Genomic DNA, 144,179 nt, shown 5'->3' with positions numbered 1-144,179 from the left:
GCATTATAAGACCGCCGTAATATCAAAATAACAGCGTTTTATGTGTCGTTAAACATTTGTGCCAAGAGAACGTTGGTCTAATCGTTCGTCACCACGAATCGACAAAATGCAGAATACCAGCGAATTGCTATCCTGTAAATAAACAGACGCATTTTGAAATCGTACGTCGCGGATGTTGGCGTATTTGTCGAACATTGGCAAAGAATGGTGGACGGTGACGTAGCAACGGCAACGTTTTCGTGGCGCGTAACCGCCAGTTTCAGTGGCAAGAGCGCGTGCGCCGGGTGGACCTCCCTCCGAATTTCCCGCCCAAGCGACCGCGAGTGACACTTTGAATTTCAAATGCACGCATTCGATTTGCATTCTAATTTTGAATTTTTTTCGCTCTATGGTGTTTTATTGTAGACTGCCAGTGTTTTGAAGTGAAGTTCTAATGGAAACGGATTATTCTGTTTGATCGTGTGACTGCATTATCGTTTTGTTTTTTTCTAGCGTCTGGCTTCTATGGCCGTGGAAGATTTCGATGTATAGGAATGGTAATTCATGTTTACTTTATTCTATTAACTCATACTCAACATATTTATTTTAACCTCCCTATTTATTTGCTTTTCCTGCCTAATTATTGTTATTTGGCGTGAAGTCAAGGACAAGATTACTACGGGGAAATGACATTTTTAAAAATAACCGAATGATACGTTCGCGTTGACATAAAATCATTTGGTGTGCACGCTGTTGGGAACGCGTCGATATGTTCACAGTTCGTTTGAACCTTTGTAGTCGTGTACACTACTTTACAAAGTAAACATAATATTAGATCAAAGGCAGAGTTATAAAATCGTTTGGTAGCTTCTCGATTTATCACTAACAGTGGAGAGGTTGCGAAAGATTTAGGTACGCCGTCGAACTGGTATAGCTTTATGTAATTTCGACCTTAGCCCTTCGCGACTAGTTGTATTCGACGATGAAATGGTTTCTTTTCAAAAACCGCGAGCCGTAATCCTAAAATAAACAATAATAAATCAAACAAGCGTTGTATCAAACACATGTAATACGCTAGACTTTTTCTGTGGAAACAATTCGATCGTTTACCGAGTCGGTAGTCGACCGCAACTCATATTTTATCTATTCCATGGAAAATTCCGGAATTGACATTTCAGCAGTTTCGTAGCTATAATTTAGCAACAAATTGTAAGCTCGCCCGGTCTCGCCCGGCTGCTCATAACGTATAAACACAAAAGTATTGTAACCATTAAAAATATATTTTACTTATACAAATTACTCATATACATATAGTATATATCTAAGGCTACATTGGTAATGAGTAAAATAGGTTAGGGTAGGTTAATATAAAATATAATATATATATATAGTGCACACGTACAGTAATGGATAAACACAAAAAATCTATTTAAAAAGTTATCCATTGAAAAATTACATTATCACCAAACTCAAAATTTGTTCATGGTCATATTGCTATCAACATCCCTACCGGTTATTCAGCTATATCAATTAAGAAGAACTGACAAAGAAAATCTGGGACATTTTTTTATTAGAAATCTTTTTGTTTAGTTTCAAATATTACATAGCATTTATGAAGTGATGATGATGAGTTTCTTGTCAGTTCTTCTCATCTCGAAATCATTCCGAACTGACGGTAGCTTTGACATATCATAACCGTCTGTAATACACCTACATGTATAAAGATATTTTGGATTTTGATGTATATGTATAATATCGTTAAAATAAAAAAAACCTTGACTAAACAAGAAACTCTATAAAAGGTCGTGTCCCGAATGTCCCGTACAGGTATTTCTTAATTCGTATTAACTTCGTATCTGTCTAATCTATTAATCTATCTATCTATGAAAATATATTGTAAATTTGAATGAATAGAATAGAATAGAATAGAAAATCATTTATTCAAATAAACTTAATTTAAGCACTTTTGAATAGTCATAACAATTTGTTTTTTATCTACCACTCGTTCGGAAAGCTGTCTCATCACAAGAAGAACGAGCAAGAAACTTGTGTGTTGCTCTTTTCTGTTCATTCCTAGTAACATAAGAGTATTACAAACGGCTAGCATTGCTGTACTGAATACAATATAATTTTATAGTGCATTTCAGATCCCCTTATAAGAGAGGGGATAGTGGATTGTTATTAATGTGGACTGATGATCTTATTGCTAGCAATGTATCATGTTAGGTTGACATCCGCGCGGTTCCCCCTGGTTTCCAGGGGGAACCAGGAGGATCGTGATAAATTCTTGGTGAATTTGTCACGATGGGCTAACTGACCTGACCTCATGCTTATCATCCTCCACTGGTGCCCCGTCAGCGTAAACCGTTGTTGCAGGCGGGTGCGGCATTCCATTATCATACAAAAAAAATCCCCTTATAAGATGTCAAATAAGACTGCTAATAGTTCAAAACATGTGTAAAAAATGATTCAATAATATTTTCTTTGTAAAAAAGTTTATTATTAAATTGAAGAATTTATAAATGATAATAATGTGTCGGTAGAAAATATCTAACTTAAAATTCATAGGGCTGACAATGTCATCTGATTAAACAGAGATTGAGTGCGTAGCGGTTTCTATGTTGATTGTCGCATGCCTAATCCTTGTTAAAGTAAATCTAATTAAAACAACATTTATTTAAAAGAGCAACACACAAGTTTCATGCTCATTCTTATTGTGATGAGTCTGCGTTCCGAATGAGCGGTAGAATAAAAAAATGTGACTATTCAAGTGTTTATATTAAGTTTATTTGAATAAAGATTATTTCTATTTCTATTCTATTTTACAATTATTAGGTACAATTGAAACCAATTCGTGAATGAATTGTAAACATGATTATACGATAAGTCGTTGACATGTCTGGTTTCAAAACGGAGGTATCGGGTTTTGTAGTGATATCCGATGTTAACAATACGCGACTTTCCGTTACGTTTGTATATATATACCTATAATATATTGACCGACAAATCGAGCAGTATGCCGAATGAAATATCTATATAACTTTTATCAGGATCCTTGATCATTGACGGCCTCGGTGTTCTAGCACATCAGTTTACTTCCGATGGTCGCGGATTCGATTCCTTGCACAATTCAAACATTTGTGTTCATGAGTATGATTGTTTGTGTCTGGGTGTTTTCTATGTCTAATATGTATGCATTTACGAAAGAAAAAATCTATGTATGTATTTGTATCAGTTATCTAGTACCAACAATACAAGCTTTAGCTAGCATAACTTGGGTCTAGATGGCACTGTGTGAATTGTCCTGAGATCATTATTATCATTATATTTCGCTCAATTTACATAATATCTTTTTAAACTATAGCCCATGTGTTATACTGAAGTATAAGCTATATTAATGTAAAGTTTCATCAAAATCCATTTAGTAATTTTTGCGTGAAAGAGTAACAAACATCCATCCATACTCACAAGCTTTCGCGTTTATAATATTAGTAAGATATAAATAAATTAGTTCTATGTCGTAGATTATGCTAGTGGACACGATATATTTCCTCATTAAATTAAAAAATGAATATGTATTTTTGAAATCGTGTTTGAATAATAGCAAAATTTTCATGTCAGTTTTTCTTATCTCGAAAGCAATTCGAACTGACGGTAGATTTACATAAGACATATCATAAGAGTCTATAATAGACCTACATGAATTTTATTTTGATTTGTATTCATACAAAATTTTTAATACGTAGAGTTACAACTCTACACCAAACGTGTAATGTGGAAAGTTAGTTAATTTAGAGTTGTCGTCTTAAATATCATCATTGTTACTTTTCTCTTACGTGTGTTTGTCATGCAATTCCTCATTTGTTTGGTAGGATACATATAGATGCAGTTTTTGTTTGGTAGGGCATATACATATAGGTTATAAGTTATTATGTCTTCACGGAGATGATTGTAAATATAATACCTATTGCCGTCCGCCTAAACAAAGGCTAAACGTATCTAGTAACATGTATGTAGCTTTGTTTAGGCACGTACAATTTATTCACTTACTTATTACACTTTACTACGACTAACAATATCAGGATATTTCTTAAAGAGTTCTTAGTTGTATATTGAAAAACATATATAACGGTCTTATTACTACGACTAACAATATCAGGATATATCTTAAAGAGTTCTAAGTGCTCTATTGAAAAACATATAATATAACGACGGAACGAAACACATATAGAACCTCCTTTTTTAAGTCGAATAATGAATCATGTTAGATTTCGACCACTGGGCGACCACTAGTTTATTTAAATACATGTCAATACTCTCGGCTGGTAGATTGTTCGAATATACATTGACCAATCGCTGATTTGTTTATACTCGCTACTTTTAATGGATCCTTGTTTACTACTCGATATAACTGCACAGATTGACATGCCCCTGTACATATGTACTCTAAGAGTACACAGGTCCTAAAATTCAACGTCTAGCTGAAACGGATGACAGGATTGATTGTAACCATCATGAGAAAAATATCTAAAGAAAAAATCTAAATATGTAATCAGAAATAAATCTATCCCATGCAGTTTGAAAATTATGGGCATTTAAAAAAAAACCTAGAAATTTGGTCATAGTTTGACCAAATTTCTAGGTTTTTTTTTAAATGCTCGTAGAACAAATGGCCGTTGGGGCCTCGAGTGGCGACCACGGATTAGAAGCCGTAGCGTGGGAAGGCCTCCAGCAAGGTGGACTGACGATCTGGTCAAGATCGCTGGAAGGCATTGGATGCGAGCAGCGCAGGACCGATCGTCGTGGAGATCTTTGGGGGAGGCCTTTGTTCAGCAGTGGACGTCTTCCGGGCTGCGATGATGATGATGATGATGAAACAGAGCTTTCTCTTTTGTTTTAAAATGGTTTATTGCTAATAATATGCTATTAAATGCAGATAAAACAATAAAAAAAATTGATTATTCAAAAGTGCTTATATTAAGTTTATTTGAATAAAGATTATTTCTATTTCTATTTCAATGTCAAGCCGACACGGCCATCATGGGAAAAATCAGAAAAAAAATTATCCCATGCGGTTTGAAAATTATGGGCATTTAATAAAAACCTAGAAATTTGGTCAAACTGTAACCATACACTGTAATCACTTACCAGGCTCTATATGACCAGTTGTCATGGTTGGTAGGCGTATCCTATATACCACCGTATACCTGGTATCTCTTATCATTATATTTATATACTAGCTGTACCCACGACTTCGACCGCTTGGAATTTAACTTTATTTTTCTAAAATAAAAGTAGCCTAAGTTACTCCTTATTACATTAGCTGTCAAAAAAAGTCCCGTCAAAATCGGTCCAGACACTTCAGAGATTAGTCGGAACAAACAGACAGACAGACAGTCAAAAATTTTAGAAAATTTTATTTTGGTGTATGTACCGTATTTATATTCATATGCATGTAGTAAAAACGGTCATTTCAATATTACAAACAGGCACTCCAATTTTATTTATATGTATAGATATGTTTATGATAAACAGATTTATACATATATAGGTCTAAGCTAGCCCATTTGTTTGTGTGTCGCATCGGGAAGCCATTCATATATACCACGTGTGCTGTAGCATGGTGCAGGTGACAGTATTGTTTCACTCTTGAAAGTTGCCGTGATTTACAAATTACGACTTAGTATTTCAGCTCTACCATATTCGTAATATATTAAATCATTAATAAGTGTATTGACTTAAATTTATGAAGCATCCACACCATTCTACAGCGCACATAGTATAAAATAGTAATAACACAGATAACATAATATTACATAGTAATAATAATCTCAGGACAATTCACACAGCGCCATGTAGACCCAAGTTAAGCTAGCTAAAGCTAAACACCCAGACCGATACAAACAATGATACTCATGAATACAAATGTTTGTGCCGTGCGAGGAATCGGACCCGCGACCATCAGTCGTAAAGCGGTGTGCTAGACCGCTAGACCACCGAGGTTTAACATTTTATATTATCATGCCTAAATTGTCTGTCAAATTTTATGTTGTCCATATTATTACGGAGTATTCGCTAATCATATCATATTACAGTAGAAATCAATACAATAACATGAAGTCATCATTACGTACTAATGACTGTTTGATTCAATAATATTGTTGTACAAGAGAAATATAGGTAGAGTTAGTTACTTGATTCTTACTTATTCTTTATTTAATTATATATTCTTTATTGCACTTTTAAATACAGTTGTAAACTTAAATATATACAGGGTGAGCAAAGGTGGACTTATCTCTAAAAGAGATTTCTACCAGTCAACCCAACAGTGAGGCATAACTATCAGTGAGTGGGTAACACTGTGGAATTAATAATATTATGTTGAAATGTACTAAAGTTGAATAAAAAATCATTTAAAATTCAACAAATTAAATAATGTTCTAATTATAATAAAATATACAATAATAAAAAAATAAAGATAAATAAAAGATATATACATACACATACATATATAATTATTATAGATATCTACATATATTACACAAAATATAAATTATTTACTCTATATTACTATTATTAAAATAATTTCATATAAATACAATAAATATATTGTGTGTATATGAACTCACTTTACAACACTAGCTGTTTCGTGCCTACTTCTTTGGGTGGTAAACATTTTTATTTGTGAAATTATGAGTGTGATACGGTTACTACTGTTTGTTTTTCAGAAATGATTATTTATTTCAGGCAATTAGGCTCATTTTAAATACCCTATAGACTAACATACATAAGTATTAATATCATAAAACTAATATATAAATATTGTCTGTGTAGTCACGACACTATCTGGCAATCTACCACGGTAGCGCCGATACACCACCCCCTTCGGCCAGTAGTTCTCCTTCATGAAGGTGGGCAGCATGTTGCTGGAGACCCGTGCCACTATTGTCTTGTGTTGTGACTTGACTCCAGCTACGTCACCCTCAATGTGAAGTTACCCTTGGTTCGTACATAATCGACAATGTCAATTATAATGGAATTGTGCATCCGCCTGCACTAACGGTATACTCTGGCAGGGCACCAGTGGAGGATGTTAGATTGGTAGGAGCTAACAACCCCCTATCCTATGATGTATTTTCTGACTGCCAAAACAAGGGTTATATTTTTACCACATATGCATTAGTCTATATTATCGTATAGACTAATACAAACATACATATGTAGTAAAAATATAACTCTTGTATAATGTAATGGCTCTTACCTCATAATTTCTCTGCGCTCCCAACAACAGAAATACTTGAGAGTAAATTAGTTGTTATGATAACAGCAGACCAGTCCCTACAAGCAGCATTCATTTACGAGTATGATTGATAAGACTACCATCACTGCACTGTCATTTGAATTGCATGAAAAAAGTAATTATACATTATTTTTTAAATATCAATCAGATGTCGCCGCTGCGGGCGTTGATAAGCAAGATCAAATGGAATATTTGACTGAGATGAATAGTTTGGCAACAATACGTACCGCGATGTGTCGGGAGCCCCCCTGGGTATATAAATACCACGACTACAGTGATACGAAAGTGTTTGTTGCAGAAATAGAGGTGCATCACCGATGTGCACTAGTTTGTCACGAGTGACGTCGGCGCGCTGTGGCCGCGGTCTCGCAGTCACCACTTATATAAACATCTACGTGATACACATCACATCACATCCCTCTCCGATCGATCCCCCGTACAATTCAAACGGAGATCGATATTACGACGGCCTGAGCCGAGGTTCGAACCCCTAGCGGTGCCCTCAGACTAAAGTCGTATCCGTCAGGCGGGAGTTGGCCTTCAGTCGCTTCGTAAGTCCTTCCTCGGGTTTGGATTATCTGACCCGCTCCCTATCGTCTGGTGAAGCTGTAAAGGCCAGCTGCGGCCAACAGCATTAGAGTAGTCCGAAAAAAATCATCACATCTTTTTTGTGTTGTTGGTTAAATTTTGTTTCCCTTTACCTAATGTACAGTTATAAAATGAAAATAATATCCTTACTTAAATAAACTCAATACAAACTAATACGACTAAAAAAAATTATAAATAACGTACCAATCTTAGAACAATATAGTACTAGCTACTCGCCACGGCTTCGCTCGGCTGTACATGCATTATACATATAAACCATCCTCTTGAATCACGTTATCTATTAAAAAAAAACTGCTTCAAAATCCGATAAAATTAAGCATGCATAGGGACGGACAGACAGCGACAGCGACTTTATTTTATACTATGTAATGATACACATTTGACGCACCAATAGAAAAGCAATATAGACAAATATATATGTCAAACATTGTAAATAAACAATATGGTTTAAAATAAGAAATGAAGAAGGGTCTATCGTCAACACAAGCACTTTTGAATATATTTTTTAATCCACCACTCATTCGGAACGCAGACTCATCATAAGAAGAAGGAGCCAGAAATTGCTCTTTTGAATAAATGTTTTGTTTTAAATAAATACATTAATTATAAGTGAGAGGCATGCGATAATCTATGTTGATTATCGCATGCCTCTCACTGCTGCTGAAACTGCTACGCACTCATTCTTAGTGAAATCAGATAATATTGTCAGCGCTATGAATTTTAAGTTTTTTCTACAACATCATTATTATCGTTTATAAATTCTTCAATTTTATATGAAGCTTTTTTACAAAGAGTGTTTTATACGACATTTACATCCACTATCTTCTCTTCTCGTCTTTTCTCCTCTACCCAAAGGTTGTCTGGAAGAGATCGCATCAGCGATAAGACCGCCTTTTGTACCCATATTCTAAATATTTTTTCTTTTGTATATATATATTTTTGTATATATATATTATATATATATATATATATATAAAGAAATTCTTTATAATAATATAATTAAATATTTCAACAATTCAAATTTTGGCGCGTTCCGCGCTGTTGATTGCAAGGAGTGTCAAAGGGAGCTGTCAATAGAAATAACATAAAAATGGATCGTGCAAAAACAAGTGTGCGTGAATAAGGTTATATAAAATATATTATAAAAAGACAGTAATAGTTAAATAATAATTGTAATAAACTTTAAATGTCGTTTCTTTGTTTACAGGTGAGTTATATGTGTGATTCATTATTACAGTGTTAAATAATTGTAGTGGTTTAAAATTAAATAAAACATTTCTTTGTTTACAGAGAAACAAATTTTAGTTTATTTTATAAAGAAACCCTGAAAATATCATTATAAAACGACATTTGTTGTTACAAAAAACAAAATGAACCGGCTACAATTTGAATTTACAGTGATAGCATCAAGTGATGGCAAATCTAATGTACTAGCCATAACCTCTCTAACTACAGAAGACGGAAAATGTTTTGCGATACCAGACGAGTTGAAACCAATAAATAACCATAAAGAAATTACAAAGACGAGTACTTATATAAAGATTAAAAATAGCCTAAAGAAAAGACATCAGACTAGGAAAATATGGATAACATTAAATGAAGAACAAAAACAAACCTATGTTGACGAAGACGGAAATATCCAATTTTTAGATCAATATTTAGAAGAAATTTCTATAGAACAACCAACAGGAAAATATAACAATCTGCAACAAATTCTGGATAGATTAGTGGAATCCACAGAAAAAAAAGAACATCACAATTTAAAAAATATATCCGAGAAATTTATTATAGAAAAATTCACAAGCAGGAACTCAAATGCAACTCAATGGATGGAGACTTTTGAGAAGGAATGTGTGAGGTTTAATATAATAAAAGATGAAACAAAAATAGAAATATTAAGATTATTTTTAGAAAAAACTTGTTTAGACTGGTATAGTTCTATGGTCACAAAACTGACAGTAAATTCATATTGGACAGAGTGGAAAGAAAAATTTTTGGAAACATTTAAGAATAGAGGATGGGATACGGTAACATATGCATTTGCATTCAGATATAAAGAAGGATTATTAATTGATTATGCGATGAAAAAGGAACGCCTTATATTAGACATTAACAAATCTATAGACTCCAGAACATTGATAGATCTTATTGCAACAGGTCTCCCAGGTTTTATCCTAAACAAAATAAACAGAGAAGAAATCAAAGACAGCACTGATTTATTCAATGAAATTAGAAAATATGAAAGTATGATATACAGAAAAAATACTACGGTAATAAAAAATAGTAAATTAAATTTTAAAATGAAAACCATGGAAAGAAAGTCATGTAAAACATGTGAAGAATTAAATAAAGGAATTAGATATCATCCAGAGGAAGCGTGTTGGTTCAATATAAAAAAAAATGAACAAGAGAAAATACTTAGAACAAAAAATGTAAATAGTAACTCTATTATAGAAGTAGACTTAAATACTGAGCAAAAAAACTAGTAAGTACACCATTAATCAAGATCAATATTGTATTAGAAGATAGATTAGAAGTATGTGGCATTTATGATTCAGGCTCACAAATCTCTTTAATAAATTCAAGACTAATCAAAGTAAAAGAAAATAAACACAACATGAATACAGCATACATGAGAACGGTTAATGGTGTAAAGAAAACAGAGGGTTTGATAACAATTAAGATAAAGATTTTTGAAATAGAAGAAGAGGTGGATGTATACATAGTTGAAAATGAAGAATTTGATGATTTCATAATCGGGTTAGATATGATACAGAAATTTAGATTGACCCAAAATGAAAACCTAAAAATAGAACAAATGAAAAGAAAAGATATAAATGAAAAACAGAATAAAATTGATAAAATCTCTAAAGATAAAGGAAGTCAAGACAAGATGAAAGAAACATATTCAATAAATTTTAACGAACACATAGAAGTAGAAGACTTTAAAATTAAAATAAATCATTTAGACAACAAAAAGAAAATAGAAATAGAGAAAATAATTAAAGAATACAAAACAGTCTTTGCAAAAGATAAATATGATGTTGGTATGGTTAAAGATTATGAAGCTCACATAGATTTACTAGTAGATAGATACTGTAGTAAAAGGCCATATCGATGCACAATTGATGATAAAATAGAAATAGAAAAACAGATATCAATGTTACTAAAGAATAAGTTAATAGAAGAATCATACAGTCCCTTTGCAGCTCCGGTGACACTAGCATTTAAAAAAGATGAAAATAAAAGATCAAGATTATGTATAGATTTTAGAGAACTAAACAAAATTATTATGCCACAAGCCCAACCATTTCCATTGATAGATGATTTGATAATAAAGACTAGAAATTGCAAATACTTTACTACATTAGACATAAATTCAGCATTCTGGTCAATACCATTACGGATTGAAGATAGAAGTAAGACAGGATTTGTAACACAAGATGGACACTTCCAGTGGACCTGTCTACCATTTGGATTAAAAACATCACCAGCTATTTTCCAAAGAATTCTTAGCAATATACTACGAAAACACAATCTGACAAGCTATGCTGTTAATTACATTGATGATATTTTAATATACTCATCAACTTTTCAAGAACATATAAGGCATATAAGATATGTATTAGATGCAATAATAGAAGAAGGTTTTAGATTGAAATTTAAGAAATGTACATTTGCTTCAAATTCAGTGAAATATCTGGGCCACATAATTCAAAATAATTCTGTAAGACCGCTAAAGGATAATTTAACGTCAATAAGAGATTTTCCAACACCTAAAACCCAGAAAAATATTAGACAATTCCTAGGGAAAATAAATTTTTATCATGAATATATACCGAGAAGCGCAATAATTTTAGATCCATTACATAAATTATTAAGAAAAAACGAGAAGTTTGTTTGGTCAGAAACATGTGAAAATTCATTTAAACAGATAAAAGAGTATTTATGCTGTCAACCAGTATTAGAAATATATGACAAGAGTTTACCAATAAAAATATATACAGATGCATCTTTAGAAGGTATTGGGGCAATACTGAAACAAACACAACCAGATGGTAAAGATAAGCCAGTGGCATATTTCTCAAAAAAGCTAAATGAAGTTCAAAAAAGAAAACAGGCAATATACCTAGAGTGTTTAGCGATAAAAGAAGCTGTGAAATACTGGCAACACTGGCTTATTGGAAAAAAGTTTATTATTTACTCAGACCACAAACCTCTTGAAAATATGAATATAAAGGCTAGAACAGATGAAGAATTAGGGGACCTAACATACTATTTATCTCAATATGATTTTGTAATAAAATATATACCTGGTAAAGAAAATTTAGAAGCAGACGCCTTAAGCAGAAACCCTGTATTAGAATCAGAATCTAACAAAGAAGAGATTTTAAAAATAGTGAATTTAATCAAAATAGAAGAAATAATGACAGATCAAGATAAAAATGAAATAATAAAAATAAATAAACAGAATTTTATACAGAAAAATCAAATATATTACAAAAAAATTAAAAACCAGTATAAAATTATTCTCTCTGAAGAATTTAGCAAGAAACTTATAAAACAAATACATGAAGATTTATGCCATCTTGGAATCAGGCAGTTACAAAGGAAAGTAAGCCCAATATATACAGCGAAACATTTAACAAGAAACATAATAAATATTTGTAAAAACTGTGAAACCTGTATAAAAAACAAATCAAGAGGACAAGGAAAATTTGGATATATGTCACATCTGGGACCAGCAACGAAACCATTTGAAATCATGTCTATAGATACAATTGGTGGTTTTGGGGGATCCAGATCTACAAAAAAATATCTACATCTTTTGGTAGATCATTTTACAAGATTTGCATTTATTGTAACATCAAAAACACAGAGTGCATGTGACTTTATAAAATTAGTGAAGTATGTACTGGAAACAGATGAAATTGGAATGATTCTAACAGATCAATATCCTGGAATTAACTCTAGAGAATTTAAACAGTACCTTGAGGAAAATAATATTAAATTAGTATTTACTGCGGTAAATACACCATTTTCGAATGGACTGAATGAAAGATTAAATCAAACCATAGTGAATAAAATAAGGTGTAGAATAAATGAAAAAAAGAATAAAAAAACTTGGACTACAGTAGCTAGAGAATGTATAGATAAATATAATGAGACAGAACATTCAGTTACAGGATTTGCTCCGAAATATTTACTAGATGGCACAAATGTTACCATCCTACCAAATGAACTGAAGGTTCTAAAAAAAGAAGATCAGTGGATTGAAGACAAAAAACTAGCATTAGAGAACACCAAAAGATCACATGATTACAATAAGAAAATATTTGATAAAAACCGAAAGCCATGTGAATTTAATATAGGAGACAGAGTATATGTAGAAAACGGAAACAAATTAAACAGAAAGAAATTAGATGAATTGAAAATTGGTCCTTTTGAAATAGTGGAAAAAATTTCAAACTCAATTTACAGAATTAACACTGGAAACAAGAAAGCTGAATCTACTTTATTTCATATAACAAAATTACAACCTATTCAAACAGATAGTGAAGCACATGATGAAGACAATACATTATAAAAAATTCTATGAGAAATTTTCACCCCTGGTGGGGAGATATAAAGAAATTCTTTATAATAATATAATTAAATATTTCAACAATTCAAATTTTGGCGCGTTCCGCGCTGTTGATTGCAAGGAGTGTCAAAGGGAGCTGTCAATAGAAATAACATAAAAATGGATCGTGCAAAAACAAGTGTGCGTGAATAAGGTTATATAAAATATATTATAAAAAGACAGTAATAGTTAAATAATAATTGTAATAAACTTTAAATGTCGTTTCTTTGTTTACAGGTGAGTTATATGTGTGATTCATTATTACAGTGTTAAATAATTGTAGTGGTTTAAAATTAAATAAAACATTTCTTTGTTTACAGAGAAACAAATTTTAGTTTATTTTATAAAGAAACCCTGAAAATATCATTATATATATATATATATATATATATATATATATTGTTATTATGGTGCAATAAAGAATAATAAATAAATAAATTTAAATCTCTTGCAGTAAAAACATCTATAATCCATATATCCCATAACACAAGATCTGCCTGTGTGAATAGTCCACATATGTTATCCAGATATTATATTATAAAACTTCATGTACATTGTTGAAGGCATAAAGTATAAGAGAGCGTAACAAACAAACAAACTCGCTCGCATTTTTTTTAATTTGCTATTATTACGCGGCTATTCCGAGACATGAAACTGAGGCAAATATGACGCGTTTGACACTTCGCTCTGATCGACCCGTGTAGCTGCGCCGGCGCCGACAGAAACCGTGGGCGTCCATCATTGCAACACGCGACACTGCCTTTGTGTTTGATTTTAAAATCCATTGTATACTGAGCGCTGCCACTTCGCAGGATCGCTAGGAGTGGAATTACGTCTAAGCAAGACGCCTTAGACTCCATAGAGTCTAAGTTCATCTTAGACAAGACAAAAATCAACCCGTAAAAATCGGGGATTCTACATTCGAAATTGTCGATAACTATGCATACGAAATGAATGAGAAATGCATAAGAAAGAGGTCAATCGTCGAATCTAACTGGGATGGGCAGCATTCGGGAAGCTCCGATATATCTTTTCGTCCAAATGACCGCAGTGTCGAAGACGAAGGTTTACGATCTATGTGTGTTGCCAGTGATGACTTACGGCACAGAGACGTTGTCGCTATGGGCCTCATAAATAAGCTCAGAATCACTCAGAGGCAATGGGCAGGGCACATAGCTCGTAGGACGCATGGTCGTTGACTAGTCAAAAGTGCTTATTTGAATAAAGAATATTTCTATTTCTAAGGTCTACCTCTATTAATGGTTACAGAGATGAGGTAAAGGTAAAGCACGAAGGGGAATCATGGTCGTCATTTGAAGACTTTAAGTGCGTGATTCACGTAGGTATGCATATTTTTTAAATTGAAAATGGAATGGTGCACCCGCCTGTGTTTACGCTAACGTAGCACCAATGGATGATAAAAACACGACGTCAGGTCCGTCCGACGTAGCCCATCGTGACAAATTCACGAGGACCTTATTACTATGGTTTCCAGTGGTGGTCAATATAACAAAGTGTTAGCAATGGGTTTATTAGTTCACATTGCTAACAATCCCCCCCAGTTATGTAAGTTAAGGCTGTAGGTTCTTTGTCTTTACATTTTCTAGTTTTATAAAAGAATCCATATACGGCTAATTCTTTTATGTTTTTACCAAAGTAAATGAGATAGCGGGCAAAGAGCCAGCATGCAGAATGCTAATTGCAGAATGTGTACGCGTTAGAGACACTACAGAGATATTTTAGGCCACTTCAAAAAGCATCGGTCGCTCATGTTCCGACTTTATCCCGCAATTCAATGAAACTTTTGTCCGATTGAATGGAATCGCTCCCCGATTCTGAAGATTTTGTTTATGGCTGCTTTTGACCTAGTTATTGTCAGGAATTATGAAGCGGGCGCGGTGCGTATTTTAATTTATTACGATGGGATTTCTTAGAAGATTACTAGATCGTAAAATTGTTAAGTTTATGTAACACGTAACTGTGATCTAGGATAAATTTGGATTTACATATTATGAAACATTATTTTTAATCAAATCATATAGTGTGGCGAATATATGGACAGCTCGCGGTAACACCGTAGCCCATTTACTATGCGAACAAGAAATTAATAGAGTTGTCATTTGGGATTGAATCCTTTACTTGTAATATATTTTTCATGTACATAAATATTATCTCCAATATGTATATATAAATAGATCTTCTTATTATCCTTCCACCTATCAACTGCTACCAGAGTGGCCGACATAGACCGAAGAATTGTGAAACTGAAGTGGCAATAGGCAGGGCATATAGCTCGTAGGACAGATGTGGTAGTAAAGTCCTCGAGTCCTCGACCGCAGACCGGAATACGGAATGCGTTGGAAGTCCTCCAACAAGGTGGATAGACGATCTGGTTAAGATCGCTGGAAAGCGTTGGATGTGAGCAGCGCGGCGCAGATCATCGTGGAGATTTTTGGCGGAGGCTTTTGTTCAGCAGTGGACGTTATACCGGCTGAAATATAGTAATTAGGAATGAGGAAACTCAGTGGTGGACTAAGTCGTCCTCAAGTGAGTAAGAGTATATAGATCTACATGAATAAAGTTATTTGATTTGATATCGTCCTTTATAATATTTTACAATTCTTGCAGTCCATGGAAATTCTCGTGTAGGCTTAATGGCCGGGCATACTTATTGCCACATTGGCTTGTCGCCCGCTCTCTCTGATTTAGTAATAATAAATAATATTATTATTTGCCGTGTAATATCTATTAGTGAATAACACATTATTCATGAAGAATGTTATGTACTTTTTATAACAAACTGTATAGTCGTGACTTTGCTTTCAAGCTAAATATCCTTAGTTATTTAGAATTAGATGAAATAAAATAGGATTATGTTTATAATTTCAGTATCTTTTTTTTATACAAAATAGTCGAAAAAATTATACCCCTCCTAATGATAAGCAGACGAAGGAATCAATGACACCGATAGTCTTCGGGGCTTCTTCGTGCCAGGGCGAGCCCCATCGTCTCGGCTTCTACTTTGGGGACAACAATGGGGAACCTCTTTTGTTGGCGGGTATTGTTTAAAATAAATAATGTATATGTAGAATATAAATAAACATTATACGTAGGATATAACACAATAAATTTAACCTGAGACTTAGGGCCATATTAGGGATTTCTCCTTTCTTATTTTATTATTTTTTGGTTGCTTTTATTTTGATGTTTTAATTCTCCAAATGTGACATTTACATATGTATTTAAAGTACTTTGTTACCCTCCCAATTACACATCAATATCAAATAAAAAATTATTACCAGCGATGGCGGTATTCTCGCCCCAGTCTACGTTAGCTTCAAACATATCCTTCGAAATATGGACATGTTAAGTTGCAGTCAATACCACATTAGCAGCTGACTGGCTGACTCCATCTGAGATTACAGTCGTAATGGTACATTACATTTGTTTTTTTTAAACCGTAAGTTTTCATTCTTTCTTTATTCCACTCTTGTTTGTTTATCTCTTCTCACTCTGTTTCCTTTTAATCTCCAGAATAATTTTCTATTCTTATTTTATTATTTACACAAATAGCGATATCTGTTTACCATAACGTAGCATTCTTTCAGGACACCCAAAAAGCGAGACTGTCCCATCCAAAGCGGAATATATGGTCACGATCCTCATGCATCGAAATAATTCGCACTGGTAAATTCAGGGGATCGCATAGAGTTTCTAGAAAGCTCTCTGACAAATAACTGTGTAGTGTCTAATGCGATGCATGAATACATGTACGAGAAATATTCTACATTTAGCTACTCGCTAGTCGCAGGCTTGTCGCCTGCACACTGATTTATTGCACCAACAAACATAACGGAATTAGCCGTGTTTGGGATTTATTAATCTTGCATTACTAGCAATTACTAGTAGCCTATGTTTTGCTAAACTCGTCAACAGCGGCTTTACGATACTAGTTTTTTTTAGAAATAGAAATAGAAATAATCTTTATTTCAACAGCGGCTTTACGATACTAGTTTTTTTTAGAAATAGAAATAATCTTTACTTCAACAGCGGCTTTACGATACTAGTTTTTTTTAGAAATAGAAATAGAAATAATCTTTATTTCAACAGCGGCTTTACGATACTCGTTTTTTTTAGAAATAGAAATAATCTTTACTTCAACAGCGGCTTTACGATACTAGTTTTTTTTAGAAATAGAAATAATCTTTACTTCAACAGCGGCTTTACGATACTAGTTTTTTTTAGAAATAGAAATAATCTTTACTTCAACAGCGGCTTTACGATACTAGTTTTTTTTAGAAATAGAAATAGAAATAATCTTTATTTCAACAGCGGCTTTACGATACTAGTTTTTTTTTAGAAATAGGAATAGAAATAATCTTTATTTCAACAGCGGCTTTACGATACTAGTTTTTTTTAGAAATAGAAATAATCTTTACTTCAACAGCGGCTTTACGATACTAGTTTTTTTTAGAAATAGAAATAGAAATAATCTTTATTTCAACAGCGGCTTTACGATACTCGTTTTTTTTAGAAATAGAAATAGAAATAATCTTTATTAAAATAAACTCATTACAAGCAATTTTGAATAGTCATATTTTGATTCTACCACTCATTCGGAATGCAGATTCATCACAAGAAGAATGAACAAGAAACTTGTGTGTTACTCTTTTGAATAGATGTTTTTTTTTATATAAATAATTACAGTATAACAAGTTTTATCAGTATAATATTTTTTATCAAAATATCTTTATACATGTAGGTCTATTACAGACTCTTATAATATCAAATGAACCGTCAGTTGGGAGTGCTTTCGAGCCATGAAGAACTGATAGGGAACTCAGCTCTCTTATTCCTTTTAAATGAGGTTGTACATGTTTATAAAAGTAAATATTCATTTTTAAGTTAAAATTAGGGAGCATATTGACCACCAGCATGTACCATTGCTATTCTGTCAAAAGAAAATAGTCTAATCAGTAGTCGTAACTCTAACAGACCAGTCCCCACAAGCAGCATCCGTTCACGAGTGTGATGGATGAGCTTGCAAGTTATACATTTTATAATTGGCTATTATAAATTTATATTTCTGGGGGAAGGGACGATTAGTAATGTGGATTAATAACCTCATTATAATGTACCATGTCAGGTTGACCTACACGCGATTCCCCCTGGAAACCACCACGTTCAATTCCTGATCGAATTGCCATGATGGGCTATTTGCCTTGATCTTCATCATCATCTGCTTCTTCCTTATCCCATTTATTTGGGGTCGGCGTAATATGTCTTATTGCCCTGATCTTATTCTCATCTTATTATTCCTCCACTGGTACCTCGCCAGTGTATAAGCGCAGACCATTATCATCCATTAAAAAAACTGGCTATCTTTTATAACTATACATATATATACATTTTTATTTGTGAATGATAATGAAATGGTGCACCCGCCTGCGCTAACGGTTTACGCTGGCGGGGCACCAGTGGAGGATGATAAGATGAACACGAGGACAGGTCAGTTAGCCCATCTTGACAAATTTACCTAGAATTTATCACGATGGTTTCCAGAGAGAACCGCGTGGAGGTCGACCTAACATGGTACATTGCTAGCAATAGGAGTTTGTAGTTCTCATTACTAACAATCCCTATATTATACATTAGACGCTGTAAAAAATTATACATGTGCATAAAAAGTCTTTTATGGAAATGGGTATAAAATATTTCAATAAGATACCAAAGGATATACTGGAATTTCCCTTAAATAATTTCAAAACATCTGTTAAATAATATTTACTGAGCAAAGCTTTTACTCACTAAACGATTCCTTGAATGCCGAGCGTGCATGGCAATAGTTGTTCATGCAATGGATTTTCATTTAATGTTAGACATAGATACCTATATAAATATACATTGTAAATAAAATATACATCTATACATATAAATAAAATTGGAGTGTCCGTTTGTAATATTGAAATAACAGTTTTTTACTACATGCATATGAATATAAATGCGGTACATACACCAAAATAACATTTTTTACAATTTTTGTCTATCTGTATATCTGTTAGTTTGTTCCGACTAATCTCTGAAATGGCTGGACAGATTTTGACGGGACTTTCTTGTCAGGTAGCTGATGTAATAAGGAGTAACTTAGGCTATCTTTATTTTAGAAAAAATCTTTGTTTTAGAAATATAAAGTTAAATTCCACGCGAACGATATAAGGGAATAGCTGGTTGTAAATAAACTGGCTTTAAAAAAAAAGTAATAATTCAACTTTGTTTCTTGCTATAAACGATTTTTGAGTTTGAATTTGAATGAAATACATATTTATTAAAATATTCGGTAGAATCGCGGTTTGCGGACACTTCCTATATGTTGGTTGCGTAATCCCTAAACGTAGGCGGTATACTGAGAGATTCTCATCGACTCATCTCTATAAGCTGTAGTGTTAATTTAGTGTGTTGCTGACTAAAACCAGAGCCGGATTCATTCAGAGATCAATCAAAGATCAATCTAATGAATCATTAGATAATTAGTACGGTAGGACCGAATGATTAAATTAATACGATATCAAATTAGTAATTAATGGTATTATATTTTTTAAAGTTTTTAGTTTTAGGTTACTAATGTTAATTAGTTATCTGCCAATAAACATCATAATAACAAATACTAATAAAAACAAATGTGAAATTGTAGGTTAGGATTACAGATCAAAGACACTGTTAACAAAATATATTTAACACTAGCTACACCCGCGAATTCGTCCGCGTGGAATTTCACTTTATTTTTCTAAAATAAAAGTAGCCTAAGTAACTCCTTATTACATCAGCTACCAGCCAAAAAAGTCCCGTCAAAATAGGTCGAGCCTTATCAGAGATTAGCCGGAACAAATAGACAGACAGACAAAAATTGGAAAAAATGTTATTTTAGTGTATGTACCATATTTATATTCCTATGCATGTAGTAAGAAATGTTATTTCAATATTACAAACAGACACTCTAATTTTATTTATATGTATAGATTATAGATGATGCTAGTACCATTGACTTTCTTCAGTTTATTGAGTACTGGATTTATATGTTGTCTAAAAGATTTCATTGTTGAGTATTTTGTGAATTATTTACGTGAATTTCAGCAGTTACTTCTATATGTTGTTGTAAATAAACGCCATGGGAACGATTAAACATGCACTGTACAATGTAAATATACAGAAATAAAGTCAAACCAATATAACAATGAGCCATAAAACATTTAATTGACAATATATGCCCACTTCCTGTGCGATCGAGTCACAAAATCAACAATAACTGTCAGGAATAGAGCTGTAAAAGTAACGACAATCAGAGTACCTATACGTATTAGTTATTAAAGCACTCGTTACTGCACTAACATCACGGTACCGGTTACTTTGATGTTGACAGTGCACCATTTGAAAATATTTCTAGAATAGCCAATTTCTTGTTATATTCTTTGTGAATACTTTTGTTAGGTTCTTCTTTATTGTATTTTTTTTTATAATTGTATTTGGGTACTTTCTCTTTACTGTAATTTTGTAATTGCAATATCTACATAACTGCAATAAATATAGTAACTAATGTTTACTTGTAGGTAAAAACAGTACCTAAACAACTACAGTCACTAAGTATAGAGTAACTCTAATGTATTGGTGGACATACTTTTAAGTCGTACAGTGTCCACGCGTGGTAGTGAAGTACAAATGGGCGTCGCTCTAACCGGGAAATACCACCAGTTCAGAATAACCACGTTATCCTTTTCCTAATTCTTTTCCATTATTAAAAGACTGGCAACTCATGTGTAATTCCCCTAATATAGCCGGTGGTCATGGACGGCGGTAATCATTTACCATTAGTTCTGCTGAAAGCTCGTTTGGCCCTTTGCTGTCAAAAACGGTACTTCGTTACAGATGTCGTAGTAGTTACTTTATACTCGGTACGCATTGTTTACAACAGCCCTAGTAAGCGTATGAGCACTGCATTACACGCTGCAACGTGTCTGCGGCGAGTAATCGGGCCAAACGTATGACGTCAAAGGATGTTTCGCTCACGAGTGCTTGCCTTCAATGGTATGTGGTAACAGTGCGAGCGGAGAGCGGATCTAAATCGCTGCATATTTTTTCCCGAACCCCTTCGACCCCTAGTGGTTTAAATCTTGAATTGTAAACGCTTAACATAATAAGAGCACGGACTCTATGTTTGTGGAGAAAAAAAAGAATCCCTAGCTGTGCCGTGTGTATCCGTCAGGCGAGACTAGGCCTTCAGCTACCCCATAAGACTATTCGCGGGTTTGAAGTGCCATATATACTCGCCTCCTATCGTCCGGTGAAGCTGTAAAGGCCAGCTGCAGCCAACAGCATTAGAGTAGTCCGAAAAAAAATCGGGCCAAACGTATAACGTTAAAGGATGTTTCGCTGAAATGCTTGCCTTCAGTGGTCTGCGATAACAGTGTGAATGGGGAGCGTGTATAAATCTCAACATATTTTTTAATGGTTTTTGATTGACTACTCCGTGGAGGATAATATCTGTATCTAACATATGCCTATCGTAACGAAATCACCAGAAATTATAACGACCTCATGTTATTGGGGCTTTAGTCCCTATTACTGTCAGTCCCATTTCCCATTAATAAAACAACAGCTGGTTATTTCTACTTTATTTTCTTCTCTTACCCTTACATATTAGTATTACGGGATAGTCAGGTAGATCTGTGTGTCATTTGCTTTCTAGCCTTAAAATCATTACTTCATTGCTTATTAAGATGTATGTATTTCTAAATAATAATAATATTGAATTGGACGCTGATAGTGCGACCCCAACCAATATGTTGCATAGGCGGTTTATTGACTACCGTAAACCCATTTCTCGATTATACGAGATTGTGAAAGACCTTCAGAATTGGTTTTAGGCTTGTGTTTTGTTTTGTATTCTATGTCAAAATATATTCGTACTACGGAAATGAAAGAATAAATATGTATTCCCAAGTTTCCGGTGTTGACCAATTTCGATTCGAAATTTAAATTTAGTTCCGTTTAGTTTCATAGCAAACAACATGGCTGAGTAATTTTTTTTGCTTTGTAAGGGGATGCCCCCCCCCCCAACCCCTTACAAAGCAAAAAAAAATACTATAGATAGGGTGATGTCATATTACATTGGGTGCATGTCTACTAATTCTATATATAATTTTTTTTTTTAAAAGTACCTATGCACTTGAAAATTTGGTAGCAATGTGTTTACAGTTTATCATTCCTAGACATAACTTCTTAAACAGATGTTAGCTTTCCTCTAGTACTGATCACTGAAGCTCCCAAAATATCACATGATTCAATTATAATAAACACAAAATCTATTATTAAATGTTTCTACGATTTTTGCATGTGAGAACCCTACGCCAAATGTAACGAAAAGCAGATCGCCCGAATCAAGGGTAATAAGAAGCCATTCAAACCTACGGCTTTGAAGTTTAGATACAAACAAACAGACATTTATATTATATTATGTCGATTTATATCTAATACACTAAATGAATTGTTCTACGTAAATAAACTATCCGATGATGTTGTTATATGTATGTGTATTTAGGAGTAAATAATAGTTATGACTTATGTCTACAATCTTCTATTAATTTCTCCTTCTCTATTCTTTTGTTTTCCGTTCTAATTCGATCTTTTATTTTTCTCCCTAACTGTTGTTCTCTTACACACATCTATCGATCCTCTGTCACTCAAATAGGGATCGAAATTAAGACAGCCTAAGCCGAGGACCGAACCTCTAGTAGTTTGAAGTGCCATCCGCACTCGCGCCCTATCGTCCGTTGAAGTTGTAAAGGCAAGCTGCGGCCAACAGCATTAGAGTAGTCCGAAAAATAAAGACATCTATTCCCTTTCATGCATCAACATGTCTAATTCTACATATATACAGACAGTAAGAAATTAACTTAGGTCCGTGTTTATAGAAAAGCTTATAAAAATACTTTCTAACTGTTTCATTAATTATGTTCGGGGTTTACAATCGTCTGATGGTGGTATCTTTAAATCAATAATGTAGAGTGTATGTACGTTGAAGGAGGAGATAACTCGGTTGGAACCCCACTATGTAGAGAGTCTATAGTCGGCAGTCGCGAGTGCTCAATCCGACGCCCCCTAGCGGTTGAAAAATAGATAGATAACTTTGAAGATGTAAATAAAGATTGCTAAAAACTTGTAATAAAAATTACTTCGTACTAATCGTAGTCAGTGTAAATATCTTGAAGTCGATTCGCAACTAAATCGGTTGCGGTGTAGTTGTTCGTTTCAATCGGCAAGTGCCGTAGATACGTCGGGCGGTAGGTAATGTGAAACAACAACTTTCAATTGATGTGGCGAATTAGTTTTGGTTTAGTCTGTTAATTCTTCTTCTGGGAATAAGTATTTTTGTGAGAATAATCTGCATGCAATCGATCGTAGAATTTTTTTTTATAATTTTTTTTACACAACGCCAAGTTTAAGCCAATTTTAAGCAGAGCTTGGGTTATGGGTATTAGACAAATAATATAATAAATATACGATAAATAATAAAATGCTATATAAATACTTAGACATTACATACATTTTTTTTTTAAATTGCAGTGTCTGTTTGTAATATTGAAATATCCATCTTTTACTACACGCATATGAATATAAATACTGTAAATACACCGAAATAATTTTTTTTTTTTAATTTGAGACTGTCTGTTTGTTCCGGCTAATCTCTGAAATGGCTGGTCCAATTTTATTGGCAGGTAGCTGAGGTACTAAGGAATAACTTAGGCTACTTTTATTTTAGATTTTTTTTTATTTTAGTAAAATAAAGAAATGTTGCAAAATTTCATGTGGACGAAGTCGCGGGTATAGCTAGTATAATATATATTCTGTGAGGAGAATAATAAAGAATTTTCATTTAATTTTCATTTAATATCCTTCATGTAGTTACGTTATGTTAGTTATGGAGCTCCAGAACAAAAAAATTAAGTCATTAAAAAAGTGTGTCTGTCTAACTGTCTATATTTATGTCAAATTACGTTGGTCCTTTCAGAAGATTAGTCGTGAAAAGGTAACAAATATCTTGATGGCCTCGGTGGTCTAGCGTTTAACAAACTGCCTTAATTCCTAGGGTTGTGAGTTCAACTCTTCGCTCGAGGTAAACATTTGTATTCATGAGTATGTTTGGTGTTTTCTATGCATATTATGTATGTATTTGGAAAAAAACTTATTGAAATATTCTATCAGATGTATCAGACACAAGCTATACCTAGCGATGGCGCTGTGTCCACGGTTTTTTTTATTATTATGTACCAGTAAACCATAGGTGATGCAGACAATAATTGTAATCATACACGATGATTTGAATTGTGTGGAGGTTGAACTGACAATGTACCATATGTTTGTAGCAGTGGGGTCTAAAATCCTCTTTACTAACAATACCCTCCCCTCCAGTATATAATATATTAATAACAGCATCCAGCATTGTGATTTGTCCATCAGTTAACCAACTGCTATAAAACGGGTCTCGCTCGTAAACCGCTCGTTTTAGACGGATATTAGTCGCTCTGACGTCACCAACCGACCGTTCTGACGTCATATTGTTATAGTAAACCAAACGAGTTCTTTTTCTTATTTTATAGCTAATCAGTTATTGTTGAGAAATAGTTTGGTCTACATTCAGATGTCAAAATGACACATCTACTCTGGTGTTGGATTAGCTGATACAATTTTTTCCTATTACTAGCTGGCCCACAAACGTTGTATTGTCATATATATAAAATTAAAATCGCTATTAAAGAATAGGGGTTGGAGGAGGGTGAAAATTTAGGGTTATATGTATTGTTTAATTCTACATTATCTTAATCTTAATATAATATTATAAACGCGAAAGTTTGTGAGTAAGTATATTTGTAAGTACGTTTGTTACTCTTTCACGCAAAAACTACTGAACGGATTATGATGAAACTTTACAGTAAAATAGCTTATATATCGGAATAACACAGACTATATTTTATATTAAAATTTATATATAGAAATTTAACCATAAATGTATATAAATTTAACCGCGCTACCGCGCACCGCTAGTATTTGAAATAAAGAAGTAAAAAATTTTGTCGAAATAATAAAAAAAAATTAGGAATGGATACTTCCCTACCTTTTTCACTTAGGGGACTTACCTTTTTCACCTTATGAAAAAAAATAGTAGCCTGTTCAAAATCTACCCTGTACCATTGTAAGCACAGATTATTATATTAGAGTCCGTTAGTTTTCTGTACCCGCGTCTTTCCTTCCCCTCCCTTAACTAGTACCGAACCGACTGTACGGCGGACATGACGCGCGCGCATTGTGTTATGAATTAAAATAAATTAGAACTGTGAAACCTACTGTGAAACTGGAAAGCTAGCGAAGATACCTTCGAGACCCTGAAGCCCAAGAAATCCGCAGAACCATAAAGGTAAATGACTGACGCTTCCTTATTTTTCCCTATATATATACAGAGAGTAAATTCCCTAACATTTTGGTAGCAGAGTAGTTTCCCAAACATAGCCGATTCTCAGACCTACTGACTATGCATAAGAAATTTCATAAGAATCGATCAAGTTTCGTAGGAGTATGATAACTAACATTGTGACGCGAGAATTGTATATATAAGACATATTTTTATTAAATTACAATCATATACTTACATGTCTTAAATCATTATCATAAACAATTTTTGATTGTGTGAGCCTAGGAACTGAACTAAGTTATTATTAAATTAAGATGTAATAGAAAACTGCGCGGACGCAGTATGGACTTTTGCACACTTATCATTAATCCTTAATCGTTAATAATATTATAAATGTGACAGTAGGGATGTCTGTTATGCTTTCACGCAAAAACTACTGAACCGATCATCATTAAATTTTGTACACATGTTCTTGGAAGTATTAGCATTAACATGGGATACCTGTTATTTAAATCAAATATTTTTGATTCAATGCGAGCGAAGCTGCGGGTAAAAACTAGTAATTTATATAGAGGACAGTAGAATATCGAGGTAATATATCTATAATACCTCGATATTCTACAAGACTTTAAAGACTACACTTACAAGACTACTCATTTGAGTAAAAATATATTTTTAATCGATACTCATATAACTACTAGATTTGATTATTATGACTCTATTCTTCGCAGAAAAAGCACAGAGTCGTAAGGAAATCGAAAAGGTATTGAAAGATAATTTAGACAAAGCCTATAAGAATTCACACGTCAGCAAGTCTACAATAAACAATGAACACACTAAATGTAAAATTAAATTGGATGCAGGCTCATGAAGGAAGCGGCAGATTCAACAATAACCGATGAAAAATAATGGCAGATAAATTTAAACGTTTGATATTCAATGATCGCAGATTTCATCTCACCATTTTATAGACTTGTTTTCTGTCGAGCCGTCGTGGCCTGGTGATTTATTGCCCAGACTTTAATCCTAATAGTAGAACTCTCCGAGTTCAAATCTGAATTGTACAAAAATAAACATTACAATATTTATTACTGACTGACTCTACGCTCATGGAAGCACCTATAACTAACGGAAATCCGAGAGGTCTTCTCTCGGATTTCAGCTGGTTTTTTCTCAACCGTTTTGGTTTCAAATATACACAGTGACTTGTGGTCATATCAAGTGTTCGTTCACCATGACCTCTGGTATTAAGGGAGATTAGTATTGTGAAAGAATAACCCTATTGTTAGTAATATATCAAGTCAGGTTGACCTCCATGGTCGGAGCCGCGGTGGACTGATATCGATCCCGCAGTGGACTGATATCGATCCCGCGGTGGACTGATATCGATCCCGCAGTGGACTGATATCGATCCCGCGGTGGACTGATATCGATCCGGCGGTGGACTGATATCGATCCCGCGGTGGACTGATATCGATCCCGCGGTGGACTGATATCGATCCCGCAGTGGACTGATATCGATCCCGCGGTGGACTGATATCGATCCGGCGGTGGACTGATATCGATCCCGCGGTGGACTGATATCGATCCCGCGGTGGACTGATATCGATCCCGCGGTGGACTGATATCGATCCGGCGGTGGACTGATATCGATCCCGCGGTGGACTGATATCGATCCCGCGGTGGACTGGTATCGATCCCGCGGTGGACTGATATCGATCCCGCGGTGGACTGATATCGATCCCGCGACTCCGTCATAGGCGTTGGGTGAGAGACATCTTGGAGTTTTTATTTATTTAAAACTTTATTGACCAATAAATTATGGTACAAAAGGCGGACTTAATGCTACAGGCATTCTCTATCAGTCAACCTTAAGGAAGTGCAGAAATAGTTGATGGTGGCTTAATAATTATATAAATAACATATATACAAATATTAGACTAAACTAAACTTTTAGTAAGTGCGAGTCTCACAGAATGTGTCACGATGAATGACCCGTGAATTTGTCATCATGCTCATCTTATCATCCTCCACTGGTGCCCCGCCAGTGTAAACCGTTAGCGTAGGCGGGTTCACCATTCCATTGTCATGTATAGCAAAGTGCTTGATAGCAAGGCGTTGGGTGAAGGGCATGTTGGAGTTTTTAGTGAGTACCAGTCTCACCTCTCTCCCGCTTGTCTCCCCCGGGACGGCCTCCATGAGGGATTTTCTAAAATAATAATAAAAAGGTTGATTTCCATGCGGTTACCCCTGGAAACCATGTACGAGAGTACATAGGTTACAGCGTGTGCGCAAGAATTACCTGTGCATGACGATGGTAAAAGGTGGCTATAGGTATCATGTCAGACAGCGGTATTTTGTAAAAACACTATGGTAGCTCAACCTTCAAACATACTTTACGGGGGGGAAATGGATTGTTAATAATGTGGATGATGATCTTATTACTAGCAATGTACCATGTGAAATTGACCTCCACGCTGTTCCCGCTGGAAACCATCGTGATAAATTCTTAGCGAATTTGTCACGATTGGCTAACTGACCTGAACTGATGCTCATCTTATCATCCTAAACTGGTGCCCCTCGTGATAAATTCTTGGAGAATTTGTCACTATAAGTTAACTAACCTGAATTCATGGTCACCTTAACATCCACCACTGGTGCCCCACCAGCGTAAACCGTTAGCGCAGGCGGGTGCACCATTCCATAAAAAACATAGTTTATAAAATACAGTGCTTGGCGATAATGGCAGAAATGTGCAACTTTTACAAACTCTACCTGATTTAAATATCTTGCGACAAGTTTGAGAACCTATGGTTTGTTTTAATAGCGAATCTCTATAAATAAATCTAAAAATATGACACTTACATATGCGTTATATAGATATTTATATACTCACCATAGCTGTATGGTTAGTCACTGTTTGTGTGTCTGGTACGGTATGACGTCATAAACTTAGTCGACGATTAGTAGGGTGACAGTGGTGACTAGACGTGTGCTATTTTGGCGCCAGTAAGCGCTATTTATTTACAATAGTAACTATAGATTGATGATACTTTTTTATACCAAAGGTTTTATTGTAAAAAAGGAATTGATCCCTTTACTAAAAAAAACCATAAAAGGTTTTTTAGTAAAGGGATCAATGAACTACCTATAAGATGGCAAAGGTGCATAAATAGCAATGGTATATACTTTGATTAAACAAATATTTTGAAAAATCGACTTCAGGTTACTCCTTTACGAAACGCCAATTTCATATGTTAGGACCTAATACATTTATTTTGGGGGAAGGGGCTTATTAGTAATGTGGACTCATGACCCCGTTACCAGCAATGTACCATGTCAGGTTGACCTCCACGCGGTTCCCCCTGGAAAACATCGTGATAAATTGCTGGTGAATTTGTCACGATGGGCTAACTGACCTGACCTCATGCTCATCTTATCATCCTCCACTGGTAACTCCTCCCCGCCAGCGTAAACTGTTAGCGCAGGCGGGTGCACCATTCCATTATCATCAATAAAAAAAAACCTCTTTTAGAATGTGCTAGAAATAGAATGTACTAGAAATAGAGACTGTACTAGAAAAAGAAACACAAACAAATTTCTTTCATGTATACATGAAGACTAGAGGGAAAGGGAATTGTTAGTAATGTGGACTCATGACCCCATTACCAGCAATGTACCATGTCAGGTTGACCTCCACGCGGTACCCCCTGGAAACCATCGTGATAAATTGCTGGTGAATTTGTCACGATGGGCTATCGGACCTGACCTCATGCTCATCTTATCATCTTCCACTGGTGCCCCGCCAGTGTAAACCCTTAGCGCAGGCGGGTGCAACATTCCATCATCAACAAAAAAAAAAATACATTTATTTGCACTATGTCTTGATTTATTTTTTAAGAAATAGGAATGGCGAGTAAGCTGAGTTTAGTGTATTGTGTCCACGTAGTATTGAAAATTTTGATATTCTTTAGTAGTTGTTCTATCTCTGTCAATAGTCCTTGCATCTCCCTTCACACAAGCGCTATCTATTCATGTAGTCCAACAAAAAGAATTTTCAAATTCGGTACAGTAGATTCAGAGATTATCCCAAGTTAAAAAAGTAACGTGAATAGTTTTATGTCAAACTAGCTGTTCTCGTGACTTCGTCCGCGTGGAATTTAACTTTATTTTTCTAAAATAAAAGTAGCCTAATTTACTCCTTATTAAATCAGCTACATGCCAAAAAAGGTCTTGTCAAAAATGGTCCAGCCATTTCAGAGATAACAGACAAATAAACACAGAAACAGACAGACAGACCAAAATTTAAATAATGTTATTTTGGTGTAGGTATGTACCGTATTTATATGTATACTACATACATATAAATACGGTACATACCATAAAACGGTTATTTCTATATTACAAACAGACACTCCAATTTTATTTATATGTATAGATAATGACCTCTCTCAAGTAGAACTCTCTATTTATGTTAAGACACTATATTTAAAAAGAATACGAACTGAGTTTCTTGTCAGTTCTTCTCATCTCGGAATCATTCCGAACTGACGGTAGATTTGACATATCATAAGAATCTGTAATAGACCTACATGAATAAAGATATTTTGATTTTAATTTTGATTAATACCGTGTAGTAAATGTAATAGTTTAAAAATAACATCTATCTATTATACTAGCTTTTGCTCGCGGCTTCGCTCGCGGTAATTTCTTCCTTTTGGGGTGGAATTTATCAAAATCCTTTCTTAGGGGATGACTACGTCATAGTAGCTTTATGCAAGCAAAGTCTCAGCCCGATCGGTTTATAATTGACGAAGTTACATATAAACTCTCATCCCCTATTTTATCCCCTTGGGGGTAGAATTAATCAAAATCCTTTTGTCATAATATCTACCTGCATACCAAATTTCAGCCCGATCCGTCTAGTGGTTTGGGCTGTGCGTTGATATATCACTATGTCAGTCACCTTTGAGTTATATATATTTAAATGTTAGGTGATTTTTTAATTCAATTATATTATTTATTTTTTTTATTTATAATTCTTTATTGCACCAATATTAAAAGTAGATACATAAAAAGAAAATAATATATAACAATACATTAAAGAAAGAAGAAGGTACAGAAGGCGGTCTTATCGCTAACGCAATCTCTTCCAGACAACCTTATGAAAGAGAGTATAAATAAAAATAAAGTAGGCGGCACGTGAGTGGAAATAAGGTAACAAAATATAATATATATATAAACTTACTTAAATAAATTAAAATTAATAAATACATACATACACATAAAAATTATACATACATATAAATATTACACAAATAACACACTATACTAAATGTAAGAAGTAATAGAAGTGGAAAAGAAGTGAACATAAGAGTATTTACGGGGAGAGAAAGTGAGATTTAACTAAGTTCTTAAGGATGGCTGAGGATTGAGCATTACGTATGGAGGGCGGTAGCGAGTTCCAAAGGCGCACAGCCTGTACAGAGAAGGATTTGGAATAGTAACTAGAGGTATGGGTGGGAGTTTTTAACAGGAGGTTATCTGCACTTCGCAGACCACTATTCTGCACCTCACCGAGAAATGTGAAAGATTCTTTAAGGTATAATGGAGTAATAGGGTTAAAAAGGATAGAATAGAGTAAAGAGAGAGTATGCCAATCTCGGCGAGAACGAACTGGGAGCCACTTGAGCTGAGTACGGAATTGTGAAATGCGGTCGTATTTACGTAAACCAAATATGAATCTAATGCAGACGTATATTACCCTTTGCAACTCGTCTCTACATCAAGAAATCAAAGTGAAACTAATAAGAGTTCATGTGAAACGCGATTAAAAATAAGGTATGATACGCACGAGCGACAGAATTATTAATCCAAGTGAGTCACATGTTGTGACAAATCGCTAGTGGGGTGCGGTCGCTCTGTCAGCGGGCGCCTCATCTGTATTCGTAATAGTTATACATAGCTGTGTATAACTGTTACTAATGTAATATTTGACGACCTCGGTGGTCTAGCGGTCTAGCACACCGCTTTACGACCGAGTCGCGGGTTCGGTTCCTCGCACGCCACAAACATTTGTATTCATGAGTATGATTGTTTGTATGGGTCTGGGTGATACATAGCTATGTATAACTGTTACTAATGTAATATTTGACGACCTCGGTGGTCTAGCGGTCTAGCACACCGCTTTACGACCGAGTCGCGGGTTCGATTCCTCGCACGCCACAAACATTTGTATTCATGAGTATGATTGTTTGTATTGGTCTGGGTGTTTTCTATGTATAATATGTATTTATTTACAATATAAATATCTATGTATATGTGTCAGTTATCTAGTACCCATAACACAAGCTTTAGCTAGCTTAACTTGGGTCTAGATGGCGCTGTGTAAATTTTCCTGAGATTATTATTATTATAAAATATTTGACGCCATCTTGTATTTTAGATAAACACGAAAGTTTGTGAGTATGGATGGATGTTTGTTACTCTTCTCTACAGTATTCAAATCCAATCAAATTTATTTGCGACTAGCTGCACCCGCAACTTCGTCGTTGGTAATTAAATATAATTAAATCAATACTTATTTTAAAGAGCAATACACAAGTTTCTTACTTACTCTTCTTGTGATGTATCTGCATTCCGAATAAGCGGTAGAATAAAAATACTTTATTATTCAACAGTATTAAGTTTATTTGAATAAAGATTATTTCTTTCTTTCAACATACTTAATATTACTAATATTATTATAACATTTAGTTGCCTGAAAGAAATATTTATTATTGTTATATGTCGCCCACAGTGAAACCATTCTCAATCGAAATGACGCAAAGGGCCGATGTACTTAAAACCGCTTCTGTATAGTTAAAGTAAATCATTCAACCCCGCTTGTCTATTAATATACCACACTCATATGACTTTTTTTTCAGAACAATTCACATGACGCCGTATGAATGGCATAAATAATGCCATAGACAAACACACAAATATACACAGTAAAGATTAACTTATAACGCGAGGTTTTGTTTTTGCGTAGGCATTTAAAATCAAAGAAATTGTTACATTGTAATCAAAAAATCGAATCTAAATATGGTGAATCTACTGATGAAATAAAAATTGCTCGAAGTACCAAAATAAAGCCCCTTCTAAGTAGAATAAAAAGAACATATACACGTAATGTATGTTTGTATAAACAAATCAGTGCGATACACTCAGGGTTGCTAACTTTAAAACTAACCTAACTTGTTTTAAAGTTACTAGATAATATTAAACGAGAAAAGAAAAAAGAACATCGTATATTATAGTGATTTGACCGATTTTATATGTCAAAATCTCGTACATAGTAATAAACTTTTACGAGTATGAAAATGTCCTTGCACCGTCGGCCAAAAATCTCGCACATAAACGTATAATGCATTTATATCATAACTGGATTTTATTTTGACTATAATTTTAATTATAATTTGGTTCTTATTATTTTTATTTTGTTTACTTAGATTTTTCTTATTTTATTTTTATTGCAATTTTTCGATACGAGATACGGAATACTATTGAGTATACGGAAAACAATAAATTTACGAGGGCACGGACCCTATGTGTAGATAGTACTGAACGAAAAAAATGTCCTACATCATAATGTTTTGACCGAATGTCATATGTCAAAATAAACTTCTATTAAGATGAAAATGTCCTTGCACCGTCGGCTAAAAATCGCGTATTTGTATTATGAGGTCAAAATCTCGTATATACTTATGTATTGATCGAGATTTTTAGCCGACGGTGCAAGGCCATTGCCTTGCACCGTCGGCTAAAAATCTCGTATTTGTATTATGAGGTCAAAATCTCGTATATACTTATATAAGGATCGCAATGGCCTTGCACCGTCGGCTAATAATCTCGTATTTGTACGATGAGGTTAAAAAGGTTAAAATCTCATATATATTTCTATGAGGATAAAATGTCCTTACACCGTCGGCCAAAAATCGCATATTTGTCCTTGCACCGTCGGCCAATAATCTCGTATTTGTACGAAAATCCTCGCACGGTTGGCACCCCTGGTTACAATGTAGCCACATTATTAAACGTATAAATAAGGTGATGGTGTAAATCATTTCCAAACATTTGTGAACGCATGTTGCGATGGTTTTATTTGAGTTCGTGTTCCTTTGTCCTGAAAGTCTCCTGATTCGGAGAAAAACGTACAGTACGCGTGTAAGAATTGTATTACTTTTTTTACTTAGATGACTTGTGAAAGGAGGCTGGGAGGCATATTGTGAATGCTATATTGAATTCAAAAAAAGAACAGATACAATTTAACGGGCACGGTGGTCTAGCTGTTTAACACACGGGCTTACTACCGATGGTCGCAGGTTCGATTCTTCGCAATGTACAAATATGTGTATTCATAAATATGATTATTTGTATCTGTTTCGGAGTTTTCTATGTACATTATTTCTAAAAAAATATTTAAGTTTTATATCAGTTGTCTAGTATAACACAAGCTCTGCTTATCTTGGGACTAGATGGCGCTATGTGAATTGAACAAGGTTGTATTATATATAATACTAGCGACTCGTCCCGGCTTCATACTGATCCTTTGAATTTACCACAGCCCTTTTTTTCTTTTATTTATTTACAGTAATATCTGCCGCTTCCTTAATGGCAACATCATTTTGCAACTTTTTTTTTAAATTATCGTGTACATGTTTTCGTTAGTTTTTTTTAATACCCATATACTTTTATACTTCTTATTGTATGTACCTGTAATACCTTAACCTTAAATGGTACAGTAACGCAACTACGTATAAATAACTAAAATGATGATGAAGTACAGTCATTATTTTTAATAATCATCGCTTAATTATACAAAAATAGTTATGATAGCTGTTAACATATATATGTAGGAATGGTGACATTTTTTATTTCCACACTTCTTGTATAATTCGACATATGAGATATTATTTCTGTAGATCTCCTCGTGCCAAATTCCATTGGGTTGGCGTTGAACTGGACTGGCTGACAGTGGGGCAATTTTAATATCGTTTTCACTATGCTAGTGATACGGTTATGATAGGTCTCTGTTTGCAGACGAGAGAGATTCTGTAGCGCACTCATCTCAGATTATATTTATGGAGATATTCTGTGGATATCAGGCTGTGATTGGTCTATGATGTTTGCAGACGAGAAATAATCTTTAGCACACTCATATTGCATTATATTTCTGGAGATATTCTGTGGATATCAGGTTATGATAGGTCTATGTTTGCAGACGAGACAGAATCTTTAGCGCAATCATCTTGCATATTATGTACGGAGATATTCTGTGGATTTCAGGCTGTGATAAGTCTATGTTGTTTGCGTACGAGAGAGAAATTGCTTCAACCGTTTTTAACCTTAGTAAAATACCTGAACAGATAAATACATAATTTACGCCTCGTAAAGTCTACGATTTTATTATATCTTTTTATTGCCATTATCATAAAGATGATAAAGGCAATAAAAATAATTGTAGATATTCAGTGCTCACACACACACAGACAAACTCATATGTGCACTATGTGTATAAGCTATTGCTTTCCAAATAAATGTTATTATATAATTGCACAGTTTTGAAATTCAATTACATTACAATCGTTACATAATCAATCCTGTTCATCATTCAAGTATGAATGAAATAATGGATGAACGATAAATCGTCGCTGATCAAAATATTTACGTATTAAACGTAATTTATTTAATATTACACCGTCAGATCCGTATCGACGCTATGACGCTCGTGATACCACTAAAAATATTTCGCTTGCTAAGAATTCGGAAGTCTACGCATACTTTTTTTTTATAGGGGATAAACGAGTTAGCAACTCACCTGATCGTAAGTGATTACCGCCGCCCATGAGCACCCGCAACCAGGGGAATTGCAAGTGCGTTGCCGGGTTTTTAAGAAAGAATGAGCTCTTTTCTTGAAGGTATGAAATATCGTCTCGATTCGGAAATACCATTGTCGGAGATGATTCCACAATGTGGTTGTGCGTGGCAAAAAGTCTCTATTAAACCTAGAAAAGCGCATGATGGAGGACCGATATTTATCCAGATGATCAGGGTGGTATTTTAGTTTCTGGCTTCATGTTCAGTGATGATGAATTTCAAATACTCTGTATTTGTCATTTTGACGGAATTGTGACTTGAAATACTCACTACAAAAAGAAAATTGATTAAATACATAATAATTTTAAATTTTCTATGTCCATAAATATTACAATTTTTTGACCCATATGTAGAGTTGATTTTTTCAAGTTACGACTATTCCGTTTTCTTCAGTTGATATGCATTTTTTATATCAATAAATAGATTTTTATTATTATCTCTTACGTAGATCTAAATCTAATATAGATTACGTAGATTAAAGATCTTTTGACTTTTTTCTTAGATCTTTAATCTACGTAGGAGAAAGAAAGAAAATAGTCAGTGGAAATTATGTGTTTAAAAAAATTAATATCGTCATCTTGATCTGACATTAGTCAATTCTGATTATATTTGATAAGACGCCAATACTCGAAGGTAACAAATTGACCTCGCCACTGTCCCTTTGGGAATATGTTTGGCCGCGTTCCCAATCAGTTGTTTGTTTAATTATTAACATGGATGGTCATGACGTAAGTGATATGGCGTGGACAAATTAAGAATTCAGTGCAGGACCCTGTTATGGTCCATAAGAGAGGAACAATTGCCTGTTTTTTTGGCAAAAAAATGCAAACCAAAGAGTTTGTGATTGTTATTCGTTGTCATTCCTGCAGACTAAGGTGTTATGTCAGTATACACTGTAATGTCACAGCTTATTATTATTAATAATAATATCCTAGGACAGTTCACACAACGCTATCTAGTCTCGAGCTAAGCAGAGCTTGTGTTATGGGTACTAGACAACTGATAGATATACTTAGGTATACTCTACTTCTTGTGATGAGACAGCTTTCCGAATTAGTGGTAGATTAAAAAAAATGTGATGACTGTTCAAAAGTGCTTCAATGTAAGTTTATTTTAATAAATGATTTTCTATTCTATTCTAGATTTTTTATGTAAATTCATACATACAAAGAAAACACCCAGACCGATACAATGTAATATGTAATGTGTTAATGTAAATGTTTGCATCGTTCGAGGAATCGAACCTGTAAACATCGGAATGAAGGCCATGTGCTAAACCGTTAGACCACCGAGGCAGTCAAATTGTAGCTGTTCATTTTTTGAATTCGATTCACAATATTCCTCCAAGATTGAATGAGTGAGTGCTATTCACTATAATCGTATGGCAACCCTGGGATATTGCTCTATGAGAATTCATAAATAATCATAGAAAAACTGAAAGGTCATTTGAACCAGACCGTTTAATAGTACGAGAACGGTGCGGTGACACTTTGTATAAATCTACACATATAAATAAAATTAGAGTGTCTGTTTGTCATATTGAAATAACTGTTTTTTACTACATACATATTAATATAAATATGGTATATACACCAAAATAACATTTTTTACAATTTTTGTCTGTCTGTGTGTCGGTTTTTTTTTTGTTCCGGCTAATCTCTGAAATGGCTGGACCGATTTTGACGGGACTTTTTTTGGCAGGTAGCTGATGTAATAAGGAGTAACATAGGCGAGTTTTGGTTTAGGAAATTCTTTTATTTTAGAAAAATAAAATAAAATTCCGCGCGGACGAAGTCGCGGGAACAGCTTGTATAATATAATATAATATAATATTTTTAACATTTCACTTGTTGAATTCATCATCATATTTGTATGGTGATGAATTGTGTTGTGTGAGGGATGATCACGTAATAACACTGACGGCCTCGGTGGTCTAGCGATTTAGCATGTTGCCTTACTTCTCATTAGAAATAAGGCAGTTCGTAATAGTCGCGGGTTCGATTCTTCGCACAATACGTACATTTGCATTTACGACTATAATTGTTTCTGTTGGTCTTGTTATTTTGACAGCCTCGGTCTAGCGGTTTAGCACAGCGCGTTACTTCTGATGGCCACGGGTTCGATTCCTCGCACGGCACCAACATTTGTATTCATGAGTATGATTGTTTGTATCAGGGTGTTTTCTATGTGTAATATGTATGAACACATATTACGAAACAATATAGTATTTGTATTAGTTATCTAGTACCCATAACACAAACTTTAGCTAGCTTTAACTTGGGACTAGATGGCGCTGTGTAAAAAATAAGACCTACAATCTAATTGCAATATTGTTTTTAATTAAAAATTGTTTTTATATATATTTGAAGTTTAAAGGGATAGTACATATATAGCTCTAAGATCTCTGTAATTTGCCACTTGCTGCCCTATTATTATTTTTTTTACTTCAGGCTATTGTTCTCATTTTACTACTGATACAATTTTCTTAAAGTTAATGTTAGTAAAACAAAAAACATAAAAAAAATTCAGACTGGACTATTTGAACCATTGCTATACAAAAAGAAATAAATTTAAATATATTTATTCATTATAGTAGCTGATATGTTATATTCCATAGGTCATTTTTTTAAATTAAATAATATTTACCATAACAAATAAATGATGAAATACATCTTTAATAATATCAGTTTAGGCGTAGAATTTTTTCTACAACGGAGTCGAAACATTTTTGTTATTAACCGATCTCTCATCAGATTCCAATAGCTATTATGACCCAATTTAATCCGATCTGTCTATTCTATATTCCGCATTCTTGGACAGTTCCGAAGAGTGGTAAAAATAAAGGAAATCTTTCCGTTGCAGGCGCAGCAGTGATATGTTGCTGAGGGCGGCGTGTGGTCGCGCATGCGTCGGCGGGCGGCTCGAAGAGCGCGCATGTGCTCCGTAACATTCCAACACTACGCGGTGATTACTGTGGCGTTTATGTTGATATTTTTATTACTTTAACTAATTCCAGATTGAGATTTATTTTCTTTCCCGTGCCTCTCATTAGCTAATTAAAAAAAAGCTTTCTCAATAATATATCAGTATGATTTATAAAAAAGTAATGGTGTTTAAAAATATTTGAAAATAGAACACTTTTGAATTTTCAGAAATTTTTATATTAAGAATGGAATGAGTGTGGTTATTCTTTAGTGTGATATTTAAAAAAATAAAAATATCAACAATTATTGTTATCTGTGAACAGTGAAATGAAGTGAAGTGTGTATAAATAGGAAATAAGTGATGGTGAACGTGTGATGAAGGCCGTAATAGTTCGGTGATGTGCTCGGTAGTGATGTGACATGCGTCATGATGTGATAGTCGAGACAATCATGGGAATACAGGTGGAGAATACTGTGAATTACAATAATAGTTCATGTAAGTAACCTGCACAGATTAATAAACAAAAATATTTGAAAATATTTTCGTGAATTCGGTAAAATATTTTTTTGTTTAATAAAAAATTACTGCCATTGAAATGTTTTTAAATAAATTGTACGTTTTAAGTTAATTATCAGTAATTCGTGTTCATTATTTCAGAATGCAATAAATATTTATTATGTGCCACGTGTTTGTACTGGATCAAAGGCGTTTTTAATATAAACGCTTTTGGGTATCTGTCACTGTCTTTTCCAAGTTTTATTTATGTTTAAAAAGTATGTCGCAGGAATTCTGTTAATAAGGAATATTGCAATGATTCTAAATACAAAAGAAACAAAATTGAAAGAGTAAACCAAGAAGAACTAACGTTTACTTTAACATTAACATTAGGCATAACATAATAATTTTTAGCTTTAATTTTCACTTTACTTTTATAGATACTTTTGTAGATATTCCATATATATTTTATGTTTTTACTAGTATGCGTAAACGACACTGCGTCTGCGGCAGAAAATGAAACGAGAATTTTCATTCTTCTGTTTAATTTTCTGTCAATTATAAGCAGTATTTATAAATAAAACAGTTATTTATATATAAATTAATAATTTTGGCTCTTGTTAGGTGTAAGTAGTCCCATATATTACCAATCTGGGAATTTATTTGATTACTAATAAATATTATCTTACTACAGAACTCGACTTCCTTATTTGTTCATAAAAATGATAAAAGTAGGTATATTAAATCTGTTGTAGTTACTTGTTTAATTTTCAAAATAGTCGCTTAAAATTTTAATAACTATAACTCTTTTTAGTCTTTTGTATTTGTGAAAAGTGGATTAATTTATTATTAACTCAACCGATTTCAGTAGGACACAAATTTTTGCAACATATTGTATGTATTATGTATTATCATTGCATTGTGATGCTTTTTTTATTAATATTTTTACGGCTCTGGATATAAGACCTCTTGAGCCCAACTTATCAAGTATACTAACTCGAAGTTTTGCATTAACAGTTTGACACGATAGCGATATAAAAAATATTTTGCGAAAATGACGGAAAAACATTTAGACATGTTGCAATATTTCGATTCGTATAAAGTTCCTGCGACAAGAGTGTGTACGTTAAATGGGTGGGTATGTTGGTTTTTATTTTAGAGTAAGTTCAATGCCGACTCAGCGACCTAGAGAGAGCGAGGGCGACTGTGACGTCATTAGCACTTGTCTTCATTCCGCCGGAGTTGACGCCACCTACCGATAATAATTGTAGATTATATTTTCTTTTTACTTATTTTTGAATACAGATAAAAAAAGATAAAACAGATAAAAAAGTATTTGTATCTTTAGTATAAAATAAACGTGTACAAATAAACGATGCGTCCGAATACACTTCAGCATGGGGGAAAGGTATTGTGTTGTAAAAATCTGTAGATTCTGCCAAACTGAAGAGGAAACGCCACTACACATCCTATGTGGTTGTAGCCCACTCATGCATAAACGTAATATCTTCTTTGGAACGTTTACACTCTATCCTGAGTAGATAAAAACCATCGCTCCTAAGAATATCCTTCAATTCTTGTCCCTGACGGGTCTAGGTAGCGAACTCTGAAAAAGGGCGAGCACAATAGATCTATGTATGTAGGTCGCAGTGCTACAGGTCCAAACACCATAAAAAAAAAAAAACACCTGACAATAGCCCAAACAAAAGGGTATCGTTAGTACCTAATGTGAACTATTAGTCCTTTTGCTAGCAATGTACCATGTCAGGTTGACCTCCACGCGCTTCCATCTCGAAACCATCGTGATAGACTCCTGATGAATTTGCGACGATCTGACTTCATGCATATGGATGATTAATATCCTCCACTGCTGCCCCGCCAGTGTTTACCGTTAGCGCAGATGGGTGTACCATTCCATTCTCATCAATTGAAATAAAAATGGATTTCAACAATATGTGTGAATGTATAGTCTTTATCTTATATATAATGCTGTTGTTTGCTGCTAGCCTTTACAGCTTCAAACATGGAAGCAAGTTCAGAGGGTACTCTAAATAAGCTGTAGATGTTATAGAGGGTATGAAGACCAGCTACTGCCTGACAAATACTATAGTTTGAGAATACCGCTGGCGTTCGAAGCTTTAAAAGATTGTAATTACGATCTCATTTTGAATAGGATAGAGGTCAGGTGAATATTACTAGTATATATATGTACTATACTAACTAATACTAGGAAAAACATATATAAACAGAATGTACATATATAGTAAAGGTACTGAGTAAGATTCAAATCCAAGCAGGAATGTTAATGTCTAACAAAAATAAAGTTAGTCGAAGAAGATTTATGTGTTTTTAGGTTGAAAACAACATCTGGGCGAAATGGAATTTTATTTGCTATACAGCAGTAATAAGAATTAAAAGAAGAAGGACAAAAACTAAAATCGTTGACCAGAGTACCGTGCCAGTAGCAGAAGATATAGAATAGAAATAACTGTATTCAATTTTACCCATATTTTTCTAACAAATACGAAAGATTCCCCAAGAATTCATCAACTTGAAGACTATAGATTGAATATGTTTTGACTATTTACAGAAAATCCAGATCAAAATACCAAACAAACTACAATTTATTATTTCGTAACCATTAAAATATCTTTATTTATGTATAATCGAATCATAATATAGTTTGAGCTGGGTGATGAGAATATTTGGACATTATACCAAAATTAATTGTTTATAATATCAGTACAGAAGTATTGATAAACGATAAATCCACTATGAAAATGTGATACTATGAAAAACATAATTAAAAATCAAATCAAAATACGTTTATTCATGTAGGTCTATTACAGATTCTTATGATATATCAAATCTAATGTCAGTTCGGAATGATTTAGAGATGAGCAGAACTGACAAGAAACTCAGCTCGTATTCTTTTCAAATATGGTTGTAAATGTTTACAAAAATACAGATTCATTTTCAAATTGGGAGATAGAACAATATAGTGACCATATATAGATAGCATATTCTATTGCAATTTTATCAAAAGCAAATAGTCTAACCACAATTATAATAATAATAACAATATCACGACAATTCACACAGCGCCATCCAGACCCAAGTGAAGCAAGCTAAAGCTTGTGTTATGGGTACTACATAACTGATACAAATATATAGATTTTTTTTTTTTTGTAAATACTATAGACCGATACAAACAATCATACTCATGAATACAAATGTTTGTGCCGACATTGTAAAAATTATGTTAATAGCGTCGCAATTCCGGTGAGAAGCGGCACCGACCTGTAGAGCAATTCTAAGCTTTACTTACGTATAGGAAACGGGATCCGCAATGAGATTGTGCATTGGTATTCTATAAAACTTGATAACGACTGCAGCGAAACACGCTCGAGAGCGGGATGGAGGTAAAACAGGCACTAGTGATGTTTTTAGAAATATAGTCAAACTCGATAGCTCAGTAGGAACTCTATGTGCAAATAGATATAAGTGCCTTGAGTGAAGCGATGAGTGAAATAGTTGATAAAACGCTTACAGAATACCAGTGCTGTATTCCCGCTACTGACGGCCGCGCCGCACAACAGTAGTGGCAGACAAACAAGCACCGTGCCAGACAAGTGTCGTGGAAATGAAAACAATGTGTAGTTTTGACAAGTACACTCGGGCGGCCATTTCGATAATTAAATGTCGAAATGCTTTCGTGTGCGGTAAAGGAAGGTTGCATTTCGATGTCATACGAAGTGTCTTTTAAATATTCTGTTTTAAATTTGACGCCCTCATTATTTCTACCTACGTACAATTAAGATAAATCACGGGAGAATCATAAAAACAATTATTTACTATCTACCCACTGCTCTTCAGTTTACCCGTAATCATGGTTGAAACACTGCTGAAATATCGGGAACTCGATAGAAATAGAAAATAAAATGTGGTAAGTTCCTGTGATTTATCCTTATTGTATATCTTTTACATATGTACACTGATTCATAAATTACTATCTTCTGTCTGCGGCTTTGATGAATAAAACTTAGAATATGTCTTTCGTCGTTCAGAATGCTACGTACTAGCTATACATGATGATTCGTAAATTAACAATCGAACAAATCTCCTTTAATCCCCGTCAAATTCAAACGGGGATCGAAATTACGACGGCCTGAGTTCGAACTCCTAGCATCAGACTAAAGTCGTATTCGTCAGGTGGGAGTTGCCCTTCAGCTACTCCATTAGTTCTTCCGCGGGTTTGGAGTGCCATCTACACTCGCCCCCTATCGGTGAAGCTGTAAAGGCCAGCTGCGGCCAACAGCATTAGAGTAGTCCGAAAAAAAAATTAGGATGATTTTTATTATGTCATATTACAAAGACAAAGTGATATTCTGAAAAGTAATTTTTTAATCGAATCAGCTCAAACCAAAATATCATTATTCATGTAATCGTAAATTCGATCAATCATAAAACGGTATTACATTTGTAACACTATTTTATGATAGGACGAATTTACGGTTCATAATATACCTTCGAGCCAACAAAAAACTGACAAGAAACTCAGCATTTGTTCTTTTGAAATGAGCTTGTACATGTTTAATTAAGAAGAACATAGTGACTATTAGCATGTGCTATTGCATTTTTGTAGAAAAGAAATTAAATTAGGAGGTGTACTCGTATCTCGAGACACAGAAAAGATAATACATACATACTCGGACAGGCTATATCGGGCAGGACATATGACTAAACTAGGCCTATGCACGACAAGAATCTGCAGAAACTGAAGAGGAAACGCCGCTTCACATCCTATGTGGTTGTAGCCCACTCATGCATAAACGAAATATCTCCTTTGGAAAGTTTACACTCTTTCCCGAGGAGATAAATACCATCACTCCTAAGAATATCCTTCAATTCTTGTCCCTGACGGGTCTAGGTAGCGAACTTTGAAAAAGGGCGACCACAATAGATCTATGTAGGTCGCAGTGCTACAGGTGCTACAAACATCTGATAATAGCCCAAACAACCCAATAAAAAAAATAAAAACAATAATACTCGGACAGACCCGTACTCAAAAGTAACTTAACTACAAACAACGATAACTTTTATACTGGTATCATACTATCGTATCTTTAGAACATAAAGACTTCAATACAAATCTTGTGCAATCAGGTAGACAACTGGAACTATCTATTAAAAAAATCATTAATTAAGCGATTAAAAAAAATCATTCATTAAAATTAAGCTATTCAAAATTTTATATTGCTCAGCCACTTGAAGAGTGTTAAAGTATGCATGAGAACGAATACACTGTCTAGTTTGGGAATGAATGTCGAAAATATAATTATAACTGTCATATTAACAAAGTTTGCATGAAAAATGAATGTCAGTTAGGGCTGTGACACTGTACATAAAATCGAATATTTTTATTCGATTCGATTAAGTAATTATCGATTTTATGATAAAATCGAATCAAATTTAAATTTGCGATAAACATAGATCTAGATGAGTTGTGACTGTAAAATATAATGTCCCATCATGTTCAATTCAATTCCTTATATAAAACTTGCCTATCAGTTTAATTAAAAATACATTAATAACATGTTTAAATATAATATTAATAAATAGATACATGTATAATAATCGTTTTTTTATAATCGGCTATTTTCCATGATCCTAATTATTAGGCTATTCGGCCTGTTTCTTTTTACTTTAAGTTAGCAATTGGGCTTAATAAAAAATAGAAAAATTATTATGAAAGTAAAAGAATATAATTTTTTGGCATATTAAAATCGATTACAAAAATCAAATTTTTATTATCGATTATTTAGAATAATCGAATATTATTTCACATCTCTAATATCAATCAGGGAAACCCAAACAGATGTCGCATTGCGGGAGTGTTGCCAGCTTCTGATGCGGCATACTGAGTGACAGCAACTGAAAAGTAGAAATAAATATTCATTCGATGTTCATTATGACTACGTAAATCAAAGATGAATAATAATATAATCGCGGAATGCTCACCGAACAGTGAACACTTGGTTTTCAACTATATCCGAGACTTATTCATTGCCTGATGATGCCTGGTTAAGAGGCAAAACACGTGTCGTAATGTGGGTATAGTTTCAGCAATGGTCGGAATTTGATCATTAATAGAGAAGGCAAAGGCATGTAACGCTTCCAGTAGCAGTGGTCAGGTTTCCGCACTGAATATTTGTGGTCTCACACATGCTAATAGTAACGGAATTAAAGAAAATAATATAAATCTAATAATTGGATACAAGTAACACCATTACGAGTTTTTTTTGTGAATGATAATGGAATGGTGCACCCGCCTGCGCTAACGGTTTACGCTGGCGTGGCACCAGTGGAGGATGATAAGATGAGCAGGTCAGGTCAGTTAGCCCATCGTGACAAATTCACCAAGAATTTATCACGATGGTTTCCAGGGGGAACCGCGTGGAGGTCACCCTGATATGGTACATTCCTAGTAATGGGTTCATTAGTCCATATTACTAGCAATCTCATTTCCCCCCTATCATTACGAGTTGTACGAGTATACTATATTAGATTGACTTCCACGAGGTTCCACCTGGTAACTATTTATTTCCTGGTGAATACTCCACCTCCAATGCTCGCTGGAGTAGGCGTGTTCTAGAGTGGAGACCGCGAATTGGCAAACGTAGTGTAGGACGCCCCGCAGCTAGGTGGAGCGACGACATACGTAGGGTTGCGGGTAAAAAATGGAAGAGAAGGGCTGAAGATCGTGCCCAGTGGCGTGCCTTGGGAGAGGCCTATGTCCAGCAGTGGACTGCAGTGGGCTGATGATGATGATGATGATGAATACTCCACCATGGGCTAACTAAATTAACTTCATTCTAATCATCCTTTACTAGTGGTCTTCTAGCTTATACCATTAGTACAGACGGGATAACGTGAAAGTATGTCTGTTTGTTACATTTTCTTACCTAAACCGCTAAATAAAGTGTAATGAAATCTAATTTGTAGATTAATTTTTATCATTAACGATTTTTTTTATTAAACTTGTACGATAGTAATATTTCCCTCCATCTCTTTTCATGTAAGTCACATCGTAAAAATTTAATTATATTGTGTTTATATTTATTCAAAGGAGATGGTCATCATGTTATCTCTTTTGGAGTCAAAAACACAACATTTTTCATTTCGTACCACAAAAAAAGGACTTCTATTAACAAACACATGAAGGTTACAAACTTCCGGTGCCTTCTGTCGTCCGATCATGTACCTACGAAGTTGCGGCTATAAGTTAGTTAGTACCTCTTATCTTTTTTTAGTCATCATCATCTGCTTCTTCCTTATCCCATTCATTTGTGTTCGCCGTAATATGTTTCTGACTTCCATTCATCCCTGTTTGCAGTCATCTCGTTATTTACTCCCTTTCTCACCATATCATCTTTCACACAGTCCATCCATCTCTTTTCCGGCTTTCCTCTGCCCTTATAACCATCCACATTCATATCTAGTTCCATTCCTTATTCTAGTCGTACTATACAAACAAAATATGACAGATCGTTAGTTACCAATGCTTCTCTTTTAAAATAAAAGCTAATTATAGGTTAATTTTCATTCATATTTAATGCCAAAAAAACAAGAAAGTCATTAATCATAACGTCAGCTAATAGTACAAGATTAAACAGCTTGTTACACATAGAAAATTAGGTTCTCTTTGTAGTGGATGTTTTAATGGGGAAATTAAATATATTTCGTGTGTTGTTGATGCCGTGTCATTGAACTAAATCCTTTTTTTTCGGATATTCTAATGCTGTTGGCCGCAATTGGCCTTTACAGCTTCACCAGACGATAGGAGGCGAGTGCAGATGGCACTCCAAACCCTCTGATGGACTTATGGAGCGGCTGAAGGCCAACTCCCTCCTGACGGATACGTCTTTAGTCTGAGGGCTAGGAGTTCGAACCTCGGCTCAGGCCGTCATAATTTCGATCCCCGTTTGAATTGGATGGGGGATCTATTGAGGGGTAACTAAATCCTGTAGGTACATGTTTATAAATATTTTTTATTGATAGCCCATGCTTCAAGGAATATTTAAAAAATAATAGTCTAAAGCGTTAGTTTGTTGAGGTTAGCAGCTCCTATCGTGACTCATTTTATATTCAAATTCAAAATATCTTTATTCGGAATGATTTCGACATGAGAAGAATTGACAAGAAATTCTTCTCTTATTCTTTTCAAATAAATGTTGTACATGTGAAAAATAATATGTATATATGGATACTAATGATCCTTCCCGGATCTGCACGGTAATTTTAATTAATTTTTATATAAAAATTATTTGAACTGATTCACTCTACTGATGAATTAAAATTAAAATGCGTCATGATGATAATAGTATTTTTATAATATCAGTAAGATTATACTATGTATGCATTGTGTAACATATTACTGTACTATGACAAGTGTAATTCTTAGTGTACAATTGCAATTCCTGGCTATCAACTTTACTATTGTTCATATCATAATGTGAAGACCATTGTGGTCCCGCAAAAATTGGGACGTGACACAATGCGCGTGCGCATGCCAATTGCAATACAATGTTTGTGATTCATTAATTCGAGCCATCAATCGACGATTCATCTATTTCTGTTGCATAGTGGTCTAAATTCGATAATAATTAATTCAACAATCAAACAATACGGTCCATTCTAAATTTGACCACGGACTTTAACAATAAACAAAAGAATATATATGTGTGTGTTTTTTTATTCCGGGCTACTTTAATGTTGTTGACCGCAGCTGACCTTTACAGCTACACAACAGCAAAGCCAGGACTTATGGTGCGGCTGATGGCCAACCCCCGCCTAACGGATACGACTTGTCTGAGGACACAGCTAGGGGTTACTCTAATGCTGTTGGTCAGGGGGGAAGGGGATTGTTAGTAATGAGGACTTTTCACCCCATTGCTAGCTATGTACCATGTCAGGTTGACCTCCACGCGGTTCCCCCTGGAAACCATCGTGATAAGTTCCTGATTAATCTGTCACGATGGGCTAACCGACCTGACGTCATGCTCATCATATCATCCTTCACTGGTGCCCCGCCAGCGTAAACCGTTAGCGCAGGCGGGTGCACCATTCCATTTTCAAGCCTCAAAACAATGCTGTTGGTCGCAGCTGGTCATTACAGATTCACCGGCCTATAGGAAGCGAGTGCGGATGGCACTCCAAACTCTCGGATGGACTTACGGAGCGGCTGAAGGCCAACTCTCGCCTGACGGATACGACTTTCGAGGATCGAATCTCGGCACGGGCTGTCGTAATTTCGATCCCCGTTTGAATTGGACGGGGGTCGATCGGAGGGTTTGAGTGTATGTGTAAAATATGTGGAAGATTGTGTATTGTTTTTGATTAAATCTATTTGTTATGCATAATTAAAAAATATATATTAGCGTTCTGTATTCCATCTCTGCATATACTAAAAGTGCGCGAAGTGTCTATATGTGTGATACTACCCCGTTAGAGCAATTTTTAGTATACAAAGTTTTTGCCTCACGTGTTAATATATAAAAAGATCTTACCACGTTTCATTGGTTATTATTTAAACAAATAAAACGTGGTAAGTTCCCGTGATTTTGTTTTACGTATAAATTTTGTAGACCTAGTTACTTTAATTGTTAGTTACTTATATGTTGACTTGGGTTTGTTTTTTTCTGTTAAAAGAAATAAGAATACCTATGACACGTGTTTGTTTTGGTTTCAGCAAAAAACAAAATAAGATCACTCAAAGCTCAATGTAGTACTTGCAAAGGTATTTTAGTTAGTTAGTCAGTTCTACTAATTATGCAAGAAAAACGTGGAAGTAATTGTAATTTTTTATTTAGTTCAATTTAGCGCATGATCTAAATTCAAATCAAATCAAAAATTTTAGCCGCCTATGATCGTCAAGTTTTTTCAGTTTATATTTTTCCCTACCGTGAGTGAAATCAATAGGATCGATTCCCGAAAAGTATATTGAACTGCCATCTATCGCGAAGTTAAGGAACAAGGAAAATGTAGTGCAGACACGAACCATTCCAAATATAAAAGCGCGCCAATTGGCAAACCATCAATTTTCCTCGTTTCCAACTCGGCCGCTAGATGGCGTTAGTAGTCGTACAAAAGCGGAAAAGCCGACATTGTTTATGTTGTCATGATGTTGGATTTATTTTTAAAACGGAGCGTTTTATAAGTGGGTAACGGAGTAGGTAGGCACCCGATCGTACGGAGTGCTGCAACATTCAAAGTTTTCCACACCATATTGTTGTTATCCCAATACATTTTATTGATTTAGTACAGCAATAAAACGAAACGAATCGCGTTTCGTTTGCGCCGCGAAAGTTTTGAGACTTTCCACTCTTTCATGAGGATTACAAACGTTCTGTGTTTACGAGAATGATAATAAAACGTTTTCACTGCATTAGAAATTCTTGGGCTCTTGTAAAAGCATTCCGAGTTACTTACTCATACGTGCAAATACGTCGTTATAATGTAGGTGTGTTGGTAACATATACGACTCAGTACCCTGTAATATAGCTGTCATATCACATCCTAATTGAATCACAGATTATAAAGCAAGACTGTGCGACTAAATTGAGATCTGAGAGAGTGGTATTCACCTCTGTCTGCGCTTATACTCGTATAAGAATAGTGATATTTATTTATTTATTTAATTAACACAATATAAACTTGTCAGTGACAACTTTTTAATAAATAAGGTGTCAAGGCATTTATCTTCGAAATATTCTGTGCCTACCCTACTCTTTGATAGAAACTCTCGCATTCTTGTTTTTTTAATCTATACATATAAATAATACCCATAAACAAGCTCTGCTTAGGGACTAGATGGCGCTGTGTGAGTTGTCCTGAGTTATTCAAGAGGAAGGTATATGTATAATTCATGCGAGTTATACTATAGAACAAGTCGATAATCAAAGATTTGTAATGTATCCTTTCGAAGCCGGGGCGGGTCTCCTATCTATACATATAAATAAAATTGGTGTGTCTGTTTGTAGTATTGAAATAACCGTTTTTTAGTACATGCATATGAATATAAATACGGTACATAAACAAAAATAACATTTTTTTACAATTTTTGTCTGTCTCTCTGTCTGTTTGTTCTGGCTAATCTCTGAAATGGCTGGACCGATTTAGACGAGATTTTTGTTTATTTTAGAAAAATAAAGATAAATTCCACGAGGATCATGTCGCGGATACAGCAAGTATTTTATATAAAACCTTGTTTTATTTAAAATCAGTGGTCTTAATCGTATAATAAAAAGAAGATTTTAAAAGTAATTCAGTAATATCGTGAGATCGAGCCTGCCCGACACTGGTTGTTTTAAAACCATTTATACAAATTAATCCGGGAGACAGCAGTAGTCTCGCCTACATTGTTTTATAACAAAGGGGACATATGACTTGCAGCTCACCTGATGGCAAGTGATTGCCGTCGCCCATGAGCACCAGCCACACCAGGGGAATTGCAAATGCGTTGCCGGCCTTTTAAGAAAGCATGCTTATGCTTTCTTATTTTCCTGAAGGTTTCAATATCGTATCGGAAATACCATTGCCAGAAGATGCTTCCACAATGTGGTTGTGCGTGGAAAAAAGTTTCTAGAAAATCGCACTGTCCCTGCTTTTATTCCTGATCCCTACTTTTATTTATTTACTAGCTGACCCAGCGAAATTCATAACGCCTAACAGTCGATTCGATTTCTTTAGTTTTTTAATACTATTCTTTTATTAGGACGCCCGGTCAGCTATTCAGATCAAAAATGAAAGTTAATAAGACAATAATTATATTATGTCAAAAATATAAATTATAAAACACCTGAAATTAGTTTAATAATCAATAAAAAATTATAATTTCACATTTTTTATTCTGGTACCTACTTATTATATTTTTGCTTATTGTAAATTAAGTTTTATTTTTATTGTAGTACTTTATGAAAAACGATATCCCCAAAATGCCAACTTCATCGATAGTAGGTGCAATAAAACGTCCTGCATTTTGACCTCTTAATGCTATATGATATTATGTACCAGCTAATCTTTAGGTAGAATTAGAAAGCGTTGTAGGGTTACTCTGGTGTATGATGATTTACATATATCCAACTAAATATGAGTAGATCAAGTACTGCATTCACCACGATCCGGCGATGTCACCAGTTGACAATGCCTCTGGCTGTCCCATAGAAGACTAATATCTTGTAACAACACACAATACAGATCATTCTTAACTAGCTACTCGCCTCGGCTTCGCACGGGTGTACATGTATTATATGGGGGAAAAGGGGATTATCAGTGTTAGGGTTCACATCGATATTGTCGAAAAATCTGATATTTTATATTAAAAGAAGGTAGTTTCATTATTACTCGGTATCGTTAAACTAGTTGCATATAACCCCACTCATATCTTCTCTGTATAAAAGGGAGGGTTTTTGTAAGCCGCGGCATTCGGTCTTTGAGCACAGGATGTGCTGGTTGTATTTTAATTGCTAAAGTGAATTGTGTTAGAGACATAGTTAAATTAATGTTATATAGTTGTTATTTTATTATAATATCTACTTTTACTAGTACATAGAGTTGATATATCTTACATTGTGAATGGCATGAATACATTCGGTGGATGTGTCATACAATCTTTTTAAATTAAATGAAGTTTGTTTTGGAATTACTGGCTGATTTAAAAATATCTCTATTTGTTTGGTAAAAAGAATTTGAGGGTTGTTATACCTATTTGTTAAAATTTCCCATGCTGTATCATAATTTTCAGAGGATACATGCAGGTGTTGTATTAATCGTTCAGCTTCACCTTTAAGTTTTCCTTTAAGGTGTTGCATCTTCTGAGCCTTAGTAATGGTAATGGTTGTTGTGAATGGTTTCAGTGAATAAATCTAAGAATGTGGGCCATTGGGTATAATTTCCAGTAAATGATGGAACCTCTATTTGAGGTGTTGATAAATGGATATGGGTTATGGACGCTAATTTCATATTTAACTCGCGTTTAATTTTTTTATATGATTGCTCGTATTCGCTAAACTCTTCCTCATATGATATATCTCCGCCTTGTAATATATGATCTATTTGAAGGTGTAAACTGTCAATAACATTCCACTTAGTTTGTACATTCCTAAGCTCATCTTCAATCTCCCACTTCTCTGTTATGGTGTTTATGCTAATGTTCTTTACTGATCGATTAAATGCTCTAAAATTCGTTCGTTGTAATGCTATTAAGTTGTCAATTTCACCACTTGGTTGCGTGGCCTTATCCTCCTTTGAATAAGTGGATAATATCTGTCGTATGGACTGATACTGCTCTTGACAATATTGGTAAACATTTCTCGTAAAATATTCGGACTTGACATCTGGTTGGACCGACAGTTGTAAATGATTTTGTTGAAACTCTCCCCAGAAATTATCTAGAGTATCCAGACGACGCTGAATGTAGTCTACAGTCTTTCTTGAGGCGGGATCTTTGGTAAAATTACTTCTGATCTTATTAATGTTCTCAAGAATTTCAGACTGGCGTTTGTATAAACCTTCCATTTTTATTATATAATAATTAGAATAGTCTTACTTGATATTTGATGCTTATCTGTTTGTAAATGAGGCGTAGACCGCTGATCTTTGATGTTGACGTTTCGAGCAGTATCGCTCGAAGATGATATAAGCTGCTGATGATAGTCACAATGGGCACTGATAATGTTTATTTGCACACCACTGTATAGAAATGTCTGAGACGTCCTTGACTACGCGGCACGAAAGTCAAGTCTCCCGAGGAATAAAAAATAATGTTCTGATTTTAAATTGGTTCCTTGCTCGAAGGACCAAAAAAATGTAGGGGTTGTTCCTACACTTGTTGATAATGATAATTGATAGTGATAATTGATAATCTACGGGGATGATAAATAAAAGATACGTCCCGTAGTGAGCGCTTGATGTTATACACTGATTTATTGTATAGTAATATATGTATAGTGAAATGATATATGCTACGTAAGTGATAATTTATAAGTATATTATTGTTATGGTACGGTGTTCCGTACATTAGTAATGTGGACTGATGATCTTATTTCTAGCAATGTACCATGTCAGGTTGACCTCCACGCGGTTCCCCCTGGAAATTATCATGATAAATTCATGGTGAATTTGTCATGATAGGCTAACTGACCTGACCTCATACTCATCTTATCATCCTCCACTGGTGCCCCGCCAGCGTAGACCGTTGGCGCGAGCGGTGCACCATTCCATTATCAACCCTCAAAAAAAACCATCCTCTAGAATCACTCTATCTATTAAAAAAATCCGCTTCAAAATCCGTTGCGTAGTTTTAAAGATTTAAGCATACATAGGAACGGACAGACAGCGACCGCGACTTTGTTTTATAATATGTAATGATGATAATATATTTTTTTTAAATGTTATCAATTTATTAATTTGAATATATCGAATATTTTCGATTGTGTGTTTATATTTTTGCTACGATGAACCATTTGCCATCATGTGGGTCGTATCGTATGCTTACGTACCACCATTCTGGTAGAAAGAAATACAAACCTTCAGGTCACCATATACGCTTTCCTTCCTTTTGACAGCCTTTTTATTATGTAATTTAGATGGTATTCATCATCATGACATCATCCGTAGTCTCCTATAGGCAGCATTTGATGATTAGCTACCGTAACTCAGCATTAAGATATTCTTCCACTGTATCTTACTACTCAATCTTTAACTGAAACACACTTTAAGCAAACTATAATAAATATGAAATAGGTGCGCGTTTACCGCTAAAAAGAATCCATTTATCGTATCTCCTCAGTTTCAAGACACTCTCCTTGATGTGAAGCCAAATCTCGAGGTCCTTGGCGTTGATATATCTAGTGACGTTCAGTTTTGCGGTCATTTGGAGGACAAGGCTAAAATAGCCTCAAAAAAGCTTGGTGTGCTCAGTAGAGTGAGACGGTATTTCACGGCGGCCCATCGCTTGCAATTATACAAGGCGCAGATCCGGCCGCATATGGAATACTGTTCTCATCTCTGGGCGGGAGCACCACAATACCAGCTACTTCCATTTGGCCGCATTCAGAACCGAGCAGCCAGAATCATTGGTAATCAACGTCTATGTGACAGACTTGACCCATTGGCTTTGCGGCGAGATATTGCATCTCTGCATTTTCTACCGCATATATCACGGGGAGTGTTCTGAGGAATTGTTCGAATTAATACCAGCTGTTGAGTTTCACCACCGTACCACCCGCCCGAAACTGAAATACCATCCTGATCATCTGGGTGAATGGCGGTCTTTCACAGTGCGGTTTTCTAGAAACTTTTTGCCTCGCACAACCACATTGTGGAATCACCTTCCAGCAATGGTATTTCCGAACTGATACGATTTTAAAACCTTCAAGAAAAGAGCTTATTCCTTTTTAAAAGGTCGACAACGTACTTGCAATTCCCCTGGTGTTACGGGTGCTCATGGGCGGCGGTAATCACTTACCATCAGGTGAGCCAAATGCTCGTTTGTCCCCTGTGTTATAAAAAAAAAAGTCAATATGACATGTTTTAAGGCATTTCCCATATCCCTCTCCATACAACGCAAGCTACAATGAAAATTTTCCAAAATAACTATTTAAACTCGTTGCAATTTTGTACATAAGGCCACTAAACAGTTTACACTATTCAGATTTTCTTTATACAAGTTTGTATTAGAATTACTCGTAACTGAAAAATTCAATTTTGATCAAAAAAAAGGATGCATGTAGCTCATTTGTATGAACAATCCAAGCTATTTCACGATAAAGTGTATGTAAGAGTCAAAGTCAAAGCAATCGTATACATACAACACTAGAGTCTAGAATAACCTAGAATATTCGGTCAAGCCGTAGTTCTGCTTATTTCTATCATACATAAGATAATCTATACATATAAATAAAATTGTAATGTCTGTTTGTAATATTGAAATAACCTTTTTTTATTATCTTATTGTATATTTATATTACACCCAAAAAAATAGTGCTGGTTGGTAGTTTGTATTCTCACGTTTCGACTTGTAAATGTAAACTTACAAGGAATATTTAAAAGAGCAACACACAAGTTTCTTGCTCGTTCTTCTTGTGATGAGACAGCTTTCTGAACGAGTGGTAGATAAAAAACAAATGGTTATATCTGTTCAAAAGTACTTAAATTAAGTTTATTTGAATAAATGATTTTCTATTCTATTCTATTCTATTACATGCATGTGAATATAAATACGGTACATATACGAAAATTTTTTTTTTATATATTTATCTGTCTGTCTGTCTCTCTGTCTGTTTGTTCCGGGTAATCTCTGAAATGGCTGGACCAATTATAACGGGACTGTTATTGGCAGGTAGCGGATGTAATAAGGAGTAACTTAGACCTCTTTAATTTTAGAAAAATAAAGTTAAATTCCACGCGACCGAAGTCGCGAGTACAGCTAGTCTTCTATATAATCACAATAATGTAATTCAGCGCTGACAATACAATTCTAGAATCTCGAAAAATCTAGAACAATCTAGATTGTTCGTTAATACCTGTAACTAGATCCCTGAGTGCAGATTGTTCATTTACGGGTACAGGCACGATCCGCAACTATTTCCGACCTGTTCAAACAGCTTGTTATGTAATTAGTAGAGAATTGCTGAATTATTGTTTAATGACTTGCTGATTTTGTTGTCAGTTGCAACAAATTTACGTATTTCTATGTTGTTGTGACGCGTTACCGGTTTATGTGTTTATAATATTGATCAGGAACCTTGTAAAGTCGTTGTTATTTGTTAACTATGTTATTTATTAAAACTATTATTATAAACTACTAACAGTGCCCTCTTTAAAGTTCTTTAAAGAGCGTGGTTTTTAAATAATGAATAAATTAATGAAATAATTCGGTGCCTAATTAAAGTTTAAAAATGTCATTGTTATTATTATTAATAATGATGCAAGATCGTGGAAAGTGGCAAGAGCTCCACCGATAAGAGCGTAGTTTTTAAATTATGAATCAATTAATGAAATAATTCGGTACCGATTTAAAGTTTAAAAATGTCATTGTTATTATTTTATTGTTAATAATGATGCAAGATCGTGAAAAGTGATAAGAGCGTGGTTTTTAAATTATGAATCAATTAATGAAATAATTCGGTACCTATTTAAAATTTAGAAATGTAATTGTTATTATTACTAATAATGATGCAAGATTGTAGAAAATGACAAGAGCTTCACCGATGAGAGCGTGGTTTTTAAATTATGAATCAATTATTGAAATAATTCGGTACCTATTTAAAATTTAAAAATGTCATTGTTATTATTTTATTATTAATAATGATGCAAGATCGTGCAAAGTGACAAGAGCTCCACCAATAAGAGCGTAGCTCTTAAATAATGAATGAATTAATGAAATAATTCGGTACCTATTTAAAATTTAGAAATGTAATTGTTATTATTATTAATAATGATGCAAGATCGTAGAAAATGACAAGAGCTCCACCGATAAGAGCGTGGTTTTTAAATTATGAATCAATTAATGAAATAATTCGGTACCTATTTAAAGTTTAAAAATGTCATTGTTATTATTTTATTATTAATAATGATGCAAGTTCGTAGAAAATGGCAAGAGCTCCACCAATAAGACCGTGGCTCTTAAATAATGAATGAATTAATGAAATATTTCGGTACCTTTTTAAAATTTAGAATTATTATTATTTTATTGTCCCCATAAATATTTCTGGTACAAACATTTGAGTCTGATCCAACTGGGTGTGTGACTTATCATGAACATCTTATTGCAGTTGTCCACACAATATGTCATTTTGTCGTCCTAAATCAAGATACTATATAATAATAATATATAACTTCACGACGGTTATTCTCGATTGAGTAGTCAGAAAATGTCTACTATTTAACTGATTGTCCAGTGATGGAATGAAATATACCATGCGAATAAGAGCGCATGCAAAGATTGTAAGGGTGATCAGTTTTTTGGAAATGATGAGTTATTTCCAGTGTCTTTATATAAAAAAAGCTATGGCCACTGGTTAAACACTAATCCTTTTATTAAAACAGTAAAGGGATGGCTCTGTTCAGCAATATAGTGCCTATAATTTCCCCTATATTGTTAAAAACAGAAAAAACCTCCACATTTTGTATGCATTTAAAAATAATGTATTAAATTAAAGAAATGATACGCACATATGTATAAATACAATCAGGCGGCTCAGCCCTATAACCTTTAATGAGCAATTCAATATGCTTTATAAAAATTAAATGATAGCATACGTAAGTATTATTTATATTATTAGAATTATTATTATAGGTATAGCCCATAAATAATAAATAGATTCATAAATTCAATGAACAATTTAATGTACCACAAAACTTATTTTCACTCTACTAATTTAACGGTAACGTCATCAATATCCATCAAGGACATACGGTGATAGGCCATGACCATCATCAATCACCGATGGTAGGGCATGTCACCGCATAGGTCAAGGAATCGCGGGGCGGGCGGCTGAGCGCGCGCAGGGCGGGCGCGTGCGTGGGCGGCTGATTTGTTTACGGCGGCAGTCCCGCGCCAGCGCCGCCAGCGCCGGTCCGCACCGCGAGCGCACCCTATCCAGTTCACGGTCGCTCTATTACCGGACGGCTATTTCGGCGCATCATTCCGAACGTAGTATTCAGTTTCGCGCGGGCAGGTGTGCGCAGGTCGAAATGCGAGCCACCCCTACGTCCTGACACATGTGAGCCGCGGCCATGGAGCGACGCCGTCGCTCACGCCTCGACGCGTCGGAACCCATGACGAAGGCAGTGAGACGCCGGGAGAAGCCGCGTGAGCGGTGGCTCCTCACCCGAAAGACATGGAAGTACATGTCGGATGCAGGACGCCGGCTGATACCGGATGGAGCACAAAACCGTCCTGAAGATGTGCCACGAATAGAGGCATATTTTCAGGAAGTGTGCGCCAAAGAGCCTAAGTTCTTGCTCTGGAGGAAGAGCTCTTACCCTGGAGCGTTGCCGCGACCACGACGTAAAAAACGTCCACGTGGTGGCTCTGTTAGGGCGAGATCTCCCTCCGATGAAATCCCACCACCACCAGTGCGTCCTACTGATCTATTCATCAGCCACACCTCAGGTGGACGCTTTGATATCGCCAAACTTAGGCGAGATTTCTTCGCAACCCCGCCTTCTTCAGCTTCCACTTCGGGATACACTAAAGGAAAAACAGTAAATGATGGGGCCTCCACTCTAACCCCTGTTGAGGATGATGAAAACAATCTAGTCGATTTATTGCGCAAGTACCTGAAATTAGAAGAAGAAGAAGGAGTATCAAAAGTATCAGAAAGCGAAGAGCTAGTGCGATCTCTTAAAAAGTATCTTAAGCGGGAATCTGAACGCACTCCCACCGATACTGATACAGATCCAGGTCAGAGGACCCTGCTGGAGAACCTTAGCAGATATTACGGTAGATCGTCAAACAGGGACCATATAGTGCAGGATATATTGACCGATAGGAATCTTTTAAAAAGACTATATCATGATCTTCGTAAGACTAAGCCATATAGAGGCAGTAGAGGTGGCGGTGGAGCCGGTGCCGGCGGCAGTGGTTATGGACCTAGTGGTTATTCAAGTGCGACTAATGCTTGTGCGCGAAATTTGCTGCGGCCACGGACTATTGGTTTTATACGTAATAATGACGGTGAGGACTCGTTACGATCGCCGCCGATGTCACCGCCACCGCTCATTGAAGTTTTCAGTGAGTCATTGGAAGATAAGTACGTCGATAGTGGAACACAGACTGTTCCAGTACCGGAGGAAATATTGGTTGAGTTGGAAAGGTTGTATCGGGAGAAGCAGGAAGTGGCAACCGTTCCAACGAGCCCAACGAGTCCACCTCCAGATCGGAGGCCTACACGTCGTCGTTCTAGCGTAGACCACGACGACGTATCTCAATCCGTTAGCGATACAATTAAACGTTATTTGCGAATGGCGAGAAAGAAAAGCGTAGACGCGGATAAAGCGGATCAGTTTAAGCGAATAAATTATGATAAGAATTTGCGTAATATAAAGCCTAAAGCGCCTGGGGTAGTGGACGATGACGGCCCGCACAAGGGTTGTCAGACGGAAGAAGCGTGGATATTAACGTATAGAGATTTGCAATTCGCATCGGTAGCGTCAACTCCGACCTCACCACCTTCTCCAGCGTCGCCCTCACAGTCGCACTCGTTTCTCTCTACGTTGCTGGGTCGTAGCGCACCTACAGTTGCTCCCCCTCCAGGTGGCATGCAGAAGTCGCGGTCCTCGAGCAGCGTGGTGCAGAGTGTCAGCAAACGGCTATGGAGGACGAGGAGCCGAAGTTCGAGTCGCGCTACAGCTACTTGGACGCCTCAGGTCAGTCGCATTGTATTCTGTGTTTTGGGCTCGTTGTGTTGTTGTATATTAGCTGTGCCTTAGTCTTATAGGCCATGTGTTATTCTTATGTATAACCTGCTAATTCTGTAAAATTTCATCAAAATCCGTCAGTAGTTTTTGCGTAATATCCATCCATACATCCATCCACCCATCCATACTCACAAACTTTCGCGTTTATAATATTAGTAAGATACTTATCACCATGTTTACTCTTGAAATCAAATCTACAAACAATAGTTTTGGAATGGATCATCCAGGTTCATTTTGCCCTTATTTTTTTTACTATTCGACACTATGTATTCACAAAAAATATTATTCTTGTAAAGCTGTATACAACATTTGTTTGCAAGAGTAGTAAGAGCCAAGATTCTTGTCTATTCTACTTAGATAGATGCAATATGAATATAGTATATTCAATAAATAATACAACTACTAATCAACAGTCTTTATAAAACTACTTCTGTTTGTTTGTCTAATGTGTATTTCAAATAAAATGGTACTGATATATATGCATTCAATAAATATATTTCTGTATACATGCAACTCTAAATTTTCACCCATCTATAACCCCTATTTTTAATAGCGATTTTAATTTGCCATATAAATAAAACAACATTGCAGGATCAGCTAGTATTATTATAAAACTCACAGGTATTGAACACATAATGATGGAAAACTGTGCAACATTAAACCGTTATTTGCAGTATACACTTTAAAATAACTAAATGAATAATGATGTGAAAACATTACGGCAATATTTCCGTTATTCACAACGTCTTTATATGTTGCCATAACAACGCGATTTCCACTCGTCAGACAGATGGCTGAGCATACCACATTCATCTCATAACAAATTGGCAAATTCGTTAGCACACATAAATAGTTATCGTTACCAGTAGGGATGTCTATATCCCCAGTTCTTAAACCATCGGTAAAGTTACATATCACTAAAGATAAACGATAATAATAAAAAAACATCTGCTTACCATGTTAAGGAAAGCAGATTTTTTTACATTATGTATTGTTATGGGACATCCAACTATAGGTAAAGTTATGTACCAATGATACACATCACTTACTATTGAAGATAATTTAAAAAAAAGTGCTAAATGTTTGTATATTAAACAATTATTAATATTTGTTAAGGAACATCCATAATATTTTCCTCTAAAGCAGACAACGATGAAAAGATCATTACGCGGTAGAACTAATAATAAAAATATCTAGAACAAAACAAAGTCTATTTTGTATGGCGATAAAAATATTTAATAAACTTTCTGATAACATACTAACTCTCTTTAGAATATTATTTCGAAGAAAACTGCATGTATGACTAGTGTAAAAGTGTTTCAGTTCAATTAAAAAGTTTATGGAAATTAAATTGATAAATAAGTATATTATGTGCCTGAGGGCATGTAGATATACATACAAACAATTATTTACCCTGGACAATTCACACAGCGCCATCTAGTACCAAGCTAAACAGAGCTTGTGTTATAGGTATTAGACAACTGATACATAGATACTTTTTTTTGGAAATACTTACATAAATACATGCATAGAAAACGCCCAAACCGATACAAACAATCATACTCGTTAATACAAATGTTGGTACCGTGCCAGGAACGAACCCGCGATCATTGGAAATGAAGCAGTGCGCTTAACCGCTAGGCCACCGAGTTCCTCTTTTAATTTTCATATACAATAACGTAACAAAATATATCAAAAAACAGTTGAATAATTATAAGTAAAGATTAATCGACTAGAAAGAATAAGCAAATTTTGCCATGTTTTATGTAACATCAGATATCTAATGTACCCAAAATATAATACAAATAAAGTTATTATTATTATATTTAACAGCCTCGGTAGTCTAGCGGGTGTAGTAATCGGTGGGAAATCGGAGTCTAGTAGTAGGTTTTACTTCCGATGGTCGCGGATTCGATATAGATCTAGCACAGTACAAACATTTGTATTCATGAGTATGATTGTTTGTATCAGTTTATGAATTATGTTTTTACGAAACAAAAATATATCTATGTATTTATATCAGTTGTCTAATACCCATAACACAAGCTCTGCTTAGGGACTAAATGCCGTTATGTGAGTTGACCATAGTTATTCAAGAGGAAAGTTGATATGTATAATATAAACATGTTAGTTATAGCATATTATGTTATCTGTGGTTATAGTATAGAACAAGTCGAGAATCAAACATTTGTAGTGTGTCTGTTTGAAGCCGGGGCGAGTCTCTGGTCTATACATATATACATATAAATAAAATTGGAGTGTCTGTTTATAATATTCCAAAAACAGTTTTTTACTACACGCATATGAATATAAATAAGGTACATACACCAAAATAACATTTTTTACAATTTTTGTCTGTCTGTCTGTCTGTTTTGTTTCCGGCTAATCTCTGAAGTGGCTGGACCGATTTTGACGGGACTTTTATTGGCAGGTAGATGATGTAATAAGGAGTAACTTAGGCTACTTTTATTTTAGAAAATAAAGTTAAATTCCACGCGGCCGTAGTCGCGGGTGCAGCTAGTAATTAATAAATGTAATATTAAAATTACAGTAACGTTGATATTCTTGAGTTGTAGTTGAGTAGTCCACTATTAATCGGCCAAGTAATGCCACATACGTCACTCAGACCTTCGCATAAAAAAATAAACCTTTGTTTCATCTTCATAAAATCTATTATGAAACGTATCAACGTGGCAAAGAATATAAAATGTTATAACTAGAATAGTTCTTGTTTACATTCCCTGTCGAGAATAACTGAAGTATATAGCTTCTATTGCCGTTACACTCAAGTTTGAACTCACTCACAATAACTCAGTTGCTATCAGGCAGTTTGTAATGAGTTAGGAGCCCACCTGATGGTAAGCGGACCTCGTTTTCTGGAAGTGAGAGTGAGAGTTTTTCATTAGGAGCGAGGTCCCCCAGCGGAATCTCTATAATAGTGATTCCCAAAACAGTCTATATCGACCCCCACGGGTCTATGACAAACTGCAACGACGACAGCGATCATCTAGTTGTTTTTACTTTATGTTTGTAACACTAAACTTTACTACAACTAAAAATTTACAAAAAATCAATACCAGTTAAGAATGAGTGGTCTAACCAAAACTGATAAATATGGCAAATAGGGGTCTACGACATAAAAAAGTTTGGGAACCTCTGTTCTAAAAGATCTACAAGACTTTTCTAGAACAACGTTACACAATGGCCGATCCATAGCACACGTGATAACCCTAGTTTTTCAAGCGTCTATAGGCTACGGTAACCGTTTACCATCAGATGGGCCGTATGATTATTTACCACCATCGTAGTATATAAAAAAAATCTAGTGGGCGCAATGATATTGTCATTACTAAGGAATAGAAATGTGTTATTTATATCCAACATATTTCTACTCCACTTCATTAAATCTCCGCAATGGGGATAACTGCAGTATATCTCATCCGTCATACTCGTGAACGCTTGTGGGGACTGGTCTTTTTAGGTTACGAACACTGATTAGACTATTTGCTTTTGCAATAGCATATGCTGGTGGTCCCTCTATTCTCCCAAATATAATTATAAAATGAATCAGCCAAAATTAATTTGAGAAGTATAGGAGCTGATTTCTTGTCAGTTCTTTTCATCTCGGAATCATTCTAGATCAGATCAGAACTAACAGTAGATTTGACATATCATAAGAGTCTCTAATAGATCATATATTACTATTATTATTTATGTCTATTCATTCTATCTTGCGCCATCCACCACCTTCTGTCTTTTGTCCTCTACCCAAAGGTTGTCTGGAAGAAATCTCATTAGCGATAAGACCGCCTTTTGTCCCTAGCCTACCTTTCTGTATATTATGAATATTGTTTTTGAGGTGCGATAAAGAGTTATAAATAAAATAAAAATAAACATAATATTTTGAATTTGAATTTAAGTGCAATATAACAGTATTTTATATATAATTTATATCCTAACTGGATATTATTTATTCTAATTTTAATTTTAAATTAAATTATAACTCTACAGATTTTAATATCTATCTTCTAATTTTAATAAATAAATAAATGTAATTTTAATTTAATATTATTGCAATTTTTTAACGCGAAATGCTGAATAATATTAAAAGAACCACTTAACAAGACCACGACCTTGGTGACATAAAAAATAAAAATAAAACAGCTATAAAAGCACAGCTGCTAGTAAAATAAGAAATATTTCATTGTATTAATAAATCCAATTCGTGAAAAATTTCCCTATGTTTAATTTAAAATATTTTATTATAATTTAACTTCCCAAACTTTTATAATTTAACTTTAACTGCAAGTGACAGATGTGCTAGATGCACATCTGTCACTTGCCTAGGGAAGTTAGTTGAGTATATTGTGTAACATTTATATTTATCTTCTGGTAGTCCATAAGCTTATTCGTTATTCAAATCAAATGAAATAAAAACAAATATCATTTATTCATATCTTAGCAAATATTTAGCAAATATTACTACAACTTATTTATCATTAAAATTAAATGAAATCAAAAATAATTTATTAATGTTTTAGCAAATATTACTACATAAAATATTTAAATATCAAAATTTAACAGCGTTTGTTTATGTACGACATTTTTCATTGTCATTATTTTATGTTGCTATTTAATTCTCGTAAATTCGACCTTCACGGCTGTCACCCCAGATAGGGTAGTTAGTAATGTTGATAACTAACTGCGCAATGATAAATGCAAAAGTACAAAACCATTCCATAAAACCTTCGAAATGCCCTCATTTCGGCAATTTACGCATTGTCGCAGAAGAGGGATCAATGGCCGTTCCCGCTTTAATTTGGTTTGTTATCGGTGTTTCCATCACTGGAGAGTTTGACAGAATTATACCACATTTCGAAACTACTACCGAGGTAGACTATTACCGATTCTCGGTTTGCATTTGTTTGTTATTAGTGTTTCAATTGGAGAGTTAATCAGAAATATAGCACGTAAAGTTATTTTGGTATCGACTAGATTTGAACTCGAAAAACAGTTGGGTCGAAGCCCCTTAACCCTCTCAGATCGATCCCTCATCCAATTCAAACGGTGATCGAAATTACGACGGCCTGAGCCGAGGTTCAAACCCCTAGCCGTGCCCTCAGACTGAAGTCGAATCCGCCGAAAGCGGGAGTTGGCCTTCAGCCGCTCCATAAGTCCTTCCGCGAGTTTGGAGAGTTTGTCAGAATTTTACGACTCAAAGGTGTATTGGTGTCGACCAGATTTGAACTCACAACCGTTGTGCTCGAAGACTGGCAGCAAACTACTAAGCCACAACGTTCGCTTGTTATGTTTGCAGGTTAAATAATTTGCTTGCTGAAGTATTGTACGATATATAAACACAGCGTACCACGTGTAGCTCCGGTAATTGATGGCTCTGGAAACCATGAAAAGGTTACCAAGTAGGTATCCCTTCTTGGAATTATTTAAATAATTAATTCGGAATATGACCTAGTTATTTCCTATCCCGATTCAGAGTCAAAAGTCGTGAGTTCAATCTTGGCGATGTTAAAAATATTGTTTGAAAATTTATATTCATTCTATTTTATTAAAATTGACAAACTTCACACACTTTCACTAACAATTTTTTTACAAACTTTGAATGTCATATTTATTTATATTTAATCAACACCCTAATAATGTGTTTCAAGCCTTAAGATTTTAAAAATAACTATACTTCCATACAACCTTTCATCTCCCCTTGAAATCACTTACAACCCTTTTTTGCACTAAAAAGTAGCTTATGTTCTTTCTCTGGGTCTAGACTATTTGCGTACCAAATTTTATTTAAATCGGTTGAGTAGTTTTAGTAGACAGACAGAGTTACAGAGCATTTATAATATTAGTAAGGAAGTAAGGATTATTATTATATCTGACTCTACTTTGATGGAAATACTGGTAATTAATAAATTTAATCCGAGAGACAGCGATATGCTCACACCTTCGTTAGACCCAAGTATGGCATATTGTATAATCGAGAGATATTTTTTACAAAGCCTGTAGTTGCCGAGGAAAGTCAGCAACCCTTGTGTTTCAGGCGTCCATAGGCGGTAACCGTTTATCTTCACATTGGCCGTATGTTTGATTGTCACAATAGTATTTTTTTTTATTGAGTTGTTTGGGCTATTGTCAGATGTGTAGCACCTGTAGCACTGCGACCTACATAGATCTATTGTGCTCGCCCTTTTCAGAGTTCGCTACCTAGACCCGTCAGGGACAAGAATTAAAGGATATTCTTAGGAGCGATGGTTTTTATCTCCTCGGGAAAGAGTGTAAACTTTCCAAAGGAGATATTTCGTTTATGCATGAGTGGGCTACAACCACATAGGATGTGAAGCGGCGTTTCCTCTTCAGTTTGGCAAAATCTGCAGATACTTGTCGTGCATAGGCCTAGTTTAGCCATATGCTTGTTTGTCACCATCGTAGAATAATAATCTTATTTCTTTAACATATAAAGCTACTTTTAAGTTGACTCTCTCACTGATTGACATAGTTCTTCTCCCAGGAATGTCCGGGGGTCGTGACGATGTGTGAGGGAAGTATATTACCTTTCGCTAGTATTAATATTATAAATGCGAAAGTTTGTTCGAATGAATGGATGTTTGTGAGTCTTTCATGCAAAAACTACTGAACGGATTTTTATGAAACTTTACAGTAATATAGGCTATAAATTTCACGCGAGTGAAATCGTGGGCGCAGCTAAGTAATATATGTATATAACTTTGTGTTTATAAATTGTGCCCTCAGACTAAAGTCGTATCCGTCAGACGGGAGTTGGCCTTCAGCCATAAGTCCATCCTTTGGTTTGGAGTGCCATCTGCACTCGCCCCCACCCCCCTCCCCCCTATCGTCTAGTGAAGCTGTAAAGGCCAACTGCGGACAACACCATTAGAGTAGTCCGAAAAAAAACCTACAACCGAAACGCATCTTACAAATAGCTTTCCGACTGATTTCAGTGAGAAATGTAGAACTGAAATCAATAAATGATCTATTTTTCACATAAATTCTATTATAAAATTTATCTGAATAATAGATCATTTATTGATTAAAATTTCAGTTCTAGTGAATGAATTTCAAATTTATTTTCTTTTTGCACACACAACATAAACTTACCGTAATCTATCTAGATAATATATAATTAATAGATCATTTACTCATTTTACTTGTCCCAATGAATTTAAATTATATTTTTTTAACTTCTCGTTCGTTTTTCCTTATCGTTCGTTCATTCATATTTACTGAGCAAAGCCTATTACTCACTAAACGACTACTTGAATGATGAGCGTGCATGGCAATAGTTGTTCATGCACGGGATTTTAGTTTAATATTAGACATAGACACCTATATAAATGCCTATACATTGTAAATAAACTGGCTTTTTAAATAAGAAGTAATTCAATTGAGTTTCTTGCCAGTTCTTCTCAATTGGATCTATATACCGAACTGGACGGTAGGGAAAAAAATAAAATTATAATGTAAAACTTGACGCTCATAAGCGGCTAAAATGTCCTACATGAATAAATGATTTTTTAATTTGAATTTGAATTCTTTTCATTTGTTAATATTTTTTCATTTCACTTGTTGTTATTAATTCTATTTACATTTTCTTAATTTACTAAACTTAACACAATTTATCTAAATACAGGATCATTTATTCCTTTTACTTGTTGTTATGAATACTAATTTTATTTCTTTTCACACATATAATAATAATAATAATAAACATTAAATATTCATCCATCCAAAACATATCTCCTACAGAAAGCCACAATATTAAACACCCTGTCGCATAACCCGAAAATTCTTAACCTCCTCAACAATATCTTCACCCAGCACAACCTCTCCCACACTTGGCTAAGGCCCGTGTAGGTGAGTATTACCTTCTTTTAAATCTATAAAAGAAGAGAAAAAAAAGGAAAAAAAGAAAAATAATAATAATAATCATCCCAACATCCCTACACACTTGCCTCAAGACCCACCCAACTTCACCCACTTACTTTATCAAGTAGATTCATCCTTCTCCAAAAAGCTGTAATATTAAACACTTGTAGAATAGTCCGCAAATTTTTGTCTTCCACTTATAAATTATCCATCCTTATCATTCACCATTTATACTATCATTGTTTGGTGATTTTTACCCGCAATGATCAGTCTATTAGCCCATCAAAGGGAGATATATAATATATATATAAAGAAATAATAATAATACATAATATATATCTATCTTTTCAAGAAGGGATATTAAGGTTTCTTAAGGGTCGGCAACGCGCAAGTGATACCCCTGGTGTTTCAGGCGTTCATAGGCTACGGTAACCATTATACCAACCATCAGATGGGCCGTAGGCTTGATTGCCACCATCGTAGTATAAAAAAAAAATCTTAATCTAATTTAATTACTTGACACTAGTACTTGAAAGTTGTCTTGCTGTCCAACATAGGGCTCCCAGAGTTCGCCATTGAATGCGATTCTGTGCTACTCTTTTCCAAGTATATCACATATATAACTTATACGTAAACCCTTTTCCGGCATGGGAAAATCTATATAACTAAGTTGTGAGAGTGAGAATGTAGAAATTGCCTTTGGATATGTTATATGGTGGCTAAATATCAGTATAAGATATTATTACTCTGTGTATACTGAACTGAATAGAACCATTCAGTTCCTAATATAAACATACGATGTAGAATAATATTACCATGACATTGTGTTAGTACATAAGTAAATGTTCATGTCTTTTATTTAACAGGATAGTAAATTACATAAGTCTAAATGTACAATGATCGATTAAAATAACTCTCTCCAAATATGTAATGGAATCTTTAAGCATTACTCAACCTTCTAAATAACTTACCGCTTACACATAATTCATGTAAACTTAGCAAATATTAATATCCAGACGTGTTTATAATCATATCCACAGAAATCTATTTGATACAATCTTTAAATAACCAGTTCTCGGTGTTTATGTCTGTACGCTGATTGATACGTGTGCGGGGAATGTCTTTGCTTCTTTAAATCTGGAGACGGTGAGTCTGAGTTTGGACTACGCTGATTCATAGGACGGTTAAAATTAGAGTTTACTATATTGAGTGTACTAGTGATTGCTCGCGGGAGTGTTTGCTTATTTAAGAGTATATGATAGATTTGTTATCTTTAATAAAACTGTGTTCGCGTGGAGTTTAACATAAGTTTTTATTCAAATTTATAAAATTTCATAATGAAAGTAGCACTACGTTAGATATGTGCGAGTGAAAGTCCCATCTAAATAGGTCCAGCCGTTTTAGAGATTAGCAAGAGCAAACAGACAGACAAATAAATTTATTTTGTTATTGATTTAAGTAAGACTTTCATATTTATTTAGCGAAAAGCTGTTGATTTGAAATTACAGACAGACACTTCTATTTTATTTATTTGTGTAGAATAATATACATGTATAAATTTGTAATAGGTATTGGCCGTAATAGTTTACACTATGAAATACTAGATGGCGCTGTGTCAATTTTAAAACGCGCTATAGTTTCGTTTTGATTATTACATGTATTCATTGTAATGCAAAAATCAAATTGCTCCCTCCGATCGATCCCCGTCGAATTCAAACGGGGATCGAAATTACGACGGCCTGACCCGAGGTTCGAACCCCTAGTGGTGCCCTCAGACTAAAGTTGTATCCGTCAGGCAGGAGTTGGCCTTCAGCCACTTCATATGTCCTTCCGCGGGTTTGGAGTGCCATCTGCACTCGCCCCCTAACGTCCAGTGAAGCTGTAGTTTTACCTCCGGCTTCTAGAAGGACCACTGTGGAATACAGGCCACTTACTTGTTTATAACTATTTTATATGCTTTATATTTCGAATACCAAAATTATATTCTAAATTGTCACTACTATCTATTGTTCCTTTTCGGTTTCCCTTCCTGGCCCTAGTTAGTAGTGTTTCTTTATAATATTAATATATACAATATATATATATCCTACAACTCCCTGGTTTCCTTTATCGCCCACAACCACAATGTTTAAGATTTTGAGTGGCTGGCAAGTTTTGTGTTCGAGTACCGACGCAGTGGTGGATTGCCGCTTACGGTACGTTTTCTCTTTATAAAAAAAGAAGGAAATATTTTTTCTTTGTGATGAATAAAGTTACAAAATACTTAACCAATTATATTGTGGGTTATATATAGATATTAATACATAGACAACACCCAAACCAATAAGAATAATTATTTATTCATATTATGTATTATAGTTTATAAGTATAATCGCATATGTATTTATATTTAATCATATTAAAGTGATCTTCTTTTTATTTTTATTTTTTTTAGATTTGAATTTCAATTTCTTAATGCACCGCCTACATGAATCTCTGTTTGCCCAATGGTTGACTGGGAGAAAATGCCTCAAGGTGTTAAGTCCGCCATATGTACCTTTATTTATGTATTTGTGCATTAAAGTTTTAATAAATAAATAAATAATCATATTCATGAATAACGTTTGTACCGTAAGAATCGAACCCGCGACCATAGGATGTAAAGCTGTAATGCTAAGCCACTAGACCAACGAGGCCGTCGATATCACTCCAAAGCTTTGATTTTTCAATAATAGGCCAACTATTAGTCTTTCAATTTAATCACATTCAAAGATTTCTTCTTAGAAAAATATTAAATGTTTCTGAGATACGAAACACATATTCAACATACGTTCAGTGACTCAATATTTCTACAATTCACATTCTTATGTTTGAAACTATTCAACTGTCTATCGTGTTTTGTATATTGTTGTCACGGTCCGTTTGTAGTCACATATAAAGAATTCTATGAAATAAATTTTAATTATAGGAAATTATCTATTTTGTATATAATAATAATAATAATAATCTCAGGACAATTCACACAGCGCCATCTAGACCCAAGTTAAGCTAACTAAAGCTTGTGTTATGGGTACTAGATAACTGATACAAATACATAGATATTTTTTTTTTGTAAATACATACATATTATATATAGAAAACACCCAGACCGATACAAACAATCATACTCATGAATACAAATGTTTGTGCCGTGCGAGGAATCGAACCCGCGACCATCGGTCGTAAAGCTAATATCTTCGTAATAATATAATCGTAAATCGTATATAAAATTGCATTCGAATCTATACAGCCGTTTTAGTGGAATTTAGTAACAATAATATTTTATAACGTTTAGAAAACATCATCATTGCCTTGCCTTTATCCCATTATTTGGGGTCGGCGCAGTATGTCATTCTCTTCCACTGATCTCTATCAATCGTCATATCTAAACATACTCTTCTTTTATTCATATCATCTTTCACACAATCCATCCATCTTTTCTTAGGGCGTCCCCTCCCATCCACATTCATATTATACACTTTCCATAAGACATGGTCCTCATTCCTCCGCATAACATGCCCATACCAGCTCAATCTGTTACCTCGCAACTTTTCTATAACCGGCGCAACTTTCAAACTTCCTCGTATATACTCATTCCTTATTCTGTCATTCCTGGTGACCCCACACATCCATCTTAACATTCGCATTTCTGCCACATGCACACGCCTTTCGTCCATCCCTTTTACGGCCCAACATTCAGATCCATACAACGTTTAGAAAACATTACTATTAATAATAATAATGTTGGATTTTTCACACGGTACCATCTTGCTTGGAACTGCCCAAGCTAAGCAGAGCCTGTGTTTTGGACACTAGATAACAGATATAAATATATATTTTTTTATACGGATACACAATATATAAATAAAACACTCAAAGCTATAATATATATGATAATATACTATACATATAAATAAAATTGGAGTGTCTGTTTGTAATATTGAAATAGCAGTTTTTTACTACATGCATATGAATATAAATACGGTACATACACTAAAATAACATTTTTTACCTTTTTTGTCTGTCTGTCTGTTTGTTCTGGCTAATCTCTGAAATGGCTGGACCGATTTTGACGGGACTTTTTTTGGCAGGTAGCTGATGTAATAAGGAGTAACTAAGACTACTTTTATTTTAGAAAATAAAGTTAAATAACCACGCGGACGAATTCGCGGGAACAGCTAGTCATAAATATAAAAGCTTGTATTGTGCAGTGATTTAGCGGTTTAGCACGACCGCTTACTTCCGATGGTCGTGGTTCGATTCCTCACACGGTACAAACATTTGTATTCATGAGTATGATTGTTTGTATCGATCTGTATATTTTCTATTTATAATGTATATTCATTTACAAAAAAAATCTATTTATTTCTATCAGTTGTCTAATTGCCATAACACAAACTCTGCTTAGATTGGGACTAGATGGCGCTGTATAGATTGTGCTGAGATATTATTATTAATTTCTATAGTTTATAACAGGTAACAAACAATCACAATTATATTACTAAACTAGCTGTTACTGCGAACGACTTCCTCAGCGTGGAATTTAACTTTATTTTTCTAAAATAAAAGTAGCCTAAGTTACTTCTTATTACATTAGCTACCTGCCAAAAAAAGTCCCGTCAAAATAGGTCCAACCATTTCAGAGATTAGCAGGAACAAACAGACAGACAGACAGACAAAAATTGTAAAAAATGTTATTTTGGTGTATTTATCGTATTTATATTCATATGCATGTATTAAAAATATATACTATGCTATATGTATGGCCATTCAAAAGAGGCAACGCTGCCAGTATCTTGGGTACGCTGCCTCGATTCACTGCGTTGGATTACGATTGTTTTTTGGGATTGTATCTATTAATGTATTATGTACTAGCTACTCGCCCCGACTTCGCACGGGTGTACATGTATTATACATATAAACCTTTCTCTTGAATCACTCTATCTATTTAAAAAAAAACGCTTCAAAATCCGTTGCGTATTTTTAAAGATTTAAGCATACATAGGGACAGACAGCGACAGTGACTTTATTTTATATTATGTAACTAGCCACTCGCCCCGGCTTCGTCCGAGTGTACATGTATTATATATATATATATATATATATATATATATAAACATTCTTCTTGAATCACTCTATCTATTAGAAATAGAAATAGAAATAATCTTTATTCAAATAAACTCATTACAAGCACTTTTGAATAGTCATATTTTGATTCTATCACTCATTCGGAATGCAAATTCATCACAAGAAGAATGAGCAAGAAACTTGTATTATAAAAACCGCTTCAAAATCCGTTGCGTAGTTTTAAATATTTGAGCATACATACGAACAGCGACAGCGACTTATTTTATACTATGTAATGATGATTAAGGAGTGTAAACTATATAAGTAAAATGTTTTTTATTACTACGGTATAGTTATGTTTGTAATATGTATAACAAAGCATTCTGACTGCTGGTATGTCTAAACACTACAATTACTCATCACATTCAAAACACATTGTTATGAACAACGGTATATGTTTATTTCCTTTTTACACAACTCCATGTGAAAAACAAGATTTATTATCGCCTAGCTGAGCCTGGCACTTCGTAATATAACTCTTTTGTTTGTAAACCGATTGGTAAATAGATAGATTTTCAGCCGGCTACTTAAAAGCCGGCCTCGCTGCAAAACTATTTTGCAGCGTAAAAGAACGACCACAACGTGGTGAACCACCACAGTAGATTGCCCGCACAAAGAGCTAACGCTCGAGGACCGAACCTTGCAGTCCTTAAGGACCACCGGACCAGAAGTCCAAGATAGACAGAAATTTTATTTGCATAAAAGGTACACATAAGGTACAGTAATATAAAGAAAGAGATACAAAATAAATACACATATACATTGGTTACATTTATACGTATAATTAGTAAAAATCACGGGATCTTACCACGTTTTATATTTATTTACCGAGTTCCCTGGTAAACTGACAGTTTACCCCTGATCATGGCTCTTACAACACTACCGAAATATCGGGAACTCAGTAAATAAATATAAAACGTGGTAAGATCCCGTGATTTTTACTAATTATACGTATAAATAATGACCGAGTAAATTTAAAAAAATTGGTTACATTGTTACATTGGTTAGTTAACAATCATTACATAGTATAAAATAAAGTAACTGTCGCTGTCTGTCTGTTCCTATGTATGCTTAAATCTTTAAAAATAGGCAACAGATTTTGAAGCGGTTTTTCTTAATAGATAGAGTGATTCAAGAGGAAAGTTTATAGGTATAATACATGTACACCCGGGCGAAGCCGGGACGAGTAGCTAGTATAAAATATACCTAACTACAAAAAACGTATAAGTAATGTAATGTGTATGCATCGCCCATACGCAAAATGGACTCCCCTTTATCTCAGTGTATTGTTTGGCCGATTGATCAATAGATAGAACTTTTATTTGCGTTAAAGGGTGTCCTTTAACCTTAAGGTTCACTAATATAAAGAAAAGGATACAAAGTAAATACACAACTACATTGGTCAGTAAACAATATACAGTATAGATACTAACAACATGTAAGTAACGTAGTGTGTGTGCATCGCATACGCAAAAAGCATCTTAGTGTATTGGCCGATTGATAAATAGAACTTTAACGTTAAAGGACATACAAAAGGTTCAGTAATATAAAGAAAAAGATACAAAATAAATACACAACTATATTGGCCAGTTAACAATACATAACAGAGGTACAAACAACGTGTGAATAAGGTAATGAGTGTGCATCGCCCATACGCAAAGAGGCAGCACCTAATTGTATTGTTTGCTCGAGCAAACCACTGATTTTCAGGTACTGCCCAAAGATATGCGAGGACGCATGTCTCAAAACCGCCGTATCTAATCATTACTAGTACACTCATACTTCCTACTAATATTATAAACGCGAAAGTTTGTAAGTGTGTATGGATGTTTGTTAATCTTTCAAAACTACTGAACCGATTTTGTTGAAAACCACACTGAAAACCAGCGTCGTGGCACCCCGTCACGACATATGCTAAGCGGAGACCTAGTTGGTACTCTAATTATTAATATAAAATGTAAATTTAATTTTAAAAATTATTTTCAGTGTACCAATTAAACAATTTTCTTTCTTTCTTTCTTTCTTTCTTTCTTTCTTTCTTTCTTTCTTTCTTTCTATATAGCTTCTACATCAGAATAAAACAGGCTATAAATTTCACGTGAGGGAAACCGCAGCAATAGTTAGTCTAGTGACTAAGGAATAGCAGATGATGATAGTTCATCATCATCTGCTTCTTCCTTATCCCATTTATTTGGAGTCGGCGTAATATGTTTTTCTGTTCCATTCATCTCTATACATGATTGAAATAAAGTAACCCCAATTTTTTTTCGAACTTCTTTCATGCTGCACCTCCAAAGTCGCTAGTTTTAACAACTTTACCGGACCATACGGGTCGAGTGTGGATCTTTAGTTTGAAAAACACGTTTTTATACGTATATACGTTTTATAAATTTAACTAGTCTTTTCAAATGTCAAAACTATAACATCAATAATAAATGCTTCCTCTCAATATGATATTATGTTAATATTATTATAGTATACGATACAATAATTACGTGTTAACCGCCAACTAGTTCATTTGCGTTTATTTTACGAGCGCAGTTATTTGAGTGTTGTCGGGACGTTTTGATCTTTCATAACATTACATCTGTTACAATGAGTAGTGGCCGGTTGTATATATCAAGTATATTTTCTAAGAAACGTACAAATTATTAAAAATATCGACTTTTTTTTTATTTTCGGACTACTCCAATGCCGTTGGCCGTAGCTGGCCTTTACAGCTTCATGGGGCGAGTGCAGATGGCACTCCAAACCCGCGGAAGGACTTATGGAGCGGCTGAAGGTCAACTCCTGCCCGACGGATACGACTTTAGTCTGAGGGCACCACTAGGGGTTCGAACCTCGGCTCAGGCCGTCGTAATTTCGATCCCCGTTTGAATTGGACGGGGGTCGATCGGACGGGGTTGGGTTGTTCGTTTCAAATATTAATTTATTATTATTTTTAAATCTTTATTCTTCCACACAACACATCGGTTCAAGAATAAAAAGTTATAAGTTAACATACAAAAAATCAGACATTTGAGAACCTACTTCTTTTTTGAAGTCGGTTGAAAAGATACGAAACGGCGTAATCTAAACACTATATCAGAGATCGGTTCAAGTAGAAAAAGTTATAAGTTAACACACAAAAAATCAGTCATTTGAGAACCTACTTCTTTTTTGAAGTCGATTGAAAAGGTACGAAACGGCGTAATCTAAATGTAATGTCAGACATTGGAATTGCTTTTCAGAGAAGATTCCAGAGAAGCAGCTCAGGAATGTTTCTGTTCTGGTACAAATAAAACGGGCCGTACCTCAGATTCGTGTTTGCTCCAGTCGTCATAACATACCACATAATCCGTTCGACCTAACCCCGTTCTCTTATACCACATGTAATGAGTATTTTCACAACTGTTTCTTGAGTAGAGTTCCGTAGTATTTTTTGTATGTTCCTGCATGAGTCACAGTTCACTAACACTTTCCTGGCAGCGATATTTCAACACTTTAACAGCTAAATCCGTCATGTGGGCTACATAGGTACAATTAAATAATGACTCTGACAAATAGTTTGACCGATATTATATTTTTACCGTTTTCTTTTTACAATAGCATAACTGCTGCATGAAATTTATAGCTTATATGTTATTCTGATGTATAAGCTATATTACTGTAAAGTTTCATCAAAATCTGTTCAGTAGTTTTTGCATGAAAGAATAACAAACATCCATGCATATATCCATACTCACAAACTTTCGCATTTACTATAAAACTACCTTTATTGTTATCGCATCATTATCTTTAACATACATACATATGATGATATCATTATATAGTATAAAACAAAGTCGCTGTCGCTGTCTGTCCGTCCCTATGTATGCTTATATCTCTAAAATTACGCAACGGATTTTGAAGCGGTTTTTTTAATAGATAAAGTGGATTCAAGAGGAAGGTCTATATGTATAATACATGTACACCCGTGTGAAGCCGGGGTGGGTAGCTAGTATATAATATATATATTTATTAAAATAAATTTTATTGTATATCAATTATTTTATCAACTTTTTCATTGAGGACTGACTGTACCCGCGGTTTCACCCGCATCAAATTTATAGCTTATGTGTTCTTCTAATTATCTAATATATAAGATATATCACCGTAAAGTTTCATCAACATCCGTACAGTAGTTTTCGCGTGCTTTCACGTGACAACTGGATACTCGCAAACTTCCGCGTTTATAATATTTGTAAGATAAATGTACGTTGTTCAATTAAATTTTCACTTTATGAAATATCTTGTATTTATTTGGGCTCCCGCTGGGTTCCTAGCCAATGTAGGAGCTTAAGGCAGTTCATTTATATGATTTTTTTATAAATTATGATCCTAATTTGACCTGGTCGACCGCTAGTAAAGATTGCATCGCTTTTTGTAATGTATTTTCTAACATCTTATATTTCTTCGAAACTATTTTAATACTGTTGGCCGCAGCTGGCCTTTACAGCTTCACCGAACGATAGGGGGCGAGTGCAGATGGCACTCCAAACCAAAGGAAGGACTTATAGAGCGGCTGAAGGACAACTCCTGCCTCACGGTTATTCTAAGGACACCGCTAGGGGCTCGAACTGCGTCTCAGGCCATCGTAATTTCGATCCCCTTTTGAACTGGTCGGGGATCGATCAGAAGGGGATTCTAACGTTCTGTGTTTTGGTGTTATCTTTATTCGCAATAGAGAGTTATTATTATTTATGTTTTTATACGGATTTAACATATAACATTTAAAAAGCTTATACTACACCCGTATGTCTGTCTGTCATGCGTAATTTATAAAGTACATTTATACGCTTTCATCGTCGACTGTTGGGAAATGTAGTGCGTTGATGGATGTGGTTGGGTTGAAGTGAATATTTGTTTGGTTCATTTTGACTGCGTAGTTTACTGTGTTAGCTGCATTAATTTTTTTTAACTTTAACTAGATTTGGAATTACAAGAGGCATGACTGCATTATACAATTGTGATGTATTTTTTTTTGTATAATAATGGAATAATGCGCCTGCGTTAACGGTTTACGCTGGCGGGGCATCAGTGGAGGATAAGATGAGTATGAGATCAGGTCAGTTGGCCGATCGTGACAAATTCACCAAGTATTTTATCACAATTTTTTCCAGGGGGAACCGCGTGGAGGTCGACCTAACATGGTACATTGCTAGCAATGGGTGTTACTAGTTCCCCTCCCCCCCTGTATGAGAAATATCAGATTTTTTTTTTACTAATTTTAATTAGATGTGAAATTACACGATAAGAGGCATGATATATTAGTCCTCTGAAATTGTAACGCTTGTGTGGTGTAAAAAAATAACGATATGTACGTAGTGTTGTTCATGTTCGTAAAAAGTACGAGAAAGTTGCATGTTGCTCTTTTAAATAACTATTATACTCTTCTTCTTTAATCTTTATCTGCTTCTTCCTTATCCCATTTATTTGGGGTCGGCGTAATATGTTTTTCGCTTCCATTCATCTCTGTTCGCAGTCATCGCGTTATTTACTTCCTTTCTTACCATATCATCTTTCACACAGTCCAATCATCTCTTTTTCGGCCTTCCTCTGCCTTTATAACCATCCACATTCATATGTAACACCTTTCTTAAAATATTATCCTCGTTCCTACGCATTACATGTCCATACCATGATAGACGATTACTCTTCAACCACTCCGACACCGGCGCCACTTTCATACTTCCTCTAATGTATTCATTCTTTATCTTATCCATTCTTGTCACACCACACATCCACCTCAACATTCGCATTTTAGTTGCATACTCTTCTTCTTTAATATTAAAGCCAATCCAGATGTATGTACACCAAAACTAGTAAGATCTTGTCTATGATTTCGAAGGTGAACGGAATGGCGGGCGCGCCTGGTGTTCTTTTAAATAACTAATGTATTTACGCCAGAATTGTAGCAACATATTGTCTATGGTTATGATTGGCGGGTGCGCCTGGTGTTGTTGTCTATGGTGGTGTGATGACGTCACGCGTTATGTGCAGGGCAGTTGTTGCTGGGTAGACGGCAGCGGCCGGTGCGTGCGGTTGACGGACACGTCGCTGCTGACCCTCACAGAAGTAGAGCGGCGCGCCCTGCAGCAGGTGGCGCTCGCCAAGCTGCACGAGATGAAGCTGGGCATACCCATCAAGATACCCGAAGGTGAGCTGCAATGTTAATTTTATTATACCTACTGTAGTATATGTGTACATCGCATTTTTTTTCAATCGGTAAAAATGCTATGACTATTCAAAAATGCTTCAATGTAAGTATTTAAGTAATTCATTTTATAGAAATTGCGTAAGGTTTTACAATAAACTGCCAGAGTCTATACTCAATTTGCCAGAAAAAAGATTTAAATGCTTTATAAAACATTTCCATTGTAAAAAAAGCTAATTATAAAATTGAAGAATTTATAAATGATAATAGTGTTTTTGTAGAAAATATTTAACTTGAAATTCATAGCGCTGACAATGTTATCTGATTGAACAAAGATTGAGTGCGTAGCAGTTTCTATATTTCTATCATGCCTAATCCTTTTTAATGTAAATCTAATTAAAAGAGCAACCTACCAGTTTCATGGTCATTCCTTTTGTGATGAGTCTGCGTTCCGAATGAGTGGTAGGATAAAGAAAATGTGACTATTCAAAAGTGCTTATATTAAGTTTATTTGAATAAAGATTATTTCTATTTCTATTTTAATGATTTTCTATTCTATTCTATTCCTTGCGTTCACAGTTTATTCGGCTATTTGTTCATGGAATGATCGTAAAAGTAAAATGTGAATGTTATACACTTCGCGCGCGGTGTGCGACGCGAGCTGTGTCTATTTTTCACAACGTATTAAAATTCCCATGCACCGAGCGTGGAAGTGTTAATGGGGGTATAATGAGGTATGGGTTGTGAGCCAATAACTATCTATATTCATGAGAAACAACAAATAGGATGAGGGATTTTTTTACTAGCTGTGCCCGCGATTTCAACCGCGTGAAATATATAGGCTATATGTTATTCTGATGTATAAGCTATATTACTGTAAAGTTCCTTCAAAATCCCTTCAGTAGTTTTTGCGTGAAAGAGTAATAAACCATCTATCCATACTTACAAACTTTCGCGTTTATAATCTTAATAAGACATCGATCATAACAATAAATATTTGGTCCAATAATTTAATAAAATAATTTTGTGTTGCGTGCACACTTGTATGACTTGGGATATGAAATATAGTTAACGTCCTATTCATCAGACCTACTGAATATACGTTTAAATCGAAGGCACAGCTGGTTAAATATATTTTAGTATTTTATTTTCGATCACAAATAGCCAAATAATTCATTTAAAAATAAAGTTATATAATTCAAATATGGAACATTGATATTATTTTGTTTTACTATTTATACATTTTTTCACTTCTTCTCGAACATTCCGTAGCGTCACTATTAAATTCAGTGTATAATAAATTCTATCTGTTTTTCATTTCATTCTTGTAATAATATAAACATAGCAAATTTACTAGACTTATACCATCAACCTTTATTTTGTAATAGCGATTAGTATAATTTATATGCAAAAACACCTTTTACCGGGTCAGCTAGTTATAATATTTCTTTCCTTTATTCATGTGGGTCTATTACAGACTCTTATGATTTGTCAAATCTACTGTCAGTTCGCAATGATTCCGAGATGAGAAGAATTGACAAAAAACTCAGATTGTATTATTTTCAAGTATACATAGATTCATTTCTAAATTCAAATTTGGGAGAATAGAGTGACCACCAGCATATGCTATTGCAAAAGCAAAATGTCTAATTAGTGATCGTTATAATATAAATTATGTAAAAAATACTGTTATATTGCATTATATTGTACTAAATTCAAATTCAAAATATCTTTATTCACGTAGGTCTATTACAGACTCTTATGATATGTCAAATCTACCGTTAGTTCGGAATGATTTTGAGATGAGAACTGAAAAGAAACTCATCTCGTATTCTTTTCAAATGAATGTTGTATGTTTACAATAATATTATATTATAATTCATTTTAAAACTTAAATTTGGGAGAATAGAGGGCACCACCAGCATATGCTATTGCAAAAGCAAATAGTCTTGGATCAGTGTTCGTAACCTGAACAGACTAGTCCCCACAAGCAGCACCCGTTCACGAGTATAACGGATAAAAAAACCTAATATATATAAAAAAAACTCTACAGAAAATATCGGTAAACAGCTCAATTCGTAATATTAGTGATTGCAGACGGAAATTCCTATTTGACATGATATTGTATAGACACACATGTTACAATACAATGTATTTTATAACATGTTAGAAAACAAAGTGTTTGTAGCGCAGCCAGAATCAATATTCGCGTTTCGTGTGTCACGTGTCCTCAAACTGGACTGCAATCCGAAACCGACCGGTTGGGAAGTCGACACTCACTGCCACTCGGCCGACATGTATTTTAGGCGCTCTAGCTACGAGTTTTACAGGGGATTCTTAGCATATATACTAGGTTTTGTCTGCGGCTTTGTATATTTTTTAAGGTTCCTGGGTCGAATATGGTTCTTAATGTTTGACATTTTAAGACGTCGCCTTACCTCCGATGGTCGCCGGTTCGATTCCTCGTGCCATACAAACTTTTGTTTTCCTGAGTATGATTGTTTGTATTAGTTTGGATATTTTGAATGCATATTATTTATTATAAAAAATGTAACTATAAGACTAGAATACACAACATTTTGAATTTTTTTAATTTTAACATTTTACGCTCTACGACCACCCATCCAGGAAATAACCACTCTTAGGGTTACTTAACCTCATTGATTGAAACAAGTCATGTTAAATGCCCTCCAATACAAATAGTTTTATTCAGACATCGAGAAATGTGCATCTATCTTGGGCAGGTGACCTACTCGACAATGGGTTATAAATAAATTGACACATACAAGACGTGCCGAGCTATTTTCAAAATGGCCGCTCAAATAAATACGTATAATCGCGCGCGACATTACGCAAGCGTGACGCGACGTGACGTTATCGTACACGCCGCCGTATTGGCGATATTCGATATATACATACATATTAACCCAACTTCGCACGGGAAAATAATTACTTTATTATGACATTGAAACTAGCATTTATCGATAAAAAGTTTCATCCCTTATTTCACCCCCTCAAGGGTGGAATTCGAAAAATTATCAAATGCATATTATCCCAACTTTGCACGGCAAAATTATTACTTTAGTATGACATGAAAACTAGCATTTATCAATAAAAGTTTCATCCCTTATTTCAACCCCGCAAGGATAAAATTTGGGATTATATCAAAATACCATACCGATTACTTCAAATGTAAATACAATCATAAACTTTCATTTATAATACTAAAAATATTAGGTGTATTCTGAGAAAGTAATATTCTTTATCTTATAGTTTACGGGGTAAATTTTGAATAAATAATAAGTTTACAGGGAATTAAAAATTTTGTACTAAGTGTGTTTGATAGTTTCAGTCTTCAGTTACCTACATCAAAACTATTTTAAATGAGACAGTAAATATGTATACTAATATTATAAAGCTGAAGAGTTTGTTTGTTTGTTTGAACGCGCTTATCTTAGAAACTACTGGTTCGATTTGAAAAATTCCTTTAATGTTGGATAGTCCATTTGTCAACGAAGGCTTTAAATTATATAACACTAACTGCTCGCCCCGAATTCGCCCGGGTGTTCATGTATTATATATATAAACCTTCCTCTAGAATCGCTCTATCTATTAAAAAAAAACCGCTTCAAAATCCATTGCGTAGTTTTAAAGATTTAAGCATACATAAGACGCACAGACAGAGGCAGCGATTTTATAATGATTACGTTTTTTTAACTACAGCCAAAAACATTAGAACTATTCTAATGTTTTTGGCTGTAGTTGACCTTTACCTTAATATAGGGGCAAGTGCGGAGGGCACTCCAAATTCTCAAAGTGACTAATAGAGCGCTACAAGATTACTGTCTAACGGCTACTTCTTCAGTCTTAGAGCATCGCTAAGGGCTCGAATCTCGGCCCAAACTGTCGTCATTTCCATCCGCATATGAAAGGGACGGGTGATCAATCGGAGGAGAATGGTTTTCCCACAGCATAGCAGTCCAGAGAGCATCATTATTACATCATCTACGAAATAATCTAAATCTAAATGATGGTATATTACTATTAGTTCTAGCTCTCAGCGTTCTAACTGAAGTAGTTGATTATGCGCTATTAAGCCACTCAGTGCCTAAGTAGTTCACACACATTACACATTGGAATCTCGCAAACGAGATCCACACACAATCGCGGTTATACTAAAAATAACCGGAATCCAAAGCATTCGGCATCCCCGGCTCATTATCTTAAATACGTCCGCGTGTCAGTTTTTCGAGAATGTAATCGCTTTGCATGCGCATTATTTATGCTAAGAGAAATTTCGAAACCAAAGACTTCTAATTGTACGAGAATCCTTGTACGACATTTTGAAAGAGATAGGGGGAGAGACGAAATTTTTGACGTGAAAACCAAGGACTTTTAACTGTACGAGAATCCTTGTACGACATTTTGAAGAGAGGGAAGTAAATGAAATTTTTAGCATTCCATGGATTCGGCTTCCGTGTACTGGGTCCATCGTGTGGCAGAGAGGGAAACTCCCGAGTAGTTTCGGGACTTGTGACCAGGGTAGGTTTACGACGCCTTTTTGCCGATGTACGTTACACTACATTCACCTTCACCGCTAGTGTTTCTCTCCTTGCCCAACCAAATCTGGTAGGAGGAAAATGGCCAAAATATGATGATGTTACAAGGTCGTACACTCTTTACAGAGTGGTCGTGTCTTTCATGATGATTTCAGTAGATTTTCTTCATTATTCTCCATGGTGATAGAGCTTCCCGCATTTTATTTCAATCTAAAGGCAACAATTAGTACGGGATTTAGGCCCAAAGTTTAATTTTGAAATTTTTTGTCCGTAGGCCTGTTTTTCTAGCTAATCTTTGGAACGCCTGGGCCATAAACAAAGTTGAATTCCACGCAGACGAAGTTGCGTTTGAAGCTAGTAAGTCAGTAAAGAAGATTTTCCTTGCTCCTAAAGAAAATTTTTCAGAGTTTTGCTCCTAACGTCGCGAATGTTAAATGATATTGAAGTTGATGTCATTAAGTCTGTTTTACTTTTATTTGTTAAATTGCAGTTACTATAGACACTTTCAATTTACCTGTCATGTTATCAACAGCTTGCCAGAATTTTGCTTCCAACTTCACAAGTATTATGTGGTATTGGACTTGTCAAATAAATCTTTATTAACGTAATTAAAGGTACACGTTGCTCCGAGTACACGTTGTCGCATTGCAATTGCACGAGTGCGGTTGCAATGCGACATGCGACATTATTTGATGTCGGCGCCGTTCACGTGGTACCGGCGGGCTGAATATTTAGCGCGCTGACCATTTTGTAGGTTCCAACGCCTCGAATTACTTTGAGAATGCGATTTTTTATGTTCTCAATTGCATTTTTAACTCATAATCTTAATAATATTATAAACGCGAAAGTTTGTACGTATGGAGCGCTGTTACTCTTTCACGCAAAAACTACTGAACGGATTTTTATGAAACTTTACAGTAAAATAGCTTATACATTAGAATAACATATAGACTATATTGTTTAATGAAATTTAACGCGGTTGAAACCGCGGACACAGCTAGTATTATAAACCCGAATGTTTGTGAATATGGATGTTTGTTACTTTTTCACGCAGAAACTTCTGATCGGATTTTGATGAAACTTTACAGTAATATAGCTTATACATCAGAATAACACATAGGTTATAATTTAGAGACATATTGTGTAAATTGGGCGAAATGTATTCAATAGTTTTTGCGTGAAAGAGTAACAAACATCCATCCATACTCATAAACTTTCGCATTTATAATATTAATAAGAATATTCTTGTTTCGCAATACCTCAGCGGGAGCACGTGAGCCCGCGTCCGGCGCGTACGCACTTCGCGTCGCAATTTTCTATCAAAACAAGTGTCGAGTTGCGCCACTTCGTATTGCACATTTGTTTGTTTGTTTTTGACGTTTTTTTTTATGTAACTGGAATGCCAAACAAGTGGACTGTTCAGCTGATGAAAATGAGAGTTATTTTTTGGTTTAACTTGCAAAATTACAAGCGCCCCTTTCGGTTTTAGATTTGACATATCATAAGAGACTGTAAGTCCTACATGATTAAAGATACTTTTATTTGAATTGATAGATAGAGCTTTATACTTAGGAGCTTTATACAAAATCCATCTTAGTGATTATTTAATAATAAAAATAATAACTATTTACAGCGCGAAGAGAAAGTATATTAAAAGTGTTTTACAAAAGGCGGTCTTATCGCTAATATAATTAGATATAATAGCAATCTCTTAGAAACTTGGTATTGATAAAAAGTGTTTTTAGATAGAGAAGTTTGGGGGCGCACACTAGACACTACAATTATTATACACTTGTAGATACATCTTCCGAGCATACTCTGAATGGTCACAAAATTGGTTTATCTTTTTGCCAGCTATCAGTTAAAAGGTAAAAGAGCAACACGTTCTCGGTCATTCTTCTTGTTATGAGTCTGCTTTCCGAATATAATTATTCTAAAGTCCTTATATTAAGTTTATTTGCATGAGTGGTAGAATAAAAAAATGACTATTCGAAAGTGTTTATATTAAGTTTATTTGTAAAAAAATTATTTCTATTTCTATTAATTGAGTGTGTATTTGTTGATAGAGAATGCGGTTGCGGCATCTACGAAACCAAAAAGACGCGCGTACCTCTTGAAAAGGAAAGCGCTGACCACTGGCTTCTTCGACCAGAGTCGGACCAAGGACGAGAAGGACAAGGGTGAGAAATTTACCTTTTCTTATTAACCCTAAGCGAACCTTGGGGAACGTTGCCCTCTTACTACTTGTAGAGGCTAGTCTGTTAACTGCCGACATCTCTATAACTGATTTATTTTGTGGCTCAACAAATCGTATGTCTTGTATATAAATTTTCATGGTTTTGTATTATTTATTCGACGATCTTGGTGGTCTAGCGGAATAGCACATTTTTTTACTCGTTAGAGGGCGCCACTAAGTTATGTCTCGTGGAGATAGAGGCTAGTCCCCATCTAGTCTGTGGTTAGTCTTGGCTCTCTTACGCCATATCATCCATAGGTGGCTATAGCGACTAGCGGGCAAATACTTGTGAGAGGACACTTTTGACGACCTCGGTGGTCTAGTGGTTTAGCACTCTGCTTTACTTCCGATGATCGCGGGTTCGATTCCTCGAACAGCGCGAACATTTCTATTCATGAGTATGATTATATCAGTCTGGGTATTTTCTAATCTATATTATGTACATACATATGTTGTATTAAATTTAGTTGAACATCTATTCTGTTCTAATGTATTTTTTTTTCATAAATGGTACAGTTAGGTACATATTCTTTATTTATGAGCGAAGCCAACAGCGGCACGACGAGAATGACTAACTGTTAGGTGTCTGCCAATACTCAGGGATCATGTTCGGAGCTTTACACAAGTGCGGTATGCGCCAATTTCATCTAGTCATTATGTACACATTTATTATAAAATAGTTCTTAAACCGTCGGGCTTAATTTGCGGATTGAAATGTGACATAGATATTTGTTAGAAGCAAAATCTGACAAGATTTATCAAGGCCGTTACAACTGGCGACAACTCACTTCCATGGCAACGAGATTTGGTATTTGTGTAGTACTAGTATTGGTTAGACAACAAAATATTATTAATATTATAAACGCGAAAGTTTGTGAGTATGTATGGATGTTTGTTTCTCTTTCGTATCTTCTTGACGGCCTCGGTGGTTTTGCGGTAAAGGATACCGCTTTTCTTCCGATGGTCGCGGGTTCGATTCCTCTCACGGCACAAACATTTGTATTCATGTACGGTTGTTTGTATCGTTCTGGGTGTTTTCTTAGTGTAATATGTATGTATTTACGAAAAAAAAGTATCTATGTATTTGTATAAGTTATCTAGTACCCAGAATACAAGCTTTAGCTAGCTTAACTTAGATCTAGATGGCGCTGTGTGAATTGTCTTGAGATTATGATTATTTCATGCAAAAACTACTGAACAAATGTTGATGAAACTTTACAGTAATATAGCTTATACATTAGATTAACATATAGGCTATAAATTTGATGCGGCTGAAAATGCGGGCAGTCCTAGTTAGATATAAACTAACGGCCCGGCCCCGCACGGATAAGTTATAAATCATAACAGACAGTGTGTGCGCGTGAATTGTCCTGAGATATCATTATTATAACTTTTTGACACGCACAGCCACATTGAGGAATCTTCCAGTAATGGTATTGCGAACCCATACGATATTGAAACCTTCTTCTTCTGAAGAGCTTATTTCTTTTTAAAAAGCCACTAATGCACTTGCAATTTCCCTAGTGTTGCGGGTGCTCATGGGCGGCGTTAATCACTTGCCATCACTGAGCCGCAAGCTCGTTTGTCCCCTATACTATAAAATTTGGGTAAACTAGATGAATTCGACCACTGCATGTTCATAAATGTTGTATTCCAACCTCATTTTACGGTAATCGACGCAACACATTATATAATGTGAAGGAATGCAGATGCAATGATTCAATGGTTATAAAAATCTTGATATTTTACAATCTCGGTAAACTGTGCTAACAATAAATCACTATGATGTATTCATTAGGCGGACAACCGCGAAATCTCTGAATTATCGTTCCAATGTTAGTATTATTGAGATTTAAACGGATCGTTTATAGTTAATGATAAAAGCGAACAGCAATGAAAACGTCGCTCCGCCGCCGGCTCGGTGTGCCGATGCGATATTTCTTTCAATTTATTCGTTTCTCTCATTTTTTATTTGTATTCGAATAGTCTCTCCTTGATCTTCTGCGAAAGTGTAATATGCTCTTTTAGTTTTTATGTGTTATTTAGTTATATATTTATCCTAAATATTTGCAACAGTTAGTCTAATTTGTTGTACAGAAGAAAATAAAGCATTAGGGAGTTCCTTATTTAACCCTGTTTCATTTTTAATACCTGTATCATTTATAAAAATATTTGGAACAGTTAGTCCAATTTGTTGTACAGAATGAATTGAAGCATTAGGGAGATTCTTATTTCACTCTGCTCCCTTTTTTATACCTGAATTATTATCTGTTGATTCCGTTATGTTTTTTATCATCTCTCTCTCTTCCCATTTCATTTGGGGTCGGCTCTCCTAGTCTTTCTTCTCCAGGCACATCTGTCCTCGGTTGTCGAGTCGGTTACTTCCGTTTTCTTTAGGTCGTTCATGATAACGGACTGCCAAGTTAATAGGGGCCTTCCTCGTCTCTTTGGGCCGATATTAAGATGCAGGACGTTAAATATGGTTGAGTGCAATGATGGCTGGCTCATCCGTCATACTCGTGAACGGGTGCTGCTTGTGGGAACTGATCTGTTCAGGGTGCGAACACTGATTAGATTTTTTGTTTTTTGCAATAGTTGCTGGTCACTCTATTCTCCCAAATTTGAATTTTAATGACTGTGTATAATTGTAAACATGTACAACATTTATTTGAAAAGAATACGAACGAAGTTTCTTGTCAGTTCTTCTCATCTCGATATCATTCCGAACTGACGGTAGATTTGACATATCATAAGAGTCTGTAATAGACCTACATAAATGAAGATATTTTGAATTTGAATTTGAAATTTATGCTTTTCATCATATTATTGTTAATTACCAAATCAGAACTACGAACATAGACTGTATACGATAGATTTTTTAATATATAGTTGATGTTTTCTATTATTTTATGTACAAAAATATTGTTTTGTCATGATTCTTCTTGGATGTGATTTTCTTTTGATACATATTAATATTAATTATTAATATTACTATTGCTTCCTAAAAAAATTTTATCTTTCAGTAATAATATTCACCAACATAACTATAATACAGTCCCTTCGCTTATCTAAAAAAAGCGTACAAAGTTACCGGCGACAATTAGTATTAAAAATGGGAAAGTGTACCTGTCTGTCTGATCATTACTTTTTCTTAGGTCTTAATGTAATTTGATGTAACAATTAATCGTATCTTGAGTACTGAGGTTGTCTTTTAATTATCTCAAAATATAATTATTAAATAAACCGGACAATGTCGCGTGTAAAAGCTAGATTGCTATAAATTGTAGTTGAATGAACTGCAAAGTAAATTACGCATTCCATCAATAAAATTCTATATAATGCGAATATGAATTGTTTGACATTGCAGCGTTAGAGAAATAGTGAGATCTTACATACATTTTCATGACTTACAGCTGAAACTGACAGCTCGCTGAAACCGGCTGTAAGTAAACAGAGTGTGGAATAATAGATGATCGCCGTCTAATAATACAATATAGTATGTGGAGCAGTGTTTCCCAACATGGGGCCCACGCCCCACAGGGGAATCAACTTGATTGTCAAGGGGCAATTAGAAAATGGACTCCCTATTGGATGTTTGAACTGTGAATACAAAATTTTCAATATAATTTTTTGAAAATTTTCTATCAATATCCTGGTGATATTTTTTCTAAAACCTATTATTTGTTTCTTAAAAGAACAATTCAAATTTTTAATATCATAAATTATGTATGATACATTTTAGAAAGGCATGACACAAAGAAGTTTGGGAAACACTGATGTAGAGTATACATTTTTGTCTGTATTAATAGTCTGCGGCTTTCGAAATAATCATGAAAACGTACCAAATATAATCATCTAAAGATAATCTACACGATAATAATAATAATATCTTCGCCATTTAGTCCCAAGCTAAGCAGAGCTTGTGTTATGAGTGAATATAACTGATAGAGATGCATTTTTTGTAAATAGGTGGCAAAATATTACATTTTATAATAAATCCAAAAAAGGACTGAACAGAATACAGGTAACATGGAAGTTCAGTTTATATTATAAACTTAATTTGGGCATTTGAATGATAAAATTTTGCACTTCACCGTCTGATTATGGATTAGAAATTAATACTATTGTGTCAAATCAACTAAACGTATTATTTACTTTGATAACTAATTGCGATCCAATGACATTGAATTGCTACATTTTGCACTTTTAATTATATATTATCAACGTATTAATTATAATAGATATCTTGTGAGAGTCATCATCATCTGCTTCTTCTTTATCCCATTTATTTGGGATCGGTTTAATGTTATTTTTTCTATTCATCCCTGTTCGCAGTCATCTCGTTTTTTACTCCCTTTCTTGCGATAGCATTTCTTGCCATATCATCTCTCACACAGTTTATCTATATCTTTTCAGACTCTCTACCCTTATAATCATACACATTCATACAGTCCATCCATCTCTTTATCTGCCTTCCTCTGCCCTTATAACATATCCACATTCATCTTAATCACGACGACGTGAACATTTCACGACATATCTCGTGAAAGTTTAGATAGTCAAAGAACTAACTTACACTGATTTATTCAATTTAGATATCATTATTTTTCAAAAGAACAATACACAAATCATTTGCATTGAAATATTAACATTATAGCCCAGAGCAGACCTGCAGATGTTGAAAATATTTGCTCTATAAAAACCATACTTTCCAAATCAAAACTTAATTCCTAGCAAACCGCGCGAGTGAGAGATGCGGGGGCCGGCAGACGCAAAATATGTCGACTATGCTCTGAAGCGTTGCCAAGTAGCTAACAGCAGCGATTTAATCACAACATTGCGAATGCGATATCAACATAATATCAAACGATCCGGCGAGACTACACTTTTAGCGTGGATTGGTTTATTTGTGTAACGTAGTACTAATAAACATTCAACTTTGATACTCCGTCTCGGTATCTTGAGTACGACAGACTGGTGTTGCAGTGTCAAAGTTTCTATATTATGTCAGAGGGCTTGTTCTATCTTTTATTCCTTGTTGAGATATGTGTTGTATATCTCGATGATGTAAGTTCTTGTTGAGTTTCTTTCTCTCATTAACAGAACCAGAATTTTTGCTTTTCGCTAACCTGGTTCTAGCTACTGTGTCGCCATTTGCGTATGACAGACCGAAGTTACTATGTCAAATTCCCATATCATTTCAGAGGGTTTATATTGTGACTTTCACTCCTTGTTATATTCTATTGTATACCTCGATGATGTTTTGTTTTTTCTTTCACCAATAAGTAAGTCAGAGCTTATCGTATTACGGATCTGATTTTTGATATTTCATTTCTCTACTTTCTCATAGTAATGTGTTTAGCAAATTTGCAACTACTGTACCATATTTAATATTACTGCTGCTCTATTTATTTGTCTGTCAGTATTCTGCATCAATTGATCAATTCGTTTTATTCAAAAGTTCTCTTCAAATAATTTCAACATATTGTTTATTTTAGAAATAATAATAGCAATTTCTGTGTTCTGAATGTGTCATCTATGTGAAATTCGTCGCTCTGGTACTTCCATGAAATGTCAAGGTCGATATATGTGCGAAATTTATTTTTCCTTGTTTTTTGTGCTTTAATAGATCATTCAGTGTTACTCTTTTATTATGTATAATGCTGATAGATGATTCGTGGAATATCATTTTCATAAGTGCTTGTAGTTATTTTAGTGATTAACTAGAATTAGGTTTTGGTACACCCACTAGCGAATGCACCTTTTCAAATCTATATCTGTGGTTTTGGGACTGGCATAAATCGCATAATTTTTTGCTTTTATTTGAGAAGTATATTATAGATTTTTTTTTTTTTGTAGTATTTCTAAAGATTTATGAAACTTTTTAAGATTTCTTTACAATATTTCTTGTGTATGAAATCGTACTGACAATACTCAGAATGCACGGCTATCTATCATTGGTCTGAGTGGATTTTTCGAACTGTTTGACAGGATAAAATAATATTATAATAATTGGATAAAATTTAGAGAAAATATTCAACATTTTATGTACAGTAAACAAACATATTTGTTTTTTTCTATGAAAAGCAATGTTAAGTTAGTAACAGTTAAAAAGTACAATGGGTTTCTGTACTTTTGGGATTGAAAAAGTTTATAATATTAGACTATTATGAAGAAACTATATCATGATCGGTATTAAAGCAATATTTATGGTGTAGTTAGATAATATTATGAATATTAGAAATGTAATTAGCTGTTTCAAAGATTGTTCTCAGGGATCATTAAAATTTACTGCCCTCTTTCGGTCCAATTCAAAAGGCTATGGAAATTACGGTGGCCTGAGCCGAGGTTCGAATTCCTAGCAGTGCCACTAGGCTAAAGTCGTATCCGTCAGACAGGAGTTGACCTTCAGCCTCCTGATAATTCCTTCCGCGGGTTTTGCCACCTGCACTCGCCGTCTATCGTTCGGTGAAGTCTTAAAGGCCAGCTGCTCGAAATCTACTGGCAGTGTATATTTAAACAATATTAGCACGAAACATTAAAAAAGACTATAACCGTGTAATATGCAAATAAAAACGGAATTATTACTCTGGAGACACTAAATAGTTCTCTCAGGAATTGGCGCGTGACAAGTCAAGTGGAGAACTACAGCTATATTAAATTGTAGCCACAACACTTTTGTATGAACAAATTTTCTCAGAAGTAGATATAGAGTTGAATTGTTTGAAATAGAAACTACGCTTAGCAACAAAACAACATTCCACAATACTATCAGAGATTGACTAAAACTTTTCAACGTAAAATATGAAAATGTTTTTTGTAATAATGTACGCCAGGCGCCATGGCGTACTCAAATGTTAAAAATAGTGTACGGTACATGAGAATTATCAGTCATCGCGCAATATATTGTTCTGCTCGGCACGACCAACATAAACATTACATTTTTTGATGGCCGAAGCGGTTTTATTGCAAATTTTCATGTTTTCCTCATCAGGTCGTCTAATACAGATGACCTGTCTATATGACTTGAGAAGTATCGAAATGTTTATGACGGATTTGCTAGACTTTTACTGTTACCAAGGAGACATGCAGGGGAAAGATCTTTGACACTCTTGCTTCTTCTCTTTAATAACTTATGCAACACGCATACCGATTTCGGATATTTGATTTCTCGCTCAGTTAACACATTACATTTTATTATTACAGTTTTCCTCGAGTACTCTTACTATTTATCCTTTCTTTACATTCGTTACAAAAATTTCGGAAATCTGCATGCATTTTGATTCTGGGCATAAACATAAAAAATAGACAAACCCTATTCATAATGTTCTACTAGTGGATACGTAATAATAAGTGTTTGCCTCAAATGTATATCTTAGTAAAACTCGTTAATTTCAATTGTATGAGTTCTATCATTGAATTTTATTTATGAATTCACGTGACTTTTAAATTCTTCAAAATACTCTACAACAGCAACTATAACATTGAATTGTCGAAGTCTAATAACCGTACCTTCAGCATGATTCAGAAAAATTTTGAGCCGAAACTACCAGAAGCGGCAGCTAAAGTTCTACCTACTCAATAATTATACTGTAATATAGTATATAAGTATGACGTGTGTGTAAATTATATTCGGCCATGGAAACTAGACGTGTGCTCAAGCATACTTCAATGTAACCGACCGCCTAACAAAACTATTGTTTACCAAAATTAACCAAACCTTGCATTCGCACTCGAGCTGTTTACACTTCAATATAATTTACCGTATTTTTAATGTTTGTATTGAACTTGGGCCAAATTGTATTTCTTTGTGAAAGTTCGTATATTTTCCTAATCAAATATAATTCAGGTCAAATTTATAATAACTGTATCTTAACATCTATATGGGGTGAAATTTTCGAAGGGCTGGTCTTATAATCTATGTATACGTTTAATAATAACCTATTAACGTCGCTTTGCATCTAGCAATGACGAATTTATTCTCTTGAGAAGAAGTAATTGTCTTATAAGTTAATAATTTATATCCTGTCTTTCTTTTATATCTCTGATATAATTGTACTTCATTCCTGTAGCGGCAACTTTTTTGTCTTCTTAAACATACAAATGATTGGTGGTGGTAATATCTCAGTTGCATGCCGGGTGTCAGTAGAAATTAGTTTAAACCCCTTCAAAATAATTTCCACAGGCAGCTCAGGTACAGGTACAGGTCTAAAATGTTCATATACTGTGATAAAAATTATATATACAATCCTAGTATCAATATGATATTTAACTATTATATCTGATTAGATACTCGGATTCCTATGGGATATAAGTTAACCATCTTGTTCTGACAGACATTTTTACATTATTCAAATTATTAACCGGGTCTTAACACGAATAATTTTATGGCAAATAAAGGTATTTACCTCTCTCGACGTTTCGACTAGGTTGCACTAGCCGTGGTCACGAGCTGACTGAAGATCCGGTTAATAATTTAAATAATGTATATTAAACACGAAAGTATTTTTACACTTGCCTATTTGGTGAGATATAAGTAAAAATTAACTGATATCCTCATCGTTATTTTAACATCCAGCTTATTGCTTAGTCACAATGATGATTCCTAGTAATTTGGCACCCTATTACAAACATCGATGTCTGCATACTCTAGTGAAATCACTCACATATATATCTATCTTTTAGTAAGACGTTCTATTGATGTGAAAGTAATAGATTTAGTAAATTAAGGTATCTGTATAGTTGACATCTTCCGGACTCTAGTGTAGTTATTTCAAGAAGCTGGTAGGTGTTAATTTAATTTATAATCTCGTGCCTTTATTCGCGAGGGCGTGGTACAAATATTCTTCAATGCCAAATGTAATACAGATATTTTGAATATGGGCTACCTACACGCATTCTGTGTTAATGATCCCTAACTAATGTTCTCTTCAGCCAACCATGCTCTAAATAATCTGTTGTATACTTCACTCTGCATTATTTCTGATTTGGGCCAAGTTTAAGCGTTTGTTTGGTTATGAAGAGTAATAATATTCGAATAACAATAATAAATAGACTTGGCGCCATCTAGTTCTAAATAATGTATTAGTTTGGTCACGAACTATAATTGTGTAATTGATTGGCGGGATCTCGCACCTTGATAGTAATATATGTTTATGATTGTAATCCCAGATGGTCTGAATCTGAATCAGAACTATTGTCAATTGTTAATGTCAATAATGATAGTACACTTGACATACCTATATTTGATTTCAATGCTGCAAATCAACCTCCGTCCTTTAGATTAATTTGGTTTATTAATAATGTTTCCATTACGGTAATAAATTTATACCTTACAAGGAGCAGATTTAGTGTGTTTTCATCAAAACAAACTATTAAATATAATAGGGGACAGAAACATAAAAATTACCTATTCATTATAGTGCTTTTGAAAAGGAACTAATTGAAAGCGGATTTGATGACAATGGCGAGGCACAATTTATCTTAAATGACCACAAACAGACCGACATTAAGAAGATTAGCATCATCAATCTTCATACACTTGGCTGTACTATTAAAACTTGTGATAATGATTAACAAATTTCATATGCCCCTAAGAATTCCAGTCTCGATTGTCTTTTAAAATGTCGGCAGCGATTCCCTCAGCTATCAAAATAAATCCGCACGCATCACTGTTCAGACGTCACAACAATAAAAATTGAATTATAATATCAATCGCGACATAAACCGAATGACGCTATGTCTAAAACTGTCCCACCTTTCTATTGTGCGTTGGACCGCTGCTAGTAGTGAGACCAGAATAGTTCGACCTTTACAATTAATGTATCTAACGATTGCCACTTCGCAACGAAGCGGTTTTATGAAAGAAATGTTGTGCTAAAAATCGTAATGCAATTTTTTTAACTTTTCTAATGCTGTTCACCGTAGATTGCCTTTACAGCAACATTGGACAAAACAACAACGTAAAGCGCGCTCCAAATACGTGGAAGGACTAATAAGGCTGCTGAAGGCCAAGTATACGGACACGATTTCAGTTTAGGGAGATGGCTAGAGCTTCGACCTTGGAGCATGCCATTGAAATGTCGATCGTCGTTTAAATGGGACAGGAGATCAATCGGATGTGCGATAGATTGATCGAAAATATTTGAAAAGCTAGCTGGAGAATGATGACCCCATGACATTTTTATATTTGACTGCCATTTTCGTTAAATAAGGAATAGACAATATATTATAAATAGCAATTAACAATAAATATAAAAAGATTAAAATTTATGTTACAGATGTTTAAAATTGTCCAGTTGAGATTACTTTTATAAAAACATACCCATGATAAAAGTTTAAAATAGTATAGTCGCGTTGTTTTAACGGTGTACTTGTTAAGACTAACATATTATTAAGAGATAATAATAATAATTATAATAATGCTTTATTGGTACTAACAAATATAATATTTTACAAAGTAGTGTAGTGTAACAATAACAGCCACATTAGTAAATAATACTGTGTCGTCGCTGTCAAGGACCACCTCCTTAAGACAGAGGCATTAGTGTTCCAGTAGTTCATGACAATAGATTTATATAATAAAAAGAATAGGGGTGATATAAGGGTGAAAATTAAGAGTTGTGTATATTTTTAATGCCAGTTTAAAATATATTCCTAAAAGAAAGAAAGAAAGGGACGCAGCTATAATAAGCAGATTAAAGAAAAAGCTGGAGTCGAATAGATATGACCAGACTTCACACAATGTCGTCAGTGTTGGTATCTTTGTCTCACCATTTCACCAGTTGCAAAGAATTTTCTTTGTAAGTTGCGTTTCGGTTGGAGGATCAGATCTTGTAGCAATTTTATAGGGGCATGACATTATACATGTATTACATAGTACAGTTACGACTTACTATATTTTTTTTACCATGGTTTAAAAAATATTGACAGAATTGACAGATTAATGCTTTGCCATTAAGTTTCTTGTATTCATTGTCCTTAAAAATCCAATACCAATCTTTGAAACCGGATTAGCAGTATGTATACAGATTAAGAAAGTCTTTATATTTACAGACTCAAGTGTTGGAAGCGTGTTTGGTGTACCGCTGGCTCAGTGCGTGGAGACCGAGAGGGCGCTGAGAAGACAGCACGGTGGCTCCAGAGCGTCGCTTGCCTCGCTCGGAGCTTTAGAGAAAGGGGATGATGTAAGTTTCCAAAAATTACAAAATTAATTGTTGTCTAATGCCAGCTAGGTGGACGACCCATCTGATTGCAAACGGCAGCCTATTAATCTAAAATAACAAGATAAAGTTCTGTGGTTCAGAAATAGCAGAGGGTAATGGCTGCAAAATAGTTTTATTTATTGGCAACAAAAACTAATAATAGAAATTTGCATAGACGGACTATAATTGTCATAAATACATAGAAATACAAAGAAAGAAGATGTTCACCACTCTTAGGATTGAAGGGAAAAGAAGAAAGTAGCACTTGTTACCTGACTACCGGAAAACAAAGAGGAGGATTATGATTTTGATTTGTATGTTCATCTGTTCCCACATAACTTCTAAACTAATTTAACAAATGCGGTAACATTAGAAGCGTTTTGATTAACCACTATGAATAGGATAGATGATATTAAATTTAGCGCTCTCGAGACGATATAAAGGAAATCCAAAAAAATAGTAATGTTTATTGCTTGCATTCTGGATATATATAGTCCCTTATTCTATTGATGCTTACTATTACCTTGGATGTAATTTGCACGTTTATACTTCATTCAATGTAATTAATGAAGCAAATCGTATAAAAATCTTCAACAGAAACGTCTTCGGACTTTGAAATATTGTCTAGCACGTGTCTATGTAATAAATAGTCTATATTGTTGCACGATACAAAAATAAATCCAAATATCTATCTATAGAAACTCGAATGAATTAAAAAGAGCGAACAATCAATGCACGTTTGATATCTATTTTCTATTCGCACCCAGTCAGCCAGTCTAGCGTCGACTGGCCAATATTTTGCGACCCATGAAAATATCGATGCGTCCCCCCATCGACAGCAAACTGGTTAATAGGGGATGGGGTCAGTTTTCGTTGGTCGGATAATTGAGAGTTTGGCATTCGGCATTTGAGCGCGCAGAAATAGTTTGGGTGTTGACGCCAAGACACGTAACGTTGGGTGACGTGTCGAAGTGCACCTGGGCCTATCTGATATAGTGCAGATCATATCCTAGTCTATGGTTAATTGTCCACCGTCATGCAGCATAGTTTATTATAGATGATGATGAAATATTCGATAATAGTATAGCTGTATCCTGCACTAAGACATCTGCTTGGTACCTCGATATCACATATTTCTGCCACCAATTAGCTACATTAGGTGCGTTGTAAGATTTAACAATGAAATTTCAGAGTACGGAGGTATGACGCCTTAGTACATGGTAAACATGAGGGGTTACTGGACGACGTGATGTTTATGCTGCTATGAGAGCAGCATGTCAACGACGATGGCCACTTTCCAGCACGTGGGCCAGCAGCTTATTAGCTAGTCTATATAAAATAAGTCAATCATAAAAAGCGCATATTTGTATTGGTTTTTGGGGTCGATAACCATAAATATACAAATGAAATAGACCCCCAACTAATAATGAGTATATTGAAAGGAATATAGTATTAACGATAGATTAAGACAACAAAGAAAATGTATATATGGAACAGAGCTGTATAAGGCGAGTAACGGATGACGTGAGAATATTTTATAGGTGAACTATGGAACGTGTCTGTCTTGTCTGCAAGCGGACAGTTGTCATGAAAAGAGATAATGATGTGAAATGATTATTATATTATACAAATACGAGTATATACAGTACACCATAGGTTGTCATGTTGATGATAGAAAGAAGGGAATAATGAAAGAATTTATATTGAATGATGAAATATATTGGAACGATAATGTACGAAAATTATTAAGTGCAATACGTAATACAATTTCTCAGACAAATTTCGCAGTGACAAGAATGTCATATTATTTGATTTTTATTAAATATATTGTATCGCTTGTTGAGAATGTTAAGAGGTTGTTAGACTCATGTAGAACAATTTAGCCACCTAAGCTTGTCAGTTTTTTAATCTCATCAGGGAATTTGTTCCTTTATTATTTCTTTATTCATTTTCTATTGTTATCGTTTTTTTTAAATATTACATTCACCGTCGAGGATATAACTGAAGAAAGTCAGTATTTAGAGTAAAAAATTTAGAGTTGTATATATTTTAAATGCCACATTATAAAATATATTAAAAAAAAATAACTGAAGAAAGTCAGTATTTTGCTGCTTGAGTGATTCTTCACATTGAGCTATGAGCCCTTTTTATTGCTGTGGCATACACATACAGGTTTACTTTTACTCTATTGTATTGGTTTAAATATTCTGTAATGTATATTACTTGTAATGAAACTTCTGTGTGTACTAAGATTCAACAAAAAATCTTATCTATTATATATATATAATTGTACGTATGTGATATAGTATAAACTTCAGTTAAATTGTGAAGGTAATAAGAACATAGACGTACATTTATCCATAATACGCATTTCTAACTCTATAATTCTTATGATGACACTACACGTCTTGAAAATTCAGTGTTATGATTTATTATAACGATTTATGAGTTCATTTCGCACATACGTACAAACAGCCTTGCTCCAACTAAACTAATAAACGAACATTCAACGTTTATGAAAATGTTTGGAATATAATTCTTTGGTTTAGGTTGACCAAATCCTGAATTTCATAGTAACATTAAACGTTCATAGTGATGGTGAATGACCATACATCTTGTAGTTTCAAGACCTTCTTGGGCGTAGAGCTTTCTGTAGAACACCGTACTTAATTAAAAAAAGCAGAATTTCTATTATATCTGTATATGTACATTTTATTTTGTACAAAATCGTCTGACTGAAAATATTTCTATATATTATATATTCTCTCTACTCGTATAGACTACAGACAGAATTTTCTATACAAATAAATTCGGATACAGTTAGTAAATAATAAATTGTAAATATAGAAAAGTGTTTAATAGTTTATGAAAATTGACTGACAATACCGACGTTGCGAGAGACTTCGGTCTAAACACTTAAAAACTGCAACCATTATTAATAATTGCCATCAAAATAGAGCGTTCCAATTTTACGCCGTTTCATACTAATTTTCTTGAATAATAGTTTCGCAGTTTTCTCAGAATGTGTCTACTAACGGGGTCGTAAATTTGCATCGTTATGCTTTGTTTTCGTCTAGTGCTGAGCAACATGTATATTTGAATCCATCTCGTTCAATAAACGTCTGCTACACTATCAGTAACGTAATAAATAAATTGTACCTATTGCGTAAGTAATCCTATTAATATTTTAAGAGATTTAGGGCTTGCACAGACCAAGGGCAATGCTCTGGGCTACTGTTTCATTCAATAAAAAATTTAAACTCCGTTGAGTTTCCTGTCAGTTCTACTCAGTTTAATCTGTTTACTGATAACGCTACGATAGAAAAAAACAGGTAATACAAAAAATCCGCCTAAAATGATATAAATAAATGATTTCTGCCGACGACTTTCGACTATAATTTCTGACAGATTATCGTAATTTTTCTTTTTTTTTTGATAATGGAATCAAAATCAGTCTGTGACACCTATCAGCAAATTAGATCAAAATATATTTTTATTCGTATAGGTCTATTACAGATATGGTTGGTAACTCAAATCTATCGTCAGTTTGGAATATAAGTTGAGCTGAGAAAAACTGACGTTGTATTTACTCGAGCCTCTTATAATTTTCTAATGAGATATCGCGGGCGTTTAAACTTTTTAAGAATGGATATTTGACAATTATATTTCTTTTTCTTCGTGCCTCCATTTCTCTATGCTATATCCGTATATGTTCCCTCTAACATCCATTATTTCCGCGAAGAGAATAAAAGGCATAAAAAAAGCTGAAATAATTATTTTGTATTACCCTGTTTTCCCCTCCAAAATTTACAATTTTTAATGATTTCTTCTATGAAAATACAGGAAGGCATATTTTCTTTGTTGATTCACATTTAAAAAAAATATTTGATAGACTTTCTTATTATGACGGTGTGAATTAAGCAAATTTTGTTATATTAGAAGGTTTACAATTTAAAAAAGAATTAACATATAAATTAAGTGGACGGAGAAGTAAGAGGTGGGTTCATGATTCGATTCGAGGTGCCGCCAATTGAAATTTGGAGTCGGTGACCATTGACACTGGACAGAGTTACCTGGAGAGTATTAATTGGAAGAAGAAATCCTGGTGGTTACGACCTTGCTTTGAACAATAGACTAAGAAGAAGAACATATTAAAAATGGGGAACATAGGTATACAAAGATACATTTTAATGGACAAAAATATTTCCTCTAATGTTATCCATAGAGAACGTTATTGTTAATGTTTGTATGTAAAAAGAACTACCCACATTTCCTCTCAATTAAATCATGGACCACCGAGGTAACTCTACACCTGTGATGTCATAATGACGTCATACGCGACCTATTAGATCCATCTGACGTGCGTTGCGGTGTGTCGCAATCGTTCGCACGAGTTTTTACGAGACCGATATCTGGGTTATGCGATGACGTTCAAAAAGGGCGAACGCAGTCATTATGTTCTATATGAACTTTTTTATTATGGCAACACTGTCTTAATATTGTGACTGTCGCTTTTATTTGCGACAGTTTTTTAAACGTGATATTTTATTGCATTAGAGAATTGTTATTTTGATATTCTTTTAAATTTTATTTAACGTTAACGATGGGACAATAACCCTGGCATCCATAATGATGTTTTTTTTTGTTGGATGATAATGGAATGGTACACCTGTCTGCGCTAATTGTTTACGCTGGCGGGGCACCAGTGGAAGATGATAAGATGAGCATGAGGTCAGGTTAGATAGCCCATCCTGACAAATTCACGAGAAATTTATCACGATGGTTTCCAAGGGGAACCGCGTGGAAGTCAACCTGACATGGTGCATTGCTAGTGATGATGATGGCTATTAGTCCATGTTACTAACAATCCACTTCCCCCCATATAATGATTTTACATCTGTGGGGCTGTGGTTATAGCAAAATAATTAAATAGAATAGAATAGAATAGAAAATCATTTATTCAAATAAACTTACATTGAAGCACTTTTGAATAGTCATAACATTTTTTTTTAATCTACCGCTCATTCGGAATGCTGTCTCATCACAAGAAGAACAAGCAAGAAACTTGTGTGTTGCTCTTTTAAATAATTTTTTCTTACTTACAATTTAAGTTTAAGTGTGTGAATACAAACCACCGATTAGCAAACATTAACAAATAATTTGCTTTCACTATTATACTATTTATATTATACTACTTTTACGATCATTATACTTATACTACTATTATATTTTATTTGACGGCCTCGGTGGTGTAGCGGTTTAGCACACCGCTTTATTCTCGACGGCCGCGGGTTCAATATTCATAAGTACGATTGGTGTTATCTATGTATTTACAAAAAAAATATTAAGTACTTATATCAGTTGTCTAGTACCCATAACATAAACTCTGCTTAGCTTGGAACTAGATGGCGCTGTGGCATCAGTAGAGGATGATAAGATGAACATGAGGTCATATCAGTTAGCACTTCGTGACAAATTCACCAAGAATTTATCACAATTATTTCCAGGGGGAACCGCGTGGAGGTCAACCTGACGTGGTACATTGCTAGCAATAGTGTTATTAATCCACACTACTAATAATCCCCTTCACCCTTCACCCTTCACCCCTGTCCTGAGATATTATATCCCGTCACACAGAAATACAATTCGCAAAGAGCAGAATAGAGAAGCAAAGAGAAGAAGAAACAGAATTAAAGTAGAGATATTGTTATTAGTTACGTTTATCTGTAGTTAAAGATAATTTGACAAAAACTCATCAACAATTCAGCTCAGAGCGTCATTTCAAAGATTTATTGCATTCGTCATTGTTTGTCTGTTTGTACAGACACGCCTTCGGAAGCAACTGTCTGGGCTGCCGTCTCAATAATAACGAGTAGGTAGTACGTCATCGAAGCCACATGTTATGCAGTATTCAATAATATTTTACTTATAAATTTATCATTACATACTTACTAAATATGCCAATATAACAATCATCCTCAAATAATTTCTTTTTATTTACCACATAGGTGGTAATCAAGCATATGGACCATCTGATTGATCCCCCGTCCAATTCAAACGGAGATAGAAATTATGACAGCCTGAGGCGAGGTTCGAATCCCTAGCGGTGGCCTCAGACTAAAATCGTATCTGCCAGGCGGGAGTTGGCCTTCAGCCGCTCTATAAGTCCTTCCGCGGGTATGGAGTGCCAACTGCACTGCACTATCGTCCGGTGAAGCTGTAAAGGCTAGCTGCAGCCAATAGCATTAGAGTAGTAAGTGAAAAAAACGGACAGTCTGATGGTTACGGTTATAGTAGCCACTATTTAATAAATACATTACAATTAATAAACTTACAGCTAATTTCAAACACATTTATATGTAATTATTATTTGGCTCTAGATATTCTTAGAGACATTTTATTGACGATGATGCATTTTATTTAAGACACTTATTAAAGACTAGCTACTCACCTCGTCATCGCACGGGTATACATGTATTATATATATAAACCTTCCTCTTGAATCACTCTATCTATTAAAAAAACCGCTTCAAAATAGTTAACCGTTTTTCAAAATAGTTTTAAAGATTTAAGCATACATACGGATGGACAGACAGCGACAGCGACAGCGACTTTGTTTTATACTATGTAATGAAAATAAGACTTTAGCAAAAGCATCAGCATGTTCGACCTTACCCAAAAGGAGTTTACTCAACGTAACAACTCAACATTCCTTTCAACTACAAATTACTGTGGGAATTGACTCTGTTTTCTGAAATAAATAAACTTATTATTATTGTATGATGTTTATGTTTTATAAACGCATAAAATACTGAAGTGATAATTAAAGAAATTGCAATAAGCTTAAACATGAATAAACATACCGACATTTAGACAGCGGGTGAATACTACGCGCCGATTTGTGGATAAACAAATATAAAATTTTATTACTCGTAAATCTTTTTCCCCAAGAGGCGTCTCGAATGCGCTGTGTTTTCTACATAAGTACTAGGATTTTATAATATCGCGGAGTTTGTGTATATAATATCGTTGTTATTCGTGCAACAGTACTCACATAATATTTACACAAACTGTGCGATTTTATAACGTCCTAGTACTTATTAAGAAAACAATTCAGTAAATAGCCAAAATCTCAAAAACTCAACAAAGATTTATCTTAATCTGAAGATGGTAAGGATGATGTATCCTATTTTAGAATTCTATATGAATGTAATATTAACAAAAAGAAGAAACTATAATTTACCTGACTAGTAACTGAAGAGTAGCCTCTTTTCTGCGTCGAGCAATGCTTTGAGTCCTATTTCCATTCCTTCTTTTTGTTTTGCCGTAGAAGGTTTCAGACTTTTGTACGCTAGTGCAGAATTAGTTATGTTTTTGTTTTGGAAGAAATACTTTCTTTTATCTTATTTATTCTACAAGAAATTGATAGTCTGTTTTTTTTATTTTCTAATTCTGTTGCCGCTATTGGTCTTTACAGGTTTTTCTTTTATTAATTTTATTTGTTCTCTATTGTGCGTATAATCTCTTTTTTTTATGATGATATTAACTACTTCAGCCGTGATTTGATACGGCTAAAGTTTTAATTCTTTAATGTGTTCCTCTGGCCTTTACAGTTTTTTTAGAGGATAATAATGGAATGTTGCACCCGCCTTCGCTAATCATTTACGCTGGCGGGGCACCAGTGGAGGATGATAGGATGAGCAGAGCTTGTATTATGGGTACTAAACAACTGATATAAATATATAGATACTTTTTAATAATCCAAATCCGTTGTATTTGTTGTATTGTATACAAACAATTATACTTATGAATACAAATGTTTGAACCTTACATTTGTACTAATAACTATGATTGTTTGTATCGGCCTAGGTGTTTTTATGTATGTTGTATGTATTTACGAAAAAATATCTGTGGTCGAGGGGTCGAACCCGCGAACATCGGAAGTAGAGCTGTGCTGAACCGCCAGACCACTGAGGCCGTCAATTATTGTTATTAGACAACTGAGTAATTGCATGTTTAATTAATTATTTTCAGAGTGAATCCTGTGACTCCGGTGATTGGGCCTGGTCTGGTCTGGAGGAAACAGGAGGACCGAAGATACCAGCGTTGGTGGCTGCTTGCTTAGCTCACCTGCGGCGGCACGGGCTACACACAATAGGACTCTTCAGGGTGTCAGCGTCCAAAAAGAGAGTTAGACAAGTGAGTATTGTTCAATATATTAATTCATTCATCATTTAAGAGCTACGCTCTTGTCGGTGGAGCTCTTGCCACTTTCCACGATCTTCCATCATGCTCTTTAATTCTTGATACGACACGACAATATTACTATTCTGCACTTCTTCTCTATATAAACTACCAGATTGATCCTCCATTCAATTAAAACGGAGATCGAAATTACTACGGCCTGTGCCGAGGCTCGAACACCTAACGCTGCCCTCCGACTAAAGTCGTATCTGTCAGGCGGGTGTTGGCCTTCAGCCGCTCCATAAGTCCTTCCGCGGGTTTGGAGTGCCATCTGCACTCGCCCCCTATCCTCCGGTGAAGCTGTAAAGGCAAGTTGCGGCCAGCATCAGCGCAAGAGTTATTTGCGCAAGAGCGCACCGATGCTATATGGTGAAAGCGAATTACGTCCCTATTAGGCAGAGTGCGGACGAGTTCCAACAGTGTCCTGAAGGCAATTGCTTGTAAAATAGACTGTCCCATTCTAGGACACTGGGTGGAACAAGTCATTCGGTAAATTTAAGGTTAAATTAAAGGTTACCTTTTTATAATATTTTGTTTTTGTTTGTATTTTTATCTTGTATTACTAACGTAGGATAAGTTATATTATTAAGTAAGTTGTTACTAACAAAATGGAACATGTTGTCTGAAAAAAAAAATATTATTATTATTTAATAATAATAATAATAATTTTTTTTTCGGACTACTCTAATGAGTAGTCCGAAAAAAGACATGTTTTGTATGGAGAGGAGTCGGGGATATGCAGTTTTAAGCTTGCATGTTAATAGTTATTGTGACAGCCAGCTGTTGTGTAAATCGTGAACGCACGTTGTAACAACAGACGGATAAAATATTGATACACAAAATTAGATGTTTTCACAAACGTATCGGCTGTTGCAACACTGCCGCGCCCGACCCAATTTGTGTTATTCGCTCTTAAACTTATAATCGTACTACCTATTACACGCGACTTCGTTTGCTTTTTTTTAGATATATTATTGTCTATTTAAAATAACCATCCTCGTGATGTATACAAATGTTTGTAACATGCGAGGAATAGAACCAGCGACTATCGGAAGCAAGGCGTTGTGATAAACCGTTACACCTCCGAGGCCGTCTAAGTTAAGAATGGCTAGAAAAAAATACGACTAAAAATTTTGATTTCCAGTTACGAGAGGAGTGGGAGCGGGGACAGTGTTCAGCGTTAGACGCCGCCGCGTGTCCGCACGATGTGGCCACCCTACTCAAAGAATTCCTCAGGGATCTGCCCGATCCTCTGCTCTGTAGAGACTTATATCAGGCTTTCTTGCATACACAAAGTGAGTATCTTTTAAGTATTATTTTGATGACGAAAGGTATCCTGTGTCTAAGATCTAATTTTTCGGAGATGACACACTATTGAAAAAAAAGACAGTAAGATAAAAGTGTCCTCAGACTAAAGTCATAACCGTCTGGCGGGAGTTGTTCTGCAGCCGCTCCATAAGTCCTTCCGTGTGTTTAGAGAAGACACACAATAGATAATATTGAAAGAAAAAGAAAATAAGACAAAAGTGTCCTCAAACTAAAGTCATACCCGCCAGGCGGGAGTTGGGCTTCAGCCGCTCCATAAGTCCTTCCGCGTGTTTAGAGAAGACACACAATAAATAATATTGAAAGAAAAAGAAAATAAGACAAAAGTGTCCTCAAACTAAAGTCATATCCGTCAGGCGGGAGCTGGGCTTCAGCCGCTCCATAAGTCCTTCTGCGTGTTTAGAGAAGACACACGTGTTTAGAAAGAAAAAGAAAATAAGACAAAAGTGTCCTCAAACTAAAGTCATACCCGCCAGGCGGGAGTTGGGCTTCAGCCGCTCCATAAGTCCTTCCGCGGGTTTATAGAAGACACACAATAAATAATATTGAAAGAAAAAGAAAATAAGACAAAAGTGTCCTCAAACTAAAGTCATATCAGTCTGGCTGTAGTTGGCCTTCAGCCGCTCCATTAGTCCTTCCGCGGGTTTAGAGCGCCCTCTGCACTCACAATCGTTCAGTGAAGCTTATTAATTTATTATTATAAGAAGGCACTAAAGCAGTCACATTGAAAAATGCAGGAATGCGCGAGCTGGCGTCGCGCATTCTTTCTAGTTCTCTTTGTGCACATTTCACACATTTTTTTCGTGAAAGCCGATTTCAGCGTGAAAGAGCGTACGTCTAAAAGCAACTAATGGTAGGTAGACTAAAACGCGCTGCAGTGCTTTAATATTAAACAAATTATTTTGGCTTTGTACATATACATTTATATAAAAATAAAAATAAATTATTATTGATGTTAGAAATTCGAAGTCGGCGTCTCCAGTGGGAAGCCCTAAGGCTGATAGTGCAGCTGCTCCCGGCAGCCCACCGGGATACTTTGAGTGCTCTCTTGTCATTCCTGGCGCAACTCGCCACACATTCTGAAGACGATCACCAGCCAGGAAACAAAATGGACGCTGCTAACCTGGCCACCGTGTTCGCGCCAAACATACTACACAGAAACAAACCTAATGAGGCTGCCAGGTTTGTTACATACATGTTTATCCATTAAATCCAATCATATTACATCGATTTGCATAGCACACGTAATGAACTTCTCTGCCACTCAGCCAATGTAATTGACATAATGAAATCATAACCGACTTGATCTCATATTTATCTTATCATCATCTATTGGTGCCCCGCCGGTGTAAAAGATTAGCGCAGTGGTGTTTTTTTTTTTGGATGATAATGTAATGTTGCTCCCGCTTGTGCTAACGGTTTACGCTGGCGGGGCACCAGTGGAAGATGATAAGATGAACATGAGATCAGGTCAGTTAGCCCATCGTGACAAATTCACCAGGAATTTATCACGATGGTTTCCAAGGGGAACCGCGTGGAGGCAACCTGACTATTTTAACCCATTACTAACAATTCCCTTCCCCCCAGCGCAGTGGGGTTAGCGGGGTAGCGCGACCAAGCGGCGCGTGGTTTTCTCGTTCTCTTAGTCTACATTTACATACATATTCTTTTCTACCTGGTTAGTCAATTCCCGCGTGAAAGAGTGTATAAAAGCAGCTAATGCCTTTAATTAACATATATGTAGCGCGGAGCAGCTGTCGGAGCGTGCGGACGTGATCAACGTGGTGCGGCAGCTGGTGGAGCGGCAGCAGGAGCTGTGGCCGCTGCCGGCCGCCGCGCTGCACCTCGCCTACGTGCACCTGCTGCACGCGCAGCCCGCGCACCTCGACGCGCTGCTGCTGCGACGAGCCCAGTACGTGCCCAGTACTCAGTACTCTACACTCCCATACACACGCAGCTAACAGGCGATAGCGGCAGCAGGAGCTGTGGCCGCTGCAGTTTTATTAAGATCTATCGACACTTTTGCTTTTATAATTCTAGAAGTTTCCCAGATTTCGTACGCTTTTATGAGGCATGAATAGAATAGAAAATCATTTATTCAAATAAACTTACATTGAAGCACTTTTGAATAGTCATTACATTTTTTTAATCTACCGCTCGTTCGGAAAGCTGTCTCATCACAAGAAGAAGGAGAAAGAAACTTGCGTGTTGCTCTTTTAAATAATTTTATTATTACTTTACATTTTTAAGTTTAATTGTGTGAATACAAACCACCAATTAGCACTAATTCAATTAAATACTCAAATAGAAAAAATATTGAATATATAACCAACTGGTTAAACAATTAATAAGAGGAAATCAGTCATAATGATTAGAGCAGACCAGTCCCTACAAGCAGCACCCGTTCACGAGTATGACGGATGAGCCAGCCATCACTGCGCTCGACCATATTTTAGGGAGCCCAATGACCCGGCCCACCACGCCGCCACAAGTCTGGACATTTTAGTGAGCATGACTACTCAAAACACTAGACCACGTCAAAGCTACTTACAATTGTCATCTGATAGTTATAGCATGTTTTTTAATATATGTCCATACTCGTGATTGTGAGTGTGGTGTAATGCATATCTTCTTATCAAAATTGATTAATAATCGTACATTTTTGTCGTGAAAGAGTAACAGATACTAGGTGTTTCCTGGAACTTTGTCCATCGCCTGTTTTTTTAGAGATGAGGAGAATATGTTTATAGAAACCGATATAACACTTTTTGTGACACTGTCTTCTCTGATTTTATTAACTTTCATGAATGAAAATTTAATGACAGCTGATGCTGTTTAGTCGTGTAGTACATATATAGACAGACACATAAATATAAAGCAGTAAAGTTGTAAAAATTTGTAAATTGTAAAAAATCTACAATATTCTAGAACAAGTCACCAAATGATATATTTGTTACAGGAACACGACAGTGTCTGCGTCGGCGGTGGACGCCGCGAGCGTGGTGGGTGCGAGCCCCCCTGCGGAGACCGGCGGGGGCAGCGGGGGAGGCGGAGGGGGCGGCGGGGGGAGCACTGAGGGGGGCGTGCGACGCGTGTGGTCGCGAGAGGAGTTCTTACACGGCGCCGCCGCCACCGGTGGACCCCACGACAATGCCAGGTACCTGTCTCCCCTTAGATTTTCCACACGTTAAAAGAAGGTACCTGTCTCCCCAACTGATATTATATTATTATCTAGCTGTATCCGTGACTTCGTCCGCGTGAAATTCAAATTCATTTTCTAAAATAAAAGTAGTCTAATTTACTCCTTATTACATCAGCAAAAAAGTCCCGTTAAAATCGGTCCAGCCATTTCAGAGATTAGCCGGAACAAACAGACACACAGACAGACAGACAAAAATTTAAAAAAATATTATTTTGGTGTATGTACCGTATTTATATTCATATGCATGTAGTAAAAAACAGTTACTGCAATATTACAAACAGACACTCCAATTTTATTTATATGTATAGATTTTATCTCAATTTACCAAAATTACTATATTTTACAACTGCAAAAAAAATACTATATGTTCTAAAAAAAAGTGGCAACCTTCAACTTTAGAGCATTTATTACTCTGTGTAAATCTTATATATAAAATTCTCGTGTCACAGTTTTCGTTCCCATACTCCTCCGAAACGGCTTCACCGATTCTCATGAAATTTTGTGAGCGTATTGAGTAGGTCTGAGAATCGGCCAACATCTATTTTTCATCGCCCTAAATGTTAGGGGTAGTCCACCCCTAATTTTTTTTTTATTTTAAGTCAAAACAACGTTTGCCGGGACAGCTAGTAATATATATAACGTGATAAATGTTCTGTTATGTTGTTCGCAGACGCAGTGACAAAACGTACTCCCGGACGAGGAGGACGAGAGAAACTGCATCAGACACGTCATCGGGTTCATTTACCTCCACGATGACCATAGTTACCAGGTCAGTTTTACAGGTTACTTTGAAAATATAAAGCAAATAGTGCAGAAATCCATAAGCGTTGTATTCGAACTAGATGGCGCTGTGTAAATTGTCAAAGGTTATTGTATTTATGTTTTATTCAAAAAGCTTTATAATTTGAAATCCTAAATTGTCAATTGTCGTTTTCCCTTCCTGGTCTCAATATGTAGTGTTTCTTTAATAACATATATAATACATATCTTAGAATAATTGTCTGTTTTTTTAGCTATAAAAACCCGATTAAGTCAATAAGTCTATACTTAATGTCTAGCTTTTGCTCGCGGCTTCGCTCGCGTTGATTTATCCGCTTAGGGGTGGAATTTATCAAAATCCTTTCTTAGGGGATGCCTACGTCATAGTAGCTTTATGCATGCAAAGACTTAGCCCGATCGGATTAAAATTGACAAAGTTTCATACAAACTTTCATCCCCTATTTTGTCCCCTTAGGGATAGAATTAATCAAAATTCTTTTGTAGCGGATGCCTACGTCATAACATACATGCATGTTTCAAATTCAAATTTCAGCCCGATCCGTCCAGTGATTTGGGCTGTGCGTTGATAGATCACTATGTCAGTCAGTCACCTTTGAGTTATATATATTTAGATTGATTAATAAAAAAATACGTTACACTCACGCACGAAATCGTTCTGTTTGCGTTCATTTACATACTCCTTCTTTCATGTAGGAGTGTACATGTCAAGGCAGCTATTGAGATGATATTGTGTGTTAACAGTGGCGGCGGTCTCAGCGGCGGTCTGGCCAGCAGCGCCCGCAACGACTCCGCGGCAGACTCTAATGACTCTGCCTCCGACTACAATGAGGTACACATTCACCATATCGCCCAACTGACTATTGATTGATTAAAGTTGACAACTTGTTAATGTGTATTTATTTAAAACATTTTTTATTTAAAAGAGCAGCATGCAATTTTTATGCTCATTCTTCTTGTAATGAGTGTGCGTTTCGTATGAGTGGTAGAATAAAAAAATTAATTGCTTATATTAAGTTTGTTTGAATAAAGATTATTTTTCTATTCAGCTCGGTTCTATTTGCTCGATACGTTTATTTGAGACTATGTTCAGACACTAGGGGGGTCAGACGACGACAGCGCCGTCACCACCGCGTAGCTCAACATTCAAGCCGCGTAGAACAAAAAAATATGACATATTATATTAAGTTTTTTTGAATAAAGATTACTACTATTTCTATTTAGCTCGGTCCCCTGTGCTCGATACGTCAATTTCGGATTATGTTCAATATTGTCAGACACTAGGAGGTCAGAACGACAGCTGAGAGTCGCTCCACATACAGGCTGTGTAGAATAAAAAAAATGTGTTTCATTCAAAAGTTCTTTTCTTTCTTTCTTTTTTCAACTATACTGTAATAAGTATGAGTATATTTCTCGATCTATTTTGCTCGATACATCAATTTGAGACTATGTTCAGACACTAGGCGGGTCTGACGACGACAGCTGCGTCATCACCGCATAGCTCATAATTCCGGCCGCGTAGACTCAAAAAATACATTCAAAAGTTCTTATATTAAGTTTGTTTGAATAGAGATTATTTCTGTTTCTATTCAGCTCGGTCCCCTTTGCTCGATACGTCAATTTCAGATTATGTTCAATATTGTCAGACACTAGGCGGGTCAGACGACGACAGCTGCGTGATCACCGCGTCGCTGCACATCCCGGCCGCGTCGGTGTCGCGCGCGCGGCCGGCGCCGCCCCCGCGCCGCCGCTCCACCTCCGGCTCGGAGTCTTCGGCGAAGCGAGACTCGGCCGTCGGCTCGTCGCCGTCGGCCTTCGGCTCGTCGGCGGCGTCGTCCGCAGCGTCGGCCTCGGCCTCGGCGTCGGCCGCGTCGAGTCCGCCCGCGTCGCCGCCGCCGGTGCTGCCGTCGTCCTCGGCCGTCAGGGTCACGCTGTCCGCTGCCGGAGAGGTGCGACGCGCACCGGACATCGATAAACTCATCTCGCTCGGCAGGTCAGATTACAACACAATCTTTAATCTTTAATAATCTTTTACTTGTCTTTTCTGTTTTCATTTTTAAAGCGTTTATGCAGACGATAACCCTTTTTTTTCTCGACTATAATTAGTTTGTAATTATACATAAATTACAATCACAATCTCTCTGTGAAATAATATAACTACATAAACTAATGAACACTGCTCATGTCCTCCATGCGATATCCGGTATCCTGATAAAAATTACCGCTAAAAATCTACTTGGTGCAATGCGGATATTTTATCTAGAATTCTGAACATGAACATATCCATAGAATTAACTAACTGATTGATCTGCAATGATTTACGGAGTCTTTATTAACTTTTAGAATATCATGAAAAACAATAAGAAATTAATACAAATATTAGTAAAGATTATTAATTGGCATGGGACAATTCAGTGTTTTTAGTAACGTAAACTACACCGTTAACCTTCCTAAAATAAATAAATATTGCAGGGAGCGTAACACATCTGATGCACGAGCGGTAGTGCTTCGGCAGCACGACGAGAGCAGTACCAGGATGAGGATATCTACCAGACAAGAACACACTATCAAGAGAGAAGAACATTCAGCGAGGAGAGAAGACCAGTCTACTAAGAGAGATGAGAGGAGAGAGGGCACCACGTTGTACAAGAGAGGAGAACTCATATCTAGTGCACGGTCGTCTACGACATGACAGATTGTATACGTGGTTTTATACATAAACGTCTATTTATCAGCATTTGTTTTAGTGGAAACTATAAACCCTATTTCACTGCATCATACGAAATCATATTTTGGCAAACTGAGTTTGCTCAAGATTAGGATACAGATCTAATTGTGATTATTGCTGCAAATATACAATTTTATCCAACAAGTATGGCATACAAGCCAATAAATATAATAAAAATTCCGAATTTTAAGTTTTTCCCGAATCCATTCATTTCGTAGATTGCAAAATGTCAAATGTTCATGGTACTATAGTAGTACTATACTGAAAACATGAAATGGTCCTATGCAATGTCCTTCGATCGGTAATTTAGACTCATTTCTGGATTAAACTGGCTGATCAGAAATGCATCTTAGTGTTTACTAAATAAAGACAAGATTCATGCATCGTCATTTTATTACCCCACACAATATTGTATATATCCAAATTATTTACTTCATGATTGCGGTTTACAATACCTACTATTTGGTCTACTTTCTGTGCAATTTGTCGCGCATTATGATAGCTCCTAGCTTCGATACGCCGTCCTGGTATTCTGTTTTGCCGAGAGGTGGCACTGCTGATGTGGTTTCTGTTAAAAGAAATTCTACCTTATTATATGATATAAATAGGTTTAATGTTCTATAAAAGGGAAATGTGAATTTGTCTCGTATAACCCGTCCAATTTAATAGCCCTGCATAGTTGAGGACAAATTATAAACAGACTAGTATATCTTCGTTAGCGGATTATACACTGCTAATTCTTATATTTGATAAAAGGCATTATTAGCTGTTTAGATTTGAAACTACACCTTTGCCTTTAATGCATTAGAACTATAAAAAGCATGCGTTCAAAATTGACATGTTAAGATCGCTTTATTATCGAATTTCCTACTTTATAACAAAATACTATAAATGTATCTACACATAGGTTCCTCCTTTCTTAATTCTTAACTTTACCTTAAAGAATAACGCAATACAATACCGCATTTCGCCCTCTGGTCACTGGCTCCAACAGCGCCAGCCTGTTTCGACATCGTCCTCGGCGCTGCTTTCCGTGGTTTCGGGCCAACTCTGCAAGGGTCACCAGGTAGCCGCATCGGCTGCGCACAGGGACCAGTTCCACTCTCGTCAGCTGCCCTTTGAAGACTCTCGAATTTTGCTCCAGGACCTGTCATGTCATGATCATCATTACATTTTATCCTATTTTTCATTATTTCAGGATGTCACAGAACATTTCTAAAGTACCTTGATACAATAATGTCAATGATTAAATTGTTTTTTTAATAATTGACATTACTGTGTAACATAATTTCTTTCACACACTTCACTTCCACTTACATCCAATCAGATTCATAAAATATGACGACATAATAATTTCAAAAATTTTTGATACCAGTTAAAAATCAAGATTTCTCTTTACACCTAAAATCATAGCACCAAATATATTTAATTTAAAATAGGGCTGAAGTTTATTGTCTGGAATTTCCCTATTATGGTGTTAATAACAGAGCACGGCAACAGCAATAACTTTGATATTGTAGATTCTGTACGCTATTGAAATATTTTCCAGGTTGTGTGTTCTTGTTGGAACTAATACCTAATGATAGGGTAATAAGACCAGTGTCCAACAAACCTAGTTTTGGCTATTACTTAAAGAAATGTTAAATTGTAAAACACTCACCACTCTCGCAATAATCTACTTGGTAAATAGTCTTATTGCGATCTCTGTCAATCCTCTGTTTCAATTCCGGCGACGCTTCGTTCTGGAGGATGCTGTACAGCATTGGATACTTGGATTGGAGCTAAATAAAAATATATTACCAGTTGTTATTATAGATATACAAATTAGAAAACGTGGCGCACATAGTTATTTTTCTGAATGTGAACAAACAATGCAGTAATTGGACCACTTGCTTAGTAAATAAGTTTATATTTTTTACCTCTTATTTAAGAGCTGCCGTCTTGTCTGTGAAGCTCTTGCCATTTCCCATGATTTTCCATCAATCTCTTTAGTTTTTGATACGACACGATTCCAGCTTTTTATAGAATATGCTTGTTATAACAGAGTTTTTACTACGCAACCTAAAATTTAAAAGGTCTACTCTTATAGTTTTAGTTTTTACTTAAATAGAAGCCAATGTTTGTTTTTAAAACTTGGGACTTGTTTGCTCTATCTGGAAACAAAGGATCACATAGCCTGAAAGCGCGACTGTCCCGTCCAAAATGATACGCACAGCTACGTTATCTATGCCTTACCTTGTCCAAGAATGCATTAGGCTGGTCGTATCTTGATGTCGCGGTCTCTGGACTAGCTGCCACACGAACAGGGTACAATTTGGGGTCCAGCAAGGGTCCCATTATCTAGATCGGAAATAAGACTTTGTTAATATTTGATACTAGTGATGTAGACTAGTTGACGACCTCAGTGGTCAAATGGTTTAGCACACCGCCTTATATCCAGTGGTCGCGAGTTGGATTCTCGTACGGTACAAATATTTGTATTCATAAGTACGATTGTTTGCAATGGTCTGGGTGTCTATGTATATTATGAATGTATTTGCAAAAGAAAAAGAATGTATTGTAGTATCCGTAATATAAAGTCTGGTTAGTTTGGGACTGGATGGTGGCATGTGTGTCATCCTGATAGTAACATTTACAGTAGTATTTACGTGAAATCTTAACACACAAACAGAACTACAGACATTTTTCATCTCGTCAAAATTTATCATTTTTATTATAATTACCTAAAGATGCAAAATAAATATTTATTTATACCTATTTGATGCTCAGTACCGGACATATCATTGCGACAATTACCTCGTTTCTGCTCCATCCCCCCTCTTTCCCGGGGGGTAGTTGGGGCATCTCTCCGCCGGAGTACTGTGGACATCTGCAATCTGGAGGGCGTGTGTGCTGCATGCATGCTTGATAGAAGGCCAACTCCTGCCCTGATAACTTTGGAAACCTAAAAAGTTATAATAATGATAATTATATTCCTAGACAATTCACACAGCGCCATCTAGTCCTAACTCAGCAGAGGCTGTATTATGAGCGCTAGAAAATTGTTATAATAACAAACTTTTTTTGTATATATTATTATATACTATTTACATACAGAATATACATAGAAAACATCACATAGAAATAACTTTACTCTTGAATAAAAGTAGTTGTGCGAGCGAGGAATCGAACCCTCGTCCAGTGTTACTTACACTGGTTGTCCAGTAGGTTTCTGTGTTCTGCACCCTTGTGGGTGCAGAAGGTACCGGTGTGCTTTAAACTACCGCTCATTGGGAATGCTGTCTCATTAAAACAAGAGAACGAGCAAGAAACTTGTGTGTCGCTCTTTTAAGTAATCGTTGTAACTTTACATTTTTAAATTGAAATGTGTGAATAAAAATTACCAACTAGCACTGCACTAATTAAATGCATGTAGTTTAACCCAAGCGAATTTAGGCTACTAATTTCCTAATAATTTGCCTAAAAACTTACTCAGCCAGTTCTCCACCACCAGCTTCTACGGCGCCTGACCCTGGAAGATTTGGCCATAGGTAGTCCTTCCTATAAGTGGTGAGGTAGTGGTCCATAATGTAAGTTTATGTGTATCTATTTCTCGATCAACTGTACATAACTTCTGATAATTTCTCAATAACTGTTCTAATATTTTTGCATAATTAATTATTTATAAAATATAATCTAGTCAAATTTGTTGCATTTTGGGGTATTGTCAATTGTGACGTAACTGTGTATTGCTTACTATTATGGCTATTTGATATGACAACCTCCTTAGATTTATTTTCTCCTATGAAATGTTTGGGTGAAAAATTGCCAATATTTTGATTCGATATGATTCGGATCTACTTTTAAGTAAGAAAGTAAGTCTGCGAGGGACCACATTTCGAAAAATATTCAATTTATTTACGTGGGTACAAATCAAAATTACTCTTGTTAATACTCATACTTACTTAGTTATTCAAAGGTGGACTGGAAGAAATCCCTCATTGTACACATTTATTCGTTAAGTCAATTATGTCCTTTTATTTATAATTTTATTGAACAATAAAGTATTACAAACAAATTTACTATAAAATTAACATCACATACAGCTATGACGCGCTCTTCGTCCTACTACATCTACGCGCCATGCAATATTGCGTATCTGTGGCTCATTATGTTTGCGCGGGAAAATAAAAGACTTCTTCTGCAGACATACTAATTTGATGTGTTCTTAATTGTTATTTTACTTTATTCTTTATACCTTTATATCTCTGTAACAAACTTCTAATTAATATACTATTTATATATACATGAACACAAATATTTGTGCCGTGCCAGGAATCGAACCCGCGACCATCGAATGTAAGACTATGCTAAACCACCAAGGCCGTCAATAGTCGATATGTATTAGCAGGTACAATGAGGAAAGAAATTAGAAGGGGGTAATATTTATTCATAATCGTATAATTTCACTAAATTCTATAGGTGTAAATATACGGATTCAGCCATCTGCCATATTTGGGTTCTTTGCGAGGTGGACCAAATGGATTCTTCTCCAGCACCACTTGTCCTAGTAACCCGTGGCACGCGCCGTACGTGGTATCGCCGGTGCGCACGCGCAAAATGCGACGAAGCTCCTCTGTGGAATTACATTATTTTAACTTAGCAATCCGGGGGAAAAAGGATTGTCAGTAATGTGGACTCATGACCCCATTACTGGCAATGTACCATGTCAGGTCTCCACGCGGTTCCCTCTGGAAAACCATCAACCAACAAGCCATTGTGATAAATTCCTAGTGAATTTGTCACGATGAGCTAACTGACCTGACCTCATACGCAGGCCGGTGCACTATTCCATAAAAAAAACACTTAAGTTATATACTAGAAAGAGCTGCACTAGCAGTTTCTTATCTGGATCCTGGACTGAGCAGGGAGAGAACACGAGGGTTGAAGTTGAGTGTTGGCGTATGTGACATGCCGTACTATAAACTAGATTCAGCTCAGAATAAGACGGAACTAGCTATAACCGACTCTATAGATTTTTGCTCCGGTGTCAAGGAAGCAAAGACCAAAGAGACCGCTAGCGAATTCAAATTATTCTCCGCAAACGGAACCGTAATAACGGGCCGTGACGTCGGCAAAGGGGTCAAACCTACGCCCGGGTCACAAGGCCCGGGAACTGCTCGGAATTTTCCTCTCTGCCACACGGTGAATATATGGAATGCTAAGAAGTTCCTCTCTCTTTTACCAAGATAGACTACAAAAAGTCATTGGCGTGGATTTCACCTATCTCAGCCGCTAAGAAGTAGAGCTTAGGGTGAGATTAGGTAATCAAATTACAGGATAAGTGACATCTAAGTCTACTAGTTAAGACAGTCCTCTCAAAAATATTATATGCCCACTATTGCCATACCACCTATGGATTCTGTGGCGTGGAAGAGCCAAGACAGTTAGGTAGTCTAGAAAATATGGCGCTTCTGTCTCCATGACATATAACGTAGTGGCGCCATCTAACAACTTTTTTCTTACTTTGCAATGATGGATCAAACTTTGGTCTCATGGACATGGTGGAGGGGTGTTCAGCGTACTTCTCCGGCTTGGGGTGGCGGTAGGAGCTAAGCTGGCTGGTATCTGGTATATAAACGTCATCAGGGAGACGCAGGGTTTGCAGAGCACGAGCTCGACGCGCCAGATTCGCAGACATGAATGGTAGCTCTGAAAATTAAATGTCCACGCGCTGTATTAATTGTCCACGGTATTTACATTGTATTTTATGAAATTGTTACCATTAATTAATTTAGTACACTTAAATTATTATCGATATCTACACTAGTAGTTTTTATTGAAATCGTATTTCTGTCATTCTGTTTTAAGCATTCTTTTAAGCTGAACTTTTTATCCCACGTCCGCACACTTGGCAAACCATAAAAAGAACACAGAAATTCAAGAGTGTAGATAGAGTTCGACAAGCGCTAGTAGCCATTCCTATGACAATTTTTTTTAGCACAAATAAAAGTAAATTTGCTGCATATATTTGCGTTTCAATTACACATTTGCGAAGAGTATAAACGTTTGTAGTGGTTTTCAGTTTGCGCTAAAAGCTAAGATTGTGATTGCTTGCTAGTTTTAAAATCACTGTCCAGAATAAACATTCATCATCATCTGCTTCTTCCTTATCCCATTTATTTGGGGTCGGCGTAATATGTTTTTCGCTTCTATTCATCCCTGTTCGCAGTCATCGCGTTATTTACTTCCTTTCTTACCATATCATCTTTCACACAGTCCATCCATCTCTTTTTCGGCCTTCCTCTGCCCTTATAACCATCCACATTCATATGTAACACCTTTCTTAAAATATTATCCTCGTTCCTACGCATACAGAATCAACATTCAATCAACACATTTTTAACAAGCTAAGATTAAAATTTGAATACATTATTAAAGGAAGCGTAACAATAGTATAATCTATCAATAAATAATGAATTTATATTGGAATATTTTCACCCAATCCATATTTGGAATGACGGTCACAAATCATGAATTGATATTGGTATGAAGTAAAGTGTTCGTTGTCAGACAAAAATATTAAGATTTTTTTTATGGATGATAATAGAATGGTGCACCCGCCTGCGCTAACGGTTTACGCTAGCGGGGCACCAGTGGAGGATGATAAAATGAGCATGTCAGGTCAGTTTACCCATCGTGATTAAATAACCAGGAATTAACCACAATGGTATCCAGGGGGAAAAGCTTGGAGGTCAACCTGATATGGTACATTACTGGCAATAAGATCATCAGTCTACATTACTAACAATCCCCTTCCCCCTAAGATTAAGATTTCGTCTACTCAATATTGGTCCGGTGCGAATCAGAACTCGTAGTTACTAACGTTTGATATATTAATGTTGTAGCTAATACGGCTAACATTTATGTCCAAAACGCCCAACAATTTTGGGACGTTAAAGTTCGCTATCACATAAAACTGCATTTGGGCCAACAATTTTGGGACCTAATTAAAGTTCAGTATCACATAATGTTCCCAGTTCTACGAGCCCAAGATTTATTTATATAATTATGATCACCTTTTTTTTCGAACTACTCTAATGCTGTTTGCCGCAGCTGGCCTTTACAGTTTAACCGGACGTTAGGGGGCGTCTGCAGATGGCACTCCAAACCCGCGGAAGGACTTATGCAGCGGCTGAAGGCCAACTCCTGCCTGACGGATACGACTTTAGCCTGAGGGCACCACTAGGGGTTCGGACCTCGGCTCAGGCCGTCGTAATATCGATCCCCGTTTGAATTGGACGGGGGATCGATTGGAGGGGATTATAATCACCAGAAGGATCCAGGCTTTTATACATCACCTCTATTTTTGGCGCCTTCTATACTTTACTACGGATTAAAATAAAACAAAATTACCTCTAGCGCAATACTTAGTCAAATACTCTGTCCTCTTCAGATCCTGCATCTCGTGTTCTATAGGTGTAGGGTCTATATCTTTAGACATATATATCTTTGTTAGCTTTGGATAATCTTCTGCGAACTGAATAGAATTAATTTAATCTTTACAAAGTAGAAAATAATGTCACTTCTGCTGTCTGTTCGCTTAAATCTTTTAACGCATTTTAATACAGTCTTTAACCATAGATAGTGATTCAAAGGAAGGTTTATCTGTAATACATATGACACCAGAGCGAAGTCGAGGCTAGTAATTTATAAAACCAGAACTTTGCTGCTCGAGCATATAATACACTGAGGGGCTACGTTATTTGCGTATGGGCGATGATTAATTCACGATCCATAGATCACAACGTGCTCTATTTTTTTTGTAATTGCTATAGATACATATAACAACATTACCCTCTTTACTGAATCCTTGTAATATTCATGGTCAATGGGACACAGAATATCCGGGCAACGTCGAGGGACGTCCTTAGCTTTGAGTGCATCTCTACTCAGTCCGACGATCAAACAATTATCATCTATAGCTTTACGGCGAGGACTTTTTCTATAAAAAAAATTAACAATATTACATGTACCTAATTCTACATCAAATCAAATCAAAATATCTCTCTTCTTAATATATCAGTATATTTTTTTTAATGAATTATAACGGAGTAGTGCTCCCGCCTGCGCTAACGGTATACGCTGGCGGGGCACCAGTGGAGGATGATGAGATCGTTGTAACATTAGCTGTCTCCTAGTGAAAGACCTATAAAAATCGGTCCAGATTAGCAAGAACAGACAGACATACAAAAAAATAATTGTTTTTGATGTAAATATTGTAATATACTTCAAAACTTTATTAATATATTTTAGTCATCATATTATATTTTTAATCTTTTTAATTTTAGGTTTTTAGTTGTACAATTAGGTTATGTAAATAATAGTAATAAATATATTTGTTAAACTTCAAAAGTAAATATTGTAATATACGTTGAAAAGTTATTAACTTGAAATTCCAAACAGACACATATTTATTTATTCGCATCGATAAGATATGAAACAACTTACGGCTTATTCTTCTTTCCGTAATCGGTCATATACACTGATTGAAACTCAATTTCTCCGTCAAAGACAGACATGACAACGAATGGCAATTACAAGTATATATTTATAATACTAATATTATTTGTAATAAGTAATTAACAAAAAAAACTGTTCTAAAAATGTTTATTATGACTGTGAAATAAGATAAAAGGTATACACGAATGACAGAATGGCTAAGTCATTGTCAAATAAAAAAAAAACAAAGCTAGCACGATATATTTGATGGAGATATTGAGTGGATTACATATATAGCAGTCAATATAATTTACTTTCGTTCCGATCGCAGTTGCTCGTTACATACAAACTGTTACTTAGCAATACTTATTTTAAATGTGATGGATTATACTTTTTCTTCATCAATGTGCCTAATAATATTCAGAAAAAGGCGGGAGTGTGGGATATGCTCTTCGCTGTCGTGGATTTCGGGGGGTCTTCCGGATAGGGTTCGTGTGGGGAAGTTTTGGGACTTGGAGATTGTATGTTCCGATGTGTCGTGATTTTATGAGAAATTAAATTGAACATATAAGAAATTCAAGAAAATAAAAAATATGTCGATGTGGTATAAATTTCAAGAGTTTAAGAAATCGAATCGACATGCGACATATCAAAAACCTAACCTATATATTCATAAATGTAATTGGAATAAAAAACCTGACAGATTATAGTTTTTTTTAGAAAATATATAAACATGTTTCTTTTCTTTAATTGGTGATTTATAAGTTCTAATATCTTGCACAATTTTCTAATTCGTATACTGTCTCGGAATGTTCATATACGAATCCTCTTTACCCTATCGAAAATCGAGTTTTTCAATTACGTGTAATTCTAAAATGTACTTCTTTATAGGAAATCTGAACAGTGTGATATATTGATATAAATTGCTTTCCTATGGACCTATAGACAATATTTAATTGAATTAAATTATTGTAGAAAAATTTCATTAAAACACGTTTTGTATGGAGGGGTTTGGGGGTATGCAGTAATTCAGCCATAGGGGGCAAGGAGATTATTAGTAATGTTGACATCCACGTGGTTACCCCTGGAAACCATCGTGACAAATTCATGGTGAATTCACCATGATGGGCTAACTCACCTCATGTTCATCTTATCATCCTCCATTGGTGTCCCGCCAGAGTAAACCGTCAGCGCTGGCGGGTGCACCATACAATTATCATACATAAGATGTGCAACCATAACCAGGAATATGGTTCCAGTAATCTTCCTGCGGCGTTTATATTAATTACGATCTTATATATTAACTGGTATATGGTAAGACAAATAATTTAATATAAATATCACTTTATTTAATAGTTACAATAATTATATGCATACCTAATAATAACATAACAAAATAACTGACATTCTATAATAAAACTAAGTAGAATACACAATACAAGCTGTTGTGGTGTCATTATTGAGATATTTGACTTTTTTATTAATAGAATAACTAGAAACTCGTCTCGATTTCGCACGGATGCATTACAAATCCTCGAATTTCTCGGTTTGTTATATACTATAACACACATGTATTATACATATAAACCTTCACTCTATCTATTGCTGAAAACTGCATGAAAATATGTAGAGTAATTTAAAAGAAATAAATGACCAGACAACGGCGGTGACTTTGTTTTATACTATGTAAAGATGTTATAGATGAACAACATTAAATTTTATTTATAGTAGAAAGATGTAGAATGGCAGAAAATGTTTTAGTGTTACCAATTCATGCATAAATAGTTGTAAAGTGTTTAAGAGGACAATCAAATTTGAACCATATACCTAATCAAGGCCAGGCTCACTTGTATACTCTTACTTATTCTATCTACAAGTTAGATCCTTTACCATTTAGTACAGTCCAGGTATAGGACTAGTATATTTTTAAGCGGATCAAATAAAACAAATCTTAGTACATTTCGTGTAAAAATGATTTTTAATTGCACTATTTTCTGGCTTAATAAATAAATTTGTCATAGTGCAAAAACACCGCGAAATAATCTTGAATTCAATTATATATCCGTAAATATCTCAATAATGACCCGTCACAATCAGATTGGCCACACAGCTATATTAAAAAACAAAACGAAATTAATGATATAAAATTTTATATTTGTTAGCTATCTATTTTAATATAATACACATGCATTTAAGTAGAAAAAAAATACATTTGTTAGAGATAAATGTATTTTTTATATTTAAGAATTAGACCTATGGACGTTCGGTTCTAAGCAGAAATTCATTAACTGCAACTAGGTGTAACAAATTATACTGATTTTTAGCTAAATATTGATTTTAATTGGAAGATCTTGCAATGTCTATATTTTATATGCAACTGGTATGGTAAACTAGCTGACAAACCCACCAGATGCTAAGTGGTAATTGTCCTCTAGAGACATAAGTATACAGACAAAAGCACCGTCTAAAAAAAATTGCGACGTACGTAGTACCGGCAGATAATTTTTGGCGGGAACCAAACGCACATAGATTAAATATTAACTAAAAACAGCTATATTTTTAAATAAAACTATAAATGTAAAACATAGTGATCACTTGCTTAGTATAAAAAGGGTAAACTTAGCGTAATTATCAACTTGCCCGTTTTTGTATTGTTGTTGTACAATTTTTTGTTTATTTAAGTTGTGCAAAGGAACTCAATTTTACTGTCATCATTTTATTAAGCTCATTTTAAGAAATATAAAAGTAAATTAAGAGAAATAACAAAATAAAAAATAGAGAGAATTGGAGGTACAAATCTGTTTTTATACATTTTATCTAGTTTAGTAATATCTGGAGCTTATTTCTCCAACACAGTTGCTAACATTAGCATTTCAAGTTTACAGTTTTGCGATTGTCCAAGAAACATTTAAGAGTTACAATTATGAACCGTACCTTTTTTTGTAAGTATAAATCTGTTACAAATGAAAACTGTTAGCAACTGTGTAACATAATAAAGTAGCTGACCTGTTTTGGTTTGAAATAATTAGATTCAATGTAATAATTTCATAATTTTCGGCGTCGGTTAAAATCAGTCGAAGGCCGAAGCCAAAAATTTTAACGCCGAAAATCGTATCACAATTGCGATAGCACACTGTCTAGCGATGAACAAGCGTCAGGCTGAATAATATACTGTATTAACTACAAATATTAGAAAGGTATTTAGGAAATCGACTTTAAGGTTAAAATAATAAGTAAAATTTTCCAAAAACATTATTTTAGTCATTGTTATTCATTTTAGCTTAATCTTAAGATACTTCATAAGTAACAAGCTACTGTTAGACCTTTACTGTCTTAGGACATTTTTTTTTATGAAAGAATCGTAAACGCTTTTTTTAAACAACAATTCTTTACTAAAGATGATTGTACAAATTTTCGGTTTTGTCATCTTAAGAGCATTGCCAACTCTTAAAATGCAGCGATATTTGCTCTATGGTCACTCATACATTTGCTTTGTCAAAAAAAAATGTTTATATATTAAACTTAATATTGACTGCAGGGAAAGAGATTGTTAATAACTACTAACCCTATGTGACATTGTATGGCAAGTTGTTAAAATTTCGTGTAAAAAACATAGAGCAGGACCCCTTACTACTAAAATAAAAACAGCTCATTGGGTGGGGAACAAAAAAAAAAATGTATGGATGATTCCTTTCGTTACGTACGAGGCAATACAGAAAGCTATCCAGGGCACTCCCTACCGCTGCACCGATATTGTGTTCAATTTACTGTCGTGTGCATTTATTTTGGAACTGATTAAGAAAAACATGATTATAGCAATAATTAAACGCAAGTTATTTACCAAATTTTGACTTATGGAGTTATTAATATAGTAGAAGAGATATGTATATCTATAGGCTATCATTAAACAATTTTCAATAATCTAAATATTGAAAATTGTTTAAATGATTATTTAACAAGTATAAATGAAAAGAGAAATAAACCTTATTAATGTAGAAGAGATATGCATGTATACCTCTATACAATCATTGAACAATTATATTTAGAAATTAATTGAATAAGTTGTTCATTAATCATTTTATCTATGAAGTTTTCCAATATTTCTTTAATGTCAAAGAGAAATTTAATGTATGTTCACAATGTAGATAAATGTGGCAGATGTAGATAATCTTGGCAGATAAATGTAAATTTTGCCAGTACTTTCATAAAAAGACAGAAGAATACAGCTGCTCCTATAGAAATATTATACATTATAAAAGAAATTGTGTATTTAGTCACTGTAAATATGAAAAACAAATTACATCTACAATTCAGAGAACAAAATATGGCTGATTAATAAAACTGTAAAATTAAAGAATATATATAGTAGATTCTATAAAATACTGGTTATAGACATTGCTTAAAAACTATGAATAATATGAATAAACTTATTAAATAATAACTATTTTTGGTCCAAGGCCGATTCAGTCAATTCTATCTGACTCCTTTGCATTTTTAGGTTATGAACGCCATTTTTTTATTGTTTTTTTTTTATGAACTGATAGGCAAAGACCATTCACTCATATTTCCATGCTTCTATATATTTTTATAATTCAAATAGGTAACTTTAATTATGTATCTGTATTAATTAATTAGTAGATTGTTCCATCGATTTTAAACTCATGAATACGATTGATCGGAATACAAAGTAGCTCAAGGTCCTTCATCAAACAAAATACAAAGTGTAGGTTTTGCAAATTTCGTGATTATTGGTTAAGCTGTTTAAATGTGAAATAACAAACAAAACTCACTTATGCATTTATAATATTCAGTAAGATCAGGGATCAATTAGATAACATTTCAAGTAATATGTCGAGGCTATGTAAGTATGTTACCTTTTACAGAAAAAAAAACTCTACAATTTTAGTACATAAAAATCATAATATACTATTAGTAGTTATTACACAATTAATATGGAGATCTGTATATTTTTTTAATTAAATACAGCCCGTGTTACTCATTGAAAATTACAATCTATAGGTTCTTCTAAGTTCTCAATTATACAATTGGCGAGTAAATTTAATAAATCAGTTCTAAATTACAAATAATAACAAATCGTTCTTCTTTATATATTATAATATATTAGTATATAATATTTACATTAATATATAACTTTATAATTCAAGCCTCTGTTATCAAATTCAGTCTTGAATTTTGATTACATGTTTAGCATTCGTACATATGGAGGCACTTTTATTAAAATGGCAAATCAAATGTAATATTATAAACTAGCTGTGCCCGCGGTTTCACTCGCATGAAATTTATAGCCTATATGTTATATTACTGTAAAGCACCATCAAAATCGGTTCAGTAGTTTTTGCGTGAAAATGTAACAAACATCCATCCGTCTATCCAATCCATCCATACACACAAACTTTCGCGTTTATAATATTTGTAAGACGTGATAAAATATCACACAAAATGTAAGTTTTAACTACAGGATGGGTTTCATGGAAGTTCTTTAAAAAAGAATGTGTTAGTACAATTTCAGTTTAGTATGGCATGATTTAAACAATACAGTATAAATCGTGAACAGCAAGTTTATTCTACATTCCAACATCCATACCGATTTCAATCCAATATACATAATCAGTAATGAACCAAATAAATCGAATAAAATGACAGTTTTATCACGAATAAATAGTAGATTGGACTTCATTTGACATATCATAAGAGTCTGTAATAATCATATTTTGATATTGAAATAGTTGTGTAATAGAAACAAAGGCAGTAAGCGACGTATTTATTTTTAAATTCGTAGGTGGCAAACAAGGATACGGCCTGTAGGATAGTATCTGATGGTAAATGGTTACAGTAGCCTATAGACGCAAACACTAGGGGTGTCACGTGCGCGTTGCAGACCCTAAAGAAACCTTAATATGGGGTATAATAAGGTGTAACATTACTATAGCCTATGGACGTCTGAAACACCAGGAGTGTCACGTGCGCATTGCCGACCCCAAAGAAACCTTAATATGGGGTATAATAAGGTGTAACATTACTATAGCCTATGGACGTCTGAAACACCACGGGGAGTCACGTGCGCGTTGCAGAAAAGAAACACCTATGGACGTGTGTCACGTGCGCGAAACCTTAATATGGGGTATAATAAGGTGTAACATTACTATAGCCTATGGACGTCTGAAACACCACGGGGAGTCACGTGCGCGTTGCAGACCCTAAAGAAACCTTAATATGGGGTATAATAATGTGTAACATTACTATAGCCTATGGACGTCTGAAACACCAGGGGTGTTCACGTGCGCGTTGCCGACCCTAAAGAAACCTTGATATGGGGTATAATAAGGTGTAATGTTACCGTAGCCTATGGACGCCTGAAACACCAGGGGTGTCACGTGCGCGTTGCAGACACTAAAGATACCTTAATATGGGGTATATAAAGGTGCAATGTTACCGTAGCCTATGGACGCTTAAACTCAAAGATCTCTAGGCTAAGCCATGAGAAACCTTAATATACCCTTCTTGAAAACTGTAGTAATAACCCGTCCTGTAGTCACTCGAGAAAACCTCGGCAGGTAGTTCATTCCACAATCTAATTTAATGTCATTGAATTGATATTTGTTTCCGGTAGATAATCAGACTGTAGAATAGATGATGTCTTAAATAAATTTCGTGAAATTTTTGTTATCTTGATATAGCCACAATAAATGTGCGATTAAAAATTAAAAATAAACTGACTCATTCATTTTTCAATTATCGTTTCACTTAAACGTTGCTGAGGAATAGCTGCTCAAGAAATCTAAATATATATAACTCAAAGGTGACTGACGTGTTATCTATCAACGCACAGCCCAAACCACTAGACGGATCAGACTGAAATTTGGCATGCAGGTAGATGTTATGACGTAGCCATCCGCAAAGAAAGGATTTTGATAAATTCCACCCCTATGGGGATAAATTAACGCGAGCGAAGCCGCGGGCAAAAGCTAGTTTATAATATACGCGTAGTTTTAAAGAAAACATAATTCAATTGATATTCATATTTATTGCACTTATAATAAATGTAACATTGCTGGTCTCAGTGGTCTAGTGGTTGAGCACACCGCCTTACTTCCGATGGTCACGGGTTCGATTCCTCGCACGGTACAAACAATTGTATTCTTGATTGTTTGTATCAGTGTCGGTCTTTCATTATATTATGCATGTATTTATAAATAATGTGCCTATGAATTTCTATCAGTAGTCTAGTACCCATAACACAAGCTCTGCTTAACTTGGGACTAGATGGCGCTGTGTGAGTTGTTCTGTGATATATATTACAGTATAATATCAGTCGTATATTAATTTTGAAAAAAATATTTCATGGCGTTTTATCTAATAAGATAATTTAATTTATTTACATAAAAATATAATAGATAAAAAAAAATCCATATTCTTCCATTTGACATTAAATTAAAATTACAAAATACAAGGTGTAACAGATTGAGTATAAAAATTAAAAATCACACTTCTATTTAAAATTACTATGCGACCCATTCTGGCTTCGCTCGTATGCATTACAAATTTTCCAATTTCTCGACTTGTTCTATACTATAATACGCATGTATTATACGTATTAACCTCCGTCTTGAATCGCTCTATCTATTATTGTAAACCGCATTAAAATTCGTTTCGTAATCTTCTTCTAAATATATATAACTCAAAGGTGACTGACATAGTGATCTATCAACGCACAGCCCAAACCACTGGACGGATCAGGCTGAAATTTGGCATACAGGTAGATGTTATGACATAAGCATCCGCTAAGAAAGGATTATGATTAATTCTACCTATAGGGGGATAAATTAACGCGAGCGAATCCGTGGGCAAAAGCTAATTTAAAAGATATAAACGAAGAGACAGCGGCGGCGACTTTGTTTTATACTATGTAAAGATATATAATTTATGATATAGACCAACTTTCACCACAGAGTATGATTAATAATTCTGAAAGTTTAACAATAAAAAATAATATCATGAAGTACGACATATATATTCTGTAGAATTACTTGAAAGTTTTAAAATAATTTATGGCAATGAAATTACAAGTTACATTAGTCATCAAAATTTAAAAAATCAAAGTTTAATAATCTTTATTCATGTAGGTCTATTACAGACTCTTATGATATGTCAAATCTACTGTCAGTTCGGAATGATTTCGAGATGAGAACTGACAATAGCAACGTATGAATAGCATCAGGCGTTACATGATAACGTGATAACTATTCATGTATCTATAGACGACGGTTACGACTTACCATCTGGAGGCCCATTGGCTTACCATTTCAGTTACATGAAAGAGTTATCTTTAACTATTATACCTTTTCTGTTACACCTCGTACGACGCATCATACATTAAGATATATATCAATTTATCACGCTACATCCCATACGGGGTAGCCAGAGAGAACCGAGTGCATTAGCTGCTGTTTATATACAACTTTTACCTCATTCATAGCTATATCGTAGATGTATAAAATATGTTGTATTACAACGTTAGTCGTAAAAGATAGACCAAACCGGAAGCCAGTAATAGATTTAATAAAACAGAATTTAAAAAAATTATTGATATCCAAAATATAGACAATTTTAAAACCTTATTAGATACCAGTGGACCGATTTAATGCCATTGCTATAAAAAAATCTTTTGTTTTTGATATCATTTATCCATTTCATATTTCCAGTTTGATTCTTGGTTCAGCTTTATGGCTCTGGTATACCTTTCTGGACTAACCCTGTATTTAGAGCATTCAAGCTAAATTTTATAAACATAATGAAAAATATATAAAACATGACCCTATCTGATAATGTTACAACGATCGTTTCCTCCAGGACACATGTTTGGACATGTATTTTGAAATATTTTCGAATTCCATCAGAATACATGTCGCAAAACGCGTTGCAAACATGTTTTGATCGATAATACGAATATATGTTTTCATGTTGTATTTTTAAATTCAGAATACATGTCGCAAAAACATATCTTGAGGAAAATAAGAATACATGTTTTCATCTTGTATTTTAAAAATCCATCAGAATACATGTCACAAAACATGTTTTGGAGAAATACGAATACATGTTTAGATCTTGTATTTCAGTAAAGCGGTATTCATTGTAACATGCCGTCGATTACAATATAAATTTACAATCAGGAGCCCTATTTAACAATCTATCAGTACCCGGCTCGCTCGTCCTCGGAGTATGAGGCTGAGGACCGCTGCTATGGCACCCTAAACGGCACCACCAGATCCTCATGATGCTCCACGCGCAGCTCCGACAGTGCTGCGGCTGCTTTCTTCACGGCATTTGTTATCTGTAATGTTAAAAATGTATTAAGATTAAAATGCTACGGTAACGGTTGTCCAGCGGTACTTTCGATGGTCGCGTGTGACAATACTCTCACATGGTATAAACCTACAAATATTTCAAACAACCGAAACAAACATGAGTATGTTTGTTTGATGGATATTGAAACATACACATTAATACAAATTCATGAGTATGTTTGTTTGACATTATTTGTATTATAAAATGTATTTAAATGTTCAAACATACACAAGCTTGCTTAATAATTAAATTCAAATTGTTCAGGCTTATTTTTATAACTACATACTCAGCCAGTAAGACATTGGCCGCTGCTTCTATTATAAAACTTAAATTTAATTCACGTAGGACATTTAACACAGTCACTTAAATAACAATTTTTTTATAAAATATATTTAAATGTTAATCTATCAAAAAGATAAACCTGTTTACTAGTAATAAACCATTCACCAATGTATTCCTTATTACAAAATGAAGTTTATCTCTAAATCGTGATTCGTCTATGGTCTTGTAATTTAAATGGTCTAAATGCAAAAATACAAATTGTTCTATTGTAAGTTTATTTTTATAACTAAATTAAAAATATATTAACTAAAAATATTTAAAGTAAGACAATAAAAATATATAAAAGACGTTATTTGTTATTTTTTCTATTATAAAACTTAAATTTAATTCACGATTTTCAGAACATTAATAAATATTATATATTAATGAGTTATAATGAAGACAAATAACAATTGTTTGTAATTTATTTTTGATTGGGGTAAAAACTGACAAGATATTCATGTACATAATAATGGTAAACAATCAGAATAATGTTAGGTTTATTCTAAATTTAGTGGTAATAGTAGCATTTGTTTCGAACTATTCTAATGCTGTTGGCCGCAGCTGACCTTTAATGGTAATGTAATGCCGAGTGTAAACGACACTCCAAACCCGTAGAAAGTCTTATGGAGCGGCTAAATGCCAACTCCTGGCTAACGGATACGACTTTAGTCTGAGGGAACCCCGCTAGGGCTAACAGTAATAGAGCATAAAGATTTACGCATATTCTTTTACCCTTTAATATGGCATTCATGGTAACTCTACTACTATTGCAATTGCAATTTCCGTGACCAGAAAAAATCTAAAAAGAATCACGGAAACTCACCAGCTCCTTATCATCGTGCGTGAGAGGCGGACGCGCAAGCAGCCCGCTGCGCTCCGGCGGCGGTACATCGGCCAGCAGGCGATGCCCCGGTGAAAGCGCACGCACCAGCGGGCCCGGCCCCGGGCCCGGCCCCTGCCCCGGGCCCGCCCCCGGCCCGGGCCCGCCCAGGGGCGCGGCCGCCACTCGCGCCGTGTACGCGCGGACCCGCTCGCTGTACGCACCCGGTTCCAGTGCGTACGGGCCTAAGGCGCCCACATCGATCACGTTCCTGGAGACATTTCCTTATTTCGAATGGTTGCGAGTTCTATTCCTCGCAAGGTACAAACATTTGTATTCATGAGTATGATTTTTTTTCTAAAATCAAAGTAGCCTAAGTTACTCCTTATTACATCAGCTACCTGCCAAAAAAAATCCCGTCAAGATCGGTCCAGCCATTTCAGAGATTAGCCGGAACAAACAAGCAGACAGACAGGCAAAAATTGTAAAAAGTGATTTTTTGGTGTATGTACCGTATTTATATTCATATGCTTGTGGGAAACAATGGTTATTTTGAATGTTGCAAATGGACACTCCACTTTTATTTATATGTATAGATGATAATCCCTACACTTATTGATAATGATAATTGAAAAATAATAATAAAAACGGAGAAAATTATTCATATTTGAAGACTTCCGTTGCATGCGCTGCGAACGAAGTCGCGGACACAGCTAGTATAAGTGTCTAGTGTGATGTAGAAGTTGCGGTTGCTAGTCATCTATATCTATAGATAGATAGATAACTCACGTGGCGGTCTCATGTAATATCCTGTTGAGAGCACTCTGCTCGTCGGGTTTGCGGGGCGGCGTGGACGTCGACGACGTCGGTACCGGAGTTTCTTGCTGTTGCTCCGCCACTTCGAGAAGATGCGTTCTTTCGTTTACTATGTGCTCCTATAAACAATAACATCAAACTGATTAGTCACATAGGTATCTTATAATAGTCTACTCTAGTCTATTATTATTATTATTCTATAATAATAATAATGAACCATCAATCAAGAATTTATAGAATCCGTCAGGAATTTCCAAGTACTTTAAAGTACTTTGCAAACTTCACTTTTACGTAATTATTTGATCAAAGTTTTGTATGTTCTTTGTTAGAAATGTCAAACATTAATCTGTCCTGTTCGAATCACTCTTTGGCTATAAATCTATAGATGTATGCCTTTACAACATCTATATATGTACTATATCCACATATATATATCTTACAATAAGATACCAAAGAATTAGCGCGATAACGATTACTTGAATGACGAGCGTGCATGGCAGTAGTTGTTCATGCACGGGATTTTCATTTAATGTTAGACATAGAAACCTATATAAATAGACATTGTTAATAAACTGGCTTTTAAAGGAAATAAATAAAACATTCAATTGAGTTTCTTGTCAGTTCTTGTCAATTGAATCTATATACTGAACTGGATGGAAGGAAAAAAATTAAAATTATAATGTAAAAATTTTGCTGCTAATATGTCCAAGTGAATGAAAATATGAATAAGTGATTTTTTTAATTTGAATTTGAATTCGAGTCTCACTTTGACAATGTTTCATTGTTTATATTTTGAGTTTTAATTCAATTTAAACAAAAGATGCTTGGAAGTAACGCTCAACGACAAGCTGTCAGGATTGCATGAAATACGATCTGGCGTACCGCAAGGTAGCATTTTGGGACCGGTCTTGTCTTTTTACTGCTGACCTACCCACAATGAACATCACAACCACTGCACTGCTACATACACTGATGATACGGCCCTTCTGTCTGTCCACGAGAATCCAGAGAGGGCGTCGACAAACCTCCAAAGACATCTGACGCTAGTCGAACAGTGGTTTGAAAAGTGGCGCATAAGAGCGAACAAAAGCAAACCTATATAAGTAACCTATACACTTAGAAAAAAAACATCATCATCAGTCCACCTGTACTCCTGTACGGAGATGAGGTACCTCAAGCAGATGATGCCATGTACCTGGGAATGCATCTTGATTGCAGACTGACCTGGCAAAAACACATATGGACTAAACGCAAACAACTAGATACCAAAATCCATAGCTTCTACTGGCTGTCTGTATACAAAACCATCACAAACTTATCTGGACATATGGCATCCAATTATTGGGCTCAGCCAGCAATAGCAATATTGAAATTCTAGAGAGGTTCCAGAGTAAAACCATGGGAAACATGCTCAATATTCCACAATACATAAGCAACAAGCATATGTATATGGACATAAACTTAAACACTGTCAAACAGGAAATACAATCCTACAGTAGAAGCTATCAATCTAGACTAAATAGACACAGAAATGAACTGGCCGTATAACTGCAGGGATCAGGGAGTTTAAAATTCTCTCGACTTAAAAGACATGACATCCAGGGACTAGCGGAAAGATTCACAGACAACGGCTGAGGACTGACTCATTGGAGCAGCATCATTAATTTAAAAGGAACATACAATTCAAGAAAAATGAGTCAACATATTGGACTATTGTATATGCAGCAGATTGCCAATTATGCAGTATTCAAAAGGAAAAATTCCATTTATTGGTATAATCTATAAAACAAACAGTTTGTCAAGAATTTATTATCATTTGGATATATGTTTTTTACTTAAACATATCATACAGAATTGAAACTTGCTCTGCTATCTGTTCACTTATTTCTTTAAAACTATGCAATATATTTTAATGCAGTTTTTAGCAATTGATAGAGTCAGTTATTTATATAAAACAGACAAATATGATATAATTCATGTTTGTTTATTCACTATGTACTGCAGCATCACACTTACATCAGTGAATAAACCTGCCAAAAATTGAATCATGTCTCTCTTATCATTTCAAGTGAGTGATCTTTTACAACAAATTAAAGTGATAGTCTTTTAAACACAACATCATCAGACAAAAATTTGAAAAAAATGTTATTTCTCTTTTTCGGTGTATTATAACCATCCACATTTATATTCATATGATCTACAACTATGATTTGTTAAAATATATTTATTCACTAGCTGTTATTTCTCCACAAATTTAACTTTATTTTTCTAAAATAAAAGTCCAATTTTATTTATATTCCCATTTTCAGAGATTACCAAACAAACAGACAGACAGACAAAAATTGTAAATAAATGTTATTTTGGTGTATGTACAACATTTATATTCATATGCATGTAGTAAAAAACAGTTACTTCAATATTACAAACAGACACTCCAATTTTATTTATATGTAGAGATTATCAGTATACATGATACAAATGTATCCAGATTAATCGGAAATATGAAATCAAACATACCTACAGTTTATAAATCACAAATAGGAAATCATCAAACATCAATACAATCCTTTGTTTTCATATACATTCATTTACACAAGCGTAGATAATGAAGACGTAAATAGAAGTTTCATATTCACTTCCATGTTTACAATAAAATAGTTGATAAAATCGTAGCTCGAAAATAAGTGCCGAAACCAATGACTTATGTACAATACAATTCTAAACAATAATTATACAAATTACGATACACACAGTATAGTGAAACATTTTAAATGTATAATATTGAAAGTGATAATAGTATATGGCTTGTACCAAACTATATTTTTTGCATTGTATAATTATTACGAATAATTATTTGAGAAAAATATCACCTGAGGATCGTTTTCTTTGTTGCAAAAACTATAGCAGCAACCCATGACTGCTGTCTTTAACGAGCTGAAGCATGAATGTAGCAGACACTCCTCCTCGTTCGACTGCATAAATATTTTTGAAATTAACCTTTTATGAGGACAAAAATAGATAATTTCGTATTTTGTTAAATTTTAATAAGAATAATAGTCGGTAATGTGTATGACAGTGACAATGACATATATGACAGCCGATCAGTTGATTACAGAGTACCTATTGCTAATTAAACTCCGTGGATATCAGACAGTATAAAAAACAAAACAAAACAAATGTAAAATACATAAATAAAAAAAAATATTCTTAATAAACACAAATACTACACTTGATTTTAAGTTACGTTTAAATATAAATATTGTAATGATGTGTTTTTGTAAATTAACTTTATTACATTTTTTATATTTAGTCAATTTTCAATTAATTTTATAGCCCTCATAAGACTGTTTTCCCAGTTCCTGTGGGTTATGAACTAAGTAGTTGATGCCTATAATATAAATTGAATTGCCACTTGCCATTGATGGAATAAAATATTATTAGTATAACATCTTAAACTTTAATGCTGGATTTCTTGTACTTTCACTATTTCAATTTGTTTAAAAATAATTTTTAATTTTACTAAAATTCCTTTAAGAATCTCCACATTAATTTATATCGTAAATAAAGACTTTACTTTTAGATAATAATATTTAAATTCTCACCTTAATCTGGTTTTAATCTCCTTACAATTTCTTGCTGTATATATTATTGTTTACAGTTTATTAACTTATGGTTATCAAAATACCGACTTGTTTACTTGACTAAGCAGTATGGGACATTCACCTACCCGAATTATAAAACCACGAAGGATTGACATATCACGGTCTGTCATTCCCACACTTTATTATTGTCTTGTTTTCCTGTCAAAAACTCAAATACACGTCAACTTTTTGATAACTAATTTTTATTTCTATTTATTTTATTTTTTATTAAACATTTGACATAATAAAATGTTGAGATATCGAGGTAAAAAGAAAGTGTTGGACAAAGTGAAAGAATTGGACGCTTTCCCGAAAGTTCCTGAGGAGTATGTGGACAGTACGCCGGTAGGCGGAACGTTTTCGGTCATCACCTTTTTTATTATTCTCTGGCTAATTTATAGTGAAGTGACGTATTATTTGGATAGTAATTTAGTATTTAAATTTATGCCCGATACAGATATGGACGAAAAGTTACGAATAAATATAGATATAACCGTCGCTATGCCTTGTTCGAATATTGGCGCTGATATCCTAGACTCGACTTCTCAGAGCGTGTTTGGGTTCGGTGAGTTGCAAGAGGAGGATACATGGTTTGAATTAACGCAGGAACAGCAGGATGCGTTTGATGCTATAAAATACTTGAACTCGTATCTCAGAGAAGAATATCATTCTATTTGGAAGTTATTGTGGAAGAAAGGACATGGGTCTGTTCGTGCGACTGTGCCGCCAAGGAAAACGAAGCCTAATCGGCGCGCGGATGCCTGTAGACTGCACGGCGTTTTAATCCTCAATAAGGTCGCAGGTAACTTTCATATAACTGCAGGCAAAAGTTTGCATCTACCACGAGGTCATATACATTTGAACATGTTGTTCGATGACACACCCCAGAATTTCAGTCACAGAATAAACAGACTCAGTTTTGGGAGTCCTGCGTATGGTATAATTTACCCATTGGAGGGTGATGAGAAAATTACTACAGACGAGAATATGCTGTACCAGTATTTCATCGAAGTGGTACCTACAGATATCGATACCACATTTGAGTCAATAAAGACATACCAATACTCAGTTAAAGAGTTAGAGCGTCCAATAAGTCATTCGAAAGGCTCACATGGAGTGCCCGGGGTGTTCTTCAAGTATGACATGGCCGCTTTGAAGGTCAAAGTTTATCAGGAGCGAGAGAATCTTTTACAATTTATGTTAAGACTGTTTTCGATAATTGGTGGTATATATATAATTATAGGTTTCATTAATACAGTAGTTTTAACAATACGGACACATTTGTTTAAAAAAGTTGCACCTCATGTGTTATTACAAAAGCCAAATGACTTTACATCAAAGTCGAGTAAAACTAACCCTCTGTTGTTTACACCTGAGTTAAGTGTTCCTTTAGGTATAGTGAAACAATGATAATAAGTTTAGGTTAAGTTTTAATGCAATTTTGTATTATAATGAGATTTTATTACTTTTTTAATTATACATTTTATGAATCAATAAATTGTTAAGCCTTTGCACTTGTAGGTTCTACTTATGTAGGGAAATGTGAATTGGACTCTATTTGATATAATCAGCCTCTCATATGGGCTGTTATATGCATGTGTAGGTAAAAAAAATATATATTGTAATAAATTCATGGTGAATTTACCATGATGTGCTAACAAATCTGACCTCATACTCATCTTACCATCCCCCACTGGTGCCCCGCCTGCATATACCGTTAGTACAGGCGGGTGCATCATTCCATTATCATCCATAGGAATAATAATACATTTATTTTTGCAAAAAAAAGATATTTGAATTTTATTTAAATTGGTTCTGTCATTTTGGCGTGATAACGGTACAGACTTACAAACACACAGAACTTACTTTCGCATTTATAATATCAGTATGGATAAGAAGGTCTAATGTTACAAGATTTTTTTTTTTATTTCTCTCTATCTCCGATCACTGCTTCCGGCTATAATCAGATTTTTTTTGAAGTTATTGGCTTTTTGAGATGAGGCACCTCCAGTAAGGTGCCATCTCATTTACTTTCTTTAGTTGTTGGCAAGGCGAGCCCTTTTTAATCTAAATGGACAGTTATTTATATTCAGTTATATATATATATAGTTTTGAAGCTAACTGGTTCTTATGGCCAGCTAATCTGTATTTATATCTTCCACAGGCTTTCTGTATCTCTTCTTTTACAGTTGGAATTTCTAGATATGTATATACTTCAATGTTTTTTATGAACCAAGGAGCTCTGGCTATGGTTTTTAAATGTTACAAGTTAATTTATAAATTAACATGAGTAAAACTTACATGTGCAATGGCTGCCTTCTATAAATTATTATATACTTTAATACACTGTAATATATATTAAGAAACATTGTAAATATTCACATACAGTCAGCTTCATTTAGATCATTAATAACTTTGGGCTTGGTTATTAATATTCTAAAATAAAGGAAACAATTTTATGTTGCCTCCTGTACTGAATAACTATATCTTTTCTATGCTTATTATAAGATAATAAGATCTGATTTGACAACTGATATACTGCCAACGTGTTATTACAGCTTACCATGGGACTAGATGGCGCTGTGCTAATTGTCCTGGATTATTTATTTATCACATTTTTATTCAATATTTTGAGATATTTTTTTTCTATTTAATTTGATACAAGAATTTATTTTAGAAGTTTTCTATATCTATAAATGTTGAAATGAGATTTTGGTTCCAACATATTAATCTACACTTTATGGAACTGACTGTATAGTCATGTATATTAAATTGTAAACACTTTAATATTTTATCCATAATAATATTGTGAAGAGATAAAGTTTGTAGGTTTGGATGTTTGGGAAATCTCTATTACTGATCCGATTATTTAATTTATTTTAATTTATCAAGCGAGGTTATATGCTAAGTATAAAAATGTTACAAAAACAATAATAATAATAATAATCTCAAGACAATACACACAGCGCCATCTAGACCCAAGTTAAGCTAGCTAAAGCTTGTGTTATGGGTACTAGATGACTGATACAAATACATAGATAATTTTTTTTTCGTAAATACATACATATTATACATAGAAAATACCCAGACCGATACAAACAATTATACTCATGAATACAAATGTTTGTGCCGTGCGAGGAATCGAACCCGCGACCATCGGACGTAAAGCGGTGTGCTAGACCGCTAGACCACCGAGGCCGTCAAAACAGATAGACAATGTTAAACCGGTCATGCAACATGTAAATATTACTGAAAATTCCACAGACAATTGTATACAGATACAAAAATAAGGAATGATAGTAACAGTACATTATTTGGTAGTAACCATATTCATTCATTCATGATTTATGAGCTACGCTCTTGTCAGTGGAGCTCTTGCCACTTCTCACGATCTTCCATCATGCACTTTAAATCTTGATATGCCAGGACTCCAACTTTCTTGATTTTGCTCGATGTATTCCACTTGAAGAGGGAACGTCTGGCCAAAATATAAGTACCTACTTACGTAAAATAAAAGGGATTCACTCAGTCAATGGACTACATATCCCAAAAAAAAATGCAATATATCTGATTATAGCCATAAAGCTGATGGCAGATGGAAAGAGAAAAGAGAAAAAAATTGCTTGATGTAGCTATGTAGGCATATAGAGTGGTTCAAAATATTCATTTCTACATTTAATTTCACTGCATACATATATAAATAATATAAAAGTCTGTCTGTATGAAATAGAAATCATTTTTATTCAAATAAACTTAATAGTAACTTATGTTTGCGACAATCTCAAAAATATGAATAGGTTTATAATGGTGTTTTCATCCCTTAATAGAGTGATTCATGAGGAAGGATTAGGTGTATAATTCATTAAGGTGTTATAGAAATTTGTTGAAATTTACATGCGAAGCCGGGTCTGAGAGTTAGTTAACTATATAAATTAAAATACCTCATAAATCTTCGCCTACACATATCTAAATATATATATATATATATAACTTAAAGGTGACTAACATAGTGATCTATCAACGCACAGCCCAAACCACTGGACGGATTGGGCTGAAATTTGGCATGCAGATAGATGTTATGACGTAGGCAAGTAAGAAAGGAATTAATTCTACCCCAAGGGGATGAAAGTTGTATGAAACTTCGTCAATTTTAAACCGATCGGGCTGAGACTTTGCATGCATAAAGCTACTATGACGTAGCCATCCCCTAAGAAAGGATTTTGATAAATTCCATCCCTTAAGGGATAAATTAACGCGAGCAAAAGCTAGTATGCTAGAATAGAAATTTGTTGAAATTTAGATGTGAAGCCGGGTCTGGGCGCATGTTAACTATATAAATTAAAATACTTCATACATCATCGCCTACACTCATGTATGAATATAATTTGTTCCTAAATAAATTTCAGGACTATTAGTAAATCCTAATTATGAATAATGATGCTGAAAACTCAACAAATATACTTGTTATTACAGAATACATAATATAGTCTGTATATTGACACAGAATATACATATATATGCTAGGCAATTATTATTAAGTGGAAATGTGTACATGAATTTTACTTCACTATTTACTATATCATCTTATAAACTTATATTAGTTCTGTACTGTTTTGTCCTTTGCTTTCGATATTTTTTTTTTAAATAACCTTAAAGTCCCTTTTTAATTTAGCCCGTTTTTGCTGAGTGGTCTACAGAGAAATTATTAGTAGGATAGCTTGTCCAAGTGCCGGTTCTAAGGGCCTTTGCTTCAAGATAGCGTTCCGAAAGGGTCTCTGGGGGGAACGGGTCATGGTGGTTCCCAAAGTTTTGGAACGCTATATCTCGGAAAGACAAAGGCTTCTAGAACCGCCGCTTGGACAAACTATTCTTAATTATGAAGTCTAGCCCAAACCAATAATTTCACTGTAGATAGACACTATGCAAAATGCGGGCTAAACTTGACGTCACTAGTTTCTTTTTTAATTTTTAAATATGGAATAGTGGGGGAAAGGGGATTGTTAGTAATGTGGACTGATGATCTCATTGCTAGCAACGTATCATGTCAGGTCACCTCCATGCGGTTCTCCTTGGTAATCATCGTGATAAATTCCTGGTGAATTTGCCACGATGAGACGACGAGGCTAACTGACCTGACCTCATGTCCATGTTATCCTCCACTGGTGCCAGTGTAAACCGTTAGCGCAGGCGTGTGCACCATTCCATTATCATCTCTTAAAAGAAATGTATGGAATAGTTCTCCCACCTACACTGACTGTCCACCAGCACCATGCTATAGCGCACATGGTATATTTGGTATCTTCTATACACATATCAACTTGAAAATGTAAAGTTAGAACTATTATTTAAAAGAGCAACACGCAAGCTCGTTCTTGTGATGAGACAGGTTTCCGAATGAGCGGTAAATAAAAAAAATAATACTATTCTAAAGTGCTTAAATTTAAGTTTATTTGAATATAGAATTTCAAAACTATAATATACTACTCGATTACTAATGATACCTTCGCTCGATTTTTTATTTAAAAAAGTGACAAAATACTAAAATAAAAATGATTTGCACGAGTTTTTTTTTAATATGGGAGTACCAGTTTTATATGATAACTAGAGGGTGCGTGTGTGCGCGGGCCTCAAGAGGCCCGCGAGGCGTTGTCGTTGATTTTTTTTGTGAAGACGGTTTTCTTTTCGAATAGACTTGGTTGGCAAGTAGAGTTGTCTGTTTTGATACGATTAGGTGACTTCCTATTGTAACAGTGAATTTTTGTTTCACGTGTACCATCCTGTGGCGAAACTTTGTATTGTAATGGTCACAATAGAAAACCTAACCTAATCTACCTTTCTGTATACTATATTAGTCTGGGGTCAAAGTTTTTAATGTAGAGATCATAATACGAAACCTAACCTAACCTACCTTTTTGTTTACTATATTATTCTGAGGCCATAATTTCTACTGTAAGAGTCGCAATACAAAACCTAACCTAACCTACCATTCTGTATACCATTTCGACCTGTGGCTTTAATTTTTATTGCAATGGTCACAATACAAAACCTCACATTACCTACCTTTCTGTATTAGTATACAGAAATGTATGCTTGGTGTTGCCACCTAATTTTTCAAAAAAATCGCATGAAACTATTAAGATGAGATTTATTATAGATCCCCGTCACTCTTATGTTAGAATGTCGAAAAAAAATTCCCACATTTTGGGTTTTGTAAAATTACCCAAAAATCGGGGAAAATTTGTAGCCTAGATAATATTTCGTACCGAAATCTACCATGGCTCAATAAAGGTCGACTCGCTGCAGGGAAGCCAGGTACCCCAAAATATATTCCTAAATTTATCATCAGAGATAAAATACTTAAACTCGGCCGCCATCTTGGATTTTTCCTTTTTGAATATTTTTAACTTATCCACTTTGGTGACAGAAACATTTTGTCCATACATTGTACAGAGCTAAGGTGACTCCTTCTAGTAGTTCCTTAGTACTGTTTACTATGAAAATTAGTTAATACTTCGCACCGAGAGTTTCCATTCCTCAATACAAATCAATTCGTTGCAGGGATGATAGGTGCCAAAAACTGAATTTTAAAAAGTTCTTAAAATTGTCATCATAGATAAAGTATCCTAATTCGGCCGCCATCTTGGATTTTTCCTTTTTAAATACTTTTGACATATACACTGGTGATAGAAACATTTCATCCATATACTGTACAGAGCCCAGGTTACATACACCTAGGAGTTCCTTAGTACGGTTTACTATGAAAATCGATGTATGGTGTTGCCAGGAGATTTTGACAAAAACCACCTAGGACCCTTTGAGGGATAATTTTGAACCAATGCTCATCAATGTTTTGTTCAAATTGACGAAAAAAAAATTCCACGTTTTTTTACTTTTCTTCGAAATTACCCCAAAATCGGGAAAATTTTTTAGACCAGGTAATATTTCCCACCGAGAGTTTCCATTGCTCTATAGGAGTCAACTCGCTACAAGGTTTAGTGGTACCTCAAAATTGAATTTTTAAAAGTCCCTAAAAATGTCAACATAAATTAAGTACCCCAACTCGGCCGCCATCTTAGATTTTTACTTTTTAATACTTTTGACATATTCACCCTAGTGACAGAAACATTTCGTTCATACATTGTATAGAGCCTCGGTGACTCCTTCTAGTACTATTCTCTAAGAAAACTGATGTAAGGTGTTGCCAGATAATTCTGACAAAAACCACCTAAAATCAATAGGGGGATTGTTTTTGACAGATTTTCATCATTCTTTTGTTTGAAATGTCCAAAAATTATTGTCCCACTTTTTAGGACTTATCTCAAAAATTACCCTAAAATTGGGGAAAATTTTTATACCAGGTAATACTTTGTGTTGAGACACATCATCTCTCCATAGAAGTCGACTGGCTGTGGGGTTGGCAAGTGTCCTAAAACTACA

The 144,179-nt window shown here is 34.9% G+C and overlaps 5 protein-coding genes across 5 annotated transcripts; 2 read left to right on the top strand and 3 right to left on the bottom strand.

Annotated features, from left to right (window-relative positions):
- Positions 1-57,957: 57,957 nt before the first annotated feature.
- Positions 57,958-113,619, top strand: LOC131845183 (uncharacterized). Its single transcript, XM_059194220.1, has 13 exons — positions 57,958-59,748; positions 78,865-79,021; positions 85,644-85,757; positions 96,869-96,999; positions 105,052-105,216; positions 106,406-106,556; positions 107,547-107,769; positions 108,332-108,499; positions 109,547-109,744; positions 110,460-110,558; positions 111,311-111,398; positions 112,213-112,559; positions 113,039-113,619. Exons 1-13 carry the CDS (start codon positions 58,114-58,116, stop codon positions 113,256-113,258), a joined length of 3,696 nt encoding a protein of 1,231 aa, XP_059050203.1. The 5' UTR covers positions 57,958-58,113; the 3' UTR covers positions 113,259-113,619.
- Positions 113,620-113,661: 42 nt separating this feature from the next.
- LOC131845186 (uncharacterized) lies at positions 113,662-117,016 on the bottom strand. Its single transcript, XM_059194226.1, has 6 exons — positions 116,766-117,016; positions 116,091-116,238; positions 115,530-115,634; positions 114,955-115,075; positions 114,256-114,441; positions 113,662-113,862 (listed from the first exon to the last, which is right to left on the bottom strand). The coding sequence occupies exons 1-6, from the start codon at positions 116,858-116,860 to the stop codon at positions 113,762-113,764; spliced, it is 756 nt and encodes a 251-aa protein (XP_059050209.1). The 5' UTR covers positions 116,861-117,016; the 3' UTR covers positions 113,662-113,761.
- Positions 117,017-117,714: 698 nt separating this feature from the next.
- Positions 117,715-121,994, bottom strand: LOC131845202 (uncharacterized). The gene is made up of 5 exons (XM_059194242.1): positions 121,785-121,994; positions 121,131-121,278; positions 120,690-120,813; positions 118,800-118,985; positions 117,715-117,909 (listed from the first exon to the last, which is right to left on the bottom strand). The coding sequence occupies exons 1-5, from the start codon at positions 121,853-121,855 to the stop codon at positions 117,743-117,745; spliced, it is 696 nt and encodes a 231-aa protein (XP_059050225.1). The 5' UTR covers positions 121,856-121,994; the 3' UTR covers positions 117,715-117,742.
- Positions 121,995-130,906: 8,912 nt separating this feature from the next.
- LOC131845211 (ragulator complex protein LAMTOR1) lies at positions 130,907-136,155 on the bottom strand. Its single transcript, XM_059194253.1, has 4 exons — positions 135,972-136,155; positions 133,075-133,220; positions 132,289-132,556; positions 130,907-131,127 (listed from the first exon to the last, which is right to left on the bottom strand). Exons 1-4 carry the CDS (start codon positions 136,077-136,079, stop codon positions 131,035-131,037), a joined length of 615 nt encoding a protein of 204 aa, XP_059050236.1. The 5' UTR covers positions 136,080-136,155; the 3' UTR covers positions 130,907-131,034.
- A 773-nt stretch (positions 136,156-136,928) lies between these two features.
- On the top strand, positions 136,929-138,292 carry LOC131845201 (endoplasmic reticulum-Golgi intermediate compartment protein 2). The gene has a single exon (XM_059194241.1). It carries the CDS (start codon positions 136,992-136,994, stop codon positions 138,150-138,152), a length of 1,161 nt encoding a protein of 386 aa, XP_059050224.1. The 5' UTR covers positions 136,929-136,991; the 3' UTR covers positions 138,153-138,292.
- Positions 138,293-144,179: the final 5,887 nt, after the last annotated feature.

This window comes from Achroia grisella, unplaced genomic scaffold, assembly GCF_030625045.1.
Source record: "Achroia grisella isolate CSIRO2021 unplaced genomic scaffold, CSIRO_AGI_Agris_v1 utg460, whole genome shotgun sequence".
Classification (NCBI taxonomy): domain Eukaryota; kingdom Metazoa; phylum Arthropoda; class Insecta; order Lepidoptera; family Pyralidae; genus Achroia; species Achroia grisella.
Note: the sequence above shows the minus strand (reverse complement) of the source record. Positions and strands in the feature narration are given on the sequence as shown.

Bases quoted from the DNA above. Each gene is read 5' to 3' on its own strand.
- LOC131845183 (XM_059194220.1), top strand. From the start codon at position 58,114: ATGGAGCGACGCCGTCGCTCACGCCTCGACGCGTCGGAACCCATGACG. The intron at 105,217-106,405 runs GTGAGTATTGTT...TTTGATTTCCAG, and splicing joins CCAAAAAGAGAGTTAGACAA to TTACGAGAGGAGTGGGAGCG. The intron at 109,745-110,459 runs GTACCTGTCTCC...TGTTGTTCGCAG, and splicing joins GGACCCCACGACAATGCCAG to ACGCAGTGACAAAACGTACT.
- LOC131845201 (XM_059194241.1), top strand. From the start codon at position 136,992: ATGTTGAGATATCGAGGTAAAAAGAAAGTGTTGGACAAAGTGAAAGAA.
- LOC131845211 (XM_059194253.1), bottom strand. From the start codon at position 136,079: ATGCAGTCGAACGAGGAGGAGTGTCTGCTACATTCATGCTTCAGCTCG. The intron at 133,221-135,971 runs GTGATATTTTTC...TATTGTTTATAG, and splicing joins ACAAAGAAAACGATCCTCAG to GAGCACATAGTAAACGAAAG. The intron at 131,128-132,288 runs GTGAGTTTCCGT...TTAACATTACAG, and splicing joins CGCACGATGATAAGGAGCTG to ATAACAAATGCCGTGAAGAA.
- LOC131845202 (XM_059194242.1), bottom strand. From the start codon at position 121,855: ATGTCTGTCTTTGACGGAGAAATTGAGTTTCAATCAGTGTATATGACC. The intron at 121,279-121,784 runs GTAAGTTGTTTC...TTTTTTTTATAG, and splicing joins TACGGAAAGAAGAATAAGCC to AAAAAGTCCTCGCCGTAAAG. The intron at 120,814-121,130 runs GTAATGTTGTTA...AATTCTATTCAG, and splicing joins ACAAGGATTCAGTAAAGAGG to TTCGCAGAAGATTATCCAAA.
- LOC131845186 (XM_059194226.1), bottom strand. From the start codon at position 116,860: ATGGACCACTACCTCACCACTTATAGGAAGGACTACCTATGGCCAAAT. The intron at 116,239-116,765 runs GTAAGTTTTTAG...ATAACTTTTTAG, and splicing joins GGTGGTGGAGAACTGGCTGA to GTTTCCAAAGTTATCAGGGC. The intron at 115,076-115,529 runs GTAAGGCATAGA...ATTTTTATTTAG, and splicing joins CTAATGCATTCTTGGACAAG to CTCCAATCCAAGTATCCAAT.